We start from the raw sequence: 144179 nt of genomic DNA, 5'->3' as shown, positions 1-144179 counted from the left end.
AACACGAAGTCGGAGACCAACACAACGACGGCGGTTGGCGAAACGTTGAGCCTTCTCCTGGTACAATGTCAAATTGTCCACTACATGAGTCCAAATTTGCTGCAACCTGTCCACCACAGAATCCACACCAGGAGAGTCCGAAGGCTCAACCTGCCCTGAAGAAAAACGAGGATGAAAACCAGAATTACAAAAAAAAGGCGAAACCAAAGTAGCCGAACTGGCCCGATTATTAAGGGCGAACTCAGCCAATGGCAAGAAGGTCACCCAATCATCCTGATCAGCAGAAACAAAGCATCTCAGATAGGTCTCCAAAGTCTGATTAGTTCGTTCGGTTTGGCCATTTGTCTGAGGATGGAAAGTCGAAGAAAAAGACAAATCAATGCCCATCTTAGCACAAAAGGACCGCCAAAACCTTGAGACAAACTGGGAACCTCTGTCCGACACGATGTTCTCCGGAATGCCATGCAAACGAACCACATGCTGGAAAAATAATGGAACCAAATCAGAGGAGGAAGGTAATTTAGGCAAGGGTACCAAATGGACCATCTTAGAGAAGCGATCACAAACCACCCAGATGACCGACATCCTTTGAGAGACAGGAAGATCTGAAATAAAATCCATGGAAACATGCGTCCAGGGCCTCTTCGGGACTGGCAAGGGCAAAAGTAACCCACTGGCACGAGAACAGCAGGGCTTGGCCCGAACACAAGTCCCACAGGACTGCACAAAAGAACGCACATCCCGTGACGAGGAAGGCCACCAAAAGGACCTAGCCACCAAATCTCTGGTACCAAAAATCCCAGGATGACCAGCCAACACCGAACAATGAACCTAAGAGATAACTCTACTAGTCCATTTATCAGGGACAGACAGTTTCTCCGCTGGACAACGGTCAGGTCTATCAGCCTGAAACTCCTGCAGCACCCGCCGCAAATCAGGTGAGATGGCAGACAGAATTACCCCCTCCTTGAGAATACCAGCCGGCTCAGGAACTCCCGGAGAATCAGGCACAAAACTAATTGAAAGGGCATCGGCCTTCACATTCTTAGAACCCGGAAGGTATGAAACCACAAAACTGAAACGGGAGAAAAACAGCGACCATCGAGCCTGTCTAGGATTCAACCGCTTTGCAGACTCGAGATAAGTCAGATTCTTGTGATCCGTTAAGACCACCACGCGATGCTTGGCTCCCTCAAGCCAATGTCGCCACTCCTCGAACGCCCACTTCATAGCCAACAACTCCCGATTGCCAACATAATTACGCTCAGCAGGTGAAAACTTTCTAGAAAAGAAAGCACATGGCTTCATCACAGAGCCATCAGAACTCCTCTGAGACAAAACAGCCCCTGCTCCAATCTCAGAAGCATCAACCTCGACCTGAAAAGGGAGCGAAACATCTGGCTGACACAACACAGGGGCCGAAGAGAAACGATGTTTCAACTCCCGAAAAGCCTCAACGGCCGCAGAGGACCAATTCACCACATCGGCACCTTTCTTGGTCAAATCAGTCAACGGTTTAACAACACTAGAAAAATTAGCGATGAAGCGACGGTAAAAATTAGCAAAGCCCAGGAATTTCTGAAGGCTCTTCACAAATGTAGGCTGAGTCCAATCATAAATGGCCTGAACTTTAACAGGATCCATCTCGATAGTAGAAGGGGAAAAAATGAAGCCCAAAAAGGAAACCTTCTGAACTCCGAAGAGACATTTAGACCCCTTCACAAACAAAGAATTAGCATGAAGGACCTGGAATACCATTCTGACCTGCTTCACATGAGACTCCCAATCAGCCGAAAAGACCAAAATATCATCCAAATATACAATCATGAATCTATCCAAATAGATATATAGATATCCAAAGATGTCATGCATAAAGGACTGAAACACAGATGGAGCATTAGAAAGCCCGAATGGCATCACCAGGTACTCAAAATTGCCCTCGGGCGTATTAAATGCTGTTTTCCATTCATCGCCCTGTTTAATACGCACAAGATTATACGCCCCTCAAAGATCTATCTTGGTGAACCAACTAGCCCCCTTAATCCGAGCAAACAAATCAGACAGTAGAGGCAAAGGGTACTGAAATTTGACCGTGATTTTATTGAGAAGGCGGTAATCTATACAAGGTCTAAGAGAACCATCCTTCTTGGCCACAAAAAAGAACCCTGCTCCCAACGGTGACGACGACGGGCGAATATGCCCTTTCTCCAAGGACTCCTTTATATAACTCCGCATAGCGGCGTGTTCCGGGAAAGATAAATTGAAAAGTCGTCCCTTAGGAAATTTACTACCAGGAATCAAATTAATAGCACAATCACAATCTCTATGAGGATGTAGGGCACTGGATTTGGGCTCATCAAATACATCTCGGTAATCCGACAAAAACTCAGGGACTTCAGAAGGAGTAGAAGGAGAAATTGACAACAATGGAACGTCACCATGTACCCCTTGACAACCCCAACTGGACACAGACATCGATTTCCAATCCAATACTGGATTATGGACCTGTAGCCATGGCAAACCCAACACGACTACATCATGCAAATTATGCAACACCAAAAAGCGAATATCTTCCTGATGTGCAGGAGCCATGCACATGGTCAACTGAGTCCAGTACTGAGGTTTATTCTTGGCCAAAGACGTAGCATCAATTCCCCTTAATGGAATAGGATACTGCAAGGGCTCCAAGAAAAAACCACAGCGCCTGGCAAACTCCAAGTCCATCAAATTCATGGCAGCGCCTGAGTCCACAAAAGCCATAACAGAGTAGGACGACAAAGAGCAAATCAGAGTAACGGACAAAAGAAATTAGGCTGTACAGTACCAATGGTGACAGACCTAGCGAACCGCTTAGTGCGCTTAGGACAATCAGAGATCGCATGGGTGGAGTCACCACAGTAAAAACACAGCCCATTCTGACGTCTGTGTTCCTGCCGTTCAGCTCTGGTCAAAGTCCTATCACATTGCATAGGCTCAGGCCTCTGCTCAGAGGATACCGCCAAATGATGCACAACCTTGCGCTCACGCAAGCGCCGATCGATCGGAATGGCCAAGGACATTGATTCATTCAGACCAGCAGGCGTGTGGAATCCCACCATAACATCCTTAAGGGCTTCAGAAAGACCTTTTTCTGAAAATTGCTGCCAGGGCACACTCATTCCATTGAGTAAGCACAGACCACTTTCTAAACTTCTGGCAATATACCTCCGCTTCATCCTGACCCTGACACAAAGCCAGCAAGATTTTCTCTGCCTGATCCACAGAGTTAGGTTCGTCATAAAGCAATCCAAGCGCCAGAAAAAAACGCATCTACATTAAGCAATGCAGGATCTCCTGGCGCAAGGGAGAATGCCCAGTCTTGAGGGTCGCCACGCAACAAAGAAATAATGATTTTTACTTGCTGAATGGGATCACCAGAGGAGCGGGGTTTCAAAGCAAGAAACAGTCTACAATTATTTTTGAAATTCAGAAATTTAGATCTATCCCCAGAAAACAAATCAGGAATTGGAATTCTAGGCTCTAACATAGGATCCTGAACTACATAATCTTGAATGCTTTGTACCCTTGCAGTGAGTTGATCAACACAAGAGGACAGACCTTGAATATCCATATCTACACCTGAGTCCTGAACCACCCAGAGGTTAAGGGGAAAAGAAAGACAAAACACACTGCAGAGAAAAAAAAATGGTCTCAGAACTTCTCTTATCCCTCTATTGAGATGCATTTAACACTTTGTGGCCAGCTGTACTGTAATGGACCTGGTGGTTAGGAGCACCTGGAATGACCTGATGGTTAAACTAGACGACAGGACAAGCTCTGGGAAGTGGGATCTCTGCTGACCGCAAACCCTAATCCTATAACACAAACTAGAAATAGCCGTGGAGCGTACCTAACTCTCCCTAGACACCTCTTCACAGCCTAAGAGCTACCTACCCCTAAAGATAGGAAATTAAGCCTTACCTTGCCTCAGATAAATTCCCCAAAGGAAAAGGCAGCCCCCCACAAATATTGACTGTGAGTTAAGAGGGAAGTCACAAACACAGGAATGAAACAGGTTTCAGCATAGGAGGCCAGACTTACTAAATAGACTGAGGATAGAAAAGGGATCTATGCGGTCAGCACAAAAAACTACAAAAAAACACGCAGAGTGTGCAAAAAGACCCCCGCACCGACTCACGGTGCGGAGGTGCCACTCTGCACCCCAGAGCTTCCAGCTAGCAAGGAAATATCATGTTAGCAAGCTGGACTAGAACTTAGCAAATACTAAGAAATATATTCAGTACACAATGAACAACAAATGAACTAGCAGGGACTTAGCTTCTGCTGGAGTAGACAGGTCATCAGAAAGATCCGAGAGAGATCTGAACCAGTACTGATACATTGACAGCTGGCATGAAGTAACGATCTGAGTGGAGTTAAATAGAGAAGCCAGCCTATCCGCAAACGAGGGCAGCTGAGGAAGGAACCTCAGAACCAGCAGTTCCACTCACAGCCACCAGAGGGAGTCCACGGACAGAACTCGCCGAAGTACCATTCATGACCACAGGAGGGAGTTCGAGAACGGAATTCACAACAGGGGAGCTTCCTGTATACAGAGATACATGATAAGATCCTGTCTGCAGTCACCACTAGGGGGAGCTCCCTGTATGCAGAGATACATGATAAGATCCTGTCTGCAGCCACCACTAGGGGGAGCTCCCTGTATACAGAGATACATGATAAGATCCTGTCTGCAGTCACCAATAGGGAGAGCTCCCTGTATGCAGAGACACATGATAAGATCCTGTCTGCAGTCACCACTAGGGGGAGCTCCCTGTATACAGAGATACATGATAAGATCCTGTCTGCAGCCACCACTAGGGGGAGCTTCCTGTATACAGAGATACATGATAAGATCCTGTCTGCAGTCACCAATAGGGAGAGCTCCCTGTATGCAGAGACACATGATAAGATCCTGTCTGCAGTCACCACTAGGGGGAGCTCCCTGTATACAGAGATACATGAGAAGATTCTGTCTGCAGCCACCACTAGGGGGAGCTTTCTGTATGCAGAGATACATGATAAGATCCTGTCTGCAGTCACCACTAGGGGGAGCTCCCTGTATACAGAGATACATGATAAGATTCTGTCTGCAGCCACCACTAGGGGGAGCTCCCTGTATACAGAGATACATGATAAGATCCTGTCTGCAGTCACCACTAGGGAGAGCTCCCTGTATACAGAGATACATGATAAGATTCTGTCTGCAGCCACCACTAGGGGGAGCTCCCTGTATACAGAGATACAGGATAATATTCTGTCTGCAGCCACCACTAGGGGGAGCTCTCTGTATACAGAGATACATGATAAGATCCTGTCTGCAGCCACCACTAGGGGGAGCTCCCTGTATACAGAGATACATGATATGAACCTCTGTATTCATATGAAAATGAGTTCTGACCCCAATACAGATTACATTAACCTGCACAGAGGTTTGCACTTATTTAGATATATTAAATATAGCGACATTTTGACCTTAGACTAGACAATTTTATCTGAAGCACAGATGAAAATTCCATTAGATTGCAGCCTCACAAACACTGGAAGGGCCATCAAATGACATCATTGCTTTAGTGATGATGTCATGGTCTCGGGGGAGTCTCTGGCACGGCAGCAGAGACATCTGTTTAGCATCAAACCAGCACAATTAGTGATGTAATTAGAGTGTAGAAAGTAGCGAGAGACGTAATCACAGAGAAGTCTGGAGCTGCTCATTGGGTCACGTCAGATGAGGTTTTTATCCCCAGGAAGTTTCATTCATTGCATTTTAATATGACAAAAGTGAGAAAAATTAAAGGGATCTGAGAGTAAACTGTAAAGGACATAATGCGAAGCCGTCCTGTGCAAGCATAGGTGAAGCGGGTCAGAGACATGATTGATAACAATCATTAGAAATGTCATTCCACTGGTCTGCGACAAATTAGATCTTCAGTTGTTGTACAACTACAACTCCCAGCATGTCCCAATAACAGCAGACCACAAGTGTTCTAGGGGGTTTATTGTGACTTGCAGGATCGCTACTTCCAATAGGCGGCGCTATAGAGTTCAAGTCCTCTTTGTCACTGAAGAGGCAATTTGCAAGGGGGTATAGAGTTTTATGCAGCTAAAGTGTAATCACTGTAAAAATTAAAAAACAGTTCTACAACTTTTGATAAACTTTTAGCATTTTTTCTATTTTGTCTTGTGGTATGCGCCGCAGTGTTTTGTGCCAGTTTCTTCAAAATGTCACTCAGGGGTTAAGAAATTTCGCAGACAATCAAAGATGTTTTTTTTCCTGTCTTTTACCTTTCTGTGCTTTTTTAGAGCACACAGTTGTATGACCCTTTAAACTGTTGTATAAACCTCTAGTTGATCACTGTGCGTCTTTATTTATTAAATACAGGAGCTGTTTGATTTATGAACGTTATAAAAAGCTGTAAATTCTATGACGTCAGCGCTGATTGGGCGCTGGGCATCACATGACATTCCATCGCATCACAGCCCCAGATCCGCGAGTGCCGACACCACGGGAATGTATCCGGCACGGGAGGGGAGTACAGGCTTTATTATTTTATAGGGGTCGAACATTTAGTTGTAGAAGAGTTTGTCCTAGAAGTGGACGACCCCTTTAAGTGATAAAACATAATATCAAAATTCAGTTTGGCCTCCACAATAGTCACGGTCTCTCATGTGGCCCCTTTGGAAGATTACCTGCCCACCCCAGGTTTAGCCAATCCTCAGCTGTACAGCCCGGACTCCTGACTGATGTATTTTAGCTGCGCTGATACATTGTAGCAAACTCTCAGGCAGGAGAGATCCACACTTGCTTTATTGGTCAGATTTGTGCTGCTGATTTGCTTCTCTGCACTTTTTACACCACAAACTAATATCATCTATGGAAAGTCGCTGTAATGTTGATTAAATCCAGACCTTTGTATTAGAAATCCTTGTTTTCTTTATTTTTCTACAAATCCTTTGACAAATTTCCTTGTAAATGAGCCCCAAGCCCGGCGGGGGACCCAGCACATCCAGCCCTCGGACCTCTCGCCCTATTTCCCCGCCCGCCGCGGCCTCCTGTCAGTGACTGTGGGGTCACTCTCGTCTTCCCGGCCCGAGAGCCGTCATGTTATATATAATGGAGAAATAACGTATATTATCTAGTAGTTCTGCACATGAAACAATAGCACTATTCCCATGCAGACCTATATGGTATCATCTAATCCCCTTGTCATTATTTTCCCCCCAGAAATCTGCGCCTGGTCCTGGAAGCGGCTTATCTGGAGGTAATGACATCATGCCATTTATCAGTGCATTGGGGGAGAGGAGAAATACGAGGCAGATTTCAATAGGAAACATATGTTGTTGCAGTTTGTTTCCATGACAACCAGATGTAGCAACACAGTAAAAGCAGAAGGATACAATGTAACAAGATTAGAGCCCCACCCCAGAGCTGCGCTCCCCCAAACTGCGGCTGTAACAGAACTACAGCTCAAATGCACGATAGAGATCTACTAGGAAACTGGGATCAGGCAGATCGGATTGGTCTTTAGTATCATTTTCTTCATAGTTTCCAAAAAAAAATCCAGGGATTGAGAAATCCATAACAACTGGACCGAATTCTAACAACTTGTCTCAATTCCATCAGGCAGACGTCAGAGCGAAGTTCTTCTGATACATAGTTACACATCTGCATAGTCATGGGGACATTTTTCGTTATATTCGCTCCCCATTTTTTGTAGAACTTGCAACTTCATTGTCGCAAGTGCTTAAAGGGAACCTGTCAGCAGGATTGTGCACAGTAACCTACAGTGTCAGGTCGGCGCCGTTAGGCTGCCGTCACACTAGCAGTATTTGGTCAGTATTTTACATCAGTATTTGTAAGCCAAAACCAGGAAAGGAACAATTACTGGAAAAGTATAACAGAAACATATGCACCACTTCTGCAGTTATCACCCACTCCACGGCAGCCTTATACTAATTACAATGATACCTGGTGGTGAAATTTGTCTTGTGGTTGTTGTTTAATCTTTATTTTCAGTTTTGAGTTTTGATCCTCATAGCCTCCCCATGTGCAGCATGTCATCCCCATAGCCTCCCCATGGGCAGCATGTTACCCCCATAGCCTCCCCATCTGCAGCATGTCACCCCCATAGCCTGACCAAGGTCAGCATGTCATCCCCATAGCCTCCCCATGTGCAGCATGTCATCCCCATAGCCTTCCCATGTGCAGCATGTCATCCCCATAGCCTCCCCATGGGCAGCATGTTACCCCCATAGCCTCCCCATGTGCAGCATGTCACCCCCATAGCCACCCCATGTGCAGCATGTCACCCCCATAGCCTGACCAAGGTCAGCATGTCATCCCCATAGCCTCCCCATGTGCAGCATGTCATCCCCATAGCCTCCCTATGTGCGGCATGTCATCCCCATAGCCTCTCCATGTGCGGCATGTCACCCCCATAGCCTCCCCATGTGCAGCATGTCATCCCCATAGCCTCCCCATATGCAGCATGTCACCCACATAGCCTCCCCATGTGCAGCATGTCATCCCCATAGCCTCCCCATGTGCAGCATGTCACCCCCATAGCCTCCCCATATGCAGCATGTCATCCCCATAGCCTCCCCATGTGCAGCATGTCACCCCCATAGCCTCCCCATATGCAGCATGTCACCCGCATAGCCTACCCATGTGCAGCATGTCACACCCATAGCCTCCCCATGTGCAGCATGTCATCCCCATAGCCTCCCCATGTGCAGCATGTCACCCCCATAGCCTCCCCATATGCAGCATGTCACCAGCATAGCCTCCCCATGTGCAGCATGTCATCCCCATAGCCTCCCCATGTGCAGCATGTCATCCCCATAGCCTCCCCATGTGCAGCATGTCATCCCCATAGCCTCCCCATGGGCAGCATGTTACCCCCATAGCCTCCCCATGTGCAGCATGTCACCCCCATAGCTTCCCCATGTGCAGCATGTCACCCCCATAGCCTGACCAAGGTTAGCATGTCATCCCCATAGCCTCCCCATGTGCAGCATGTCATCCCCATAGCCTCCCTATGTGCGGCATGTCATCCCCATAGCCTCTCCATGTGCGGCATGTCACCCCCATAGCCTCCCCATGTGCAGCATGTCATCCCCATAGCCTCCCCATATGCAGCATGTCACCAGCATAGCCTCCCCATGTGCAGCATGTCATCCCCATAGCCTCCCCATGTGCAGCATGTCATCCCCATAGCCTCCCCATGTGCAGCATGTCATCCCCATAGCCTCCCCATGGGCAGCATGTTACCCCCATAGCCTCCCCATGTGCAGCATGTCACCCCCATAGCTTCCCCATGTGCAGCATGTCACCCCCATAGCCTGACCAAGGTTAGCATGTCATCCCCATAGCCTCCCCATGTGTAGCATGTCATCCCCATAGCCTCCCTATGTGCGGCATGTCATCCCCATAGCCTCTCCATGTGCGGCATGTCACCCCCATAGCCTCCCCATGTGCAGCATGTCATCCCCATAGCCTCCCCATGTGCAGCATGTCACCCCCATAGCCTCCCCATGTGCAGCATGTCATCCCCATAGCCTCCCCATGTGCAGCATGTCATCCCCATAGCCTCCCCATGTGCAGCATGTCATCCCCATAGCCTCCCCATGTGCAGCATGTCATCCCCATAGCCTCTATATGTGCGGCATGTCACCCCCATAGCCTCCCTATGTGCGGCATGTCATCCCCATAGCCTCTCCATGTGCAGCATGTCATCCCCATAGCCTCTCCATGTGCAGCATGTCACCCCCATAGCCTCCCCATGTGCAGCATGTCACCCGCATAGCCTCCCCATATGCAGCATGTCACCCGCATAGCCTACCCATGTGCAGCATGTCACCCCCATAGCCTACCCATGGGCAGCATGTCACCCCCATAGCCTCCCCATATGCAGCATGTCACCAGCATAGCCTCCCCATGTGCAGCATGTCATCCCCATAGCCTCCCCATGTGCAGCATGTCATCCCCATAGCCTCCCCATGTGCAGCATGTCATCCCCATAGCCTCCCCATGTGCAGCATGTCATCCCCATAGCCTCTACATGTGCGGCATGTCACCCCCATAGCCTCCCTATGTGCGGCATGTCATCCCCATAGCCTCTCCATGTGCGGCATGTCATCCCCATAGCCTCTCCATGTGCAGCATGTCACCCCCATAGCCTCCCCATGTGCAGCATGTCATCCCCATAGCCTCCCCATATGCAGCATGTCACCCACATAGCCTCCCCATGTGCAGCATGTCATCCCCATAGCCTCCCCATGTGCAGCATGTCATCCCCATAGCCTCCCCATGTGCAGCATGTCATCCCCATAGCCTCCCCATGTGCAGCATGTCATCCCCATAGCCTCCCCATGTGCAGCATGTCATCCCCATAGCCTCCCCATGTGCAGCATGTCATCCCCATAGCCTCTACATGTGTGGCATGTCACCCCCATAGCCTCCCTATGTGCGGCATGTCATCCCCATAGCCTCTCCATGTGCAGCATGTCACCCCGATAGCCTCTCCATGTGCAGCATGTCACCCCCATAGCCTCCCCATGTGCAGCATGTCATCCCCATAGCCTCCCCATGTGCAGCATGTCATCCCCATAGCCTCCCCATGTGCAGCATGTCACCCACATAGCCTCCCCATGTGCAGCATGTCATCCCCATAGCCTCCCCATATGCAGCATGTCACCCACATAGCCTCCCCATCTGCAGCATGTCATCCCCATAGCCTCCCCATGTGCAGCATGTCACCCCCATAGCCTCCCCATGTGCAGCATGTCATCCCCATAGCCTCCCCATGTGCAGCATGTCACCCCCATAGCCTCCCCATATGCAGCATGTCACCCCCATAGCCTACCCATGTGCAGCATGTCACCCCCATAGCCTACCCATGGGCAGCATGTCACCCCATAGCCTCCCCATATGCAGCATGTCACCAGCATAGCCTCCCCATGTGCAGCATGTCACCCCCATAGCCTCCCCATGTGCAGCATGTCACCCCGATAGCCTCCCCATGTGCAGCATGTCACCCCCATAGCCTCCCCATGTGCAGCATGTCATCCCCATAGCCTCCCCATGTGCAGCATGTCATCCCCATAGCCTCCCCATGTGCAGCATGTCACACCCATAGCCTCCCCATGTGCAGCATGTCATCCCCATAGCCTCCGGTGCGCTGACTCTCCACAGTACACAGCTGACGTGATGAAATTACGCCATCGCATCAGCTGTTTCACACGCTGATTGGTGGAGGAAGTGGCCGAAAGCTCCTCCTCCACCAATGCAGTCAGCACCTATGGAGACAGCGTGCGGTGGGCATGGTGTGTTTCTGTGGACCTCTGGTTTCCAGCCCCATGGCTGTCTCGGTCCGGGGGCCGCACTTTGCCCAGGTCTGGTCTACAGTGATGTGGGCAATGATGCAAAGCAAAAACAAAGTTTATTGAAATTTGATATAAAGAGCCACCAGCATAAAAATCAGCAAAGGTCTGTGCAGGCGCTGAACCAGCAGGAGATGCCGGGAGATCTGAGCTCAGGCTGCTGAAATATTGTGGATGCAGCTCTGGATGTGTCTGGAGCCATTGTGACAGAATCCAGAATACAACCAGAGGAGGTAAAAGGTCGAATATTTCTGTGTATACAAAACTTTTTTTTGCTTTTTAGACTTGTTCATGTTTCATTTCAGAAGTTTCCTGTGAAAAGTTCAACAGAAACTTTAAACTTTTTTTTGCATATTTTGAGGAGTGACGGCTTCAAGAAGCAGAGTTGTTCCTCCAAGTACAATGGTGGAGCCGTCACACATGATCTACCCCAGAAATAGGTATTGTAGCTGAGATTTAAAGGCATACTAACCCTGATAGATTAAACATATACATAGAACTATTCTGGACTTTATGGCAGTCATCCCACTGAAGGACGATATACTCAGACTGAAATGACTGATAACAGAAAACAATAGAGTTCATCCGGCTGCAAAGTTATTGGATATAACAAAGGTATTAGAGTTCTGTCCTTTTAAAATAAACTGCCTGATATTATCACCGCACACATTTAGTTGAGCCGCCAGATCCCTGGAGCCGGCAGCTATAGGTAGTCGTGACGTCACCAGTCCTACTCATTTAAAGGGATGAGTCAGGTTAACCCCTTTAAACCTCATTTACTGTGCTTTCTTACAGTTTGGCCCGCCTAACCTCTATCTGGATGGACCTTGATGGAGAGGAGCAGCTATAGGTGTTACTTTTATGTTGGGGTATAGCGGCGGTGCCATATGGCCGTGGTGCCTCTCATCTCATGGCACTATAGGATCAGTTAGGGGTCTAAAGGCGCCGGACCCCGCACTCAGTGTAACGATCCTGAAACATTGATTCCCAGGTTCACAGTGATTTTCCTGATGTTCTGATAACTCTGCAGCTGCGCTGAGAACAATGTGGACTTCACGACTCAAGGTGACCTCACAGAACCTGGCATTCAGCGGTGCCAATGTCTGCCCAGACAGCCGCACTGCGAGGCTCACACACCAGTCACTTTATAGTTTCCATACCCCCAGGCTGAAAAAAGGGACAAGGAGGTCGTCAACGTCTAGAAATGCCTCCAAAATCACATGAAATTACTGCTGTAACTGGTCCAATACGGCAAATGGTAGAATCCAGTGGGGCGACCAGAGCCCACCGACACCCACAAACCTACCCAGACTCAACCCCCAAACCAGTGACCCACACAGAACAGGGCAGGGCCTGTGCAAGAACAATACAGGGGCGACCAGAGCCCACCGACACCCACAAACCTACCCTGACTCATCCCCCAAACCAGTGACCCACACTGATGGAACAGGGCCTGTGCAAGAACAATACAGGGGCGACCAGAGCCCACCGACACCAACAAACCTACCCAGACTCATCCCCCCCAAACCACTGACCGACACACACAGAACAGGGCCTGTGCAAGAACAATACAGGGGCGACCAGAGCCCACCGACACCAACAAACCTACCCAGACTCATCCCCCCCAAACCACTGACCGACACACACAGAACAGGGCCTGTGCAAGAACAATACAGGGGCGACCAGAGCCCACCGACACCAACAAACCTACCCAGACTCATCCCCCAAACCAGTGACCCACACTGACAGAACAGGGCCTGTGCAAGAACAATACAGGGGCGACCAGAGCCCACCGACACCCACAAACCTACCCAGACTCATCCCCCAAACCACTGACCGAACAGGGCCTGTGCAAGAACAATACAGGGGCGACCGGAGCCCACCGACACCAACAAACCTACCCAGACTCATCCCCCCAAACCACTGACCGACACACACAGAACAGGGCCTGTGCAAGAACAATACAGGGGCGACCGGAGCCCACCGACACCAACAAACCTACCCTGACTCATCGCCCAAACCAGTGACCCACACAGACAGAACAGGGCCCTGTGCAAGAACAATACAGGGGCGACCAGTAGTTCCCCATAATTCACAATCACAGCTGCTTTGGAGGAAGTAGTGGCCCCTGACCTCTCGGACCCCTGAGCAGCTGCACAGGTTACACCAATGATACGTCCATCCCTGCTGCACACGTAGTCTGCGACCCACTGGGAACGTCCAGGCAGCTCTCCACATAGCAGAGGCCCCACCGTACATGACCTTACAGCAGACCGAGCTTCTCTAATACAGAGCTCCAAATCCTCAGCTTTGCCAAATTTGGCATTTTTTTTTTTTGTTTTAAAATGTCACCTATCTTTTGACCCCACCATTGTCAAGACCTCTGTTTGCTATCAGTGATTGGAAACATTGTTGTTGACGCCTAGAGACTGTATTTATACTTATCGCAGCTGAGACTTTGTTGTATCGAATCAAGACCACGTAAACACATCAGCACAAATTTCCTGAGCGTCCTGATAGTTTGTTACAATGTATCAGTCTGCAGTCTAGAATGTTTCGTCCAGGTTGTGGAGATTGGATACATTTGTAACACAGCCTCAGTTATGAGGTGTTAAGGCCTCCATACACGTTAGATGGGTTCATCTAACATCCTAATATCAATGGGCGCCAGCAGATGGACGGACGATCGAGGGATGTCAATCATGCATGCCCGATTTCGGACGGCCAATCGCATTGTTCATAGAAATACATACAGCCGCAAGCTCCGGTCCCGAGTGCCGGGTATTGAAGCGAGAGATTCCCGCAAGTTTCTCGCATCGCACTCGCAAGTGTGACCCCGGCCTTAGTCTATGGATGCAAACAATAAATGTTCTGCCGACAGCAAGCAGAGATTTTGAAAATGATAAGAAAATTAAAAATGACGGCCCCGTTTTATTGGCAAAGTCTCTTTTTAATAGTTCTAGATTCCCTTTGAGGCAAAAGTAAAAGAATGGCCCTAAACTGATAATCCCTATAAAGGAAGTGACCTGCCCAAAACGTCTGATGGGTCGGAAGGACGGAGAAGGATTATGCAGGTTCTGGTGGGATTTGTCCCCCGCACCCCCATGTAGTGCGGTCTCTGGCGCTCAGCACATCCGCGGCTCTAGTTTAGTGTCTACAGTCTGAACATTGTATTTTTCCAGGGCTAATTAACCTTCGTTTGTTTATGTCACATGACCGCGCCGCTCATGCAGAAATGAATAACACTCATGGGCGACGGCGCTAAGTGCAGGGAATTGGCAGAACGAAGCATGTGTTCGAAATTTGGGATCGAGCTGCCGTCACTCAGCCCTTCCCTGCTCAACTTGCACTTTCCAAGGTCACAATGGGGTCAGGAATTGTTTTCGCTGAGTTGAGGTGCAGCCCGAAAAATAATCCACACTACATTCTAGTTCCGTATTCTCAGCTACGCAAAGTGCCGAGAAAAATCCCCAAACATTAGATCTATCCTAGAAAAGTGCAGAAACCAAGAAATCTGATGTAAGAGAAATTGTCACTATTAGGCCACGTTCACACATTCAGTATTTGTAAAATCAGGAGTGCTTGAGAAATGCAGAAGTGGTGACGGGTTACTATTAGGCCGGCGTCACACTTGGCGTAAGACAATACGCCACGTATTAGGCCGGCGTCACACTGGCGAGTTTTACGGACGAAAGAGCGCAGAAACTACGTCCGTAAAACTCGCATAACATACGGCACAATTATTCTCAATGGGGCTGCTCCTATTAGCCGTATATTACGGTTCAGTATTATACGGCTTTCTACGGCCGTACAAAATCGCAGCATGCTGCGTTTGTCAGCGTATTGCGCAAAAAAATCGCCAATGAAAGTCTATGGGGGCGAGAAAAATACGGATTCCACACGGACCTGCAGTGTGACTTGCGAGAAATACGCAGCGGTGTTAGTGAAAAGTCGGTAATTCAATTGCCGGCTTTTCATTTCTCCTGCACAAACCCGACAGGATATGAGACATGGTTTACATACAGTAAACCATCTCATATCCCCCTTTTTTTTGCATATTCCACACTACTAATGTTAGTAGTGTGTATGTGCAAAATTTCAGCGCTGTAGCTGCTAAAATAAAGGGTTAAATGGCGGAAAAAATTGGCGTGGGCTCCCGCGCAATTTTCTCCGCCAGAGCGGTAAAGCCAGTGACTGAGGGCAGATATTAATAGCCAGGAGAGGGTCCATGGATATTGGCCCCCCCGTGGCTAAAAACATCTGCCCCCAGCCACCCCAGAAAAGGCACATCTGGAAGATGCGCCTATTCTGGCACTTGGCCACTCTCTTCCCACTCCCTGTAGCGGTGGGATATGGGGTAATGAAGGGTTAATGCCACCTTGCTATTGGAAGGTGACATTAAGCCAGATTAATGATGGAGAGGCGTCAATTATGACACCTATCCATTATTAATCCAATTGTAGGAAAGGGTTAAAAAACACACACACACATGATTGAAAAGTATTTTAATGAAATAAACACAGCGGTTGTTGTAATAATTTATTGTTCTCTCAAATCCATTTGCAGTCCCTCGCTTGGCAACATAATAAACGCACAAGATACATACCTTCTGATGTACTGTCAGGTCCAACGATGTAATCCATCTGAAGGGGTTAACTAATATTACAGGCAGGAGCCCTGCTAAATGCAGCTGTGCTCCGTGCTTGTAATTCCCCTGCGAATGAATGAAATGTAGGTCATTGACCTACATTTCATTCATTCGCGGTGAGGCGCCCTCTGGTGGATGTCCTCATATGACCTGGAGCGTGGGAAAAAGTTCCCAGGCTGCAGTTCATGAGAACATCCACCAGAGGGCGCCTCACCGCGAATGAATGAAATGTAGGTCAATGACCTACATTTCATTCATTCGCAGGGGAATTACAAGCACGGAGCACAGCTGCATTATAGCAGGGCTCCTGCCTGTAATATTAGTTAACCCCTTCAGATGGATTACATCGTTGGACCTGACAGTACATCAGAAGGTATGTATCTTGTGCGTTTATTATGTTGCCAAGCGAGGGACTGCAAATGGATTTGAGAGAACAATAAATTATTACAACAACCGCTGTGTTTATTTCATTAAAATACTTTTCAATCATGTGTGTGTGTGTTTTTTAACCCTTTCCTACAATTGGATTAATAATGGATAGGTGTCATAATTGACGCCTCTCCATCATTAATCTGGCTTAATGTCACCTTCCAATAGCAAGGTGGCATTAACCCTTCATTACCCCATATCCCACCGCTACAGGGAGTGGGAAGAGAGTGGCCAAGTGCCAGAATAGGCGCATCTTCCAGATGTGCCTTTTCTGGGGTGGCTGGGGGCAGATGTTTTTAGCCACGGGGGGGCCAATATCCATGGACCCTCTCCTGGCTATTAATATCTGCCCTCAGTCACTGGCTTTACCACTCTGGCGGAGAAAATTGCGCGGGAGCCCACGCCAATTTTTTCCGCCATTTAACCCTTTATTTTAGCAGCTACAGCGCTGAAATTTTGCACATACACACTACTAACATTAGTAGTGTGGAATATGCAAAAAAAAGGGGGATATGAGATGGTTTACTGTATGTAAACCATGTCTCATATCCTGTCGGGTTTGTGCAGGAGAAATGAAAAGCCGGCAATTGAATTACCGGCTGTTCACAGATATCGCGCTGATTGAAATCTAAATACAGAATATATATATATGTGTCACAATGACATATATATATATATATATATATATATATATACTGTATATATGTTTTCCCGAACATTTGAGCACATAAATCCATTAGATGTCGGTTTTGCAAGCCTGCGCGAAAATCTCGCAGTACGGATGCCATACGGATTACATACGGAGGATGCCATGCGCAAAATACGCTGAAACACCCTGACTACGGATCACTATTTTGGGAACATTTCTCCGTATTACGGCCGTAGTACGGACGTACAATACGTGGCGTATTGTCTTACGCCAAGTGTGACGCCGGCCTTATACGTCCGTACTACGGCCGTAATACGGAGAAATGTTCCCAAAATATTGATCCGTAGGCAGGGTGTGTCAGCGTATTTTGCGCATGGCATCCTCCGTATGGCATCCGTACTGCGAGATTTTCTCGCAGGCTTGGAAACCGACATCTAATGGATTTATGTGCTCAAATGTTCGGGAAAACATATATACAGTATATATATATATATATATATATATATATATATAATGTCATTGAGACACCTATATATATATATATTCTGTATTTAGATTTCATTCAGCGCGATATCTGTGAACAGCCGGTAATTCAATTGCCGGCTTTTTCCTTCTCCTTCACAAACCCGACATGATATGAGACATGGTTTACATACAGTAAACCATCTTATATCCCCTTTTTTTTTGCAGATTCCACACTACTAATGTTAGTAGTGTGTATGTGCAAAATTTCAGCGCTGTAGCTGCTAAAATAAAGGGTTAAATGGCGGAAAAAATTGGCGTGGGCTCCCGCGCAATTTTCTCCGCCAGAGTGGTAAAGCCAGTGACTGACGGCAGATATTAATAGCCAGGAGAGGGTCCATGGTTATTGGCCCCCCCGTGGCTAAAAACATCTGCCCCCAGCCACCCCAGAAAAGGCACATCTGGAAGATGCGCCTATTCTGGCACTTGGCCTCTCTCTTCCCACTCCCTGTAGCGGTGGGATATGGGGTAATGAAGGGTTAATGCCACCTTGCTATTGTAAGGTGACATTAAGCCAGATTAATAATGGAGAGGCGTCAATTATGTCACCTATCCATTATTAATCCAATTGTTTGAAAGGGTTAAAAAACACACACACATGATTTAAAAGTATTTTAATGAAATAAACACAGCGGTTGTTTTAATATTTTATTGCTCTCTCAATCCATTTGCAGGCCCTCACTTGGCAAAATAATAAACGCACAGGATACATACCCTCAGCTGAACCGTCACGTCCCACGATGTAATCCATCTGAAGGGGTTAAAATAATTTACAAGCAGGAGCCCTGCAAATGCAGCTGTGCTCGTGCCTGTAATCCCCGGCGAATGAATGAAATGTAGGTCAATGACCTACATTTCCTTCAGTCGCGGTGATGCGCCCCCTGGTGGATGTCCTCATATGACCTGGAGCGTGGGAAAAAGTTCCCAGGCTGCAGTTCATGAGAACATCCAGCAGGGGGCGCATCACCGCGACTCAATGTAAGTACAGATCCAGCTTTCCTTTCAGCACCCGGGGATTACAGACACGAGCGAGTGGTTTATCGCAGCTGGTGCCTGTAATATTAGTTAACCCCTTCAGATGGATTACATCGTGGGACGTGACGGTTCATCAGAAGGTATGTATCTTGTGCGTTTATTATTTTGCCAAGCGAGGGCCTGGAAATGGATTGAGAGAGCAATAAATTATTACAACAACCGCTGTGTTTATTTCATTAAAATACTTTTAAATCATGTGTGTGTTTTTTTTACCCCTTTCAAACAATTGGATTAATAATGGATAGGTGACATAATTGACGCCTCTCCATTATTAATCTGGCTTAATGTCACCTTACAATAGCAAGGTGGCATTAACCCTTAATTACCCCATAGCCCACCGCTACAGGGAGTGGGAAGAGAGTGGCCAAGTGCCAGAATAGGCGCATCTTCCAGATGTGCCTTTTCTGGGGTGGCTGGGGGCAGATGTTTGTAGCCAGGGGGGGCCAATAACCATGGACCTTCTCTAGGCTATTAATATCTGCCCTCAGTCACTGGCTTTACCATTCTGGCGGAGAAAATTGCGCGGGAGCCCACTCCAATTTTTTCCGCCATTTAACCCTTTATTTTAGCAGCTACAGCGCTGAAATTTTGCACATACACACTACTAACATTAGTAGTGTGGAATATGCAAAAAAAATGGGGATATGAGATGGTTTACTGTATGTAATCATGTCTCATATCCTGTCGGGTTTGTGTAGGAGAAATGAAAAGCCGGCAATTGAATTACCGACTTTTCACTAACTCCGCTGCGTATTTCTCGCAAGTCACACTGCTGGTCCGTGTGGAATCCGTATTTTTCTCGCCCCCATAGACTTTCATTGGCGAATTTTTTGCGCAATACGCTGACAAACGCAGCATACTGCGATTTTGTATGGCCGTAGAAAGCCGTATAATACGGATCCGTAATATACGGCTGATAGGAGCAGCCCCATTGAGAATAATTGTGCCGTTTATTTTGCGAGTTTTACGGACGTAATTTCTGCGCTCTTACGTCCGTAAAACTCGCCAGTGTGACGCCGGCCTTATACTTTCCCTCTGATTGTTCCAGTCCTGGTTTTGGCTACAAATACTGATGTAAAATACTGAATGTGTGAACGTGGCCTTAGGAGGCACCCAGGTCACTCATCATAACCACAGGGAGCAGTATTATAGTAGTTATATTCTTGTACATAGGGGCCGTATTATAGTAGTTATATTCTTGTACGTAGGGACAGTATTATAGTAGTTACATTCTTATACATATGGACAGTAGTATAGTAGTTATATTCTTGTACATAGGAGCAGTATTATAGTAGTTATATTCTTGTACATAGGGGCAGTATTATAGTAGTTATATTCTTGTACATAGGGGCCGTATTATAGTAGTTATATTCTTGTACGTAGGGACAGTATTATAGTAGTTACATTCTTGTACATAGGGGCCGTATTATAGTAGTTATATTCTTGTACGTAGGGACAGTATTATAGTAGTTACATTCTTGTACATATGGACAGTATTATAGTAGTTATATTCTTGTACATAGGAGCAGTATTATAGTAGTTATATTCTTGTACATAGGGGCAGTATTATAGTAGTTATATTCTTGTACATAGGGGCCGTATTATAGTAGTTATATTCTTGTACGTAGGGACAGTATTATAGTAGTTACATTCTTGTACATATGGACAGTATTATAGTAGTTATATTCTTGTACATAGGAGCAGTATTATAGTAGTTATATTCTTGTACATAGGGGCAGTATTATAGTAGTTATATTCTTGTACATAGGAGCAGTATTATAGTAGTTATATTCGTGTACATAGGGAGCAGTATTATAGTAGTTATATTCTTGTACATAGGAGCAGTATTATAGTAGTTATATTCTTGTACGTAGGGACAGTATTATAGTAGTTACATTCTTGTACATATGGACAGTATTATAGTAGTTATATTCTTGTACATAGGGGTAGTATTATAGTAGTTATATTCTTGTACATAGGGGCAGTATTATAGTAGTTATATTCTTGTACATAGGGGGCAGTATTATAGTAGTTATATTCTTGTACATAGGGGGCAGTATTATAGTAGTTATATTCTTGTACATAGGAGCAGTATTATAGTAGTTATATTATTGTACATAGAGGGCAGTATTATAGTAGTTATATTCTTGTACATAGGAGCAGTATTATAGTAGTTATATTCATGTACATAGGGACAGTATTATAGTAGTTATATTCTTGTACATAGGAGGCAGTATTATAGTAGTTATATTCTTGTACATAGGAGCAGTATTATAGTAGTTATATTCTTGTACATATGAGCAGTATTATAGTAGTTATATTCATGTACATAGGGACAGTATTATAGTAGTTATATTCTTGTATATGGGGCAGTATTATAGTAGTTATATTCTTGTACATAGGAGGCAGTATTATAGTAGTTATATTCTTGTATATGGGGCAGTATTATAGTAGTTATATTCTTGTACATAGGAGCAGTATTATAGTAGATATATTCTTGTACATAGGAGCAGTATTATAGTAGTTATATTCTTGTACATAGGGGCAGTATTATAGTAGTTATATTCTTGTACATAGGGGGCAGTATTATAGTAGTTATATTCTTGTACATAGGGGCAGTATTATAGTAGTTATATTCTTGTACATAGGGGGCAGTATTATAGTAGTTATATTCTTGTACATAGGGGGCAGTATTATAGTAGTTATATTCTTGTACATAGGAGCAGTATTATAGTAGTTATATTCTTGTACATAGGGGGCAGTATTATAGTAGTTATATTCTTGTACATAGGGGGCAGTATTATAGTAGTTATATTCTTGTACATAGGAGCAGTATTATAGTAGTTATATTCTTGTACATAGGGGGCAGTATTATAGTAGTTATATTCTTGTACATAGGAGCAGTATTATAGTAGTTATATTCTTGTACATATGAGCAGTATTATAGTAGTTATATTCATGTACATAGGGACAGTATTATAGTAGTTATATTCTTGTATATGGGGCAGTATTATAGTAGTTATATTCTTGTACATAGGAGGCAGTATTATAGTAGTTATATTCTTGTATATGGGGCAGTATTATAGTAGTTATATTCTTGTACATAGGAGCAGTATTATAGTAGTTATATTCTTGTACATAGGAGCAGTATTATAGTAGTTATATTCTTGTACATAGGGTCAGTATTATAGTAGTTATATTCTTATACATAGAGGGCAGTATTATAGTAGTTATATTCTTGTACATAGAGGGCAGTATTATAGTAGTTATATTCTTGTACATAGGAGCAGTATTATAGTAGTTATATTCTTGTACATAGGAGCAGCATTATAGTAGTTATATTATTGTACATAGAGGGCAGTATTATAATTATAGTAGTTATATTCTTGTACATAGGAGCAGTATTATAGTAGTTATATTCTTGTACATAGAGCAGTATTATAGTAGTTATATTCTTGTACATAGGGGCAGTATTATAGTAGTTATATTCTTGTACATATGAGCAGTATTATAGTAGTTATATTCATGTACATAGGGACAGTATTATAGTAGTTATATTCTTGTACATAGAGCAGTATTATAGTAGTTATATTCTTGTACATAGGAGCAGTATTATAGTAGTTATATTCTTGTACATATGAGCAGTATTATAGTAGTTATATTCATGTACATAGGGACAGTATTATAGTAGTTATATTCTTGTATATGGGGCAGTATTATAGTAGTTATATTCTTGTACATAGGAGGCAGTATTATAGTAGTTATATTCTTGTATATGGGGCAGTATTATAGTAGTTATATTCTTGTACATAGGAGCAGTATTATAGTAGATATATTCTTGTACATAGGAGCAGTATTATAGTAGTTATATTCTTGTACATAGGGGCAGTATTATAGTAGTTATATTCTTGTACATAGGGGGCAGTATTATAGTAGTTATATTCTTGTACATAGGGGCAGTATTATAGTAGTTATATTCTTGTACATAGGGGGCAGTATTATAGTAGTTATATTCTTGTACATAGGGGGCAGTATTATAGTAGTTATATTCTTGTACATAGGAGCAGTATTATAGTAGTTATATTCTTGTACATAGGGGGCAGTATTATAGTAGTTATATTCTTGTACATAGGGGGCAGTATTATAGTAGTTATATTCTTGTACATAGGAGCAGTATTATAGTAGTTATATTCTTGTACATAGGGGGCAGTATTATAGTAGTTATATTCTTGTACATAGGAGCAGTATTATAGTAGTTATATTCTTGTACATATGAGCAGTATTATAGTAGTTATATTCATGTACATAGGGACAGTATTATAGTAGTTATATTCTTGTATATGGGGCAGTATTATAGTAGTTATATTCTTGTACATACAGTGCCTACAAGTAGTATTCAACCCCCTGCAGATTTAGCAGGTTTACACATTTGGAATTAACTTGGCATTGTGACATTTGGACTGTAGATCAGCCTGGAAGTGTGAAATGCCCTGCAGCAAAAAAGAATGTTATTTCTTTGTTTATTTTTTTTTTAAATTGTGAAAAGTCTTTTCAGAGGGTCATTTATTATTCAACCCCTCAACCCACCAGAATTCTGTTTGGTTCCCCTAAAGTATTAAGAAGTAGTTCAGGCACAAAGAACAATGAGCTTCACATGTTGGGATTAATTATCTCTTTTTCCAGCCTTTTCTGACTATTTAAGACCCTCCACAAACTTGTGAACAGCACTCAAACATGGTCAACATGGGAAAGACAAAGGAGCATTCCAAGGCCATCAGAGACAAGATCGTGGAGGGTCACAAGGCTGGCAAGGGGTACAAAACCCTTTCCAAGGAGTTGGGCCTACCTGTCTCCACTGTTGGGAGCATCATCCGGAAGTGGAAGGCTTATGGAACTACTGTTAGCCTTCCACGGCCTGGACAGCCTTTGAAAGTTTCCTCCCGTGCCGAGGCCAGGCTTGTCCGAAGAGTCAAGGCTAACCCAAGGACAACAAGGAAGAAGCTCCGGGAAGATCTCATGGCAGTGGGGACATTGGTTTCAGTCAATGCCATAAGTAACGTACTCCACCGCAATGGTCTCCGTTCCAGACGAGCTCGTAAGGTACCTTTACTTTCAAAGCGTCATGTCAAGGCTCGTCTACAGTTTGCTCATGATCACTTGGAGGACTCTGAGACTGACTGGTTCAAGGTTCTCTGGTCTGATGAGACCAAGATCGAGATCTTTGGTGCCAACCACACACGTGACGTTTGGAGACTGGATGGCACTGCATACGACCCCAAGAATACCATCCCTACAGTCAAGCATGGTGGTGGCAGCATCATGCTGTGGGGCTGTTTCTCAGCCAAGGGGCCTGGCCATCTGGTCCGCATCCATGGGAAGATTGATAGCACGGCCTACCTGGAGATTTTGGCCAAGAACCTCCGCTCCTCCATCAAGGATCTTAAGATGGGTCGTCATTTCATCTTCCAACAAGACAACGACCCAAAGCACACAGCCAAGAAAACCAAGGCCTGGTTCAAGAGGCAAAAAATCAAGGTGTTGCAGTGGCCTAGTCAGTCTCCTGACCTTAACCCAATTGAAAACTTGTGGAAGGAGCTCAAGATTAAAGTCCACATGAGACACCCAAAGAACCTAGATAACTTGGAGAAGATCTGCATGGAGGAGTGGGCCAAGATAACTCCAGAGACCTGTGCCGGCCTGATCAGGTCTTATAAAAGACGACTATTAGCTGTAATTGCAAACAAAGGTTATTCCACAAAATATTAAACCTAGGGGTTGAATAATAATTGACCCACACTTTTATGTTTAAAAGTTATAAAAATTTAACTGAGCAACAAAACTTTTTGGTTTGTAAGATTTTTGCATCTGTTAATAAATCCTGCTCTTGTTTGAAGTTTGAAGGCTCTAACTTATTTGCATCTTATTAAACCTGCTAAATCTGCAGGGGGTTGAATACTACTTGTAGGCACTGTAGGAGGCAGTATTATGGTAGTTATATTTTTGTATATGGGGCAGTATTATAGTAGTTATATTCTTGTACATAGGAGCAGTATTATAGTAGTTATATTCTTGTACATAGGAGCAGTATTATAGTAGTTATATTCTTGTACATAGAGGGCAGTATTATAGTAGTTATATTCTTGTACATAGAGGGCAGTATTATAGTAGTTATATTCTTGTACATAGGAGCAGTATTATAGTAGTTATATTCTTGTACATAGGAGCAGTATTATAGTAGTTATATTCTTGTACATAGGAGCAGTATTATAGTAGTTATATTATTGTACATAGAGGGCAGTATTATAGTAGTTATATTCTTGTACATAGGAGCAGTATTATAGTAGTTATATTCATGTACATAGGGACAGTATTATAGTAGTTATATTCTTGTATATGGGGCAGTATTATAGTAGCTATATTCTTGTACATAGAGCAGTATTATAGTAGTTATATTCTTGTATATAGGAGCAGTATTATAGTAGTTATATTCTTGTACATATGAGCAGTATTATAGTAGTTATATTCATGTACATAGGGACAGTATTATAGTAGTTATATTCTTGTATATGGGGCAGTATTATAGTAGTTATATTCTTGTACATAGGAGGCAGTATTATAGTAGTTATATTCTTGTATATGGGGCAGTATTATAGTAGTTATATTCTTGTACATAGGAGCAGTATTATAGTAGTTATATTCTTGTACATAGGAGCAGTATTATAGTAGTTATATTCTTGTACATAGGGTCAGTATTATAGTAGTTATATTCTTGTACATAGAGGGCAGTATTATAGTAGTTATATTCTTGTACATAGAGGCAGTATTATAGTAGTTATATTCTTGTACATAGGAGCAGTATTATAGTAGTTATATTCTTGTACATAGGAGCAGCATTATAGTAGTTATATTATTGTACATAGAGGGCAGTATTATAATTATAGTAGTTATATTCTTGTACATAGGAGCAGTATTATAGTAGTTATATTCTTGTACATAGAGCAGTATTATAGTAGTTATATTCTTGTACATAGGGGCAGTATTATAGTAGTTATATTCTTGTACATATGAGCAGTATTATAGTAGTTATATTCATGTACATAGGGACAGTATTATAGTAGTTATATTCTTGTACATAGAGCAGTATTATAGTAGTTATATTCTTGTACATAGGAGCAGTATTATAGTAGTTATATTCTTGTACATATGAGCAGTATTATAGTAGTTATATTCATGTACATAGGGACAGTATTATAGTAGTTATATTCTTGTATATGGGGCAGTATTATAGTAGTTATATTCTTGTACATAGAGGGCAGTATTATAGTAGTTATATTCTTGTACATAGGAGCAGTATTATAGTAGTTATATTCTTGTACATAGGAGCAGTATTATAGTAGTTATATTCTTGTACATAGAGGGCAGTATTATAGTAGTTATATTCTTGTACATAGAGGGCAGTATTATAGTAGTTATATTCTTGTACATAGGAGCAGTATTATAGTAGTTATATTCTTGTACATAGGAGCAGTATTATAGTAGTTATATTCTTGTACATAGGAGCAGTATTATAGTAGTTATATTATTGTACATAGAGGGCAGTATTATAGTAGTTATATTCTTGTACATAGGAGCAGTATTATAGTAGTTATATTCATGTACATAGGGACAGTATTATAGTAGTTATATTCTTGTATATGGGGCAGTATTATAGTAGCTATATTCTTGTACATAGAGCAGTATTATAGTAGTTATATTCTTGTATATAGGAGCAGTATTATAGTAGTTATATTCTTGTACATATGAGCAGTATTATAGTAGTTATATTCATGTACATAGGGACAGTATTATAGTAGTTATATTCTTGTATATGGGGCAGTATTATAGTAGTTATATTCTTGTACATAGGAGGCAGTATTATAGTAGTTATATTCTTGTATATGGGGCAGTATTATAGTAGTTATATTCTTGTACATAGGAGCAGTATTATAGTAGTTATATTCTTGTACATAGGAGCAGTATTATAGTAGTTATATTCTTGTACATAGGGTCAGTATTATAGTAGTTATATTCTTGTACATAGAGGGCAGTATTATAGTAGTTATATTCTTGTACATAGAGGCAGTATTATAGTAGTTATATTCTTGTACATAGGAGCAGTATTATAGTAGTTATATTCTTGTACATAGGAGCAGCATTATAGTAGTTATATTATTGTACATAGAGGGCAGTATTATAATTATAGTAGTTATATTCTTGTACATAGGAGCAGTATTATAGTAGTTATATTCTTGTACATAGAGCAGTATTATAGTAGTTATATTCTTGTACATAGGGGCAGTATTATAGTAGTTATATTCTTGTACATATGAGCAGTATTATAGTAGTTATATTCATGTACATAGGGACAGTATTATAGTAGTTATATTCTTGTACATAGAGCAGTATTATAGTAGTTATATTCTTGTACATAGGAGCAGTATTATAGTAGTTATATTCTTGTACATATGAGCAGTATTATAGTAGTTATATTCATGTACATAGGGACAGTATTATAGTAGTTATATTCTTGTATATGGGGCAGTATTATAGTAGTTATATTCTTGTACATAGGAGCAGTATTATAGTAGTTATATTCTTGTACATAGGAGGCAGTATTATAGTAGTTATATTCTTGTACATAGGAGCAGTATTATAGTAGTTATATTCTTGTACATAGGAGCAGTATTATAGTAGTTATATTCTTGTACATATGAGCAGTATTATAGTAGTTATATTCATGTACATAGGGACAGTATTATAGTAGTTATATTCTTGTATATGGGGCAGTATTATAGTAGTTATATTCTTGTACATAGAGCAGTATTATAGTAGTTATATTCTTGTACATAGGAGCAGTATTATAGTAGTTATATTCTTGTACATATGAGCAGTATTATAGTAGTTATATTCATGTACATAGGGACAGTATTATAGTAGTTATATTCTTGTATATGGGGCAGTATTATAGTAGTTATATTCTTGTACATAGGAGCAGTATTATAGTAGTTATATTCTTGTACATAGGAGGCAGTATTATAGTAGTTATATTCTTGTACATAGGAGCAGTATTATAGTAGTTATATTCTTGTACATAGGAGCAGTATTATAGTAGTTATATTCTTGTACATATGAGCAGTATTATAGTAGTTATATTCATGTACATAGGGACAGTATTATAGTAGTTATATTCTTGTATATGGGGCAGTATTATAGTAGTTATATTCTTGTACATAGGAGCAGTATTATAGTAGTTATATTCTTGTACATAGGGGCAGTATTATAGTAGTTATATTCTTGTACGTAGGGGCAGAATTATAGTAGTTATATTCTTGTACATAGGGGCAGTATTATAGTAGTTATATTCTTGTATATAGGGGCAGTATTATAGTAGTTATATTCTTGTATATAGGGGCAGTATTATAGTAGTTATATTCTTGTACATAGGGGGCAGTATTATAGTAGTTATATTCTTGTATATAGGGGCAGTATTATAGTAGTTATATTCTTGTATATAGGAGCAGTAATATAGTAGTTATATTCTTGTACATAGGGGCAGTATTATAGTAGTTATATTCTTGTATATAGGGGCAGTATTATAGTAGTTATATTCTTGTACATAGGGGGCAGTATTATAGTAGTTATATTCTTGTACATAGGAGCAGTATTATAGTAGTTATATTCTTGTACATAGGGGGCAGTATTATAGTAGTTATATTCTTGTACATAGGAGCAGTATTATAGTAGTTATATTCTTGTACATATGAGCAGTATTATAGTAGTTATATTCATGTACATAGGGACAGTATTATAGTAGTTATATTCTGGTATATGGGGCAGTATTATAGTAGTTATATTCTTGTACATAGGAGCAGTATTATAGTAGTTATATTCTTGTACATAGGGGCAGTATTATAGTAGTTATGTTCTTGTACATAGGGGGCAGTATTATAGTAGTTATATTCTTGGACATAGGAGCAGTATAATTGTAGTTATATTCCTGGACATAGGAGCAGTATAATTGTAGTTATATTCCTGGACATAGTGGAGCGCTAATTTTGCATTTTCTTACATAGGTGTGGATGATTTAATGGGTGCTTGATTATTAAACAATGACTGTCTGACAAATGGTTGTGATTGGTTGCTATCACTATTATGAGACATGTCAGTACCATACATTATTGCTCAGCAGTGTGTCACCGTTTAATGAAGAAAATCTTTAACGAGCTTAAAATGATTTATCTTTTTGGCTTGTTAGGAGGTGATAAGGCCTGGGGTTGGGGGGCCTGGGGGTGGTCAGTCCTGTATGTGGTACAACCTCTTATTTTTGCCAGTGATACAATATTGCATCCAACAGACCTTTTCACCCATCTATAACCCGATGACACAGGACTTTCCGTCGGTGGTTGCGTCTCTTTCTGGGGTGTATACAAAGCTTTTATAATCCAATCCTAAGCAAACACTGAGAAAATCATCGTACAGCCTGAATATTTCACTTGAGGCTTTTGCACGGTTTTCTCTCCGCAGGTAATATTTGCTCAGCTGGTGCGGTTGCGCTCGCCGTCCTCGGCCGCGGCGCGGTGATCCTGCCCAGGTTATAAAGCCATTAGGCAGGTGACACCTGTCATGGCTTCGTTAGGAGAAGTCGGGAATTATTGATTGTGTGTTTAAAGATATTTAGCACATTGTATCAAGAAGAACAATTACGGCTCTTAAAGGGCTCTTGTCACCTTTACCTTGTTCATTTTAAAGGGCTCATATAGAATAAATGTATTCTCAAAAGTTTCATTGCATTTGTTCTTGTGTTTCGTCACCATTTTCCAGAACTCTGCTTGCTGTTACTGAATGAGAACACATTTTTTCTTTAGATCTTTAGACTACAAAACCAAAATGAGAGATTGTTACAACTTACAATACATACAGCAATAAATTACGAAGAGCTGCGGAACTTCAGGGGCCCAGACCGCGTCCTGTGTCGGCCCCTGTGAGTAAGCACCATGGACTTCACTGATACATTGTAACAAACTGATGCCGTCTGCTGCTGAAAGTTGTGTAGACTGGATATGATTGTAACAAACACTCAGCTGTGAGAAGGTCACGATGGATTGTCCCAGATCTAACCAGGGATGATTCCATTCACTGGCAGTAAGCAGAGATCTAGAAAACAATGTTTTAAGTCGAACTTTTCATTATATCCCAGTTACAGACCCTAATTGCAGCCCGAGATATCAGGTCCCCAATACAATGTCTCCTCCTTTTATATGAGGGTATGTGCACACGTTGGGTATTTGCAGCTGAAATTTCTGCACTAAAAATGCGTCTCTTGGCAGGAAAAACTGTAATATAGGGGTAATCTCACACCGGGGCCCAGTAATATTGGGGTAATCTCACATCGGGGCCCTGTAATATAGGGGTAATCTCACTCTAGGGCCCTGTAATATGGGGTAATCTCACACCGGGGCCCTGTAATATAGGGGTAATCTCACACCGGGGCCCTGTAATATAGGGGTAATCTCACACCGGGGCCCTGTAATATAGGGGTAATCTCACTCTAGGGCCCTGTAATATAGGGGTAATCTCACACCGGGGCCCTGTAATATAGGGGTAATCTCACTCTAGGGCCCTGTAATATGGGGTAATCTCACACCGGGGCCCTGTAATATAGGAGTAATCTCACACCGGGGCCCTGTAATATAGGGGTAATCTCACTCTAGGGCCCTGTAATATGGGGTAATCTCACACCGGGGCCCTGTAATATAGGGGTAATCTCACACCGGGGCCCTGTAATATAGGGGTAATCTCACACCGGGGCCCTGTAATATAGGGGTAATCTCACTCTAGGGCCCTGTAATATGGGGTAATCTCACACCGGGGCCCTGTAATATAGGGGTAATCTCACTCTAGGGCCCTGTAATATAGGGGTAATCTCACACCGGGGCCCTGTAATATAGGAGTAATCTCACACCGGGGCCCTGTAATATAGGGGTAATCTCACACCGGGGCCCTGTAATATAGGGGTAATCTCACACCGGGGCCTTGTAATATAGGGGTAATCTCACACCGGGGCCCTGTAATATAGGGGTAATCTCACACCGGGCCCTGTAATATAGGGGTAATGTCACACCAGGGCCCTGTAATATAGGGGTAATCTCACACCGGGGCCCTGTAATATAGGGGTAATCTCACACCGGGGCCCTGTAATATAGGGGTAATCTCACACCGGGGCCCTGTAATATAGGGGTAATCTCACTCTAGGGCCCTGTAATATAGGGGTAATCTCACACCGGGGCCCTGTAATATAGGGGTAATCTCACACCGGGGCCCTGTAATATTGGGGTAATCTCACACCGGGGCCCTATAATATAGGGGTAATCTCACACAGGGGCCCTGTAATATAGGGGTAATCTCACACCGGGGCCCTGTAATATTGGGGTAATCTCACACCGGGGCCCTGTAATATAGGGGTAATCTCACTCTAGGGCCCTGTAATATTGGGGTAATCTCACACCCGGGCCCTGTAGTTTAGGGGTAATCTCACACCGGGGCCCTGTAATATAGGGGTAATCTCACACCGGGGCCCTGTAATATAGGGGTAATCTCGCACAGGGGCCCTGTAATATAGGGGTAATCTCACTCTAGGGCCCTGTAATATAGGGGTAATCTCACACCGGGGCCCTGTAATATAGGGGTAATCTCACACCGCGGGCCCTGTAATATAGGGGTAATCTCACACCGGGGCCCTGTAATATAGGGGTAATCTCACACTGGGGCCCTGTAATATAGGGGTAATCTCACTCTAGGGCCCTGTAATATAGGGGTAATCTCACACCGGGGCCCTGTAATATAGGGGTAATCTCACACCGGGGCCCTGTAATATAGGGGTAATCTCACACCGGGGCCCTGTAATATAGGGGTAATCTCACTCTAGGGCCCTGTAGTATAGGGGTAATCTCACACCGGGGCCCTGTAATATAGGGGTAATCTCACACCGGGGCCCTGTAATATAGGGGTAATCTCACACAGGGGCCCTGTAATATAGGGGTAATCTCACACCGGGGCCCTGTAATATAGGGGTAATCTCACACTGGGGCCCTGTAATATAGGGGTAATCTCACACCGGGGCCCTGTAATATAGGGGTAATCTCACACCGTGGCCCTATAGTATAGGGGTAATCTCACACCGGGGCCCTGTAATATAGGGGTAATCTCACACCACGGGCCCTGTAATATAGGGGTAATCTCACACCGGGGCCCTGTAATATAGGGGTAATCTCACACCGGGGCCCTGTAATATAGGGGTAATCTCACTCTAGGGCCCTGTAATATAGGGGTAATCTCACACCGGGGCCCTGTAATATAGGGGTAATCTCACTCTAGGGCCCTGTAATATAGGGGTAATCTCACACCGGGGCCCTGTATTATAGGGGTAATCTCACTCTAGGGCCCTGTAATATGGGGTAATCTCACACCGGGGCCCTGTAATATAGGAGTAATCTCACACCGGGGCCCTGTAATATAGGGGTAATCTCACTCTAGGACCCTGTAATATGGGGTAATCTCACACCGGGGCCCTGTAATATAGGGGTAATCTCACACCGGGGCCCTGTAATATAGGAGTAATCTCACACCGGGGCCCTGTAATATAGGGGTAATCTCACACCGGGGCCCTGTAATATAGGGGTAATCTCACACCGGGGCCCTGTAATATAGGGGTAATCTCACTCTAGGGCCCTGTAATATGGGGTAATCTCACACCGGGGCCCTGTAATATAGGGGTAATCTCACTCTAGGGCCCTGTAATATGGGGTAATCTCACACCGGGGCCCTGTAATATAGGGGTAATCTCACACCGGGGCCCTGTAATATAGGGGTAATCTCACACCGGGGCCCTGTAATATTGGGGTAATCTCACACCGGGGCCTTGTAATATAGGGGTAATCTCACACCAGGGCCCTGTAATATAGGGGTAATCTCACACCGGGCCCTGTAATATAGGGGTAATCTCACACCGGGGCCCTGTAATATAGGGTTAATCTCACACCGGGGCCCTGTAATATAGGGGTAATCTCACACCGGGGCCCTGTAATATAGGGGTAATCTCACACCGGGGCCCTGTAATATAGGGGTAATCTCACACCGGGGCCCTGTAATATTGGGGTAATCTCACACCGGGGCCCTGTAATATAGGGGTAATCTCACACAGGGGCCCTGTAATATAGGGGTAATCTCACACCGGGGCCCTGTAATATTGGGGTAATCTCACACCGGGGCCCTGTAATATAGGGGTAATCTCACTCTAGGGCCCTGTAATATTGGGGTAATCTCACACCCGGGCCCTGTAGTTTAGGGGTAATCTCACACCGGGGCCCTGTAATATAGGGGTAATCTCACACCGGGGCCCTGTAATATAGGGGTAATCTCACACAGGGGCCCTGTAATATAGGGGTAATCTCACTCTAGGGCCCTGTAATATAGGGGTAATCTCACACCGCGGGCCCTGTAATATAGGGGTAATCTCACACTGGGGCCCTGTAATATAGGGGTAATCTCACACAGGGGCCCTGTAATATAGGGGTAATCTCACTCTAGGGCCCTGTAATATAGGGGTAATCTCACACCGCGGGCCCTGTAATATAGGGGTAATCTCACACTGGGGCCCTGTAATATAGGGGTAATCTCACTCTAGGGCCCTGTAGTATAGGGGTAATCTCACACCGGGGCCCTGTAATATAGGGGTAATCTCACACCGGGGCCCTGTAATATAGGGGTAATCTCACACAGGGGCCCTGTAAATTAGGGGTAATCTCACACCGGGGCCCTGTAATATAGGGGTAATCTCACTCTAGGGCCCTGTAATATTGGGGTAATCTCACACCCGGGCCCTGTAGTTTAGGGGTAATCTCACACCGGGGCCCTGTAATATAGGGGTAATCTCACACCGGGGCCCTGTAATATAGGGGTAATCTCACACAGGGGCCCTGTAATATAGGGGTAATCTCACTCTAGGGCCCTGTAATATAGGGGTAATCTCACACCGGGGCCCTGTAATATAGGGGTAATCTCACACCGCGGGCCCTGTAATATAGGGGTAATCTCACACTGGGGCCCTGTAATATAGGGGTAATCTCACTCTAGGGCCCTGTAATATAGGGGTAATCTCACACCGGGGCCCTGTAATATAGGGGTAATCTCACTCTAGGGCCCTGTAGTATAGGGGTAATCTCACACCGGGGCCCTGTAATATAGGGGTAATCTCACTCTAGGGCCCTGTAGTATAGGGGTAATCTCACACCGGGGCCCTGTAATATAGGGGTAATCTCACACCGGGGCCCTGTAATATAGGGGTAATCTCACACAGGGGCCCTGTAAATTAGGGGTAATCTCACACCGGGGCCCTGTAATATAGGGGTAATCTCACTCTAGGGCCCTGTAATATTGGGGTAATCTCACACCCGGGCCCTGTAGTTTAGGGGTAATCTCACACCGGGGCCCTGTAATATAGGGGTAATCTCACACCGGGGCCCTGTAATATAGGGGTAATCTCACACAGGGGCCCTGTAATATAGGGGTAATCTCACTCTAGGGCCCTGTAATATAGGGGTAATCTCACACCGGGGCCCTGTAATATAGGGGTAATCTCACACCGCGGGCCCTGTAATATAGGGGTAATCTCACACTGGGGCCCTGTAATATAGGGGTAATCTCACTCTAGGGCCCTGTAATATAGGGGTAATCTCACATCGGGGCCCTGTAATATAGGGGTAATCTCACTCTAGGGCCCTGTAGTATAGGGGTAATCTCACACCGGGGCCCTGTAATATCGGGGTAATCTCACACCGGGGCCCTGTAATATAGGAGTAATCTCACACCGGGGCCCTGTAATATAGGGGTAATCTCACTCTAGGGCCCTTTAATATGGGGTAATCTCACACCGGGGCCCTGTAATATAGGGGTAATCTCACACCGGGGCCCTGTAATATAGGAGTAATCTCACACCGGGGCCCTGTAATATAGGGGTAATCTCACTCTAGGGCCCTGTAATATGGGGTAATCTCACACCGTGGCCCTGTAATATAGGGGTAATCTCACACCGTGGCCCTGTAATATAGGGGTAATCTCACACCGGGGCCCTGTAATATAGGGGTAATCTCACACCGGGGCCCTGTAATATAGGGGTAATCTCACACCGGGGCCCTGTAATATAGGGGTAATCTCACACCGGGGCCCTGTAGTATAGGGGTAATCTCACACCGGGGCCCTGTAATATAGGGGTAATCTCACACCGGGGCCCTGTAATATAGGGGTAATCTCACACCGGGGCCCTGTAGTATAGGGGTAATCTCACACCGGGGCCCTGTAATATAGGGGTAATCTCACACCGGGGCCCTGTAATATAGGGGTAATCTCACACCGGGGCCCTGTAATATAGGGGTAATCTCACACCGGGGCCCTGTAATATAGGGGTAATCTCACACCTGATATAGACTTAGATACACTGCTTAGCTCCGCAGGATTCAGTTTTATTACGGATCCCTGAGTTTGGATACTTGAAGCTGGTATCGTGGCCCCAGCCGGGTGACAGTGGGTGATGTATACAGGACGGACCTTTGTACCCAGGGGCCGACATATCACTGGTGCAACCTCTGCAGCCGCACAGGGGCCCAGGAGGTCGGGGGCCACCATCATCTCCAAGCTGCTGGAATTGTGCATAATGAGGATCTATTGGACCACAAGGGGCCCTTCTACGGTTCTTGCACAGGGGTTCCTCCTGTGTCCGGCAGTTTTTCGACCTTTGTGCATATTTCCATAGCAAACGCTGCAGCCACTCACATTACAGACACTTTCACTTTGTGCCGTCGGCTCCGGACATGAGGAGGTTAATGACATTGGCAGACGGTGATGCCGGTTGCCACGTTATGTGAAGGGGCGTCCACTGCTTCCCATAAAAGCTTTATATTTATTAACCAGTTGTAAAGTGGATGGAATTCTACTGCTGGGAAAAGAGTGCCGTCCCTTTAAATGAAACGGTCCCGATTTCCTGGTGACTATAATTCCGGAGTCATTATAAGGGTATGTGTCCACGTTCAGGAAACGCTGCGTTTTTGAAGCAGCGCTGAGCCGCAGCGTCAAAAACGCAGCGTCCAGATGTTACAGCATAGTGGAGGGGATTTAATGAAATCCCGTCTCCACTGTGCAGGAAAAAACGCATGCGTTTTTCCCGCGAAAACGCACATGCGGTGCGTTTTTTAAGAACGCAGCATGTTGCTACAATGAGCAAAACACGCAGGAACACCGCTGCATAAAATCCTGACCAAAGCCTGAAGCAAGCCTGAACGTGGACACATACCCTATATGTTCTGTCTCCAGAGAAGCTGCGTGACAACTATGCGGGGGCCATTACTGCACAGGGGCCCAACAAGGGACCACATCACCTCCAAATCAGACATGGAGGGGCCACATACTGCTCTTACCCAGGGGCCTCTTCCATCTGGGTCCGCCCAGAACAGTAGGACATGGCGGATCTTGTGCCGGTCTGTGAGATGTCTGGTGCATACACCATGGAATTAATGGTGCTATACGAATAAATCATACTACACCCCTGCGGGGCACAGAGGCCATTATTTAGCTCTTGGTCCCATCTGTTACATTTGCCCCCAAATCTTTAGTGCCGTCAGTGTCAGGGACAAACACGGAGTATAAACATGGGAATAACATGGGTAAAGCTTATGTTCATCCATGTTACTTAGCATCAGGAATTACAGAGCAACATTCACAAATCTGCTGGTCGTAACTGGAAACGATCAGTATGACCGGAGACGTGCAGGCTCGGACTGGCCCATAGGGGAACAGGGGAATCCCCCGGTGGGCCCCCGTGCAGATCTGGACCCCCAGCCCCCTGTATGGGCAGTACATGGCAGGATTCACTCTGTACAGAATAAAGCAGCAGCTCGTCATTCATTAACCACAGCTTATTATATAGCGATAGAGGTAAATGTGTGGACCAGGGTCGTGTAATATTCGTGTGCAGGTGACCAGTTGAGTGAATTTGCTCGGGTTCCCTCTTATCCGAATAGCTACAGAGGGACCCCGGCTTCGCGGATGGCGCCGGCCGATCAGCTGGTTATCGGGGCGCTCCAGGTCTCCAGGTTCCCCTGTAGCTATTCGGATAAGCTCTTCGATGCACACTAGTGGTGATGTTTTATTGATGTAATTTCTGTATCACGGGCAGATCTGTGTGATGTCAGAGCCACATTCAGCCTAAACTGTGCCATGTGATGATGGTGCTCTGATAATCTGCCCGCTGGAGGGGCATCACCCCCAAGGGAGACACCAGGTCACTGCCTCTGCTACAACTTAAAACTATGGGGGGCCATTCATTATTTGTGATTTATTAAAGTCACTTTTTTTTGTCTCGTGTTCACTTACGATTTTTGAGTCAAATTCTTCAAAACGGCGCACGATACTTATGAATATGGTGCAAAATTACAATTGCTCTTTTTAGTACCAAAAGTTGCAAAATTGTACCAAATTGAGAATTCCTTGAGAAAATTTACTCCAGACCCATAAAGGGGCAACTCGGGAAGACACATAAAGGGGCACATGGAGCAGACTTAACTATAGGGGTATCTGGGGCAGGCAATAACGTGGAACCCTGAGGCCTTTTGGGCAGATATGAAGGAGGGCAGTTTGGGTCAGGCATTAACCCCTTCACGACATGCGCCGTACATGTACGGCACATGTTGTGTCTTCCTCTTTCCTGGCACATGTAAGCTAATTTGAGCAGCTGACATGTGCCCCTAACAGCCGCGGGAGGAAACACGATCCACCCGTGGCTGTTAACCTGTTAAATGCTGCTGTCAATCTCTGACAGCGGCATTTAAATGTGATTGTGTAGGAATCATGTCACTAATCCCGCCCATTGGTGACCCCATCACATGATCACGGGTCACCGATGGGTCGGCATGACAACCAGAGGTCTCCAGCAGACCTCTATGGTTGTCATAGCCAAATTGCTATGAGCGCCACCTAGCGGTCGCCGCTCATAGCAAGTGAGCATTTCTGCTACATACAGGCGATCTGATACATCGCCTGTGTGTAGCAGAGGAGATCAGAAGATCACAGCTTCTAGTGTCCCATGGAGACTATTGAAGCAAGTGAAAAGAAAAAAAAAGAAAAATATATAAAAGTTCAAATCGCCCCCCTTTCAAAATAAAACTTTAAAAAATTTAAATATACACATATTTGGTATCACCGCATTCAGAATCGCCCGATCTATCAAGATATAAAAAGAATCCGATCTGTAAACGGTATAGCGAAAAAAGTCAAAACGCCAGAATTACGTTTTTTGGTCACCGCAACATTGCATTAAAATGCAATAACGAAAGATCAAAAGATCATATCTGCACTAAAATAGTATCATTAAAAACATCAGCTTGGCATGTAAAAATAAGCCCTCACCCAACCCCCGATCACGAAAAATAGAGACACTACGGATCTTGGAAAATGACACATTTTGTATTTGCTTTTTTTTTTTAATAAACTTTGGATATTTTTTCACCACATAAATAAAAAAAGAACCTAGAGATGTTTGGTGTCTCTGAACTTGTAATGACCTGGAGAATCATAATGGCAGGTCGGTTATAGCATGTGAGGGTGTGAAGGAACAGATGATTGGCCTCGGGGAGACCAAAACATCTAACACCGCGGAGACACCATCACGTGTTTCTCAACGCAGTGATCCAGAACACTGCCCCCATCCCTTATGGGAAATATGCAAATGCATGTAGGATAGCTGCGGAGACACCATCACGTGTTTCTCAACGCAAGCAGTGAATAGCCAGACCTTTCCCCGGGAAGGAACAACCACGGGAAGGGCAGCATCCAATAAAGGAAAACATCCAATACCGGAAAACCACCTATGCCAAGCATGGTATCCATCCACAGACAGCTGTTTCGGGGTGTTTGCCCCTCATCAGTGTGGAGTAGGAATCTGGCTATTAGGAGCAGTGCCTAGTAAAAGGCTGTGAAGGAACAGATGATTGGCCTCGGGGAGACCAAAACATCCAACACCGCGGAGACACCATCACGTGTTTCTCAACGCAGTGATCCAGAACACTGCCCCCATCCCTATAGCATGTGAGGGTGTCTTGATAATTGCCAATAATTCCCAAAAAACTGGTGTGGAATTGCACTTACTTTTGCAATTTCACCGCACTTGGAATTTTTTTCCCGTTTTCCAGTACATGATATGGTAAAACCAATGGTGTTGTTCAAAAGCACAACTCGCCCCACAAAAACAAGCCCTCACATGGCCATATTGATGGAAAAATAAAAAAAGTTATTGCTCTGGGAAGAAGGGGAGCAAAAAACAGAAACGAAAATAGGGTGCGACATGAAGGGGTTAAACGGACAGCTTGAGTTGCCATACTCCGGTATAGGAAGTTCTGTGTTTTAAATTCTGGCTTTGGAGCCAAATCAGAGACTATGATCTGCACGCTGCAAAAAGCGAGTGTTATGTGCACTACATTCCTCCCACCTTTGGGGGCGCTGTATGTAATTCATCATGGTAATTTTCACGAGTAAACAATGCCAGAGTTAATATGAGTTTGCTATGTTGGATTGGAGTTCAGATTGCGGTCACACCCTGCCTGTGCCTGAAGATAGGAACATTTACATATTAAACATGAAAGTTGCTACAATGTTGCACTTACTATTTTGGACTGTTCTTAAAGTGACACACACGACCCATTTAGGATCCCTTTTCTTTAGAAATGTTTTACATACTATTAACATGATAGTTGTGTTTTTTTTTTCTATAGTTCTTAGTAATGAAGACATTTTCTCCAGAATGGAACATTGTTGTGCTTTTCTGGCTCGGGGCGACATTATATAACACTTGGAGTCCCAGTAAGTTCTGAAAGCTTTGCAGTGTTTCCCAGTTGGGGCCGAGCTTGGCTCTGGTTACTGCACCCGTCATTGTGTTCGGAGGGGAAAGCACAGGCGTGTGATCGGAGATGTCGCAATCGCCCAAACAGGTGACATCGGCCAACGGATCTCATACAGAAAGGGAAATGGAAGTTTTCACAACAACCGGTCAAGAAGAACCTGAGATCTCGTCGCTAATCCAGATCAGGTCATTATTTATCTAGGAAAGCTGGGTGACAACTAATATTGTCATTGTAACAGCTACCCCGCTTTTCCTTTACCCTGCATGACGAATCTGCCTTGATAAGAAGTGATACATCCCTGCACCCCTATCGTAACCAGAGGGCAGATGCCATTCAGGATTCTAGAAGAGATGGGTGACTACTACAGATGAGTGAACCCCATCCGTAAAGTTTGGGGTTCATTCTGGACACTAGGTGCTGAGCTGCTCCTGAATGTTTGTTTTACAGTTCTGAGAGTTCGGGAGAGATTATTTTTTCCAGCTCCAAAATTCGGGTCTCCATTGATTTCCATGAGGTTCGGGTGCAGTTCTGAACCCGACGACCCTGAACATCCACGGGTCCGCTTATCCTTAGTGACAACCTGTATAATTGTGATAGAGGGTAATGTTCAAACATCGTTAGTGTGTGTTCACCCTGCATCAGAAAACGCTCAAATAACACTGGCGGCAAAAAGTGGCACAAAAACGGTCAGAAGACGACCAAAAGGAAGAGAAAAAATACACTTCATGTTTACAAAAAAAGAAGTTTCCTGAAGCGTGTTCTGCTTGGAAAAAGGTCTTTTTTTATGTCAGACAAATAGGGATTATATACAGCTAAAAAAAAAAAAAGGGAACACAACAGAATCTAACTCCAAGTAAATTAAACTTCTGTGAAATCAAACTGTCCACTTAGGGTGAGTTTCCACGGTCAGTAAACGCTGCGTGTTTGACGCTGCGCAGAGCTGCAGCGTCAAACACGCGGCGTCCAGATGTTCCAGCATAGTGGAGGGGATTTTTTGAAATCCCGTGTCCACTATGCGTGGAAACCGGCATCCGTCTTTTCAGATCGCAGCATGTCCGTACACCTTGCGGGGACACAGCGTCCCCACAAGGCATATCACAGGGCGCTATGGGAGAGAGCGATGATCCCGGATATGTACAGTTAACACATCCGGCATCATCGCGTCCCAGAAAGGGGGCGGGGCTTAGCGCCGAGAGGCTTTGCCGCTGCGGCGATACCGCCGGCCATCCTGACCATGGACACGTACCCTAAGGAAGCCACACTGACAATCAATCTCACATGCTGTTGTGCAAATGGAATAGACAACAGATGGAAATTATTGGCAATTATCAAGACCCCCTCAATAAAGGAGTGGTTCTGCAGGTGGGGACCACAGGCCACATCTCAGTACAATGCTTTCTGGCTGATGTTTTGGTCACTTTTGAATGTTGTTGTGCTTTCACACTTGTGGTAGCATAAGACAGACTCTACAACCCACACAAGATACTCAGACATCTAAATTCCACAGGGATAATAAGGACTACCAAAGTAAGAGAGTCTACCTATGGAGGACAAAGGCAATTCAGCAATCGGATAGAGTCCTATCCAATACTTCCCTATCATCTCAGAGTGGAAGATCAGATATCTCGTCGGCATCTACTCACATGTCTGGAGGTGGTGGGACTAGATTGCGGGACCATACATATCACCCCTATAGGAGGAATAATAAAGCCTCAAAAGCACCTAAACGTGACAACAAGGTGATTAATCTCAGTAGTTACACTCTCTCTGATATTGATTTACAGTTATTGGAAAGGGGTCTCTCTTTTTCTCCGACGTCCAACTTTGATTTATTTTCTACCATCAAGGATCTTCACATTTTTGCCCGGTCGTTGCTGTTCAGGAGATACCATTATAATAATGAGTTACATCTTCTGTTTCCCACAGAGGAGGAGCAAAACACGTTGAGAATATTGGAGGAGCTGGCGGTGGAACATATACATGAAGGTAATTTGATCCCTCCATCTATTCGTCCTCGCTCCAGCAGGTTCCCCCCTTTGTCTACATGTTCCTCTATTGATACATTCGTTCGGGTAGTTACTGAGGATCTTGGCTATATCCAGAAGTCCCCTAAAAATGATAATCTATCTAGAGCTGAGAGGAATAGACTACAATATCTCCAAAATCTACCCGATGTGGTTATCAAACCAGCAGATAATGGTGGTAATGTCGTCCTGTGGCCAGTGGATATGTATGAGAGGGAGGCGTTTACGCAATTGGATAACAACATATGCTATAAAAAACTTACATACAACCCCCTCTCTGCATTTTCTGCACAATTAGAGTCGATCATCCAACGGGCCTTACGGGACGACGTTATCACCAAGGATCTGGCTGGGGCCCTGGTAGTCAAAGAGCCGACTATACCTACATTTTACTTACATAGTTACATAGTTAGTAAGGCCGAAAAAAGACATTTGTCCATCCAGTTCAGTGTCATGATTCCCAATGGCAGGGAAACATCAAAACACAAAAATAACGGACGAGCTCTGGGTGATGGAATCTCGAGCTGACCGTGAGCTAAATCTACCACACAACTAACAGTAGCCAGGGAGCATACCTACGGCTTCCTATATGCCACGCGCCAGCCGGAGGACTAACTACGCCTGGTAGAGGAAGAAACAGACCTGGCTTACCTCTAGGGAAATACCCCAAAAGATGATAGCAGCCCCCCACATGTAATAACGGTGAGATTAAGAGGAAAAGACATACACAGTATGAAAGTAGATTTAGCAAAGAGAGGTCCACTTACTAGATAGCAGAAGGATACAAAAGAGGACTTCACGGTCAACTGAAAACCCTTTCAAAAAACCATCCTGAAATTACTTTAAGACTCCTGTGTCAACTCATGACACAGAAGTGGCAATTTCAGCCCGCAAGAGCTTCCAGCTACAGAGAATAACAAAAACTGCAGACTGGACAAAAGATACAAAACAAAAGGACAAAGTCCACTTAGCTGATCAGCAGACTAGTAGCAGGAACATGCAACCGAAGGCTCTGGTTACAATGATGACCGGCAAGGAAATGACTGGAGAGCAAGGCTAAATAGGAAACTCCCAAACACTGATGGGAGCAGGTGAACTGAGACAGCAAAGCACACACAAGTCACCAGTACCACCAGCAACCACCAGGGGAGCCCAAAAAGCGGATTCACAACAGTACCCCCCCCCCCCCTTAAGGAGGGGGCACCGCACCCTCACAAGAACCGCCAGGGCGATCTGGATGAGCCCTATGAAAGGCACGAACCAAATCCGAGGCATGAACATCAGAGGCAGTTACCCAAGAATTATCTTCCTGACCATAGCCCTTCCATTTAACCAGATATTGAAGTCTCCGTCTGGAAATACGGGAATCCAAGATCTTCTCTACAACGTACTCCAATTCACCCTCCACCAGCACAGGAGCAGGAGGTTCAGTAGAAGGAACCACCGGTACCTCATATCTCCGCAACAACGACCGATGGAATACATTATGGATAGCGAAAGATGCCGGGAGGTCCAAACGAAAGGACACAGGGTTAAGTATCTCCAAAATCCTATAAGGACCGATGAACCGAGGCTTAAACTTAGGAGAAGAAACCCTCATAGGGACAAAACGGGAAGACAACCACACCAAGTCCCCAACACGAAGGCGAGGACCAACACGACGACGGCGGTTAGCAAACTGCTGAGTCCTCTCCTGGGACAACTTCAAATTGTCCACCACTTGTCCCCAAATCTGATGCAACCGATCCACCACCGCATCCACTCCAGGACAATCCGAAGATTCCACCTGACCAGATGAAAAACGAGGATGAAACCCTGAATTGCAAAAGAAAGGAGAAACCAAAGTGGCAGAACTAGCCCGATTATTAAGAGCAAATTCTGCCAACGGCAAAAAGGCAACCCAGTCATCCTGATCCGCAGACACAAAACACCTCAAATAAGTCTCCAAAGTTTGATTAGTTCGCTCCGTCTGGCCATTAGTCTGAGGATGGAATGCAGACGAAAAAGACAAATCAATGCCCAACCTGGCACAGAATGCCCGCCAAAATCTAGACACGAACTGGGTTCCCCTGTCAGAAACGATGTTTTCCGGAATACCATGCAAGCGAACCACATTTTGAAAAAATAGAGGAACCAACTCAGATGAGGAAGGCAACTTAGGCAATGGTACCAAATGAACCATTTTAGAAAAACGGTCACACACCACCCAGATGACAGACATCTTCTGAGAAACAGGGAGATCAGAAATAAAGTCCATAGAGATGTGCGTCCAAGGCCTCTTCGGAACAGGCAAGGGCAACAATAACCCACTAGCCCTAGAACAACAAGGCTTGGCCCGAGCACACACATCACAAGACTGCACAAAAACACGCACATCCCGAGACAGGGAAGGCCACCAGAAGGATCTAGCCACCAAATCTCTGGTACCAAAAATTCCAGGATGACCTGCCAGCGAAGAAGAATGAACTTCCGAGATGACTCTACTGGTCCAATCATCAGGAACAAACAGTCTACCAGGCGGACAACGATCAGGTCTATCCACCTGAAATTCTTGCAAAGCACGTCGCAGATCTGGGGAGACAGCAGACAAAACAACCCCATCCTTAAGGACACCAGCAGGTTCAGAATCCCCAGGAGAGTCAGGCTCAAAACTCCTAGAAAGAGCATCTGCCTTAACATTTTTAGAACCCGGTAAGTATGAAACCACAAAATTAAACCGAGAAAAAAACAACGACCATCGTGCCTGTCTAGGATTCAGGCGCCTGGCAGACTCTAGATAAATTAAATTCTTGTGATCAGTCAAAACTACCACCTGATGTCTGTCACCCTCAAGCCAATGACGCCACTCCTCAAATGCCCACTTCATGGCCAAAAGCTCCCGATTACCAACATCATAGTTTCGCTCAGCGGCCGAAAACTTCCGAGAAAAGAACGCACAAGGTCTCATCACTGAGCAATCGGAACTTTTCTGCGACAAAACCGCCCCTGCTCCGATCTCGGAAGCATCGACCTCAACCTGAAAGGGAAGAGAAACATCAGGCTGGCGCAACACAGGGGCAGACAAAAAGCGGCGCTTAAGCTCCCGAAAGGCCTCCACAGCAGCAGGGGACCAATTGGCAACATCAGCACCCTTTTTAGTCAAATCCGTCAGAGGTTTAGCAACGCCAGAAAAACCAGCTATAAATCGACGATAAAAATTAGCAAAGCCCAAGAATTTCTGAAGACTCTTAAGAGAAGTAGGCTGCGTCCAGTCGTAAATAGCCCGAACCTTGACAGGGTCCATCTCAATAGAAGAAGGGGAAAAAATGTACCCCAAAAAGGAAATCTTTTGAACCCCAAAAACACACTTTGAACCCTTTACACACAAAGAATTCTCCCGCAAAACCTGAAAAACCCTCCTGACCTGTTGAACATGAGACTCCCAGTCATCAGAAAAAATCAAAATATCATCCAAATACACAATCATAAATTTATCCAAATATTCACGGAAAATATCATGCATTAAGGACTGAAAGACTGAAGGTGCATTAGAAAGGCCGAAAGGCATTACTAAATACTCAAAATGGCCCTCAGGCGTATTAAATGCGGTTTTCCACTCATCCCCCTGCTTAACTCGCACCAAATTATACGCCCCACGAAGATCAATCTTAGAGAACCACTTAGCCCCCCTTATGCGAGCAAACAAATCAGTCAGCAAACGCAACGGATACTGATATTTGACTGTAATTTTATTCAGGAGTCGATAATCAATACAAGGCCTCAGAGAGCCATCCTTTTTAGATACAAAGAAAAAACCAGCTCCTAAAGGAGATGAAGAAGGACGAATATGTCCCTTTTCCAGGGACTCCTTAATATACTCTCGCATAGCAGCATGTTCAGGTACAGATAAGTTAAACAAACGACCCTTTGGAAATTTACTGCCAGGAATCAGATCTATGGCGCAATCACAATCTCTGTGGGGAGGGAGTGAACCAATTTTTGGCTCCTCAAAAATATCACGATAATCAGACAAAAATGCCGGAATCTCAGAGGGAATAGATGACAAAATGGAAACCAAAGGTGTGTCCCCATGAGCCCCCCGACATCCCCAGCTTAACACAGACATTGTTTTCCAGTCAAGGACTGGGTTATGAGATTGTAACCATGGTAATCCAAGCACCAAAACATCATGCAAATTGTACAACACAAGGAAGCGAATCACCTCCTGATGGTCTGGAGTCATACGCATAGTCACTTGCGTCCAGAATTGTGGTTTATTACAAGCCAAAGGCGTAGAATCAATACCCTTCAGAGGTATAGGGACTTCCAGAGGCTCTAAATCAAACCCACAGCGCCTGGCAAAGGACCAATCCATAAGACTCAGAGCGGCACCAGAGTCCACATAGGCATCCACGGTAATAACTGATAATGAACAAATCAAGGTTACAGACAGAATAAATTTAGACTGTAAAGTGCCAATTGAAATAGACTTGTCAACCTTCCTTGTACGTTTAGAGCATGCTGATATAACATGAGCAGAATCACCACAATAGAAGCATAACCCATTTTTACGCCTATAATTCTGCCGCTCGCTTCTGGACAGAATTCTGTCACATTGCATTTTCTCTGGCGTCTCTTTAGAAGATACCGCCAAATGGTGCACGGGTTTGCGCTCCCGCAAACGCCGATCAATCTGAATAGCCATTGTCATGGACTCATTCAGACCTGTGGGCGCAGGGAACCCGACCATAACATCTTTAACGGCATCAGAAAGGCCCTTTCTGAAATTTGCCGCTAGGGCGCACTCATTCCACTGAGTAAGCACAGACCATCTACGAAATTTTTGGCAGTATATCTCAGCTTCATCTTGCCCTTGAGATAGGGCTATCAAAGCTTTTTCAGCTTGAATCTCCAAATTAGGTTCCTCATAAAGCAACCCTAAAGCCAGAAAAAACGCATCCACATTGAGCAACGCAGGATCCCCTGGTGTCAATGAAAATGCCCAATTTTGAGGGTCACCTCGCAGCAAAGAGATTACAATCTTAACCTGCTGGACAGGATCTCCAGAGGAGTGAGGTCTGAGAGAAAGGAATAATTTACAATTATATTTGAAATTCAGGAACCGAGATCTATCTCCGGAAAACACCTCTGGTGTAGTAATTTTAGGTTCAGACATCGGAGTATGTATAACAAAATCTTGTAAATTTTGAACCTTGGTAGCAAGATTATTTAAACCTACAGCCAAACTCTGAGGGTCCATCTTTAAACAGGTGAGATCAGAGCCATTCAAGGATTAGAAGGAGAGAAAGGCAAAGGCTGTAATTAGAGCTGAAATGCAACTGATCCAACTATGGAGCAAGCATATGGGGGGGAAAAAAAAAAAAATATTCTACAGACTTCTTTTTTCTCTCCTTTCTTCTGCCAATAACTTTAACATTGGCCGGTCATACTGTCATGATTCCCAATGGCAGGGAAACATCAGAACACAAAAATAACGGACGAGTTCTGGGTGATGGAATCTCGAGCTGACCGTGAGCTAAATCTACCACACAACTAATAGTAGCCAGGGAGCATACCTACAACTTCCTAGATGCCACGCGCCAGCCGGAGGACTAACTACGCCTGGTAGAGGAAGGAACAGACCTGGCTTACCTCTAGGGAAATACCCCAAAAGATGATAGCAGCCCCCCACATGTAATAAAGGTGAGATTAAGAGGAAAAGACATACACAGTATGAAAGTAGATTTAGCAAAGAGAGGTCCACTTACTAGATAGCAGAAGGATACAAAAGAGGACTTCACGGTCAACTGAAAACCCTTTCAAAAAACCATCCTGAAATTACTTTAAGACTCCTGTGTCAACTCATGACACAGGAGTGGCAATTTCAGCCCGCAAGAGCTTCCAGCTACAGAGAATAACAAAAACTGCAGACTGGACAAAAGATACAAAACAAAAGGACGAAGTCCACTTAGCTGATCAGCAGACTAGTAGCAGGAACATGCAACCGAAGGCTCTGGTTACAATGATGACCGGCAAGGAAATGACTGGAGAGCAAGGCTAAATAGGAAACTCCCAAACACTGATGGGAGCAGGTGAACTGAGACAGCAAAGCACACACAAGTCACCAGTACCACCAGCAACCACCAGGGGAGCCCAAAAAGCGGATTCACAACAGTTCAGCCTATATTCCATCATAATAAATCCCCAGATCTACATCCTTCTACAGAACCTAATAATTGTATGATACAATATTGTTCTGCTCCAGGAAGACATCCAGGCCTCTCTTGAACCCCTCAACTGAGTTCGCCATCACCACCTCCTCAATAGAAATACTGAGAAATACTACCTAAAATTCATAAGGGCCTCCAGTCCCCACCGGGTAGACCTATAATCTCGGGGAGGGGGAATCTGCTGGAGCATGTGAATAGATGGATAGATTTCCACCTGCAGCCTCTTGTCTCTAATCTTCCCTCATTCCTCTTGGATACGGGGGATCTTTTGCGTAGGGTCGACGGATTGTGCTTGGAGGGTGGTTCTCTATTGGTTTCAGCAGATGTCGAGTCTCTATACACCAATATTAGACATAGCGACGGCATTCGTGCGGTAAGATATTTCCTGGATACTTCATCATTATCTATGGGTATGAGATCGCTTCTGCTGGAGCTTCTAGAGTTTACCCTCACTCACAACTTCTTTGTGTTCAAGGGGTCCTTCTACCTACAGCTCCAGGGGACCGCTATGGGGGCGGCCTTCGCGCCCGCGTATGCGGGTCTCTTCCTGGGGCTGTGGGAGAGGGACATCCCCCTGTCAGATGAACAGGGATCGATTAATCGTGTTCCTTTATGGACACGATATATCGATGATATCTTCTTCATCTGGCAGGGCACATCCGTCGACCTGACGCACTTCATGTCTCTCCTGAACGGTAACGATCGGAACATCCATCTTACTTTTGTATCAGATCCTGACTCTATTGATTTTTTGGACGTCACGATAAAGAGAGACAGTGGGGGTATCCTGAATACGGATATATTCCGTAAAAAATCTACTAATACCCTGTTGCACGCTACTTCTGGACACCCAAGACACATGGTTAAATCAATCCCTGTGGGGCAATTCCTCCGCTTGAGACGCATTTGCTCGGATATGGGTGATTTTGAAAAACGAGCGGAGGAACTTCGCCTCAGATTCAGAGAACGTGGATATAGTGGGAGGTCCATCAAAAGAGCTTATTTACGTGCAAAACATACGTCTAGGGATAGTCTTATGTATGGCCCCCCGAGACGTCCAACTGTAGGCGCCAATGAAAAAAACAGATTCATTACCACTTTCAGTTCGCAATCCGATCGGATACGCCATGCGTTGGAAAAGGCATGGCCTATCCTAAAGGTGAATCCGATTATCGGGAAATTCCTCCCAACCCGACCCCTATTGACATTTAGACGGGCTAAAAATCTCCGTGACTGCCTGGTCCGGAGCCACCATGTGAGTCAGCATCCTCCAACTTTTTTGGAGAGATTTGCTCCTGGACCTGGATGCCGTCCGTGTGGCCACTGTGTCGCCTGCCCCAACGTGGATACTTGTGACACCTTCACGGACTCGAAGGGTGTCAGAACATACTCAATTAGATCACATATTTCATGTAATACACGATATGTGATCTACTATGCCACCTGTCCGTGCGGACTCATTTATGTAGGTCTGACTACCCGCTTATTCAAAGTCCGTGTGAGGGAACACGTTTTGGGGATACAGGCGGCCAGTGGCCACGTGGACTCCTCCTTATTAAAAACGTTACCTAGGCATTTCAGGGAGTTCCACGGGTGTGACTCATCATTACTGAGGGTTAGAGGAATTGATACCCTAAAAATTAATATCAGGGGTGGGCAACTATCTAAAAGACTTGCGAAATTGGAGACGCAATGGATATGGCGCCTCCAGACTATTCATCCGGAGGGTTTAAATGAAAACATTTTATTTGCCCCATTTTTGTAGTCCGCCGGCTTATGTGTGTTTTCCCGTGTGCGCCTCCGCATGCATTTTGATTTTATGTGATTTTAATGGGTTCTTTGTTTCTTTATATCTTTTTTAGTATTAATAGTTGTGGCACATGAAGGACACTTGCTGGGCCACCCACTTGGGTGAAGGATATTCGATCTATTGGAAGATATGTGAAGATTGGAGCAACGTATGGCCAGATTGGTTGAAGATACATATTGGGACCTTTGTATATATCCACTTGGACTACAGTATATATAATACTAGCATTACTATCTTTGGACTTGTTCTTAGTTCCTATATATGCATTGGTATATTAGATTGCCATCTTACATTTATACCATGTAGTTTCACCATCTCTTCCATATAGTAGTAGAGTAGTAGAGTAGTACTAGCAAGTCTTTTCATATGTTAGTCTGCATAGACATACAATTTGGTGGTGTGTATTTTGTTTTATTTTTTATGGTGTTATACTTTGTATTTTTGTCACTTTATTTTATTTTGATTTCTTCGTTCTTTTGTGTTCTGGTATATATCTATTTTTATATATATTTCTATCAGTGGGCTTTGTCGAGTGTGGATATACTGCCCCCGACTTGTGGGGCTGTTATGCTAAAGTGTTATATATCATCTTTGGGTGTAACTTGCCCCCTGCTATCTTGCACATACGCCCTGTACCACTGTTATAGTTAATAGGGCTATGTATCCGTATTCTCATTTCTTGTACCATACCCATATTCTTTATATGTCTGCCATGGCCCTTATGGATATGGCTATTCAAAAATACGATCACAAGGACTGTCTGCGCATGTCTGACCTTGGCAATATGGCCGCGGTACCAAGTGAGGATTTATACTGCGGCTCTATGACTGCAGATATGCGCAGGCGCACTATGTCCACACAGCCATCCGTAGTTGGTATCTTCTTTGCGCATGTCAGGCTCTGTGAATGTGGCCGCAGTGCTAGATAGCTGTTTACTACCATATGCCCGTTTGGCGCGATCAGCGCTATGCGGACGCACTAGGATCATGTGGCTATTCACTCCCCCTGTTCCTGATCACATGGCGCTGTCTCTTATGTGATGCATGGGGCCCCATGTGTTCCATGATGAGCGGCGTTCAGGTGTACTAGGTGCAGGGTGATTGGGCGCTATGTGGTGATTGGCTAGCCCACTGATCACACCTCCACCAGTGTGCTGTCTTGTACTATTTATTGAACCCAGCGCTATACTTATGCACCCCTTGAGAAAGGCGATAGCCGAAACGCGCGTCGGGGGATACAGGGGTGAATTGCCAGTCCACGCCGTGATTTTTCTCCACATTACCTGGTATGTATAGTACTTTATATTCAGTGTGAAATGTGCTTGTTAGACAATTTTATGGACCTGTGTGTCCAATGCAGGTTTCTTGAATCCTATTTAATGCACACTTTGCTCTTCTGTGATACCAGTTTCGGTTAAAATGTGGATATATGTATACTATAGGCACCTATCCCCTGTTCTTGTAGGTGCGTGCTGAGTACAGCACGGGGATCATTTCCCTCTGTCAATTTTAAGCTTGGAATAATTATTAATAAAGTTTGTTATATATATCTATCCGGACTCAATGCTGCTTTTTCTCTCTTTTGGTTTTTAACCCACACAAGTGGCTCAGGTAGTGCAGCTCATCCAGGATGGCACGTCAATGCGAGCTGTGGCAAGGTTTGCTGTGTCTGTCGGTGTAGTGTCCAGAGGATGGAGGCGCTACCAGGAGACAGGCCAGTACACCAGGAGACGTGGAGGAGGCCGAAGGAGGGCAGCAACCCAGCAGCAGGACCGCTAACTCCGCCTTTGTGCAAGGAGGAACAGGAGGAGCACTGCCAGAGCCCTGCAAAATGACCTCCAGCAGGCCACAAATGTGCATGTGTCTGCATGAACGGTTAGAAACCAACTCCATGAGGATGGTCTGAGTGCCCGATGTCCACAGATGGGGGTTGTGCTCACAGCCCAACACCGTGCAGGACTCTTGGCATTTGCCACAGAACACCAGAATTGGCAAATTCGCCACTGGCGCCCTGTGCTCTTCACAGATGAAAGCAGGTTCACACTGAGCACGTGACAGACGTGACATAGTGTGGAGACGCTGTGGAGAGCGATCTGCTGCCTGCAACATCCTTCAGCATGACCGGTTTGGCAGTTGGTCAGTAATGGTGTGGGGTGGCATTTCTTTGGAGGGCCGCAGAGCCCTCCATGTGCTCGCCAGAGGTAGCCTGACTGTCATTAGGTACCGAGATGAGATCCTCAGACCTCTTGTGAACCTCTGGGTTCCTCCTAATGCAGGACAATGCCAGACCTCATGTGGCTTGAGTGTGTCAGCAGTTCCTGCAAGATGAAGGCATTGAAGCTATGGACTGGCCGCCCGTTCCCCAGACCTGAATCCGATTGAACACATCTGGGACATCATGTCTCCCACCATCCACCGTCACATTGCACCACAGACTGTCCAGGAGTTGGCGGATGCCTTAGTCCAGGTCTGCGAGGAGACTATCCGCCGCATCAGGAGCATGCCCAGGCTTTGTAGGGAGGTCATACAGGCACGTGGAGGCCACACACACTACTGAGCATCATTTCCTTGTCGAGGCATTTCCACTGAAGTTGGATCAGCCTGTTACCTCATTTTCCACTTTGATTTTGAGCACCATTCCAACTCCAGACCTCCGTGGGATATTAGTTGTGATTTACATTGATAATTTTTAGGTTTTACTGTTCTCAACACATTCCACTATGTAATGAATAAAGATTTACAACTGGAATATTTCATTCAGTGATATCTAGGATGTGGGATTTTAGTGTTCCCTTTATTTTTTTGAGCAGTGTATAATCCAGGAAACACTAAAGCCTGGAGATCCGGGGGTACACAGGTGGTCTCTACACTTCACATTCACACATTAGAATTATTTCCCGGGTTTAAGTTTGATTGTGTCTTTCCACCCACGAACTACACTATAGGATATGAAATATGTTCTATTATTATTAGTTTGGTCTTTTGTCCCACAAGTCACAATTCCCTTATTATTGGGGTCGACATCTGTGGATTAATTAGTTCTCATATTTATGCTTCAGTCTTTGAATGTATTAATATAAGAACTATTCGTGTCTCGTATGAGCTTCTTTCAGTGTGCATTCGTGACGCCCTCAGTCACTGGCCAAAGCTGAAGTTGGTTTTCTTATTCGGTAATATTTTATTTTCTGTTTCTTTATAGGTTTAACAACAAATAAGCATCACAATAACATACAATGCAGCGAGGAGCCCTCATATCAATACACTTAAAAACAGCTACAAAAATTATAAAACAGGCACAAAAATGGGCATCATAGTGGGCACTGAAGGGCATTAATGAAAGGATTAAAGGACCTTGGGCCACTGATCTCACACTAAGAATACACAGATAGTGATGTCCCACATCATACCCAGGTCTCTTCAGCCTGGCCCAAATGGGTTCTGTGCATCAGAACTGGCATCAAAGTGGGCAGGCAGTCAATTTTGGCCATTTGAATAAGAAACTGATGTTTTTAAGAGGTTAAATGACTTTGGGCCACTGATCTCACACTAAGATACACAGATCAGTGGCCCAGTCATTTAACCCCTTATAAACATGTTACTTATTCAAATGGGTGAAAATCGGCTGTTTGCCCACTTTGATGCCAGTTCTGATGCCAAGAACCCATTTGGGCCAGCCTGGAGGGAGCTGGGTTTGTTGCAGGGCATCTCTTTCTGTGTATTCTTTGTGTGAGATCAGTGGCCCAAAGTCAGTTACTTATTCAAATAGCCAATATTGACTGCCCACTTTGATGCCAGTTCTGATGCCCAGAACCCATTTGGGCCAGGCTGGAGATATCTGGTTTTGATGTGGGGCTCCCTGTTCTATATATCTGCAGTGTGAGATCAGTGGCCCAGTCATTTAACCCTTTCTTCAACGCTCTTTGGTGACCACTTTGATGCCCATTTTTGTGCCAGTTTTATCATTTTTGTAGCGTTTTTTAAGTGTATTCCTATCACCATGTCTTTGGAGTGTGGGAGGAAACCCCCGCAAACACAGGGAGAACATACAAACTTCTTGCAGATGTTGTCCTTGGTGGGAGTTAAACCCAGGACCCAAGCGCTGCAAGTCAACAATGCTAACCACTGAGCCACCAGTTTTTTAACCACCGAGCCACTGTGTGGTTGACTGTATTTTTAATCACCTGTAGACCATAGTATTGTATTTCTATTTATTTGGTAGTTTTGTGCTTCTTCCTACATTTGGGCTTCTCATGCACTAGCACTTCGATCTCCGGCCTTTATTCATTCCTGGGTCATATAATCCTATTTTGGGTTTTATGTGGATCAAATAATAAAGACGATTTAAGATTTTACTGAGGATAGTCTCCTGGGTATTGTATATGTAGTGCAGGATCTAAGGCTTTGTGCACTTGGACTTTTTTTTAGAAGATCTTCTCCAATGTCCTCTTTAAAAAAAACATCTTTTAAATCTCTTGGAAAACTCTCCCTATTTATTTCTATGGAAAATCCACTTTGATGTTCATAGAAGTTTGTTTTAAACTTTTTTTGTGAAAAAGTTTTAAAAAAACATATTGTGGGGGGAAAAAAAGAAAGTGTAAGTCCCTCCTCTGAAGCGGGTCCTGAAGGAAACCATCAAAACTAGGCAAAGGCCAATCAAATGTCTGCAAAAGAGCGCTGCAGGAAAAAAAAACCTCCAAACTTCCAAAACTCTTCAAAATTGTGAGGCTATGTGCACACGTTGCGGATTTTGCTGCGGATCTGCAGCAATTTTCCATGCGTTGGTACAGTACCATGTAAACCTATGGAAAACAAAATCCGCAGTGCACATGCTGCGGAAAATACCGAGTGGAAACGCTGTGTTGTATTTCCTGCAGCATGTCAATTCTTTGTGCCGATTCCGCAGCGTTTTACACCTGCTCCATAATAGGAATCCACAGGTGTAAAACCGCTGTTGAAAACCACACAAAAAACGCAGTAATTTCCCGATAAATCCGCAGGTAAAACGCAGGGCATTTTACCTGCGGATTTTTAGGAATTTGCACGGAAAAATCTGCGGCAGATTCCGCAACGTGTGTACATACCCTCAAAGGAAAATAAAAACTTCTTCAAAAAGGAGCATTTCCTGTACGGAAAACTTTTGTTTTTTTGACTGCCTCAAAACACTGCGTGTGCACATGGCCTAGATGGTAGGTATGATGGGTCGTATGTCTGTGTCATGCTCCGCCCAGTAAGGAGCCACATTAGATATGACACAATGTATCACTTTTACCCAGAATGTTCCTTTAAAAGAGTTTTTTGCTTAAAAATTCCAAAGTCAATACTGGAATTAAATCCAGTTGTAGCTGGTTCTGTGCGACAACCATGACAAATGCCACTGGTTGTCGCCCAACTTCCCAAAAACTAAGATAGTGATATGGGATCTGGAACAAATGCCGTCCATTGCTTTAGCGAGCCGAGGAATAGGCGGCCATATTATTTGTATCCAGCTTCCCTGGAATGAGACCAAACCAATAATCTGCCCCGAGGGCTGACCACAACCAGGGGGAGAGGAGCTCATCATTTCGGGAGGACATGGTGCACTGGAGGGAGGAGCTGCTGTTATCTGTAGTGCCACATTCCCAGCATATTTCCTCTTCCAGCAGCAGCAGGGAAGGGGTTAACCCAGAATGTGACCTGATATTGCAGCATTTTTTCTCTGCGGCGGTTTCACTACAAACCAGGAAAGTTTTACCCTACAAGAGGTCAATCGTGGAACCACCAGAGAGGCGACTTTCAGACAATTTTTCGTTTTTTTGCCTTTGGTGCGGAAAGTGAGCGCAGCCAGAAGCCTTCACAATATCCGACACGTGGCGGTGACACAATGACTGCGCTGAGGCATCACAGGAAGATTTCACCAGCTGTCAATGACAAGGAAGCTCTACAATACAGATATCTTATTAATGGGCACACAATGCAAGGCCAAAAGTATGTGCCTCCCTCACTGCAACAGTTCTGTGCTTTCATTTCTCATGTCAATGCCTTGATGACATCCAGAGGCTGAACTCCTGTACAGAAGGCTGATTTCACAGCAGAGGGTTCGTTACCATTGTATTTGGTGTGGACAATCCTCCAGGAGCTGAACATCTGCAGCACATCCCCTGTCCTGACGGTTCGTTACAATGTGTCAGTCTGGAGTCGGGGTGGTTTAGCTCCTGGAGGATCCTCCAGACTGGGTACATTGTAACAGACCCTCAGCTGCCTGTAGTGTTAGGTTCGGACCCTGATGGAGTGACGTTCAGGTCGCCCCTTCTGTGAGCCATTGTCTGCCGCTGATTTTCTACAGACCCCAATGTTGTCTTTGTGCCCCCCTCACAGACTGCATTGTTGCCTGGCCCCGTTCCATAACCCCAGACATTAGTGCTGCAGATGCACAATTCTTCACACCCCCCTTTGCCCAACAGCCCCCATGCTCCTATCTGATAGCGGCCGGTCCCAGCCCCCCGGTGTGATTTTCGCCTGTAGCCGCTGTCTTCGCGGAACACGTGAGGGCATTTTCTATGAACATATCGAGCAGGATCCTAAGTGACGTGCTGAGTGATGGTAGGACTTGTGTAAATATTCACACCCCCATCATTACTCACGTCACATATACACAGATCAGCCAAAACACTAAAACCACCGCACCTAATAACGTGTAGATGTAAGTGTGATCCATCGAGGTCAGGAATTGTCATTCCCCTGAAGGCGCCCTGTGGGGTGAAACATCCTGCAAGTCCCACTATGTACCGGGAACACCCCACAAGAGCCGCCGAATAACGGGAACTCCCCACAAGACCTGCCGTATACTGGGAACACCCCACAAGAGCTGCCGAATAACGGGAACACCCCACAAGAGCCGCCGTATACTGGGAACACCCCACAAGACCTGCCGTATACAGGGAACACCCCACAAGAGCAACCATATACCGGGAACACCCCACAAGACCTGCCGTATACAGGGAACACCCCACAAGACCTGCCGTATACAGGGAACACCCCACAAGACCTGCCGTATACTGGGAACACCCCACAAGGCCTGCCGTATACAGGGAACACCCCACAAGAGCAACCATATACCGGGAACACCCCACAAGACCTGCCGTATACAGAGAACACCCCACAAGACCTGCCGTATACAGGGAACACCCCACAAGACCTGCCGTATACTGGAAACACCCCACAAGAGCAACCATATACCGGGAACACCCCACAAGACCTGCCGTATACTGGGAACACCCCACAAGACCTGCCGTATACAGGGAACACCCCACAAGACCTGCCGTATACAGGGAACACCCCACAAGACCTGCCGTATACAGGGAACACCCCACAAGAGCCGCCGTATACTGGGAACACCCCACAAGAGCAACCATATACCGGGAACACCCCACAAGACCTGCCGTATACAGGGCACACCCCACAAGACCTGCCGTATACAGGGAACACCCCACAAGAGCCACCATATACCGGGAACACCCCACAAGAGCCACCGAATAACGGGAACACCCCACAAGACCTGCCGTATACCGGGAACACCCCACAAGACCTGCCGTATACAGGGAACACCCCACAAGAGCCACCATATGCCGGGAACACCCCACAAGAGCCACCGAATAACGGGAACACCCCACAAGACCTGCCGTATACAGGGAACACCCCACAAGACCTGCCGTATACCAGGAACACCCCACAAGACCTGCCGTATACCAGGAACACCCCACAAGACCTGCCGTATACAGGGAACACCCCACAAGAGCAACCATATACCGGGAACACCCCACAAGACCTGCCGTATACAGAGAACACCCCACAAGACCTGCCGTATACAGGGAACACCCCACAAGACCTGCCGTATACTGGAAACACCCCACAAGAGCAACCATATACCGGGAACACCCCACAAGACCTGCCGTATACTGGGAACACCCCACAAGACCTGCCGTATACAGGGAACACCCCACAAGACCTGCCGTATACAGGGAACACCCCACAAGACCTGCCGTATACAGGGAACACCCCACAAGAGCCGCCGTATACTGGGAACACCCCACAAGAGCAACCATATACCGGGAACACCCCACAAGACCTGCCGTATACAGGGCACACCCCACAAGACCTGCCGTATACAGGGAACACCCCACAAGAGCCACCATATACCGGGAACACCCCACAAGAGCCACCGAATAACGGGAACACCCCACAAGACCTGCCGTATACCGGGAACACCCCACAAGACCTGCCGTATACAGGGAACACCCCACAAGAGCCACCATATGCCGGGAACACCCCACAAGAGCCACCGAATAACGGGAACACCCCACAAGACCTGCCGTATACAGGGAGCACCCCACAAGAGCCGCCATATACCGGGAACTCCCCACAAGAGCCGCCGTATACAGGGAACACCCCACAAGACCTGCCGTATACAGGGAGCACCCCACAAGACCTGCCGTATACAGGGAACACCCCACAAGACCTGCCGTATACAGGGAACTCCCCACAAGAGCCGCCGTATACCGGGAACCAGCCACAAGAGCCACCGTATACTGGGAAAACCCCACAAGCCACGGCACGGAGAGGGTTACAGGACAGCCCGGTACTTTCCGGTCACCGCGACTCGTCATCTGTCGCGCAGGTTTCTGGGTAGTGTAGTTCCGGTAATCCCGGCTCGTCATTGGTCAGGACGTGGCCAATGGTTGGCGGGCTGTCCAGGTCCCGACACTCCCCGCGGTGTGACGTCAGAGGGGGTGTGCGTCGTTGGCTCAGTGAGAGGCGAGCGGTGCGGCGGTGGAGAGCGGAGCTCCGGATCATCCATGGTGAGCGCAGCCCGGGGGAGAGGGCGAGGGCTGGACCGGGCGCTGCACCGCGGGTCGAGCGGTGTCTGCAGCCCCAACACTGGGGGAGCTGAGGTGGGAGGATGCGGTGTCCGGAGCTGCCGCAGAGCCGGGGTGCGGGGGGAGCAGGAGAGCGCTGGGGCCGCAGGAGCCGTGTGCACCCCCAACACTGCAGCACTGACACGAGGGTGCAGGGGGCTGTGCAGGGGGACACAGGTGACTGAGGGGGTGCAGGGGGCTGCCAGAGGTGACTAAGGGGGGGTGCAGAGGACTGCCAGAGGTGACTAAGGGGGGGTGCAGGGGGCTGCCAGAGGTGACTGAGGGGGGTGCAGGGGGCTGCCAGAGGTGACTGAGGGGGGTGCAGGGGGCTGCCAGAGGTGACTAAGGGGGGGTGCAGGGGGACACAGGTGACTGAGGGGGTGCAGGGGGCTGCCAGAGGTGACTAAGGGGGGGTGCAGGGGGACACAGGTGACTGAGGGGGTGCAGGGGGCTGCCAGAGGTGACTAAGGGGGGGTGCAGAGGACTGCCAGAGGTGACTGAGGGGGGTGCAGGGGGCTGCCAGAGGTGACTAAGGGGGGTGCAGGGGGCTGCCAGAGGTGACTAAGGGGGGGGGGTGCAGAGGACTGCCAGAGGTGACTGAGGGGGGTGCAGGGGGCTGCCAGAGGTGACTAAGGGGGGTGCAGGGGGCTGCCAGGGGTGCAGGGGGCTGCCAGAGGTGACTAAGGGGGGTGCAGGGGGCTGCCAGAGGTGACTAAGGGGGGTGCAGGGGGCTGCCAGAGGTGACTAAGGGGGGTGCAGGGGGCTGCCAGAGGTGACTAAGGGGGGTGCAGGGGGCTGCCAGCGGTGACTAAGGGGGGTGCAGGGGGCTGCCAGCGGTGACTAAGGGGGGTGCAGGGGGCTGCCAGCGGTGACTAAGGGGGGTGCAGGGGGCTGCCAGCGGTGACTAAGGGGGGTGCAGGGGGCTGCCAGCGGTGACTAAGGGGGGTGCAGGGGGCTGCCAGCGGTGACTAAGGGGGGTGCAGGGGGCTGCCAGCGGTGACTAAGGGGGGTGCAGGGGGCTGCCAGCGGTGACTAAGGGGGGTGCAGGGGGCTGCCAGCGGTGACTAAGGGGGGTGCAGGGGGCTGCCAGCGGTGACTAAGGGGGGTGCAGGGGGCTGCCAGCGGTGACTAAGGGGGGTGCAGGGGGCTGCCAGCGGTGACTAAGGGGGGTGCAGGGGGCTGCCAGCGGTGACTAAGGGGGGTGCAGGGGGCTGCCAGCGGTGACTAAGGGGGGTGCAGGGGGCTGCCAGCGGTGACTAAGGGGGGTGCAGGGGGCTGCCAGCGGTGACTAAGGGGGGTGCAGGGGGCTGCCAGCGGTGACTAAGGGGGGTGCAGGGGGCTGCCAGCGGTGACTAAGGGGGGTGCAGGGGGCTGCCAGCGGTGACTAAGGGGGGTGCAGGGGGCTGCCAGCGGTGACTAAGGGGGGTGCAGGGGGCTGCCAGCGGTGACTAAGGGGGGGTGCAGGGGGCTGCCAGCGGTGACTAAGGGGGGGTGCAGGGGGCTGCCAGCGGTGACTAAGGGGGGGTGCAGGGGGCTGCCAGCGGTGACTAAGGGGGGTGCAGGGGGCTGCCAGCGGTGACTAAGGGGGGGTGCAGGGGGCTGCCAGCGGTGACTAAGGGGGGTGCAGGGGGCTGCCAGCGGTGACTCGGGGTGGGTGCATGTGCTGATGCAGGAGATCAGGGGGTATCTGGTTATCTGCTGATGACAGTAACCTCAGAAGGGGGGAGAAGCGGCTATATGGAGAGGGGCGATGTCCTGATCCGAGGGCTGCGAAGTCCTAGTTATGTGGGCATCATGCATTTGGTCTGTGCACTGGACGCTGCAGGGTCCGGCTCCTGTGTGGAGGCTGATGGGGGCGCTGCAGGGTCCGGCTCCTGTGTGGAGGCTGATGGGGGCGCTGCAGGGTCCGGCTCCTGTGTGGAGGCTGATGGGGGCGCTGCAGGGTCCGGCTCCTGTGTGGAGGCTGATGGGGGCGCTGCAGGGCTGTGTGGCCAGGGGTCTGGCGTTGGAGATCATAGTCAGGCACTGTTGGTGATCACCCTGGTATCGTGGCACGTGGTGTTTTGGGCGTTTCTTCCAGGTGGTTGTGTGATAGTTGCAGTGCGTTACGGGACGTGGAGCTTCTCAGGAAGGGTGGAGGGGCTTCCTGCTCTCACTATTATGTATGTGTCTGTTTATGTCCCCATCTCACTATATACAGATGTAGCACAGCTGAGTGTCACTGAGGTTGTATCTTCAGTAGGGTCATTCCATGGCAGTTTACGGTACAAAGATGATGGTGACTTTTACCTGACAACAAGTTTAATCCATTTGATGGTGACTTTCTGTAATGTAGGTTACTATACTGTGCGGTAACGTACATTATCTATATTTCTTGTAATAAAAACTGTTGCTTTTAACTTGAGAGGTTTAAATAAGTTTGGTAAAGTTGCTGGGACTATGGTGTTCTAATACAATAAAAATCGTGCTTCTCCCCTGTTTACCAGAACATGAAATTTGGCAGACTCATGAAGGACAATTGCCTTTCCTTTTTTTGTAACATAAGTTACCAAGTAATAACTCTGTATTTTGTATTTGATTTTATTGTTGAAATCTATTGAGAATAGTTTAATGTACATTATACGTTCACTCCTTTTTGTGCCTTCAAACAACAGTCTGTAGCCAGTTTTTGGCTCGTGAATGTAACGTAAGTTACCATGGAATGACCCAGTAGGTGTTACCTGCAGTCCTATGTAAAATCCTGTGCCAAATAACTGGGTGGACTCTGCTACATCTGCACCTGTCGGGGTTGTCACATTCCTCCACAGCGTCCTGTGTAACCTGAGTGCGGCATGCTCTGTGGGTATCTGTTACCTTCCCTCACACAGGGTGGGGTATCTCCAAACCCATCAGTAAGGCGACCCTGTACTGCGCCTCCTCTCATGCTGGGGGGGTGCGTGACCCACCCAGGGTGATGTCATTGTTTGGACCTGTCATCTTCAGCCTGTGGGGGATCGGGGTAATTCTTAGATGGAAAGTCTCCGGGAGGGGTCAGTTCACGGGACGGGGAAGTGTTGTCAATTATTCCAATAACAGAGTGAGCCAGGAATGCGTAAGTGACCCCAGCCCCCGCTTCTGATGTCCCCGCAGAGGTGCCCACACCCCCGAGGACACATTGGATTTCCACACTTTTTACCTAGAATTTACCCTAAATCCGGTTGTTCATAATGCAAAGAAATATTCCATTCATGTGGGAGAGAAAAACTGACCCGGCATAGATAGTGCTGGCTCCTACGGTCAACCAATTCACAAACACCCAGACCCGTTGCCCCTGTCTGGTGACTAAAGACTTGGGTATGCAATGCTCCTGGTGTCTAAAGGCCATGGGCCTGTTATAACTACTCCTGGTGCTGAATATCTGGGTATATAATGCTCCTGCCCCTGGTGCCTAAGGTCGGTGTTCCTATTACCCCTGGTGCTGAATATCTGGGTATATAATGCCCCTGGTGCCTATTACCCCTGGAGCTGAATATCTGGCTATATAATGCCCCTGGTGCCTAGTGGCTGTGGGCCTGTTATAACTACTCCTGGTGCTGAATATCTAGGTATATAATGCTCCTGCTCCTGGTGCCTAAGGTCGTCGTGCCTGTTACCCCTGGTGCTGAATATCTGGGTATATAATGCCCCTGGTGCCTAAGGTCGGTGTTCCTATTACCCCTGGTGCTGAATATCTGGGTATATAATGCCCCTGGTGCCTAAGGTCGGTGTTCCTATTACCCCTGGTGCTGTATATCTGGGTATATAAAGGGCTTCTGGTCATTTCTTGAATAGTCCCACCATCCCCATCCCTAAAGGTTGTACTGAACCAGAAAGTGATCACTTATAGTCTGGGAAACTTATAATAAAGTGATATTGAATTATAATATCATTTTCATATAGTTAATGATTTTTAATGTTAGTTTCTTGACTTTACTTTGGTCTTTTTTTTTTCCTTTTGAAGTTGCAGGAATAAAACAAGTGTTGCATTCTTCCCTCCACCGTCCAGCTGCGGCGCCTCATGCTGCTTCAGTTTTCTTTTTTCTTTTTTTTCAAGTCAACAAGGGTGAACAGTTTTTAATGCGGAGTCCTGCCCCCTGCCATCCTCTGCTCTCAGGCCCCTCCACCCCAGGTGTCTGACACTTTTCCTAAAAGTGGGTATTTGTATGCAGAACAGGTGAAAGTAACGCCAATGTTTGTGAAAAAAGAGCGCAGATTCTTATAATCAATTGACAGAAATATTTCAAAGCAAGTGAAAAAATAATAGATGAAAATAACATTTTTAAATAAGAAAGTAAATAAGTTTTACACATTCATTTTTTTTGTTGCAGAAACGACTTATAGCTTGTGTGAGCAGCACAGCACTGCCACATCACTATATGGTTGGAAGTTGAGTAAGTTTGTTACCCATTTATATGGAAAGAGGGATAAAAATGTGTTCATTTTCCAGTGTTGATCATGGCCACTGGTGGGTGGTGAGTCTATTGATGGTCTCAGCTGGGGACCTTTTGATGTCTGATAACAGATTATAGTCCTCAGATAATGAGGCAAATAAGTTCTGTAACCAAGTGGAAAGTTTAGATGAGTTGATTAATTGCTTTAAGAACATTCATAGAAATTGTATTTAAGGAGGCTATGTAAAAATAAAAAAAGTTAGGTACCCCTTACAAACTTATCAAGGCAATTATATATTTTTTGTCAAGGTTGCTAAAGATGCTTAAATAAAATATTTATGTAATAATAAAACTTCTATAATACAGTATCTATGTACAAGAATATAACTCCTTTAATACTGCCCCCTATATACAAGAATATAACTACTATAATACTGCCCCCTATATACAAGAATATAACTGCTATAATACTGCCCTTATGTACAAGAATATAACTACTATAATACTGCTCCTATGTACAAGAATATAACTACTATAATACTGCTCCTATGTACAAGAATATAACTACTATAATACTGCTCCTATGTACAAGAATATAACTACTATATTACTGCCCCCTATGTACAAGAATATAACTACTATAATACTGCTCCTATGTACAAGAATATAACTACTATAATACTGCCCTTATGTACAAGAATATAACTACTATAATACTGCCCCTATGTACAGGAATATAACCACTATAATACTGCTCCTATGTACAAGAATATAACTGCTATAATACTGCCCCTATGTACAAGAATATAACTACTATAATACTGCTCCTATGTACAAGAATATAACTACTATAATACTGCTCCTATGTACAAGAATATAACTACTATAATACTGCCCCCTATATACAAGAATATAACTACTATAATACTGCCCCTATGTACAAGAATATAACTACTATAATACTGCCCCCTATATACAAGAATATAACTGCTATAATACTGCCCTTATGTACAAGAATATAACTACTATAATACTGCTCCTATGTACAAGAATATAACTACTATAATACGGCTCCTATGTACAAGAATATAACTACTATAATACTGCTCCTATGTACAAGAATATAACTACTATAATACTGCTCCTATGTACAAGAATATAACTACTATAATACTGCTCCTATGTACAAGAATATAACTACTATAATACTGCACCTATGTACAAGAATATAACTACTATAATACTGCACCTATGTACAAGAATATAACTACTATAATACTGCTCCTATGTACAAGAATATAACTACTATAATACTGCTCCTATGTACAAGAATATAACTACTATAATACTGCTCCTATGTACAAGAATATAACTACTATAATACTGCTCCTATGTACAAGAATATAACTACTATAATACTGTTCCTATGTACAAGAATATAACTACTATAATACTGCCCCTATGTACACGAATATAACTACTATAATACTGCCCCTATGTACAAGAATATAACTACTATAATACTGCTCCTATGTACAAGAATATAACTACTATAATACTGCCCCTATGTACAAGAATATAACTACTATAATACTGCCCCCTATGTACAAGAATATAACTACTATAATACTGCCCCCTATGTACAAGAATATAACTACTATAATACTGCCCCTATGTACAAGAATATAACTACTATAATACTGCCCCCTATGTACAAGAATATAACTACTATAATACTGCCCCCTATGTACAAGAATATAACTACTATAATACTGCTCCTATGTACAAGAATATAACTACTATAATACTGCCCCTATGTACAAGAATATAACTACTATAATACTGCCCCTATGTACAAGAATATAACTACTATAATACTGCTCCTATGTACAAGAATATAACTACTATAAGGCTATGTGCACATGTTCAGGAATTCTTGCAGAAAATTCCTGAGGAAAACCTGAAATTTTCTGCAAGAAATCTGCTAGAAAACCGCATGCGTTTTTTGCGCGTTTTTACCGTGTTTTTGACGCGTTTTTGATGCGTTTTTTTCCAGACATTTCCCAATGCATTTTAAGTGGGAAATCCGCAAAAAAACCGCAAAATTAATGAACATGCTGCGTTTTTTACCGCGATGCGTTTTTACCGCGGAAAAAACGCATCATGTGTACAAAAAGTGCAGAATTCATTAAAAATGATAGGATGCATAATATAAGCAGATTATTTGCGGTTTTATAGCGTTTTTATAGGGAAAAAACGCGGAAAAAAACGCAAATAATCTGCAACGTGTGAACACAGCCTAAGGCCATGTTCACACGATCCTTTTTTTGATCCTTTTTATTTCAGGTCCTGATTTGGAAAACCCGCAGTGCAAAACTGCACTGCTGATTTTCCTGCAGTTTCTTCTGCAGATTCCTCTGCGGGTTTTCAACAGCACTTTCCTATTGGTGCCTGTTGAAAACAGGAGCTGAATCCGCAGAAAGAAGTGACATGGTACTTCTTTTTTTCTGCAGGCAAATCCTCGCGGATTTGCCTGAGAAAAAAAGGATAGTGGGCACAGCGGTTTTTGTTTTCCATAGAGTAACATTGGACTGTACCCTGCATGGAAAAAGGACCTGAAAAAAAAAGGATCAAAAAAAGGATCGTGTGAACATAGCCTAAGGCTATGTGCACACGTCAGGATTTTGTCAGGATTTTTCCTCAGGATTTGTAGCCAAAACCAGGAGTGGAACAATTAGAGGAAAAGTATAATAGAAACATATGCACCACTTCTGCATTTATCACCCACTCCTGGTTTTGGCTACAAAACCTGATGAAAAATCCTGACAAAATCCTGACAAAATCCTGACGTGTGCACACAGCCTCATACTGCTCCTATGTACAAGAATATAACTACTATAATACTGCCCCTATGTACAAGAATATAACTACTATAATACTGCCCCTATGTACAAGAATATAACTACTATAATACTGCCCCTATGTACAAGAATATAACTACTATAATACTGCTCCTATGTACAAGAAAATAACTACTATAATACTGCCTCTATGTACAAGAATATAACTACTATAATACTGCTCCCTATATACAAGAATATAACTACTATAATACTGCTCCTATGTACAAGAATATAACTGCTATAATACTGCCCCTATGTACAAGAATATAACTACTATAATACTGCCCCTATGTACAAGAATATAACTACTATAATACTGCTCCTATGTACAAGAATATAACTACTATAATACTGCCCCTATGTACAAGAATATAACTACTATAATACTGCCCCTATGTACAAGAATATAACTACTATAATACTGCTCCTATGTACAAGAATATAACTACTATAATACTGCCCCTATGTACAAGAATATAACTACTATAATACTGCCCCTATGTACAAGAATATAACTACTATAATACTGCTCCTATGTACAAGAATATAACTACTATAATACTGCCCCTATGTACAAGAATATAACTACTATAATACTGCTCCCTATATACAAGAATATAACTACTATAATACTGCTCCTATGTACAAGAATATAACTACTATAATACTGCCCCTATGTACAAGAATATAACTACTATAATACTGCCCCTATGTACAAGAATATAACTACTATAATACTGCCCCATGTACAAGAATATAACTACTATAATACTGCCCCTATGTACAAGAATATAACTACTATAATACTGCTCCTATGTACAGGAATATAACTACTATAATACTGCCCCTATGTACAAGAATATAACTACTATAATACTGCTCCTATGTACAAGAATATAACTACTATAATACTGCTCCTATGTACAAGAATATAACTACTATAATACTGCTCCTATGTACAAGAATATAACTACTATAATACTGCCCCTATGTACAAGAATATAACTACTATAATACTGCCCCTATGTACAAGAATATAACTACTATAATACTGCTCCAGCATACAAGAATATAACTACGACAATACTGCCTCTTAGGTGTATGTCTGCCATACAGCTGCTTATGTGGCATCATACACTATAGTACGTATGGAATGGCTGGAAAGAACCACTTTATCACAGGATCAGTTCATATCATTTTTATTTCAGGAATTTTCTCCCTTTGTAGAGATCACCTCATTCAAAAGTCAGGCGCTTAATTGTAGAGTTGTCCAGCAGTGAAGGGGTGTGCCGTATACATTATAACTCGTAGGAGCAGTTTGTAGGTAATTGGGGTGTAAGGTTCATCATCACTGGATTAGGAAGAGTCTTCAATTTAATAAAATATAATTGAGTTTGATGACTTCACTTTGCTCCGTGGCCCCCAGAGCTCGCAATTATCCTAATTGTTGTAATACCGCATTGGGGCTGCACATTCCTCTTGGTATTGAACGCCGCTCCCTCTGGTTGGCATTGTAGCAGTGAGGGTGCGCCCCGGACCCCGATGGGAGCAGTATTCCACAATGTGCCTGTCATTAGCCTCTCTGGGGTATAACAAGCCCCGTTCTGTCATTGTCCCTTTCATCTGCAGATTTGGCAGGAGCCTTCATCTCGCAAATGATGGAGATTATGTAATTCTCTGTGTCGTGTCACTGAGCGCTGACACTCGCCCCAAGCCGCCCTCTTCTGACATTTCTTGCACAGATTTTCTTTTTTGTTTTGAGGCTTATTAAAGGTTAAACAGAATCGATATATTGATAAAAATCTGCCAATCCCATGGGCTGGAGACAGTGCTCATCCTGGGCCTCCTGGTTCGTATGTACAATGCTAGAAAGCTGTGATGACTGACACGCAAGACTATAGGACTGTTGGTGATGGAGGATTTGTGGTAACATGAAGCTTTAGTGCCATTCAGGTGCTATGGAAAGCTGGGTGGCCACGGTGCCATATACACTGTGCTATGTAAGTGAGTAAAATAAATATGGCTGCCCATTTCTTCAGTCTATAAAGCCTGGGGACAATCTATCAGATAATTATAGGTCCAGTACTGATGTTTCTCTTGCGTCTTGCTCAGTGGTGGTCGGGCTCAGCCTCCTCACCTTGTCCTTGTCTCTGAGCACCTTGTACTTCTGTGTCTTGCTCAGTGGTGGTCGGGCTCAGCCTCCTCACCTCGGCCGTGTCTCTGAGCACTGAACACCTTGTACTTCTGTGTCTTGATCAGTGGTGGTCGGTCTCGGCCACCTCACCTCGGCCGTGTCTCTGAGCACTGACCACCTTGTACTTCTGTGTCTTGCTCAGTGGTGGTCAGGCTCAGCCACCTCACCTCGGCCGTGTCTCTGAGCACTGAACACCTTGTACTTCTGTGTCTTGCTCAGTGGTGGTCGGGCTCAGCCTCCTCACCTCGGCCGTGTCTCTGAGCACTGAACACCTTGTACTTCTGTGTCTTGCTCAGTGGTGGTCGGGCTCAGCCTCTTCACCTCAGCCGTGTCTCTGAGCACTGAACACCTTGTACTTCTGTGTCTTGCTCAGTGGTGGTCGGGCTCAGCCTCCTCACCTCGGCCGTGTCTCTGAGCACTGTACACCTTGTACTTCTGTGTCTTGCTCAGTGGTGGTCGGGCTCAGCCTCCTCACCTCGGCCGTGTCTCTGAGCACTGTACACCTTGTACTTCTGTGTCTTGCTCAGTGGTGGTCGGTCTCGGCCACCTCACCTCGGCCGTGTCTCTGAGCACTGACCACCTTGTACTTCTGTGTCTTGCTCAGTGGTGGTCGGGCTCAGCCTCCTCACCTCGGCCGTGTCTCTGAGCACCTTATACTTCTGTGTCTTGCTCAGTGGTGGTCGGGCTCGGCCTCCTCACCTCGGCCGTGTATCTGAGCACTGAACACCTTGTACTTCTGTGTCTTGCTCAGTGGTGGTCGGGCTCAGCCTCCTCACCTCGGCCGTGTCTCTGAGCACCTTGTACTTCTGTGTCTTGCTCAGTGGTGGTCGGGCTCAGCCTCCTCACCTCGGCCGTGTCTCTGAGCACCTTGTACTTCTGTGTCTTGCTCAGTGGTGGTCGGGCTCAGCCTCCTCACCTCGGCCGTGTCTCTGAGCACCTTGTACTTCTGTGTCTTGCTCAGTGGTGGTCGGGCTCAGCCTCCTCACCTCGGCCGTGTCTCTGAGCACCTTGTACTTCTGTGTCTTGCTCAGTGGTGGTCGGGCTCTGCCTCCTCACCTCGGCCGTGTCTCTGAGCACCTTGTACTTCTGTGCCTTGCTCAGTGGTGGTCGGGCTCGGCCTCCTCACCTTGATCTGCATTCTCTGCTAACTATCTGGGATGAGTCACAGTCTGAAAATCTTTTTGGTCCATTTTGCTTCATAACAAGCTGCTAATAATTCAGTACACCCTGATAAAGGGCGGGGTTTCCTGAAGCCACATCCTCTCCTTACACGTATACACATCACCTGATCTGCTTCATCCAATCGGCATTCAAGATTCTATAGGTGAAGGTGGGAAATCTGCATAAAATGATCTCACCATCTGCACTGCTGAGAACTCTGAAATATCTGAATATCTGAAACTGAACTTGTTAAAAACTGAGCTCCTCGTGTTTTCTCCTTCTATTAACCTACCTTTGCCCGACATTACCATCTCCGTGTGTGGTTCCTCCTTTACTCCCCAGCAGCATGCCCGCTGTCTTGGGGTCATCCTTGATTTCAGATCTTTCATTCACCCTCCACATCCGATCACTGGCTCGCTCTTGTCTATGCCTCAAAAACATTTCTAGAATTCGCCCTTTTCTTACTTTCGACTCTGCAAAAACTCTTACTGTCTCACTTATTCATTCTCATCTGGACTATTGTTACTCTCTACTAATCGGCCTCCCTCTTACCAAACTCTCCCCGCTCCAATCTGTCCTGAATGCTGCTGCCAGGATCATATTCCTCACCAACCGTTACACTGATGCCTCCACCCTGTGCCAGTCATTACACTGGTTACCCATCCACTCCAGAGTTCAATATAAACTTATCACTCTCATCCACAAAGCACTCCACGGTTCAGCATCACCCTACATCTCCTCTCTTGTTTCAGTCTACCACCCTACCCGTGCCCTCTGTTCTGCTAATGACCTGAGGTTAGCATCCTCAATAATCAGAACCTCCCACTCCCGTCTCCAAGACTTCTCACGTGCTGCGCCGATTCTTTGGAATGCACTACCCAGGATAATACGAATAATCCCGATACCCACAGTTTTAAGTGAGCCCTAACACATTTCTTCAGCCTGGCCTACTGCCTCAACATATTTATCTTGCTATCCCTGTGTGGCCCATTAAAAATTTTCATCAAATGACGTACTGTTACATATTCTGGCTGATAACCGGTTCATGCAGCTTTACATGAACACCCGATCCTTACACTAAGGCTGGCCCGAACCACGAATGCAATTGTTACCATCCTCCTCTCGTGTCTCCCCTTTTCCCTATGTACAAGTCCCCTCTAAAATGTAAAGTGCTGCGGAACATGTTGGCGATATAGAAATAAAATAAATTCTGCACAGTGTGTATTGGGAACATATAGTAGCGATACAGCGTAGTGCACAACAGTCATTTTATCGGTGCTTTGGGTCATGTGACAAGGTGGGCCTGATAGTGGATTCCCCCTGTATAGAGCTCCTTCCCCCAGTGAATGTGCAGGATTCCTGTCTGCCCTGGATGAGGTCCTGTCATTGCTCCCTGTCACCCTGAAGTGATGAGCTCCCCGCAGCCATCACGGCATCTGTCATATGGTGTCATGTAAATCTCTACAAACATGCCAGTCATTCCCCTCCCCTAATAGACTGATCCTAGTGGCCTGGGAGGGCCGTCCCTGCTTAACATGCTGATGCTTGTAGTTCTTCAGCAGCTTCTAATCCCAAACTGCACTGAAGTGTTTATAGAACATCACATGAGATTGAAGATTCAGCATTTGTGACTTTATTTCAAATGTTCAAGATCTCTGCTTGCTGGCAGTGCACAGTCGGCTGACAACTCGGGGATCGGTACAAGTTGTCACTGTGCTCAGGAGCCATCAGTCCAGGCAGGAGATGCTGGCATTTATTATATTGATACATTGTATCATGTTTGTTTATCTGAATGATGAAATTATTCCATATCTACAGTGTGATTAATCCGCCATCGTTACAGGGGTTTTGTGAGTAGGACTCCATCTTGTTAGTGATTAGTCATAGGATGGCTTTCCAAACTTTTCCAGACCCCTGAATGGTCAATGTGGCTGCTTTCGTTAAATTTAGGATTGAGGATGTGTACCGTAGTTATTAGGGAGTCTGGGAATGCCGGGTGACTGGTGATGTGAGGGTTAAGTGGAGCTGTCCTGTGTGAGGAGCAGGAGGCTTATCAGGAATACTTGTGCCCTTATCTCCATCCCACCATTTGTGTCTGAGAGAGAGCAGATCCTGGTGTAGTGGATGTATGGGCGGCAGTGGGATACATGCGCTGTGCTCATTCTTTAGGTATGCGTGCTTCTTCTATTGTGTGTGATTTTCAGATCCTTTTATTTTAGGTTATTCTTTACAGTCCTTTGCATACTTAGTTTTTTATTTTATTTGCTTATATAGCACCATTGGTTCCACAGCTTTTCATCACTGTCCCCATTGGGCTCACAGTCTGTATTCCCTATCAGTGTGTCTTTGGACAGAGTAATCCCTGTTGACTGAAGAATTTACAATCTCATGTCTTCACCAGTGTTTGTGTGGATGAATGATTAGATAAGGAGATACACTGCAGAGTAGACCTTCCCATGTTCACCATGATGATGTCTAGTGGACCTGGGTGGCCTGATGGCCATATTGTATTGTCCTCTTACCTCTTGGATAAGATCTTGTCTCGGGTTTCTCTTCTGCACTTTGGTGCCCTGTAGATGATCTTGCCCCATGGTTCTCCCTCAGTTGTCCTATGTGTGTTTTTCTCCCAGGTTTGTGTTCTGTTGTTCTTGGTTCCAGGTTAATCTCGGCCTTCTGTTCCCCGTTACACTTTTTTTTTTTTTTCCCTGTATATAATCTTTGCTCCTAGGTCTCTCATGCATCCTTGTCTTTTACATTAGCCCTTGTTCTGTAGATGTTTTACCCCCTGTTTACATTCGACAGTCTGTTTTGTGGGTTTATAATTCGGCCTCAAGTTCTCCAGTTCACCCATCTCCTGTGTTTAATTTTTGTCCTCCCCCCCTGTATTTTTCTAGTGTCTGTGTCTGATATTGGCCGCTGGTTTCCTGCTGAACCTTGTAGTCCTGTATATGTCTTTGCCCCTGGTTCACCTGTGACCTGGTGTCTGCTTTTCCTCTTGCAGTTAATCTGATGGAAACATGAATCGGTTGAAGCAGTTTGCAGGCTATGATATCCCTTATCACAGGGAACGCACGTGCCCTCCACAAGCCGTACCAGCAATCCCAGCAGCTTTGTACTGGGTATTCGCAGGGGAAACTTGGTCCTGCTTTCCCCCCTCCCCCCGGTCCTGATTCCCCCCCCCCCCCCCCCCTTATGTGGCAGATTTACACTGAGGATGTAGCGCGGTTTGTAGCAATGTGTGGATGCTCAGATCTCAGAGTATAACTAAGGGTATGTGCAGACAATCAGGAATTGGCAGCGCTTTAATGCAGCACATGTCAGCTGTGTCCAAAGTGCTGCCGTCTATTGAATGCAGGTGAATCCGCGTGTATTCACTGAACCGTGCAGATTCACCCCATCCAATACATTGTACGGGTGAAATTTCTATTGCAGAGACTAGCGTCTCCGCATAATAAAGGTGCTGTGGTCCATGGCTGTACTTCCGTCTCCACTGGTGATATGTGGGTGTCTTGTCGATGCATAGTGGGCGTGGGGTTTCTTAAAATCCCATCCGCTATGCTGTAACCTCTGGACGCTGCAGAAGTGTGCATCATCCAACCCACAGCGTTTACTGATCGTCTGCACATACCTAATGCAGCTGCATGAAGACCAACTAGTGGCTTCAGTTTGCACATTACAGCCCCTGTCTGGGGCCTTTTTTGCTATTTGGTGCAGCAACTACTAAGAATATCTGCTAAATAAGCCATTCAGCCAAACTGAGGATTGCAGGACAGCAAGTTGCACTCCCTGGAAGCAATCTGGACGCACTTCGACGTGTATATAGGTGCGGTTAAAACAAATATCATCCTCAAATATGGGGGTCTTCATGATGGGGTCTTTACATGCAAGGACTTGTCCGGACCCAAGGTTCCTGATACCTCCAACCTCCTCAATATCAGTGGCTAGTAGTGATTTCTGAGTCTGCACCAGTTTGTTGATTTTCGCCCCGTTTCGCCTCTGGCTTTACCACCGCCTCCTGCCTGGCAGTGTTGACCCAGCTTCGCCCGCTCTTTTGATCGCAGTGGGCCACGGGTCTGTTTTGTGTTTTGTACTTGGTAACCAGATAGTACAAACATCCAGAGAGCGATTGTTTCCCATCACGGAGAATACATTATTTGTAAATAGAAACCAAACACTGAGCCTCCCGCTCCTCCTGTGAAAGCTGCAGGATCTGACACGCGTGGCTGAGTCCCCTTGACTTGATGGAGGCATAAGCTTTTTGCCTCTTTATGTAGGTAGTTCAGTATTTACCTGCCTTAGTTTATTTTATTCTTTGCTCCAATACAACTTTGGTGCACGTGAATGAGCCCCACTTTCAGGACGGATAGCGGCCGCAGAGTCACTTGATTCGGAGTCCCCAGAATATCTGTACATTATATAGACAGCTTGTCATCTGTAATTGAATACGGTGTAATACTTTATTTCCCCTCTAGGGGCGCTGCAAGGAAACTGAGCACTTGCTGTGAGGCTCCTTCACTGATGACAGCGAATCTGCGGTTTAAGGCGCCTGCTCCCTGAGGGTTTGCTGTTCTGTGGAATCTGATATCTAAGCCCCTCGGGGGGATAATGGGGGATCTTCATGATCGGACAATTTCAGTATCAGTTGTTTACTCCAAATTTAAATGTCTTTCGCTTTAATCTGTATTTGTGTGAAGTTGTCATTATTAGAAGTATTTTCTTTTCTCCGTCTTTTACAGACCAATAAGGGTGCAAGGGGAAAGAGTGGACTCTGCTGTGACTACTGGGCGGTGAGGGGTAGATCCTCTGCTCTGACTGCTGTGGGAGATGGAGGCTTTGCTGTAGGAGAGTGGAGCCTCTGCTGTGACTGTGGTGGGACGGAGGCTCTGCTGTGACTGTGGTGGGACGGAGGCTCTGCTGTGACTGTGGTGGGACGGAGGCTCTGCTGTGACTGTGGTGGGACGGAGGCTCTGCTGTGACTGTGGTGGGACGGAGGCTCTGCTGTGACTGTGGTGGGACGGAGGCTCTGCTGTGACTGTGGTGGGACGGAGGCTCTGCTGTGACTGTGGTGGGACGGAGGCTCTGCTGTGACTGTGGTGGGACGGAGGCTCTGCTGTGACTGTGGTGGGACGGAGGCTCTGCTGTGACTGTGGTGGGACGGAGGCTCTGCTGTGACTGTGGAGGGACGGAGGCTCTGCTGTGACTGTGGGGGGGGGCGGAGGCTCTGCTGTGACTGGGGGGGGGCGGAGGCTCTGCTGTGACTGTGGGGGGGGGGGGCGGAGGCTCTGCTGTGACTGTGGGGGGGACGGAGGCTCTGCTGTGACTGTGGGGGACGGAGGCTCTGCTGTGACTGTGGGGGGGACGGAGGCTCTGCTGTGACTGTGGGGGGGACGGAGGCTCTGCTGTGACTGTGGGGGGGGATGGAGGCTCTGCTGTGACTGTGGGGGGGGAGGAGGCTCTGCACTGACTGTGGTGGGGACGGAGGCTCTGCACTGACTGTGGGGGGGACGGAGGCTCTGCACTGACTGTGGGGGGGACGGAGGCTCTGCACTGACTGTGGTGGGGACGGAGGCTCTGCACTGACTGTGGGGGGGACGGAGGCTCTGCACTGACTGTGGGGGGGGAGGAGGCTCTGCACTGACTGTGGTGGGGACGGAGGCTCTGCACTGACTGTGGGGGGGACGGAGGCTCTGCACTGACTGTGGGGGGGACGGAGGCTCTGCACTGACTGCTAGGGAGCTGGGTGGTGACTACTGTGCCCAGCGCTCTTCACCCTGTGTCTTTAGGATTGTGGGGGATCTTTTTTCCTTCCTGTTCCCTTTGCGCCATCTCTGCCCATTTTTCATCATACTTTTCTGTATGAGCAGTGATAGTTGGGGGAGGGTGTGACAGCTGTGTATGGAGCGCTTGTGATGGGTGCATGTCCGCTCCTGTCGTTGCTTCGGGCCCCTGGGATCTGTGGATGGAGGATATTTTAGCTGTTTACTTTGTGTGCTAACTTGTTTGCCTTGGGATTGAGCGCGCTGTGAGACTAGATGCCGGATGGTAACAGACGAGCTGCCTGACAGGTGTCGCCGGCTGCGCGATGCCCCGGACGCCATTACTCCTGGCCCCAGACATGAGGACGATCCGCGGAGCTTCTTCCAGGATGGCAGCGGCTCTACCATCATCCTGGCAGGCGTCCAGTAGATGCAGATCGTAGGTCCCTACTGTAGGCTCGGTTCGCACTAGCGTTTCTGTGCGCAGCGTATCATCTGCATGTGAAAACGCATCATCTTACACCTCCGCATCATCTTACACCTCCGCATCATCTTACGCATGACTCAAACAAAAACCCGCTGCGTGTGCATGCGTTTAAATGTGTTTTAGCATGCGTTTGTGTTTCTTATGTGCATGGTGGAGGTGGTGACATCATTTCCTGGACATGCGCAGTCTAAAGTACACATGCGTATGGAACGCATGCGTAGGCATGTCCTTGTGTGCCAATGCATTCCCATAGACAGTAATGCGTTTTTTGATGCACTAATCCGCAATCATCCGCATGTGCATGATTGTGCAATATTTGACTCCTCAAAAAATGCAACATGTTGCGTTCGGCGGATAACGACGCGTACGCATGTCCCTGCGTACACCATGTTAAAGATATGTGCATGCGGATCATACGCTGCGCACAGAAACGCTAGTGAGACTCGTTTCCCCCCAGCAGTCAAAATAAATCTCCCCCTGTAATTACAGCAGAGCCCACCTCCCGCAGCCGTCACAGGGAACCCTCTTTTTCAGCAGTCATTTACAGCTGTCCATTCTCCTAAGGCTACTTTCACACTAGCGTCAGGCTCGTTCCGTCGCAGTGCGTCGGGCCGAGGTCCCCGACGCTAGCGTTGTCTCCGCCGCACAATGGGGGCAGCGGATGCATTTTTCCAGCGCATCCGCTGCCCCATTGTGAGGTGCGGGGAGGTGGGGGCGGAGTTCCGGCCGCGCATGCGCGGTCGGAAAAAGCGGACCGTCGTGAGCAAAAAACCATTACATGTAACGTTTTTTGCTCCTGACGGTCCGCCACAACACGGCGCAACCGTAGCACAACGGTTGCGGCGTGTGTCAATGTGTCGCAAATGCGTCGCTAATGTTAGTCAATGGTGAAAAAACGCATCCTGCAAGCACTTTTGCAGGATGCGTTTTTTCGGCAAAGCGACGCATTGCGACGTAATGCAGTTAACGCCAGTGTGAAAGTAGCCTTAGTCACAGCAGAGTCCGGTACTCAGTAATCACAGCAGAGCGGAGTCCTCTCCTCCCTATATACAGTAACTGACCCCACCGCCATCAGGGTATGAACATGGCGGGGTTGCCCCATTCCCCCAGTAATTGTCAAGGTTGCTTCTCCCCAGTTATCACATCAGGACGGGCAAGTGCAGCCCTGGCGATAAGCTGTCCCTACACACGAGATGGCGGTCTGCCCAACCATTCATACGTCATTCGTGTGGCGCGGGGAGTCTCGGGCATTCCCGTGGGGGTGGGGGGGGTCTCGGGCGTTCCCGTGGGGGGGGGGGGGGGAGTGTGTCACAGGCGTTCCCGTGGGGGGGGGGGGAGTGTGTCACGGGCGTTCCCGTGGGGGGGGGGGGGGAGTGTGTCTCGGGCGTTCCCGTGGGGGGGGAGGTGTCTCGGGCGTTCCCGTGGGGGGGGAGGTGTCTCGGGCGTTCCCGTGGGGGGGGGGGAGGTGTCTCGGGCGTTCCCGTGGGGGGGAGGTGTCTCGGGCGTTCCCGTGGGGGGGGGGAGGTGTCTCGGGCGTTCCCGTGGGGGGGGAGGTGTTTCGGGCGTTCCCGTGGGGGGGGGAGGTGTCTCGGGTGTTCCCGTGGTGGGGGGGAGGTCTCGCGCGTTACTGTGTGTGTGTGGGGGAGGGGGAGGTCTCGCGCGTTCCCGTGTGTGTGTGTGTGTGTGTGTGTGTGTGTGTGTGTGTGTGTGGGTGGTGTGGGGGGGGGGGAGGTCTCGCGCGTTCCTGTGTGTGTAGGGGGGGGGAGTCTCGTGCGCGTTCCCGTGGGGGGGGGGAGTCTCATGCGCGTTCCCGTGGGGGGAGGTCTCGCGTGTTCCCGTGTGGTGCGGGGGGAGAGTCTCATGCGCGTTCCCGTGGGGGGGGGGTGGGAAGTCTCACGCGCGTTCCTGTGGGTGGGAGGTCTCACGTGTTCTCGTGTGGCACGGGGGGGGGGGGGGAGTCTCATGCGCGTTCCCGTGGGGGGGTGGTCTCGCGCATTCCCATGTGGTGCAGAGGGGGGGTGTCTCGCGCGTTCCCGTGGGTTGGGGTCTCACGCGTTCCCAGGGGGTCTCGCGCGTTCCCGTGGGAAGGGAGGTCTCGCTTGTGGCGCGGAGGGTGAGTGTCATGCGTGTTCCCGTGTGGCGCGGAGGGGGGGAGTCTCATGCGCGTTCCCGTGTGGCGCGGAGGGGGGGAGTCTCATGCGCGTTCCTGTGGGGGGATGTCTTGCGTGTTCCCGTGTGGCGCAGAGGGGGGGATCTCGCGCGTTCCCCTGTGGTAATTGAGATAGTAGTGTCCTGGAGGGGTTTGGATTTTGGATGCCACCGGACGGCGCTCACTACTATTTCACAGGCACTCACTACTATACTTTTTCACATGTAAAGCACTATGGAATAAATGGCGCTATAAAAATATGTATAATAATACTACTCACTCTTTTACCTTTCTTGGTCTACCATCTTCCCCGTAGTCTGCAGAGCTTGCACTCAAGGAAATGTTGAAGGAACCCAGGCTGGAACCAGTCCGTCCTGTTCCTGGAGTGGCGGCTGTCAGTGCGTCACATCTGCCGGGGCTCAGAACTGGTTTATCGGCTTCAAAGGCCAAATTTCTGTACCTGTGACCCCTCACTCCTGACACCAGTAAGGGTTAATGCCAGGAGGGCACAGGGTCACCTTGTCCCTCTGCCTGAGTTTCATGGTTGTGTTTTTGCATTTAACCATTTGGTGCCTGAGTCTCTGAGCTGTGATTTGCACCCTTAACACCTGGATTTGAGCATATGCGAGCACAGATTTTTGGGGGTCTGAGGCCATGAATAGTCATGAGGTGAGCGGCCTCTTGCTAATCTTTATTCCAGCATTGTCGTTTTACAGATCCACATGGTGCACAGGGGATTTTTTACACTGTTCATACTGATCCTCCTGGTTCATGAATAGCTACAGCAGAGACGGACACTGAACAGAGGGAGCAGCAGGAGGGAACAGATCGTGGCACAGAAGGCGGATTTCTTGATGCTCTTGGATTCTGTCATGGTGCCCATTAGTTGGATTTGTTGTCCGTTTAGGGGACCAAGATGATGCAAAAGGCGGAGTAGGAACTGAAGTGGTCAGCTCAAGGTCATCCTTCTTCCCTATGACTTTTATTTTGCAAAATAAAGAAAAAACTAAACATCCGTGTAAAGGAGGAAATGGGGAAAGTTTGGAGTCCGGTAATGGCCGCAGCATAGAATGTAGCTCGGGGCGCGCCGTTCACCCGGTCACCGCCTCTCCCGAATGCTTCACTCCAAGTTCCTGTTTTTAATGTTTCCACTTTACATTCTGCTCACGGAGTTCTCGACCCCTCGGAGCGCTGCGTTCATTGGATGTGCTTATTGAAGGTCACATGGAAAACGAAGGTCGCGGATTCTTTCCATCATTTTTAGAACTTTGTGACAAATGTGGAATTTTTGCTACATGCGTTGAGGTATTTAGAGGCTGTGACTGTGGCTATAGAATAGAGACAATCATGTTAAGAATTTGGGGTCCTGGGGTGATGGTAAAGCTCCCTCCTCATATATACCAGTCCTCAGGGCACGGTACGAGTCTCCCGCGTGCTGCAACCACCAATTATGACTGTCGTGTCTGCTGAATGTCGCTCACACAATCATTAGTCTGTATTTGGCCTTTCTAAGAAGCGGATCAGGAAGAGTTTCAGAAGGGAAACCAGGTGTCCATGGGAGAAGCTTCGGCCCAACAACATGCCCATTCTGCCCCTGCCAGCTGGCTCCGCAGCCATTACTGTCATCTGCCTCCCTCCAACCAAACCGGGAAACATCAATGTCAAATGTCACTGTGTGAAAAACAAGTCGTTTCCTCCATGGCCTGACATCTGGGACTTCAGTAACACTTCTTAAAGGGGAACTCCTGAGCGTTCTATATTGGGCAGAACTTGATATGTTTTCAAGGAATGATTGATGCCCCCAGTCGATACAGAAAAGTGAGAGGATCAAGGGGTACAAGATGGGTACACCCAACCAACTGGTCACCAATATGGAAACTAAATTGGAGGAGATGCTTGTAAAACACCATGGAACGTGAGCTGGAAGACCACATGTGCCCAATATTGGGAACAAATAGACCCTGAACTTGGAACCCTTCAATGTCTGTGCGATCCCGAGACTACCATGTATGGGGAAGTCTCAGATGTCCGCTGATGCCAGTACTGCTGGAGAAGGAAGGATTGGGCATGTTGGATTTCAGTATGACCCATCCTTGGTTTTTATGGGAGATTGGCAATCAACAGATGCCTCCACCAGCAGTTTCTTCCCCTCTCCCCATTGAGAACGTGTGTTCTGCTGAGCCCCCTGTGCTGTATACGGGGACGTTGGGAGAATTCGCTGCTGGTCAGCCAGCATCTATGGAAGGAGTTCTCATTTGGAGCTGAAACGTCTCAGATGATTGGACGGTTGATTTATTTGATGTTATAGTTGCTGATTCCCTAATTGGTTGCAGAAAGTTCTGTCTGCCGTACATGAGACTGTCTCTCCAGGCAGCACATACTTGGGTCCATCATGGAAACGTGATGAGGCTGCACAGAGATGTCCCACACCTTCAGGATACACAGCCAGGCGCAGTATTATGTTCTGAGAGGGAGACATGGGGCGCCAAGACATAAAAGAGGAGCCTGCTTGGAGGAGGTGAAGCTCATTGACCCTCGTTGGGTTTTCTTTCCATTGACTTTCATCCTTGCGGGGAGAACAAGCCTCATTTACTTGCAGCATAAACACAAGGCGAGGTCCCAGCTGTGTGATGTATCTGGGCCCGGAGCATGTGGAGAGCAGAGGACAGAAAGCTCCTGCTCCATCCATCCCTGACTGCGCGCAGCCCCCTCCGCTGAAACTGCGCGCAGCCCCCTCCGCTGAAACTGCGCGCAGCCCCCTCCGCTGAAACTGCGCGCAGCCCCCTCCGCTGAAACTGCGCGCAGCCCCCTCCGCTGAAACTGCGCGCAGCCCCTCCGCTCATTGTTGTGCCAATCAGCAGGTTACATGGCTGTGATGGCTTTATGGACAAGGGCTGGAGGTGCCGGAAACCAGGGTCCTAAATCATTCAGGAGGCAAACAATGCAGCCGAGCCTGAGAGATGGGGTTATACTGGGGTAATGGCACCCAAATAGCCGAGACTGAGATATGGGGTTATACTGGGGTAATGGCACCACATAGCCGAGACTGAGATATGGGGTTATACTGGGGTAATGGCACCACATAGCCGAGACTGAGATATGGGGTTATACTGGGTAATGGCACCACATAGCCGAGACTGAGATATGGGGTTATACTGGGTAATGGCACCCAACTAGCCCATTACTGGGGCCTGTAGTAGTTGCATGATTGGGCATCTAATAAAGGCAGAGTTGTGCCTGTTGCATCCAGGTTCATGATGTGGCTATCTTGTCTTATTGTTGGTGCCCTTTGTTTGCACTCCGGGTCAGGAGTTTTCATTGCAGGGCTGGATGGGTGTCTGGGGTGTACCTGGTGCCTGAGCAGACTCTGAAACCTATGAATGGGTGGCACATGGGCGCCTTTGTTTGCTGTCCTTGGCTTCTCCTGTGCTGCAGGTTCAGACCTGACTGTTCCTCTTTTCTTGGAAGGGTAAAGGTTATGAGCACCGTCATGAGCAAAGGTTATGAGGGTGCAATGATAAACTACAAATGAGTTCAGTCCTGATCCCTTCCATTGCTTCAGGCTTATATGAGGCTCCTGGTGGGGTCCCAAGCAGTGAACGAGGTGCGCCCACGGTTCCATTTTTCATTAGGTGTGTTGTTTCTTCATTGCGTGACCCCAATATATTGAGTAAATAATTGGCATATGGGGCACTTTTTTTTTTTTTTTTTTTTTTATAGTTTTAGTGGCCACTTGGGAACCCGCCAAGGTTGTCTCCCATCCAATATTGGAGGATTCTATGGGCGCCACCAATTAACGAGGGTCTTGATCTCCATGGTTGCTGTATAATTGGATGGGGATTTTAGGTTTATTAGGGGTCTTAAATAACCACAGAAATATACTGGTGGTGGTCTTTGGTGCAAGATTCAATGGGGGTCTTAGGTTTATATGGGTCTGGGTTACGTAGTTATGCTAATGAACTGATGGCATCCCGAGCTCTTGCATGTTGGGTGTGTTGCTCTCCACTAACCAGTGTCTATGGCTCGGCCATGGTGTTTGGATGTCTTGTATGTTCGGGGGGCACCAATAAATCACGCGCTTAGTGGTAAGCACATACAGATGATGGATCCTACACGGGATTCCTCGCAGTGACCAGTGACTATTCCAGGCTGGAGAGCCGGTGGCACTGTAGTCCCAGAATCCTTTGCTCCACATTCCAGATATAAATGCCAGCTGGAATTCCTGGCATACGTTGCCCATTTATCCCTGGCATAAATAGGGTGTGAATTCTTGCAGTGTCTCTCAGGTAGAAGATGTGTAATGTAATATTCAGCTCGGAATCCCACACTCTATATTTAATGGCCCCCGGCCCCTTCTGTGGTGTCCTCCGGCACTGGTCCATGCCCGCTGTCTGTACAGGGGTCACTGGTAATCGCCATAGGCTGGCCCATTTTTTCTTTTTGTATTTGGTTAGACTTACAGGAACTTTCCTACAATTATTGGCTCAGTGGACACTGATTGTGGGGTTGGCAGTGCTCCTGGAGGTCCGGCTGTGGCTTCATCCCCTATAATGAATTTGTCCTCTTTACGACGCGTTTTACGCTTCTCAAGATGTTTCTTGTCCTTCATCAGGCGGCTTCATTGTTTTCTGTCCTGATCATATGATTGTCGACTATGATGAGCGTATATGACACGAGACACGGACCTGAGCGTTCTTCACGCGGACCTGCGCGTTCTTCACGCGGACCTGCACGTTCTTCACGCGGACCTGCACGTTCTTCACGCGGACCTGGACAGATTGGAAGCAAACGATGATACTTCTTATTGAGTGACAGTAAGAAGAGATCTGAAACCTGGAGGAATTGATACAAAACTTGGGTAGAACTTCTCCTCCTAAAACGATACAGCTCTGTATCAATGTTCTCTTATGTGGTCGGTGATATTTAGGATTCCAGCTCTCTGTATCATGGAATCTGTCCAGTTCAGGCCTGTGTCATACTGGGATCTAATGGTTTCTCCATCTCTGGAAATTGATCATCCTCTACCAGTAAGTTTATTGTCCCCGGGGCCCCGCGTCCAGTCCTCAGCACTTCATACCGCATGCAATAATAACACTTGTTGGGCTCCTCCGGGAGCGGCTTTTACAAAGAGGAAACTCCATTTAAAGGAAAATATTTCCATCTTCCAGCCTCGTCCTGCCGCCTTCCCAGGAGTCAGGATCGATTTCACAGACTCTGCCTTGGATTTTTTTTTTTTTTTCAGCCTTGCTGGATTTTTCTGAGTTATAGGTTTTCCATTTTGTGTTATGATGAGCAAAAAAAGGAGCTGAATATGATCCTGTGTCAGTGGGTGACAACCAGTAACAGCAGCCATTATTGTACTACGTGGTTGTCATTAAACTTTCCATATAGTGCCATACCATGAAAGATGGGTTGATTTCCAGTCTTATACTCCAGTCACAGCCAGAGCTGCATTCATAGTTCTGCTGCATGTAAATTCCACCCTGAGAACTGAAATTATAACGGCTTTGTGTCTGTCTTGGATGTAGCTGTGCAGTGTGATAACCATCAGAGTAATAAATGCAGCTTTGGCTGCGACTAGAGTAGGAGGTATTAGGTATGGTACTTTTATAATGGTTGCCCAGGGGAGCGCTGGTTCGCTTCGAGGGTCCCTTGTTTCTCCGTCCTGGTAATCTCCAGCACAAGCGGCCATCGCGGTGTTGTAGTGATTTCCACTAATCTGTAAAGCCGCGTGTAAGTCCTTAATGATGTGGAGAAATTACGTGAGATCGGCCCACGCTCAGATCTGAAGATTACTATTTAGTAAGCCGGTAACAAATTTGTCAAAACTTGTTCAGCCGCAGCGCAGTAATTGGCGATATGGCGGCAGATACAGAAACATTCACCAGATATTCACTTTATTAGTTTTACATTTTTCAGTCGGGTAAAAAAAAAAAAAAAAAAAAGATATTAATCTGAGTATACATATCTAACTAAAGACCTGCACATCCTGAAATGTTGGCCACGTGCGCAGGATGTCACCATCTGTCCGCTGGTAGTGACAGGCCGACCTCGCCGCGGTGTGTGCACAGTGTACAAAGTGCAGCGAACCGACAGGACGTCGTCCGTAGACCCGTGCAGTCTGCAGGTGACGGACGCAGACCCTCGTCCTGTGCTGATGGGGGGGCTGTTACTGTGCTGTTATCCAGGCCTCCAGCCGTGCAGCGCAGCAGCCATGAGCTCTCCCACCTCCTGATGATGACTCTGCTGGCTCTGTCCCAGTCTACACAGCACAGTGATCTGTGGAGACGTTGGTCTTTTATCTTCCGTCGCAGGATTATAGCACGTTCTGTATTACAATTGGTCGTCCTCAGATAATTACCGAAGGGTAATAATATATATTTTTTCTCTTGTAGGTGAAGAGGCGCTGAGCTCTTTCCTCCTGGGTTTGGGAACGTATTTGGGTAAGTGGTCGGATGTTATACATTTTGGGGGGTGCACCATATAATGAGGGGTTTAGTTTCTCCCATCGTCCTGATGGTGATGACCCTGCACAGCGTTGTCGCTCCTGTGTCTTCCACATGACTGAAGATGTCGTCTATACTCACAGTACATGTCAGCAGTGGCGGCTCGTCACGGCCCCGTTATCTGATCTGTGCCTTGTGACGGGGGCGTCCCGCGGCGCAGGAGCCGAGATCCACAGTCGCATGTGCTGAGCGGGCGCAGGAGTTTGCAGGTGACAGCCCCCAAGTTGTGCACCTGTCTGAAGGTCTCCATTAAATGACAGCAAGCAGAGATCATGAAAACATGCACATAATAATAATAGTAATAATAATCTACAGGATGTATATTGGAAGATTGTTTACTGGATATTCGGGGTCTTCTCACACTGCATCCATATGGTCATCAGAGGGCGGTGGAGCTGACGCACGGAGGGCCCGTGTGGGGCGACCCCGGAAGGTCGGTCGTCTTGTGGTTTTGGGTGCGGCACAGACAGTGTCTTTAAATCTCACGTCAGGCTTCCTCTGTGGAGTTGTTCAGCCGCAGCTCCCACCCGCGGCATGGATTGGGTTAATTACAGGGTTCGGCATCTGAGCTAAGATTAATAGGGTGAGAGTTTATATAAAGTAATTGTGGATTACTGTGGTTTATTCCCCGGGGCCCCACAGTCCCCGCTCACAGATGATACTTTTACAGCCCCTTTTCTGCTCCGCACTCATCTGGAGTTTCCTGGTTTGTGAATAGCATGCAAGGACTAAAGTGTGAACTGACACCTCCAGAGCGGCGGGACAGATGAGGACGGGCTATGAAGGGGGATAACACATGTCTGCCATATACGGGCAGCGGTCACCGGTCCTAGGAAGTGGGAACCTCTTCTAGGACAACTCGGGTTCTTCTGGCCATCTAATGGAAAATGCTTTTAGCAATTTTACAACAGACTGTTGTTTTGTTGTTGTTTTTTTTTTATTTCTGCTTGCTTTCAGTGAATAGAGACATTGATGTTTCCATCCAGAGGCTGAACACACATCCTGGCCCCAATACCTACAGCTGACACTTTGTTGTTTTGGTAAATCTTAGACTGTTACTTTATAGCAACCCAGGTGCAGGCTGCTGATGTCTGGACCGGGGTAACAATGGTGTAAGGGTTAATTTTTTTTCTGCTTTGATGCTTTATATCACTTTTGGCCTTTAATGACCCTTGCAGGGCAGAAAAACTAATCAGTAGCACTATCCATTCAGGGAGGATCAGCGACGGCTCCGTCACCGTCCTCGATCACCGTCCACAGTCCCAGATCGTCGCCGTCCTCGATCACCGTCCTCGATCACCATTCACCGTCCACAGTCCCAGATGTCCCCGTCCTCGATCACCATCCTCAGTCTTCGATCACCTTCCTCGATCACCATCCTCCATCCTCGATCACCGTCCACAGTCCCAGATGTCCCCATCCTCGATCACCTTCCTCGATCACCGTCCACAGTCCCAGATCATCACCGTCCGCGATCACCGTCCGCGATCACCGTCCGCGATCACCGTCCGCGATCACCGTCCGCGATCACCGTCCGCGATCACCGTCCGCGATCACCGTCCGCGATCACCGTCCGCGATCACCGTCCGCGATCACCGTCCGCGATCACCGTCCGCGATCACCGTCCGCGATCACCGTCCGCGATCACCGTCCGCGATCACCGTCCGCGATCACCGTCCGCGATCACCGTCCCAGATGTCCCTGTCCTCGATCACCGTCCCCTGCATCCTGCCTGTTATCAGCAGGGGCTGCTGGAGAATCTGCTCCATATATTATTACTATTGTTTCCTGCCTGAACTGGGATCTTTGACATTCCTGTTCCTGATGGGGAGAGGATATTAACCGTGTGTCCACGCTCTTTCAGTATAGAGGTTTTTCTGTTCAGTCAGACCAGTTCATCCTGAGCCCCCTAGTTCATGTATAGAATGCCGTACAGCAGTGAGGACTGACACTTCCTCAGGAATGACAATGTGAAGGAGGAGCAGCTGAGTTCTCATGATGGAGCCGTGCCCTCTTACTGACCGATAAGCCTCTGATAGTCCCGGATGCTGCGTCCTTCCCTGCCAGTAACCCCCATCATCCTGACCCTGCCCAGTTCTGGATAAGCTTCCATATCGCATTCCCAGTAGATTCCTGGAGGATGAGCCTGGCTGAGGGTCTCTTATCAGAGGGTCTTCCTGATATCCGCTGTATATATTAATGATGCAATTTACCTAGCTGCAGCTCAGGACCCCAGAAGCCTCAATCATCAGACAATGTCTGTTTCTCACTGTTTTCTGTCAGTGAATGGAAACCTTCTTGTTCCTTTCCTTTCCCCAGTCCTGCCCCCACTTATGGTCTTGTTACAATGTATCTCTTCTGTCCTGGATTGGCTGGGGGGGATATAGCGTGACAAGCCCCCTAGGGACAAGATCGGGATAGGTTTCCATTTACAGGCAGCAAGCAGAGATCTTATAAGTGGTAAGAACCGTTTCCTTATATTATCATCGCTCTGCCTATAGACTTTAATAGCTTCAGATTAGTTTCCCTTTAAGCCGAAGCCCCCTTACCCCCTCCCTATAACCTTCAGCTTTCCCAGCTACTAATTAGCCCAGTAATTAGCACATTTAACTCCTTCCTTGTCTGCAGGGTATTCCTGTGGCAGCAGGGAAATGGTTAATTAAGTCTGGGTCGTTATCATTTTTCCATCTATTGTAATCAGAAACATCTGGCCGCCCCAAAACTGGTGGCTGCGGCCCCCTGGCAGCGGTCCAGCCGCCCGCGGAGGGCGTAGTACTGTGCTACATGCGATGGATCCATGAACGCTTCACTCGTCCTGCAACTTGCCATTAATTCCTGACTTTTGGTTGGGTGTCAGGACCTCGTCCTCTGCCGGTGGCGCCGCCCTGCTGGACGGGCTTCAGGTGTCAAGTCAGAGATGCAGCAATTTGTACCTGCATTATGTATTTTATTGTTTCATCCCATTCACCTGCCATCCGGTCTGTCAGTCTTCACTGTGGGGCTGGTATTCTATTCATGAATCAGGAGGCACAGGATGAGCAGTCATGCATCTCTGGGACAGAGCGACGAGTCTTTGAGGGATGGAGGGAAATAGTTATTTAATCGCTGCTGGGCCGGTCACTCGGTGCTTTTATTATCTGTAAATGATCCTCGTCTTTTTCAGTTTCTTTGCTTTTTCCACATCGTCTCCAGATGCTAAATGTCAGGATCTAACCTCGCCCCCTCCAACACCCCAATAATGAAGCCCCTGTGAGGGCTGCTGGTGCGCACTACATGCCGATCCTCGGAGGTCCTGATTTTGGCCTCCTTCTCTGTGATGTCATTATGGAGCTTTGTGATTCCTGTCTGTCCTCATGAAGCAGGAGGCTCAGGATGAACATGGTCCTTTGTCATCTAGATGCTGCTGATCAGTAGGCGATGCCACATCTATAGGGGCCTCTTTTGCTACCATCCCCACCCCTTATATTCACCACTGTCTTGACTCCCTGTGATATGTGCCCCCCTAGATTGTTGGCCGGCTGCCCGGTAAAGCCCCTCTTTTGGCTGGACAGTCTCCTAGAGAGGGGAGGTGTGAGCCGGTGTGCACATGGGATCTGATGTGCGGCGCTGGCCCTCTGCCATGGTTTCTCCGCTGCATCGAGCCTTCAGCATTTTAGATGTGCCGCCCTGATACATTCCTCAGTCCTCGCACGCTGCTGCCGGATCACTTACATTGTCCTCGGCCGGTATGGGAACATGGGGGTCGAGAGGCGTCTGTGAGGCGTGAGATCCTGACAGATAAGGGTCCAAGTCTATTACGGTGTGTCAGTCTGCACTGAAGTCCTAGAATTGTATTCGAGTGGTACTATGACAATAGTGCTGGTGGTGGTGGTGGGGGGGGTGTATAGGGCTGATTCGTGCATCCAACCCCAGTGCTAAATGTAAAGGCGCTAAGAAGCCCCCTGTCCATGTAACCAGCCGGTGGTTTCCGTTATTCCTCAGCTCCGTAGACTATAAAGCAAGTACTGCATTGTTTGACGGCACCGTATCCACTGCAGTGGCTCTTATTCCCCCGAGCTGTTCTTCACTGCAGCGGCTCTTATTCCCCTGGGGTGTTCTTTTGTGCAGTGACTCTTATTCCCCTGAGCTGTTCTTCAGTGCAGCGGTTCTTATTCCCCTGAGCTGTTCTTCAGTGCAGCGGTTCTTATTCCCCAAGCTGTTCTTCGGTGCAGCGGCTCTTATTCCCCTGAGCTGTTCTTCGGTGCAGCGGTTCTTATTCCCCTGAGCTGTTCTTCAGTGCAGCGGTTCTTATTCCCCAAGCTGTTCTTCGGTGCAGCGGCTCTTATTCCCCCGGGGTGTTCTTCGGTGCAGCGGTTCTTATTCCCCCGAGCTGTTCTTCGGTGCAGCAGCTCTTATTCCCCAAGCTGTTCTTCGGTGCAGTGGCTCTTATTCCCCCGAGCTGTTCTTTTGTGCAGTGTCTTATTCCCCCGGGGTGTTCTTTTGTGCAGTGGCTCTTATTCCCCCGGGGTGTTCTTTTGTGCAGTGGCTCTTATTCCCCCGGGATGTTCTTTTGTGCAGTGGCTCTTATTCCCCCGGGGTGTTCTTTTGTGCAGTGGCTCTTATTCCCCCGGGGTGTTCTTTTGTGCAGTGGCTCTTATTCCCCCGGGGTGTTCTTTTGTGCAGTGGTCTTATTCCCCTAGGGTGTTCTTCGGTGCAGCGGCTCTTATTCCCCCGGGGTGTTCTTTTGTGCAGGGGCTCTTATTCCCCCGGGGTGTTCTTTTGTGCAGTGGCTCTTATTCCCCCGGGATGTTCTTTTGTGCAGTGGCTCTTATTCCCCCGGGGTGTTCTTTTGTGCAGTGGCTCTTATTCCCCCGGGGTGTTCTTTTGTGCAGTGGCTCTTATTCCCCCGGGGTGTTCTTTTGTGCAGTGGTCTTATTCCCCTAGGGTGTTCTTCGGTGCAGCGGCTCTTATTCCCCCGGGGTGTTCTTTTGTGCAGGGGCTCTTATTCCCCTGAGCTGTTCTTCGGTGCAGCGGTTCTTATTCCCCCGAGCTGTTCTTCGGTGCAGCAGCTCTTATTCCCCAAGCTGTTCTTCGGTGCAGTGGCTCTTATTCCCCCGAGCTGTTCTTTTGTGCAGTGTCTTATTCCCCCGGGGTGTTCTTTTGTGCAGTGGCTCTTATTCCCCCGGGGTGTTCTTTTGTGCAGTGGCTCTTATTCCCCCGGGATGTTCTTTTGTGCAGTGGCTCTTATTCCCCCGGGGTGTTCTTTTGTGCAGTGGCTCTTATTCCCCCGGGGTGTTCTTTTGTGCAGTGGCTCTTATTCCCCCGGGGTGTTCTTTTGTGCAGTGGCTCTTATTCCCCCGGGGTGTTCTTTTGTGCAGCGGCTCTTATTCCCCCGGGGTGTTCTTTTGTGCAGGGGCTCTTATTCCCCCGGGGTGTTCTTTTGTGCAGTGGTCTTATTCCCCTAGGGTGTTCTTCGGTGCAGCGGCTCTTATTCCCCCGGGGTGTTCTTTTGTGCAGGGGCTCTTATTCCCCCGGGGTGTTCTTTTGTGCAGTGGTCTTATTCCCCTAGGGTGTTCTTTTGTGCAGGGGCTCTTATTCCCCTGGGGTGTTCTTTTGTGCAGTGGTCTTATTCCCCTAGGGTGTTCTTCGGTGCAGCGGCTCTTATTCCCCCGGGGTGTTCTTTTGTGCAGTGGCTCTTATTCCCCCGGGGTGTTCTTTTGTGCAGTGGCTCTCATTCCCCCGGGGTGTTCTTTTGTGCAGTGGCTCTTATTCCCCCGGGGTGTTCTTTTGTGCAGTGGCTCTTATTCCCCCCGGGGTGTTCTTTTGTGCAGTGGCTCTTATTCCCCCGGGGTGTTCTTTTGTGCAGCGGCTCTTATTCCCCCGGGGTGTTCTTTTGTGCAGGGGCTCTTATTCCCCCGGGGTGTTCTTTTGTGCAGGGGCTCTTATTCCCCCGGGGTGTTCTTTTGTGCAGCGGCTCTTATTCCCCCGGGGTGTTCTTTTGTGCAGGGGCTCTTATTCCCCCGGGGTGTTCTTTTGTGCAGTGGTCTTATTCCCCTAGGGTGTTCTTCGGTGCAGCGGCTCTTATTCCCCCGGGGTGTTCTTTTGTGCAGGGGCTCTTATTCCCCCGGGGTGTTCTTTTGTGCAGTGGTCTTATTCCCCTAGGGTGTTCTTTTGTGCAGTGGTCTTATTCCCCCGGGGTGTTCTTTTGTGCAGTGGCTCTTATTCCCCCGGGGTGTTCTTTTGTGCAGTGGTCTTATTCCCCCGGGGTGTTCTTTTGTGCAGTGGTCTTATTCCCCTAGGGTGTTCTTTTGTGCAGGGGCTCTTATTCCCCTGGGGTGTTCTTTTGTGCAGTGGTCTTATTCCCCTAGGGTGTTCTTCGGTGCAGGGGCTCTTATTCCCCCCCGAGCTGTTCTTCGGTGCAGCGGCTCTTATTCCCCTGAGCTGTTCTTTTGTGCAGCTACTTTCATTCCCCTGGGGTGTTTTTCAGTGCAGAGGTCTACAGATAATTTCAGAGAAAGAGGAGACCCCTGGGAAGAAAAGAACAATTAGGATTTAGAAGTGTCACTTATCTGACTCCAGGACCAACATTCCTGCAGTCGATGCCCATAGAGGGAGATTTGCTCCCACATCAAAGATTTGCACATCGATAAGGAGTGCTGTACTGCGGCACAGGTCACGCGCATTAGTATACATGGATCATTCCTTATCAACCTCTGTTTAGTTTAGACGGGATAATGGTGGATCCTTAAGTCCTGGCATTCCATTCATGAACCAGGAGGCCCAGGATGTGCAGCGCTCTATCTCCTCTCTTAGTGGCGCACCGCACTCTTTTTATCTCTCACCGCCTACTGTGCTGTTTTTTCCGAATGTCTGATCCATTTCCTCTTTTCCATGCTCTTGTTTTTCGTCCTTGCGCCTGGGATGTGACCTGCGACCCTTTACGCTCCAGGCGCATTCACCAGATAGGCAGCCAAGTGTGGTTATCATAGTCATTGCAGTCCAGCAGTGTAGCGGAATAAAAATCAGCCGGAATATTCCGAACATTGTGACTAGCGCAGCACTCCTGGCTCCCCCCTCTTTTATAGGTCGCAGGCGGTCTAATTTATGGTTTGTGTCTAAACTGTAATGGATATAACTTCCATGTGTCCAGTCGTCTCCTTACCAAGTGGAGCTGCAGTGTAAAGCATGAGGGAGTAACGGAGCATGTGAATGGACATAACTGGAGATACATGTCACCCTACAACTGATAATGCAGCAAAGCCACCATGATGTGGTGTTTTGTAACAGAGCACAGCTGCAGTGTAAAGTATGAAGCATAGGAGTGGATGTCAGTAGACTGAGCTGGAATGGCTGATAACAGCGGTGAAGTGGCGCTGGCATATAGACAATGCTTCAGCATTAGGGTAAATGGGGGGGTGCAGACTGCCACAAGGGGCAGCACTGGTCACCATTGGTGTAGATGAGAAAACAATCTGATCAATACATCAGAGATGATCTCCTCGTCCCTCCTCCGGTCACAGGACCAGCTCCAGCTGACAACTTGCCATACACGGCCAAACTAGTAGTCTTGACAGTGGTTGTCAGGCAGCTCGCCCATAACGGACAGAATTGAATTTGACTCCCTGCATGTCACCTAGAGATGGGCACTTAAATCCATATAAATCAGATTTTGGAGAGGTTTATTTCTTTTTTCTGCCCAGTTTGGCATCCATCTGGAAAGGACAGAGAAGATGCTTTCTGCAGGAGGGAGACTGAGAAGCTGCAGAGGAGAAAGATGAGGGAGAGGGGGAGGGAGGAGGATGGGGTCCCGAGGAAGGGGGGAGAGGCGGATGGGGTCCCGAGGAAGGGGGGAGAGGCGGATGGGGTCCCGAGGAAGGGGGGAGAGGCGGATGGGGTCCCGAGGAAGGGGGGAGAGGCGGATGGGGTCCCGAGGAAGGGGGGAGAGGGGGATGGGGTCCCGAGGAAGGGGGGAGAGGCGGATGGGGTCCCGAGGAAGGGGGGAGAGGCGGATGGGGTCCCGAGGGAGAGGCGGATGGGGTCCCGAGGAAGGGGGGAGGGGCGGATGGGGTCCCGAGGAAGGGGGGAGGGGCGGATGGGGTCCCGAGGAAGGGGGGAGGGGCGGATGGGGTCCCGAGGAAGGGGGGAGGGGCGGATGGGGTCCCGAGGAAGGGGGGAGTGGCGGATGGGGTCCCGAGGAGGAGAGGGAGGGGCGGATGGGGTCCAGGGGGCGGGGGAGGGGAGAGGCGGATGGGGTCCAGAGGGGGGGCGGATAATAAGTCTTTATTTTTATATAGCGCTAACATTCCGCAGCGCTTTACAGGTTGCACACATTATAATCACTGTCCCCGATGGGGCTCACAATTTAAATTCCCTATCACTATGTCTTTGGATGGGGTCCCGGGGAGAGGGTGGGGTTCCACAGATGGAGGGGTTGCTTGTTTAGCCAGTGTGTATGCTCAGTCTTCACTACAGTTGTATCTTTGTGTGTGAACCAGGAGGTCCAGGATGAGCAGCGGCTAAGGGCAGATTATTATCCTTTACTGCAGATCTTGGAATTGCAGGAGTTTAGGTCTTTCCTCGTCATCAATGCGGCGTCTCCATGGAGGAATCATTTCCTCCCAGGAAGAAGCTCGATAACTGGGGAAGCCGCAGCCACTTAGAGGGCGACTACCCGGCGTCTGTCACTGAGTCCTGTAAGGGCCGATGCTTCAGCTTCCTGCCGGCAGGAGGGGCCCCCTACATGGAGGAGCGACCCCCTACATGGAGGAGCGACCCCCGCACACTGCGCCAGCTTCATCCTCTGTATATAGTAATTTATTGTGTTCTTGGTTTTGCCCCCAGACATTATCCATATGGTAATTTGCATATTCCGCAGTGATGCAGAGAAGCCCCCTGTGCCCCCATATCCACAAATCTGCGGGGTCCCCACAAGAACTTGCACTGATTCTTATTTTTCAGCTGAGCCCCCCATGTACGACACGCTGCTGTTTATTACGCTGATGCTCCTGACCGCAGATTTTTATACATCGGATTAGTCTGTTATTTCACCACCGCACTCAGAACCGTAATTATTTCCTGACCTCGTTGTTCCAAGTGAGCAGTCGAGTGCCGGATCCCCGCTGCGCTGCCAAGATCCCAGAGCGAGCGCTCATCTGGAGACAGGAGATAAATCCCATAACGTGGATCCCTGTAGAGGACTCCGCAAGGATCTGTCCAGATTACCAGATCTTCTGGATTATTGGATTCTCACATACAATTACTGTATATATATACTACATCTGTAAGGTTCTCTGAGGCTGTTTATTTATTACTGCTGGTGCAGTCACTGTGTACAGTTAGGTCCATATATATTTGGACAGAGACAACATTTTTCTCATTTTGGTTATAGACATTACCACAATGAATTTTAAACAAAACAATTCAGATGCAGTTGAAGTTCAGACTTTCAGCTTTCATTTGAGGGTATCCACATTAAAATTGGATGAAGGGTTTAGGAGTTTCAGCTCCCTAACATGTGCCACCCTGTTTTTAAAGGGACCAAAAGTAATTGGACAATTGACTCCAAGGCTATTTCATGGACAGGTGTGGGCAATCCCTTCGTTATGTCATTCTTAATTAAGCAGATAAAGGGCCTGGAGTTGATTTGAGGTGTGGTGCTGCATTTGGAAGGTTTTGCTGTGAAGTAAACATGCAGTAAAGGAGCTCTCCATGCAGGTGAAACAAGCCATCCTTAAGCTGCGAAAACAGAAAAAACCCATCTGAGGAATTGCTACAATATTAGGAGTGGCAAAATATACAGTTTGGTACATCCTGAGAAAGAAAGAAAGCACTGGTGAACTCATCAATGCAAAAAGACCTGGGCGCCCACGGAAGACAACAGTGGGGGATGATCGCAGAATAATCTCCATGGTGAAGAGAAACCCCTTCACAACAGCCACCAAGTGACCAACACTCTCCAGGAGGTCGGCGCATCAATATCCAAATCTACCATAAAGAGAAGACTGCATGAAAGTAACTACAGAGGGTTCACTGCACGGTGCAGCCACTCATAAGCATCAAGAAGAAAAAGGCTAAAAACATCTAAAAAAGCCAGCACAGTTCTGGAAGAACATTCTGTGGACAGATGAAACCAAGATCATCCTCTACCAGAATGATGGAAAGAGAAAAGTATGGCGAAGGCGTGGTACAGCTCATGATCCAAAGCATACCACATCATCTGTAAAACATGGTGGAGGCAGTGTGATGGCTTGGGCATGCATGGCTGCCAGTGGCACTGGGTCACTAGTGTTTATTGATGATGTGACACAGGAATGAATTCTGAGGTATTCAGAGCCGCCATACTGTGTGCTCAGATCCAGCCAAATGCAGCCAAACTGATTGGTCGTCGTTTCATACTACAGATGGACAATGGCCCAAAACATAAAGCCAAAGCAACCCAGGAGTTTATTAAAGCAAAGAAGTGGAATATTCCTGAATGGCCAAGTCAGTCACCTGATCTCAACCCAATTGAGCAGCATTTCACTTGTTAAAGACTAAACTTCAGACAGAAAGGCCACAAACAAACAGCAACTGAAAACCACCGCAGTGAAGGCCTGGAGAGCATCAAAAAGGAGGAAACACAGCGTCTGGTGATGTCCATGAGTTCAAGACTTCAGGCAGTCATTGCCAACAAAGGGTTTTCAACCAAGTACTAGAAATGAACATTTTATTTAAAATTATTGAATCTGTCCAATTACTTTTGGTCCCTTTAAAAACAGGGTGGCACAAAAGCTGAAACTCCTAAACCCTTCATCCAATTTTAATGTGGATACCCTCAAATGAAAGCTGAAAGTCTGAACTTCAACTGCATCTGAATTGTTTTGTTTAAAATCCATTGTGGTAATGTCTATAACCAAAATTAGAAAAATGTTGTCTCTGTCCAAATATATATGGACCTAACTGTACATACATTGCACAAGTAGTAAATGCTGGATGGTTTGAGCTTTGCGCTTCAGCTCTAATCACCAATAATGGAGCGCCCCTTTAAGACCAGTGTTGCGTGCCTGTGCTGCGCTCTGCCCCTGGTGATGAGCCGCTTACACAGATCTTTCCTGTTATAAGACACATTTGTGATTCTCCAGCTGCTTGTAATAACGGAAAAACATTGCGACCTTCCTCGCAGTCCCCACGTCGGACGCTGTCTGCCTGCCAAATGAATCCGCAGCGTCCTTTCCATAACCCTTAGTAGCTCTCCAGCGACGAGTGTGCTACAGGGTGGGAGGGGAAAGCTGACATGTGGCGGAGACCCTACTGTGCGCCATATTGTACCTGGTCATCCTGGGCGGAAAGCTCCGCCACCAACCCCGAGACCATTACAGTTCTTAATGGGGTTATTACCCTGATTGCAGCTTTGGATGTTACTAGAGTAAAAAATGGGATAATAAATAACGCAATGGTGCACAGTGGTTTTTGTTTTTTATATATACACACTGAACCAAACTTGCAGCTTTGGATGTGATTAGAGCAGTAGAGGCATCTGCAGTGTCTCGGAGGGTCCGTCCTGTTAGTCTGTGTGATGTGATGCAGATAGACCCCACGATGGCTGATCTCAAGGCCCCAATGGATGGTTAGGAGATGTGGCCCCTCACATTCGAGGGCCGCCCCATGGTGTCGCGTATAAGGGATGATCGGTGCTGCCTTTCTCCGTCTGGCTCTTCAGGTTATATAATCTTATGAGGATGATGTCAGACTCCCAAACTTTGTCATGTTAACCCCCGCCAGCTGCCGGAGCTGCGATCACATGGATTCATTGCGCGTTTCCAGCCTTATAACCGCTCACTTGGGGGCTCTTAAAGGGCATTGACCATCCGGGAAACCCGTTATCACCAATTAGGGTAGCACAGGGACACATCTGTATAATTTTATGTTGCACGTATTTAACCAGATTTTTCCAATATTCAAACAAGAAAATAGCTTTTGCTACATTTGTGGCGAGTGTTTTCCCCGCCCCTGTAACATTATAATAGGCTATAATCACCAAGGCCGTAAGCAATGCTCGACCGGCAAGGAATGGTTGGGATTATTTATCGTTTTTAACTGTCACAATGTAAAATATTGCGTGTCAGAAGCGATGCGAGACCGCCAACGCGTTTCACCGCTTCCCATACACTTGTGCACACAGCTTGGTTTTGGCCCCTGTCTGGTTCAGCTCTCATCTGATGAGGAGGCCGTTAATATTAGTGGATGTTATACTTCTAGAACCCACACAGTTTATATGGGACACCCGCTGACGCGTTTCACCGCTTCCCATACACTTGTGCGCACAGCTTGGTTTTGGCCCATGTCTGGTTCAGCTCTCATCTGATGAGGAGGCCGTTAATATTAGTGGATGTTATACTTCTAGAACCCACACAGTTTATATGTGACACCCGCCAACGCGTTTCACCGCTTCCCATACACTTGTGCACACAGCTTGGTTTTGGCCCCTGTCTGGTTCAGCTCTCATCCGATGAGGAGGCCATTAATATTAGTGGATGTTATACTTCTAGAACCCACACAGTTCATATGTGACACCCGCTGACGCGTTTGACAACTTCACACAAACAGTTTGGTCCTTGTCCTCCATGGGATATAGTAGGTGCTGCGTGATATTAGGTCTCCTGGTGATGGCCCATGCTTGTCAGGCAGCAATAAAGCTCCCCTTTGGGGTTAATGAGGCCGGGCATCGCTGACGCATGACTTCATGGCTCCTCCAGTGACTGGCACGGGCGCCCGTTCCTGCTTTCTCTCCCACAATGAGACGCCTGTGTCTTTAGAATCTGATTCTCTGCAGCTTTCTATAGACGCAGCACCGAGCGCACTACAAGCGCCTGTCATCTGCCAGCAAGGTCTCGGCAGCTTGTGACCCAGGCTACGTGTGACGTGTGCCTGTCCCAGATAATTGGAGCCTTTTTTAATTTTTTTTTATTTCTCTCCTAATTAAAATCTGAAAAGCGAGCGAGGTGACCCGGCCGTCCCAGCACGTAGCGAGCACACGGGCCTGAACGCAGCACCACTCTCAGAATTTACTGGGGTATTACATCCTTTTTTTCTTTTTTTAAAGGGACCGTACACCTAGAATCCACTTTCTCACTATTTTGTACAGTCTGTTGCTCTCTTATATCAGCCAGGGCTGGGCCGAGGCTGTCTGCAGTTTACATCAGTGGGATGAGTTAATGTCCAGAAATGTCGACCTCTGTGATTTTTGTTAACTCCTTATTTCCTCTAATAAGATCCATGTGCTTCGGCCCGACATGCTCTGGGGTTCGTCCTGGCATCAAGTGCGTGAGCAAATTTTAAGTTGAGACTCACACAGGTAATGCTAAGAGGCTCCTGAAAATAAAGCGCGGCAGCACTATGCAGAATCTGGTGTAAGCTCTCCGCAGGACAGAACTAGGGAGAAATAAAATTGCAGAGTTTTGAATGCAGCTTTGGCTGTGATTGGAGCATGCAATATTGAAGCACTTCATCTTGCAGTGTCCTTCATGTCCGTATCTTGTGTAGGAGGAATAATGGTGGCACATGGTGTTAGTTGTACTCTTCGCCATCCACTGCTGCGGTGACTTGTCGCACTGCGTTACCGCTTTGGTCACCGATATTACAAATCTGGAGTAAAATCCAGATTCTGGGAGCCGAGCGCTCCTCCAACGCCGACGGAAAGTGGTTTGTTCTGGTGGAATGATATAATGGATACATTGTAACTGTTTGTATCACAACTCCGGTTGTCAGGGGCAACAGTCACATCTGTGATTGCAAAGCTTTAATCATCATGTGGTCCTGCTGACCGCTGGATGACCGTATGTCCCAAAATGGTCTGCAGGCCGAGTTCGCGGCACAGGCCATAACCGTACCGCCATGTGATGCCCACGAGCGCGGTTTTATTTATGTTCTCGGCTGATATCATGTTTATCCGGCATCAATGAGATATTACATCGTCACAATGAAGATCTCTGCTGTCAGTAAATGGGAACATCACTAGGGAGCATCATCTCTGTGTAAAACCTAGCCTGACCTAGCCTGTCGCAGCTGAGGGTCTGTTACAGCGTATGGAGTTCTGTCAGCATCTAAAAGGTTAACAGAGAGGACAGGAAAGCCGCTGTCATGTGCAGATGGTGTCAGAACAATGAATAGGAAACGGACTAGAAAAATACACAAACACCCCTGAAATGGGTCCATGGGAACAGGGAGGGTCCGGAGGGGGGACGCGGCGATTCTAGAGAAAAAAAAAAGTTCATAAAGTCCAGATGTCAGGAAAAGTTAATGATAGGAGAGCTTAGGTTGTGACCTTGGCTCTAGTGATGTCACCCGGTCTGCACGATGACATCACTGATGACATCACCGATACCCGGTCCAGCAGGTTCCTGATGAACTTTTACTTTCTGCTTTGATTTCTCACCATTTCTAAGTTCTCTGCTTGGTGTCAATAAATGAACTCTTTCCTATTTACATCTAGGAGGAGAAATAGCCCGAGCTCACACTGCATACTGCTGAGGGTTTGTCGCAATATCGCCCAGTCCCGGTGGTTACACTGTATCAGTCTGGCGTTTGGACACTATTGTGGCTCTGTAGGACGTCTCCATTCTTGTAAATACATTTTTCTGGCAGGAAGCGGATATCTTGTAAGTGAAGATGTGTAACCTGCGGTGGATTAGAAAGTGGCTGCGCAGATGTTGGCGAGGATTAGTGGGGGCTTCTTCAGGGGGGTCTGTGCACTCGGGGCTTGTGGCGTTGTGGACGTGGCCGCTGGTGTTTTCTACGCTGTCAGATAATCCCTCGTCTTCGCTCCGCCACGTGACCCTCTCAGGTTTCACAACAAATCTGCGGCGCAGTCTGGACGCGGGGGGGATACGGCCATCTGTCTGCTGGGAGCATTTGTGTCACCGCCATGTTCACATCAGGTGACCTTGTGCCACCTAAGAAAACCCGAATGTCGCCCTGTATGGGGGCTCGTTCTCCCAACTTATAAGGTGGTCGGAGTAATGCACTCTGGGTAATGGCCTGCTTTCTCTTTCAGGTGAGACCCCGTGACTGCGCCATGAGTGCCGGATCCAGCCAGGGGGTGATCACCTCCCCTCCCCCTCCCAGCATGCCTCACAAAGAGCGCTACTTCGACCGCATCAATGAAAATGACCCCAGCTACCTCCGGGAGAGAAACATGTCCCCCGACCTCCGCCAGGACTTCAACATGATGGAGCAGAAGAAGAGGGTCACGCAGATCCTCAAGAGCCCGGTGAGTGGGTCCGACCCAAAAGTTTCGCCTTTGTGTCTGGAAACAGTTAATCTTTGGCTCAGGATGGAATTGTCCCGGTAACATTGGTATAGTGAGGCGCAGCAGAGGTGAGGCGAGGGGGTGAGGTGCAGCTGAGGCGAGGGGGTGAAACGCAGGGGTGAGGCGCAGCAGAAGCAAGGGTGTGAGGTGCAGCAGGGGCAAGGCACAGGTGTGAGGCGCAGCGGGGGCGAGGGGGTGAGGTGCATCAGAGGCGAGGGTGGGGAGCTGCAGCAGAGGTGAGGGGCAGCAGGGTCTAGGCGAGGGAGGGTGTGATGCGCAGCAGAGGCGAGGGTGTGAGGCTCAGCAGGGGCATGACGAGGGTGTGAGGCTCAGCAGGGGCGTGGTGAGAGTGTGAGGTGTAGCAGGGTCTAGGCGAGGGTGTGAGGCTCAGCAGGGGCGTGGTGAGGTTGTGAGGTGCCACAGGGGCGAGGGTGTGAGGTGTAGCAGGGTCTAGGCGAGGGTGTGAGGCTCAGCAGGGGCATGACGAGGGTGTGAGGCTCAGCAGGGGCATGACGAGGGTGTGAGGCTCAGCAGGGGCGTGGCGAGGGTGTGAGGCTCAGCAGGGGCGTGGTGAGAGTGTGAGGTGTAGCAGGGTCTAGGCGAGGGTGTGAGGCTCAGCAGGGGCGTGGTGAGGTTGTGAGGTGCCACAGGGGCGAGGGTGTGAGGTGTAGCAGGGTCTAGGCGAGGGTGTGAGGCTCAGTAGGGGCGTGGTGAGGTTGTGAGGCGCCACAGGGGCGAGGGTGTGAGGTGTAGCAGGGGCGTGGCGAGGGTGTGAGGCTCAGCAGGGGCATGGTGAGGGTGTGAGGCGCCACTGGGGCGAGGGTGTGAGGTGTAGCAGGGTCTAGGCGAGGGTGTGAGGCTCAGCAGGGGCGTGGTGAGGGTGTGAGGCTCAGCAGGGGCGTGGCGAGGGTGTGAGGCTCAGCAGGGGCGTGGTGAGGGTGTGAGGTGTAGCAGGGTCTAGGCGAGGGTGTGAGGCTCAGCAGGGGCGTGGTGAGGTTGTGAGGTGCCACAGGGGCGAGGGTGTGAGGTGTAGCAGGGTCTAGGCGAGGGTGTGAGGCTCAGCAGGGGCATGACGAGGGTGTGAGGCTCAGCAGGGGCATGACGAGGGTGTGAGGCTCAGCAGGGGCGTGGTGAGGTTGTGAGGTGTAGCAGGGTCTAGGCGAGGGTGTGAGGCTCAGCAGGGGCGTGGCGAGGGTGTGAGGCGCCACTGGGGCGAGGGTGTGAGGTGTAGCAGGGTCTAGGCGAGGGTGTGATGCGCAGCAGGGGCGAGACGAGGATATGAGGCGTAGCAGAGGTGAGGGTGTGAGGCGCAGCAGGTTTCGCGAGGGTGTCATCTGTGACAAGTGATGATCCCACCCAGTTATCTGTGATCATTTCTTGTCCGGGTCAAACATTAGTCCTAAAAAGTAGGAGACAAACTCTGCTCTGCTACATTTGTGCTGTGCGGCCACAGCTGGTGGAGCCTGGATTTCCAGCTTTGGGCCTCAGATAATCCTGTCTGCTGGCTGCTCTTTAGTCAGAGCCGGCACCCCGTGGGGTCCTCTTCCCGACAGACCCCGGTGTTGGCCTCCACTTGCCCGGCCAGGGCTGCAGGGCTTTGAAATTCTTCCCTCGCTCGTCTCTGTGCCTCCGCTTCATTACACAATCACAAGTGTCCGACTCAATGGGGAGCAGCGGGGGCGGAGGACGGGGGGAGCTGGATCAGGGCTGCAGCCCACGTTAACCCTTTAAGAGGGGGGGTTAGCTTGCAGTTGGAGGAGCCTGCATTGCAGCAGCGGAGACCTGAACCCCTCAACCTGATGGCTTTCAAATAGCATGAGTGCGCCCCCTGCTGGAGATGGACTGCATACACAACCTCTAAACTTATGCGTCTTCAGTGAGGGGGGGTCCTAGGTGAGACCCCTCATTCCTAAATCGTATTACAGCAGCCTGGTGTTGGGTTGTCAGATTTTCTTTGCAAAAATGAGTTCAGGCGGCGATCCTCTTATTTTCTGTGGAGCCTCTGAAGTTCAGGCAGGTAGAAAAGAAGTTCCATAAAATAGGTGCAGCTGAGATTGGTGAATGGGTTTAAGAAAATCGGGGAACCGAGAGCTGAAGGGCGGCCGGTAAGGAGGAGATCGGAGGGCTCTGGATTGGACGTCATCTGGGGTTACGTGTTGATGGCCACGAGTCCCACGCAGTTTATTGATGTGGGTTCTGCTTTTATTTTTCTACATAGATTTTGTTTAGTGCTGAATTGTTGTACAAAATCCTATGAGATGCCGGTTAGAGTAGAGCTCGGTTAACGGGTGCAGCACGGGAGGAGACTTGGGAGGGAAGGATTGTATGGAGATCCTTGAAGTGTGAGGAACAAACCAGCGGATTCTGCTCTCCATCCAGACAGTCACACATGGTGGAAACGTTCTGAGACTATAGTTTTATTGATGATTTGCTTCTGGTTGCAGAGATATTCCGGAGGGTAGGTGCAGCACGAGAGAAGACCTGAATAAGAGTCTCAGGATAGGGGGGATAGCTGGTGCAGACCCTCCAGGTGTGGGGCGGGGGGCACTGTACGGCCAGTGATCAGTTGGCTGTGATTCTGCAGGATTTCTTCATGTGGGTCTGCTGTTCTGTTTCTTGGTTTTAGCATAAATGGATCATATAAATCTGTTTCCAAATTTTTATAAACTTTTCAAAGAAGCTTGTCAGCAGCATTTTCAGTAGGTAATCAGAGGAAGAAATATGAACGACTGTTTGTGTTGCATTGTTCAATTTGTCTTTTCGTCATGCAAACAGCCCAGTGTGCCTTGGGGTCCCTGGCTCCTCGCCGCTGCCCCCCCTGGCTCCTCGCCGCTGCGCCCCCCCCCCCCCCCCTGGCTCCTCGCCGCTGCCCCCCCCCCTGGCTCCTCGCTGCTGCTGCCCCCCCTGGCTCCTCGCCGCTGCCCCCTGGCTCCTCGCCGCTGCCCCCTGACCCCAGTGAAGACAGTCTGCTGCGTGTCGTTGTCTCTGGCCGGCGCTTGCGCAGTTTGCTACGATGTGTTGCCCGTATCCTCAGACTCGTACTGCGCATGTGCTCACCAAGAGGAAGTGGTGCATGCGCACGGTCAGTCGGTCGCAGGGGTGACGTCTTGCAATGGAGACTTTTGTCTCCACGGTCGCTCATGCAGTGTAGGGCCGTGCCGGACAGGAAGAAGTGAAGAGGAGCCATGGACCACCATTGACCCGTCCATCGCCTACTTGGAGAACTTGAAGTATAATTTACAGACAGAAAAGAAGCCAAATTTTGCCTCATCAGATGGCGGTAAGATGGCTATCAGACTACCCTACCCTGGTTCCTTGCCGAAAATGCTGCCGACAGCTTCCCTTTAGGTAGAAAATGTCTGTCTGCCCGGTGGATACATGATCTAGAGGATGAGTGAAGCACATGAGAAGACCTGAGGGTCCTAGAAGACCATGGAAAGGATTTTATATTGTTGCTGACAAGTAACCGGTGTCCACGCTGTCCTGGAAGGAACCTTTGCTGGTCGTCTGCGACTGCAATTATTGATGAAGGATGTTTGAGTCTGAGTGTGTCGGGTGGAAAAGCGTCCCGGAGACTAGGGGCAGCATGTGAGAAGATCTGGACCTGGATGAGTCAGTACTAGGCCGGTACCTAAGCTTTAGGTTTGGCTGTAGCAGTGAGTTCCAGAGCAGAGGAGCAGCACGAGAGAAGATGGGGAAAGGTGCAGCCGTTCAGCTGAGGTTTCCGGTTTTAGGACTGGTCCCACTTTCTCCTGGTTTTTGGGCACTTTTCTCCAGCACTCTGAGTCACTGGTGGGATTTTATTTCCCGGCGTTTCCACAGATGGATGAGCTGTTGCTGGAAGTTTCCCAGACTCTTGTGTAGGAGGAATGGCTGACGTGCTGAGGGTCGTCCTCCTACACGACTGACCCATCCTGATAATTAGCGGCTCCTACGCCCCCGGCAGTAAATTAATTAACGTCAAAAAGCCAATGAACGTCTGTAATTCTTGCCAACAAACGTCCTGCCGGCTGTGATGGCAGCTGAATTGTTCTGCTGCAGAACTCGCTGATACACTGAAACGAGGCGATAATGCAAGGGGGTCCACCCTGAGTGTAATGTCCGTAGACGGGTGCAGGCCCCAAATACTGACCACCAGGTTACGGGCAGATCCATAGGTTGTCACTGGTCAGAACCAGGGGTGACACGTCCTTGTGACGCTGATCCCTCCGCTCGCTTCAGTCGGACCAAGGTGTGCAAATCAGAGTTGTTGCCGTCATTGCACATGTGCACTCAGTTACATCTCGTCGTGTGCTCCATTCACCTCCAGAGCTGCGTTCACCATCCGGATGCTTAGGTGTCGTCTTCGGAGCTGTGGGACTTTTCCTCAGCAGAATTGTGAATGCAGCTCTGAAGGTGTGAAAGGAGAAGACGACACAATGTAGCAAAAGGAGAAGATGACACAATGTAGCGCAACATGAGATAAAGCACAGACCTTTCTCTCTGTAATCCTCCTTTTTGTTTTTTTCAGGCTTTTCGCGAAGATTTGGAAAGTCTCATTCAGGATCAGAGGCAGAAAGGAAACAACCCGACGGGGCTGCTGGCGCTGCAGCAAATCGCCGACTACGTCATGGCCAGCTCGTTCGCCGGCTTCTCCTCGTCTCCGCTCAGTACGTTTTTGGTAACTTTGTAGATTTGCCTGAGTTTGAGACCAGATTTCCGCTCCGTAGTGTCGGTCAACCTTTCCCCCTACATTAAAGGGGCGTTTCGTCGGAGCCCGTTTTTATTACAGGTGTATAATATGTCCGGGGGAGGGGGGCATTTACTTCTGGGTGGTCTAGCCGCTCGATTAACCCTATGCAGTTCGGTTGTCTAATGCAATGTTTTGTTTGAAGACAACAGGCCGTTCAGCCCGACGAGCCCGAAACTTCCGGAAGGGGGTGAATACTTCTTCTTGTCGCTCTGTGTGCGCTTCTGTCTGTAGATATGCAACCAGCTTAAAAAAAATAAAAAAGGGAAACGCCCTGGGGCGTGAATATTATTGAAATCCCTTTTTCTGCATATAGATTTTCAGCCGAGGACTTTTCACCCCGGGCGCCGGCCTCTGTGCAGGATAGTTTGGCAGCCGCTCCAGTAATAAGTGAGATGATTGTGGTTATCATCAGCGTCGCCCATGTTTCTTGGCCGCGTCCCGCACGGCACGCCCATCCATAAATGTGTCCCGAGGGCGACTGATAGGCAGGTACAAAGGTTTGGCAGCTGCAAACAAGCTGAAGGGCTCGGCTGCACCTTCATAACCACCGCGGGGAGAGCGGCGGCGGCTGCCGGGGATTAAATCCTCCACGGCTATAATTACCGGAGCCTGACCCCCTGAACTTGGTCACCATGTGGTGTGGCGCCCCCTGCTGATCACACTGCCATGGGGAAGGGTAGGGCGCTTTGGCTTTTTTCAATCATTTGGAAACTTTTGCTCCTAATCGCCTTTTATATCATTATTGCTGCAGCTTACGTCCGTCCTGCCTTACCGGGGGCTTTTACTGGAAGGGGCGAAGGGGGGAGGCGAGTAATTAATCTCCACTCTTCTCCTCCAGGTCTGGGGATGGTGACTCCGGTGAACGACATCCATCCGGCCGTCGAGGGCTTGTTGGCCAAGGGGGAGAAGCTGACTCGCTGCAAGCTGGCGTCCATGTACCGCCTGGCCGACCTCTTCGGGTGGGCGCACCTGTCCAACGCCTACATCACGGTGCGTGCATGATGACTTCTGCAGCTTTTCTTCTGACTTTCAATTTTTCACCATTTTTTTTTCTCAAGATCTCTGCTTGCTGTGAGTGAGTTGTATTTTACCCTCCTAAGTCGCTTCTCCCCTTCGTTACATCCATGTGCAGCGGGATCGGAGGGGTTTCAGCTTCTGGATGAAAACTGGAATGTTTCCATTCATTTGACAGCAAGCAAAGATTTTGTGTGAAAATAAAACAAAGATGTGGAGGACGGTAGGTGCTGCGGACTCGAAAAGTTGCAGAAGTTTTACTACTTTTTTGCATTTTTTTTGTGTTCAAAGTTTAGTGTTGGAAGTTGGTGCAGTGACACATGACGGCCATCAGGGGGCACTGCGGAGGAAAATAATCCACTCCTGGGTTTCGGCCTCAAAAATGTGTAATTTTTCCTTTATTTTTCTGCAGGTTCGGGTCAGCAAAGAGCAGGACCACATCCTGATCATTCCCCGCGGGCTCTCCTTCTCTGAAGCTTCGGCCTCTAACCTGGTAGGCGCGGCGCCCCCCACCATCATTGCCCCCCACCATCATTGTCCCCCACCATGGTCATGAGCCGCTGACGCTATTTTCTTCCGGTTTCCTAAAAAGTGTATTTGTGTATTTGTACAGGTGAAACTGAACATCATTGGTGAAGTGGTGGATCAGGGCACAACCAACCTGCGCGTCGAGCCGTCCGGGTTCAGCCCCCACGCCGCCATTTACTCCACCCGTCCCGACGTGCGATGTGTGATCCATATACACACCCCCGCCACTGCCGCGGTGAGTGACCCCCGGCCACAAACACACAACTAGCGCCAGACGACAAGGATAGCTTACAGGGGTCTTCTGCATTGTGAAGGGAAAGCTTCTGAAGACCCCTGCTTGCTGTAGACCCCTGCTTGCTGTCATCCACTAAGAACCTTCACTGTGGACGTTCGGTGGAGCATGATCCATCCTGATGTGATGGACTCGGAGGAGCGCGGCTCCTTACATGACGGCCATGATGGCACAATCTCGCCATCACTGGCCTGGCCGTACCCTAACGAGCCGCGCTCCCGTGTCATCACACGACCGACTGCCGATTCTCTACACAATGAATGGTCACGTCGATGACAGCAAGCAGAGGTATTGATGGCCACTCTCCCTGTGCACAGAACACTCCATCCGTCGTAGGCCATATTTCGGCTTGTACTCAATCTCTTCCACTCCTCAGGTCTCATCCATGAAGTGCGGCATCCTACCCATCTCCCAGGAGGCCTTGCTGCTCGGTGACGTGGCGTACTACAATTACCAGGGGTCCCTGGATGAGCAGCAGGAGAGGATCCAACTGCAGAAGGTTCTGGGGCCTCGTTCTAAGGTAACGCTCATAAGTAATGAAGATCTTACTTTGTGTTAAACATCTGCGCAAACCATCGGCGCACAGAGCGACCTTCTCTACATCACGAAGCAGCAGCCCCATGTAATGCTCCTCACAGCTGAGGCTTTGGAACAGTTGCGTCAGTGTAGACACCATGTGGAATCCGGACTGATACATTGTAACAAACTATCAGGACAGAAGGGAGACTTGGCACTTGATGTGCTTGGCACTTAGAGGATTACACTGGATGCAATTGTAACAAACCCTCATCTGTGAGAAGTAAAAGTTCAGGACTAGGGGTCGATGCTTCCATTCACTGACAGCAAGCAGTGAAGAACTGATTGAAATGTGTAATGATTAAGCTTCATTTCTTGCCTTGCGCTCGGTCTGTACCTGGCTCCGGTCCGTTGGAGGCGCCGTTTTAGCCTCCTCGGGGGGGGGGGGGGGCGCCGCCGCTTTAGCCTCCGTGGGGGGGGGGGGGGCGCCGCTTTAGCCTCCTCATCTGCGGGGGTGCTGCTTTATTCTCCTCGTCTGGGGGGGGGTTGGTTTTGGCGCCGGTGCTTTAGCCTCCTCATCTGCAGGGGGTGCTGCTTTATTCGCCTCGTCTGCGGGGGGCGCCGCTTTAGCCTCCTCATCTGCGGGGGGCGCTGATTTAGCCTCCTCGTCCGCTTGTAGTGTTCTCGTCCACTTTTGTTATACTGAGGTTCTTCTCTCCGCAGGTCTTGGTTCTCAGGAATCACGGGGTGATGGCTCTCGGGGAGACGGTGGAGGAAGCCTTTCATTACATCTTCAACGTGCAGCTGGCCTGCGAGGTCCAGGTAGCGGCAGGAGACTGATATTATTACTCCACTCACATCCAGAGCTGCACTCAGCATTCTGCTGACGTCCAGTCGGCTCTCAGGCTGCAGAACGTCACATCCCTCATTGGATGCTACTTCAGTGTCTCATACAGCCTCCTTTATGGGGTGTAAACACTTTTGCAATCTGATGATACTGTGGACGGTAACATTAAAGGGGTCCCCGGCTAAAATAGTCTTGTATTATCTCCACTGGAGCAGACACTTGGTATTGGTACAGGGGTTACATCCATCTAGTGAGTCTGTGGACTGGGGGACCCCTTTAAGGCTCCACACAGCTCTACAAGGTTAATAGCCAAAGATTTTTGTTCCTTTTCTGCAGTTCTTTGATTTTATCGTCAGAAATAAAATGCCCGGGGTGATTATCTGGGCACCCCCTGTGCTCCATTAATTGTCATTTTTGGCAGGTACATGCCTTGGCCGGGTCTGGAGGCATAAACAACCTTGTGCTGTTGGATTTGGAGAAGTATAAGCCCCTCACACATGCCTTGGCCGCAGGAGGCGGGGGAGGGGTGAACATGGAGGGGCAGCACAAGTGGAAGGTCGGGGAACTGGAATTCGAATCGCTCATGCGAATGCTGGACAATCTGGTAAGTGGATGACACAATCTCTACTGCAGCTTTAAGGGGGCGTCAAAGATTAATTCGGCCCCTGAAGAACTCTGAGGACGAGCAGCCGGGGCCCGAGCTGATCACATTCGGTTATATTCCTTTTGTAACTCACCATCTAGTGGCTGTTCTGTGGTACTGCACCTCTCCTTGCAACCAGAGCTGATGGGTTCAACTTCACATTTTATTTTTTTGCATTCTTTCTGATTATTTTTAATATTTCTATTTATTTTATTTTTATCTCATTTTTACCTTGTAGCTTGTATGATAACTCCGTTTTATTTAATAAGAGTACCATCTAGTGGCTTTGGTACTGCACCACTCCTTGTAACCACAAGATGCTTTTTTTTTTTTTGCTTTTACGAACTTTTACTCATTTTAGATTCTAGCAATTCTACAAATTTAATAGCATGGTGTAGTCTGTTTTACATTAATGTACCTCTCTGCAACATCTAGTAAGTTTGTTTGCATTTGTTAGTATATTTAATATCTATTTTTATTATTATTTTTTTAAAAGATGCAAAACTCCATTTTATTTTACTAAAAAAACACAACCTTTGTGTGGCCGTTTTTCGGGACTGCGCCTCACTAGAACAATTAGGTTTATTTTAGTTTTGGGGTTTTTTTTGCATTTCTGAACATTTTGTAATGTTTTGGGTTTTTTTTCTCCTATTTAGAGTGCAGTGTTTTTTGTTTTTTTTTCAAATGTACTTAGTAATATGGCACCATCTAGTATCTGTTTTTCAGTACTGATCTAGTCCTGTAACTGATAGCGACTTTTTCTTTGCACACTTTGTGATTATTTTTTATGTCTCTACTTATTTTTATTTGTACTCCTTTTTAGTTTGCAGTTTTTCAATGGACCCAATAGTTGATGATGTAGTATCCTAGCTCCATCTAGTGGCTATTTAGATGTACTGCACCTCTATGAGGTCTTATAATACTTCTTGTTAATATTGCTGTAGTTCCAGAAATAATCCTCTCTGCCTGCAGGGTTACAGGACGGGGTACGCTTACAGGCAGCCGCTGACACGAGAGAAGCCGCGTCACAAGAGCGATGTCGAAATCCCGGCCACGGTCACAGCCTTCTCCTTCGAGGACGACCAGGGGATGCCGCGATCTCCTCTCAAGTTCCTGGTTCAGAAGCAGCAGAGGGAAAAGACGCGATGGCTGAACTCTCCGAACACGTACATGAGAGTCCACGTCCCAGAGGAGTCCATGAATGGGGAGATGAGCCCGAGGACGAAGATCATGGTGAGACTGGGACTGCTGGTCTTATATTATCAGGGACCCCCTGTGTCAGTCATTTCTGCGGTTTTGGCATTCTGCTGCTGAACCAGTAAGATTAGGATGAGCAGAGCTCCAGAACATGAACTCGGGGACTTTTGGTGGGGGGCTTCTTGAATTCATTCTCTCCGTTTCCGCTTTTCCTTGCAGTGGATGAAGGCCGACGAGCTCACAAAGTCTTCCAGCGGGTTTCCCATCAAGATTGAAGACCCCAACCAGTTTGTTCCATTAAACACCAACCCGACAGACGTCCTAGAGAAGAGAAACAAGGTGACCGCTGGGCTTGCTGGGAGTTACAGTTCTGAAGCTGCAGGAGGGTCATAGGTTGGGGCGTCACTGACCCTCCTGCTGCTGCAATGACTGAATAGTTATGGGGGATATCCTCCTTGAGCAATGAAATAACGGAAGTCTGACAACCTCTGGGTCAGTATGTGAAGCTGGGGGCAATGGTTGTCAGAGCAGATAGAAGCTCTGGATCCGGAGATGTCTCACAATGATGTAAGATGAAGTAACACGATGATTGGTGACTTACAGATCCGGGAGCAGAATCGGTACGACCTGAAGACGGCCGGGCCGCAGTCACAAGTCCTGGCGGGGATCGTGGTGGAGAAGCCGCCTCCTGTAAGTGTCTGCCACGTGGCCGATATTATTAGGGGACTTCCCCCTTAATTCGGGGTCTCTCAGCTCAGGGGTGGATCGGGGGTTCGCTCTTCGTGACTTGTCCTGTTCCCCGACAGATGATGCAGTTTGAAGAAGACGAGAATGCGCCTCCTCCCCCTCCGAATCCGTTTAGCCAGTTCTTAGAGGTCGTGAAAGGCGAGAACGGGACACAAGGTGAGTGGGTCCCAGGGGGATCTGGTCGGGATCCACTGCCCCCTAATTCTGCATGGATTAACCCTTACACGTGACATAACGCGCGCCATTTTCCATGAATAACCTGCATGATCTCACAGATGGAAGCGACACATACTGACCACCCACAGATTATTATACTGGGACAGGAGGAGGGTAATGCAGCACAAGGACTGAAGAGGGCGCTCTGCTGTTACTGCAGTGATTGTAGGGGTCGGGGGCCTCCAGCTGTACCGTGGGGGGAAACCCTAAAGATGTCATTCCCTCAATGCAAACTATGTAGAAACTGGAGGGCCCAGCAGCAGCTTGGGGGTCTGCTCGTCACTTGTGCTAATAGACCACTAGTTACCCTCCATACCTCCAACCTGGAATGGCTGATAACAGGGAGTAATAGATTTTGGTCTCCTGTCCTGCAGTCACCTCCCACAGTAATGGCTGATAACAGGGAGTAATAGATTGTAGTCTCCTGTCCTACAGTCTCCTCCCCCAGTAATGGCAGATAACAGGGAGTAATAGATTGTGGTCTCCTGTCCTGCAGTCACCTCCCCCAGTAATGGCTGATAACAGGGAGTAATAGATTGCAGTCTCCTGTCCTACAGTTACCTCCCCCAGTAATGGCTGATAACAGGGAGTAATAGATTGTGGTCTCCTGTTCTACAGTCACCTCCCCCAGTAATGGCAGATAACAGGGAGTAATAGATTGTGGTCTCCTGTCCTGCAGTCACCTCCCCCAGTAATGGCAGATAACAGGGAGTAATAGATTGTGGTCTCCTGTCCTGCAGTCACCTCCCACAGTAATGGCAGATAACAGGGAGTAATAGATTGTGGTCTCCTGTCCTACAGTCACCTCCCCCAGTAATGGCTGATAACAGGGAGTAATAGATTGTAGTCTCCTGTCCTACAGTCACCTCCCCCAGTAATGGCTGATAACAGGGAGTAATAGATTGTGGTCTCCTGTCCTGCAGTCACCTCCCCCAGTAATGGCTGATAACAGGGAGTAATAGATTGTGGTCTCCTGTCCTGCAGTCTCCTCCCCCAGTAATGGCTGATAACAGGGAGTAATAGATTGTGGTCTCCTGTCCTGCAGTCACCTCCCACAGTAATGGCTGATAACAGGGAGTAATAGATTGTGGTCTCCTGTCCTACAGTCTCCTCCCCCAGTAATGGCTGATAACAGGGAGTAATAGATTGTGGTCTCCTATCCTACAGTCTCCTCCCCCAGTAATGGCTGATAACAGGGAGTAATAGATTATATGCAGAGGCTCCTCCCTGTCCTGTTCCCGTCTAATTAACTCCCCCTCCTCTTTCTCCGCATGTGAATTAACCCCGTGTAACCTGCAGATGCTGAGCATGATTTAATCTCAGAAGACGACTCTTCTGCCCCCGTAACTCAGTCCCCACCCCCGACGCCAGTGAGCACCACAGGTATTTACCCCGCAACAAATCATTGATCTAATGGGCGGGGGATGGGCAGGAAGGTGATCAGAAGACTGGGTCACGTCTTGTGGGGGAAATAAGTATTTGATCCTCGGCCGATTCTGTAAGTTTTCCCTCCTACACAGAATGGAAATGTAATATTTATCGTAGGTACTTCAGCTGTGAGAGACAGAATCTAAAAATAAAATCCAGAAAATCACATTGTAGGATTGTTACATCATTAATTTGCATTTTATTGTATGAAATAAGTATTTGATCACCGACCAACCAGCGAGAATTCTGCTCTCACAGACCTGTTAGTGTTTCTGTATGAAGCCTCCTACTCTGCACTCATTACCTGGATTAATTGCTCCTGTTTGACCTCGTTACCTGTATAAAAGACACCTGTCCTCACACTCCAACCTCTCCACCATGGCCAAGACCTAAGAGCTGTCTACGGATACCAGGGACAGAATTGCACAAGGCTGGGATGGGCCACAGGACAATAGGCAAGCAGCTTGGTGAGAAGACAACAACTGTTGGACCAATTATTAGAAAATGAAAGATACACAAGGTGACAGTCAGTCTTCCTCGGTCTGGGGCTCCATACAAGATCTCGATTCTGAGAAAGGTCAGGAATCAGTCCAGAACTACACGGGAGGACCTGGCCAATGACCTTTAGAGAACAGGGACCATAGTCTCAAACATTACCATTACGAACACACTACGCAGTCATGGATTACAATCCTGCAGGGCACGTAAGGTCCCCCTGCTCACGCCAGCACATGTCCAGGCCTGATTGAAGCTCACCAATGACCATCTAGATGATCCAGAGGAGGCATGGGAGAAGGTCATGTGGTCAGATGAGACCAAAATAAAAACTTTTTGGTATGAACTCCACTCGCTGTGTTTGGAGGAAGAAGACAGATGAGTATAAACCCAAAACACCATCCCAACAGTGAAGCATGATGGAGGAATCATCATACTACTTTGGGGGTGCTTTTCTGCCAAGGGGACAGGATGATTACACCGTATTAAAGGGAAGATGGATGCAGTCAGGTATCGTGAGATTTTGGCCAACAACCTCCTTCCCTCAGTAAGAGCATTGAAGATGGGTCGTGGCTGGGTCTTCCAGCATGACAATGACCCGAAACACCCAGCCAGGACAACCAAGTAGTGGCACCATAAGGAGCATTAACCCCTTCCCGACATTTGGATTATACACTGCTCAAAAAAATAAAGGGAACACTAAAATCCCACATCCTAGATATCACTGAACGAAATATACCAGTTGCAAATTTTTATTCATTGCATAGTGGAATGTGTTGAGAATAAAGCACAAAAATAATCCATATAAATCAAAATGAATATCCCACAGAGGTCTGGAGTTGGAATGATATACAAAATCAAAGTGGAAAATCAAATTACAGGCTGATCCAACTTCAGTGGAAATGCCTCAAGACAAGGAAATGATGCTCAGTAGTGTGTGTGTGGCCTCCACGTGCCTGTATGACCTCCCTACAACACTTGGGGCATGCTCCTGATGAGGTGGCGGATGGTCTCCTCCTGAGGGATCTCCTCCCAGACCTGGACTAAGGCATCCGCCAACTCCTGGACAGTCTGTGGTGCATCGTGACATTGGTGGATGGTGGGAGACATGATGTCCCAGATGTGCTCAATCGGATTCAGGTCTGGAGAATGGGCAAGCCAGTCCATAGCTTCAATGCCTTCATCTTGCAGGAACTGCTGACACACTCCAGCCACATGAGGTCTGGCATTGTCCTGCATTAGGAGGAACCCAGGGCCAACCGCACCAGCATATGGTCTCACAAGGGGTCTGAGGATCTCATCTCAGTACCTAATGGCAGTCGGGCTACCTCTGGTGAGCACATGGAGGGCTGTGCGGCCCTCCAAAGAAATGCCACCCCACACCATTACTGACCCACTGCCAAACCGGTCATGCTGAAGGATGTTGCAGGCAGCAGATCGCTCTCCACGGTGTCTCCAGACTCTGTCACGTCGGTCACATGTGCTCAGTGTGAACCTGCATTCATCTGTGAAGAGCACAGGGTGCCAGTGGTGAATTTGACAATCCTGGTGTTCTGTGGCAAATGCCAAGCATCCTGCACGGTGTTGGGCTGTGAGCACAACCCCCATCTGTGGACCTTGGGCCATCAGACCATCCTCATGGAGTCATTTTGCAGGGCTCTGGCAGTGCTCCTCCTGTTCCTCCTTGCACAAAGGCTGAGGTAGTGGTCCTGCTTCTGGGTTGTTGCCCTCCTACGGCCCCCTCCACATCTCCTGGTGTACTGGCCTGTCTCCATGTAGCGCCTCTGGACACTACGCTGACAGACACGGCAAACCTTCTTGCCACAGCTCTGTTGTGAATTTGGATTCTGGGCTCCCCCGGTGGCCGCTTGTGGAATTGGACTTGTCATCCTCTTTCCTGTTTCACCTGGTTCCATCAGTAGTGGGTGTCGCTATTTAAGCTCATTTCTCTGGTGGTTTCTTGCCGGTCAACAATGTTATCTGATGCCTCTCAGTGCTTGTTCCTGCTTCTAGACTACTACTAGATAAGTTGGACTTTTGTCCATGTTTTGTTTTGCCTATTTGTTCCAGTTCACAGCTGAAGTTTTGTTACTGTGTCTGGAAAGCTCTCGTTGATCAGGGATTGCTACTCTGGCGTTATGAGTTAATGCCAGAGTTTAAGGTAATCTCTGGATGGTGTTTTGTTAGTGTTTTTCTGCTGACCATGAAAGTATACTATCTGTCTTCTGCTATCTAGTAAGCGGACCTCAATTTTGCTAAGACTATTTTCCTGCTGCGTTTGTTGTTTCATCTGAACTCACCGTCATTATATGTGGGGGGCTACTGTCTTCTTTGGAATATTTCTCTAGAGGTGAGCCAGGTCTTATATTTCCCTCTGCTAGCTATTTAGGTCTTAGGCCAGAGCTGGGCATCTAGCTATAAATAGGAAATGCTACCTGGCTATTTCTAGTTGCGCGGCAGGCTTAGTTCATGGTCAGTATAGTTCCATCTTCCGAGAGCTTGTCCCTCTATAGGCTTGCTATGATCTCTGCCTGCAGAGATCATGACAGTTTGACCGGCCAATAAAGTGTTAAAGACCCAGGTTGAGAAAGGAGAGTTATAAGAAGTCTGCTGGAATTTTTTTTTTTTTTTTTTCTTCCTCCAGTCTGCCTTGCTGCAGTCTTTTTTCTCTCTCTCCTCCTAATCTCTGTATGGCTCTGTGTGCACCTGACAATAATGGATCTCCAGAGTGTAACTGCGGGTTTGAATAATCTCATCACGAAAGTACAAAATTTACAAGATTTTGTGGTACATGCTCCGGTATCTGAGCCGAGAATTCCTTTGCCGGAGTTCTTCACAGGGCATAGAGCTAGCTTCCAGAATTTCCGAAATAATTGTAAGCTTTATTTGTCCCTGAAGTCTCGTTCAGCTGGAGACCCTGCTCAGCAGGTTAGGATTGTGATTTCCTTGCTCAGGGGTGACCCTCAAGATTGGGCCTTCTCATTGCCAGCAGGGGATCCTGCGTTACGCGATGTGGATGCGTTTTTTCTGGCCTTGGGCTTGCTTTATGAGGAACCTCATTTGGAACTTCAGGCAGAAAAAACTTTGATGGCACTATCTCAGGGGCAAGACGAAGCTGAAGTTTTCTGCCAAAAATTCCGTAAATGGTCTGTGCTTACTCAGTGGAATGAGTGCGCCTTGGCGGCAACTTTCAGAGAAGGTCTCTCTGATGCCGTTAAGGATGTTATGGTGGGGTTCCCTGTGCCTGCAGGTCTGAATGAGTCCATGACAATGGCTATTCAGATTGATAGGCGTCTGCGGGAGCGCAAACCGGTGCACCATCTGGCGGTGTCTATGGAAAAGACGCCAGAAAGTATGCAGTGTGATAGAATTCTGTCCAGGAGCGAGCGACAGAATTTTAGACGGAAGAATGGATTGTGTTTCTATTGTGGGGATTCTACTCATGTTATATCAGCATGCTCTAGGCGTACAAAGAAGCTTGATAAGTCTGTTTCCATTGGCACCATTCAGTCTAAGTTTATTTTGTCTGTAACCCTGATTTGCTCTTTGTCATCCATTGCCACGGACGCCTATGTTGACTCTGGCGCCGCTCTGAGTCTTATGGATTGGTCCTTTGCCAATCGTTGTGGTTTTGATTTAGAGCCTTTGGAGACTCTTATTCCTCTGAAGGGGATTGACTCCACCCCATTGGCTAATAATAAACCACAATACTGGACACAAGTAACCATGCGTATCAATCCGGATCACCAGGAGATTATTCGTTTCCTGGTGCTGTATAATTTACATGACGATTTGGTACTGGGATTGCCATGGTTGCAGTCTCACAACCCAGTCTTGGACTGGAGAGCAATGTCTGTGTTGAGCTGGGGATGTAAGGGTATTCATGGGGACTTACCTTTGGTTTCTATTTCGTCGTCCATTCCCTCTGAAGTCCCTGAGTTCCTCTCTGATTATCAAGACGTCTTTGACGAACCCAAGCTTGGGTCGTTACCTCCGCACCGTGAGTGCGATTGTGCCATAGATTTGATACCGGGTTGTAAATATCCCAAGGGTCGTTTGTTTAATCTGTCTGTGCCGGAACATGCTGCTATGCGGGAATATATAAAGGAGACTTTGGAAAAGGGACATATTCGTCCATCTTCTTCTCCCTTGGGAGCTGGGTTTTTCTTTGTCTCAAAAAAAGACGGCTCTTTGAGACCATGTATTGATTATCGGCTTCTGAATAAGATCACTGTTAAGTATCAATACCCATTGCCATTGCTTACTGATTTGTTTGCTCGTATAGAGGGTGCTAAATGGTTCCTCTGTTTTTTCAGAATGTTGTACGATTGCACGGTATTCCTGAGAATATTGTTTCTGACAGAGGTACTCAATTTGTGTCTAGATTTTGGCGGGCATTCTGTGCTAGGATGGGCATAGATTTGTCTTTTTCATCTGCTTTTCACCCTCAGACTAATGGCCAGACCGAGCGGACTAATCAGACCCTGGAGACATATCTGAGGTGTTTTGTCTCTGCTGACCAGGATGATTGGGTTGCTTTTTTGCCATTGGCAGAGTTCGCCCTCAATAATCGGGCCAGCTCTTCCACCTTGGTGTCCCCGTTTTTCTGTAATTCGGGGTTTCACCCTCGATTTTCCTCCGGTCAGGTGGAATCCTCGGATTGTCCTGGAGTGGATGCGGTGGTGGAGAGATTGCATCACATCTGGGGGCAGGTTATGGACAATTTGAAGTTGTCCCAGGAGAAGACTCAGCGTTTTGCCAACCGTCATCGTCGTGTTGGTTCTCGGCTTTGTGTTGGAGATTTGGTGTGGTTGTCTTCTCGTTTTGTCCCTATGAGGGTCTCTTCTCCTAAGTTTAAACCTCGGTTCATCGGCCCTTATAGAATATTGGAGATTCTTAATCCTGTTTCTTTCCGTTTGGACCTCCCTGCGTCCTTTTCCATTCATAACGTTTTTCATCGGTCGTTATTGCGCAGGTATGAGGTACCTGTGGTACCTTCAGTTGAGCCTCCTGCTCCGGTGTTGGTTGAGGGTGAGTTGGAGTACGTTGTGGAGAAAATTTTGGACTCTCGTGTTTCCAGACGGAGACTCCAGTATCTGGTCAACTGGAAGGGTTACGGCCAGGAGGATAATTCTTGGGTCAATGCATCTGATGTTCATGCTTCTGATCTTGTTCGTGCCTTCCATAGGGCTCATCCTGGTCGCCCTGGTGGATCTGGTGAGGGTTCGGTGCCCCCTCCTTGAGGGGGGGGTACTGTTGTGAATTTGGATTCTGGGCTCCCCCGGTGGCCGCTTGTGGAATTGGACTTGTCATCCTCTTTCCTGTTTCACCTGGTTCCATCAGTAGTGGGTGTCGCTATTTAAGCTCATTTCTCTGGTGGTTTCTTGCCGGTCAACAATGTTATCTGATGCCTCTCAGTGCTTGTTCCTGCTTCTAGACTACTACTAGATAAGTTGGACTTTTGTCCATGTTTTGTTTTGCCTATTTGTTCCAGTTCACAGCTGAAGTTTTGTTACTGTGTCTGGAAAGCTCTCGTTGATCAGGGATTGCTACTCTGGCGTTATGAGTTAATGCCAGAGTTTAAGGTAATCTCTGGATGGTGTTTTGTTAGTGTTTTTCTGCTGACCATGAAAGTATACTATCTGTCTTCTGCTATCTAGTAAGCGGACCTCAATTTTGCTAAGACTATTTTCCTGCTGCGTTTGTTGTTTCATCTGAACTCACCGTCATTATATGTGGGGGGCTACTGTCTTCTTTGGAATATTTCTCTAGAGGTGAGCCAGGTCTTATATTTCCCTCTGCTAGCTATTTAGGTCTTAGGCCAGAGCTGGGCATCTAGCTATAAATAGGAAATGCTACCTGGCTATTTCTAGTTGCGCGGCAGGCTTAGTTCATGGTCAGTATAGTTCCATCTTCCGAGAGCTTGTCCCTCTATAGGCTTGCTATGATCTCTGCCTGCAGAGATCATGACACAGCTCGCATTGATGTGCCATCCTGGATGAGCTGCACTACCTGATCCACTTGTGTGAAAACACAACCAACATTCAAAAGTGACAAAAGCATTGGTACTGAGATGTGGTCTGTGGTCCCCACCTGCAGAACCACTCCTTTATTGAGGGGGTCTTGATAATTGCCAATAATTCCCATCTGTTGTCTATTCCATTTGCACAACAGCATGTGAGATTGATTGTCAATCAGTGTTGCTTCCTAAGTGGACAGTTTGATTTACTTGGAGTTATATTGTTGTTTAACCCCTTTCTGCCATCTGACGTACTATCCCGTCCAGGTGACCTGGGACTTAATTCCCAGGGAGGGGATAGTACGTCATTGGCGATCAGCTGCGCTCACGGGGGAGCGTGGCCGATCGCCGCTGGGTGTCTGCTGATTATTACAGCTGACATCCGGCACTATGTGCCAGGAGCGGTCACGGACCGCTCCCGGCACATAAACATGATCGCTGCGTGTCGGCGGCATAGGGAAGCAGGGGGGCTCACTGCGTGCTTCCCTGAGACCCTCGGAGCAAAGCGATGTGATCGCGTTGCTCCGAGCGTCTCCTCCCTGCAGGGCCCGGATCCAAAATGGCCTCGGGGCCTTCCGGGTCCTGCAGGGAGGTGGCTTCCCAGTGCCTGCTCAGAGCAAGTGCCGGGAAGTCTCCCTGCAGTGCCTGTGTGATCGCTGATCTGACACAGTGCACTGCAAAATGTCAGATCAGCGATCTGACCCTTTACCATGATGTCCCTCCCTGGGGCCATGTTACAATGTAAAAAAATATTTACATGTGTTAAAAAAAAAAAAAAAATTCCTAAATAAAGAAAAAAAAAATATTGTTCCAATAAATACATTTTTGTCTAAATAAAAACAAAACAATAAAAGTACACACATTTAGTATCGCCGCGTCCGTAACAACCCGACCTATAAAAATGTCCTGCTAGTTAACCCCTTCAGTGAACACTGTAAAAAAAAAAAAAAAGAGGCAAAAGACAACACTTTATCATACCGCCGAACAAAAAGTGGAATAACACGCGGTCAAAAAGACAGATATAAATATCCATGGTACGGCTGAAAACGTCATCTTGTCCCGCAAAAAACGAGCCGCCATACAGCGTCAAAGAAAAAATAAGTTATAGTCCTCAGAATAAAGCGATGCCAAAATAATAATTTTTATATAAAAGTTATCATATAAAAGCGACAAAACATAAAAAAATTATATAAATGAGGTATCGCTGTAATCGTACTGACCCGAAGAATAAAACTGCTTTATCAATTTTACCAAACGTGGAACGGTATAAACGCCCCCCCCAAAAGAAATTCATGAATAGCTGGTTTTTGGTCATTCTGCCTCACAAAAATCGGAATAAAAAATGTCACGTGCCTAAAAATGGTACCAATAAAAACGTCAACTCGTCCCGCAAAAAACAAGACCTCACATGACTCTGTGGACCAACATATGGAAAAATTATAGCTCTCAAAATGTGGAGACGCAAAAACTATTTTTTGCAATAAAAAGCGTCATTTAGTGTGTGACGGCTGCCAATCATAAAATACGCTATAAAAGTAAATCAAATCCCCCTTCATCACCCCCTTAGTTAGGGAAAAATAATAAAATTTAAAAAAAAAATTCCATTTTCCCATTGGGGTTGGGGCCACAGTTGGGGTCAATTTTGCATTGAAAAGTCAAATGGCGCTCCTTCCCTTCCGAGCTCTGCCATGCTCCCAAACGGGTTTACCCCCACATATGGGGTATCGGCGTAGTCAGGACAAATTGTACAACAACCTCTGGGGTCCAATTTCTCCTGTTACCCTTGGTAAAATAAAACAAATTGGAGCTGAAGTAAATTTTTTGTGAAAAAAAGTTAAATGTTCATTTTTTTATTTTTTTTTTAAACATTCCAAAAGTTCCTGTGAAACACCTGAAGGGTTAATAAACTTCTTGAATGTGGTTTGAGCACCTTGAGGGGTGCAGTTTATAGAATGGTGTCACACTTGGGTATTTTCTATCATATAGACCCCTCAAAGTGACTTCAAATGAGATGTGGTCCCCCAAAAAAATGGTGTAAAAATGAGAAATTGCTGGTCAACTTTTAACCCTTATAACTCCCTAACAAAAAAAAATTTTGGTTCCAAAATTGTGCTGATGTAAAGTAGACATGTGGGAAATGTTACTTAGTAAGTATTTTGTGTGACATATCTCTGTGATTTAAGGGCATAAAAATTCAAAGTTGGAAAATTCCATTTTTTTTTTCACAAATAATATCAAAGAAATTTTACCACTATCATGAAGTACAATATGTCACGAGAAAACAATGTCAGAATCACCGGGATCCGTTGAAGTGTTCCAGAGTTATAACCTCATAAAGTGACAGTGGTCAGAATTGTAAAAATTGGCCTGGTCATTAATGTGCAAACCACCCCTGGGGCTTAAGGGGTTAAGTGTTCCCTTTATTTTTTTGAGCAGTGTATATTAAATATACACATATTTGGTATCGCCGCTTTCCTTATCTCCCGATCAAGCTATAAAAAAAAATGAATGATCGGTAATAGGCGTATCGAAGAAAAAAAAAGTAAAAACACCAGAATTGAGGTTTAGTTGTTTGTTTTTTTTAACGTTAAAATGCAATAACGGGCGATCAAAAGAGCATATCTACTCCAAAATGGTATCGTTAAAAACGTCAGCTCGGCACGCAAAAAGTAAGCCCTCATCCAACCCGAGATCACGAAAAATGGAGACGCTACGGGTCTCGGAAAATTGTGCAATTTACTTTGGAATTTTTTTTCACCGCTTAAAAAAGAACCTGGGCATGTTTGGTGTCTCTAAACTGTTAATGACCTGGAGAATCATAATAATCGGTTTTAGTGGTAAAAAAAAAATCAAGTTTTGTAATTTCACTTCACTTAGATTTTTTTTTTTCCATTTTCCAGTACACTATAAGGTAAAACCAATGGTGTCGTTCAAAAGTACAACTCGTCCCACAAAAAACAATCCCTCACACGGCCATATTGACCAAAAAATATGTGTTGTGTCTCTGGGAAGAAGGGGAGTGAAAAACGGAAAAGGCCTCCGGCGTGAAGGGGTTAACTTCTACTTTTCTATTGTATCAAATACTTATTTCATGCAATAAAATGCAAATTAATTGTGTAGAAATCCTACAATGTGATTTTCTGGATTTTATTTTTAGATTCTTTCACAGGTGAAGTGTAGCGGCCATAAAAATTACAGATCTCTCCCATTCTTTGTAGGTGGGAAAACTTGAAAAAGCGACTGTGTATCAAATACTTTTTCCCCCCCCCCCCATTGTATACGGCAGGTCTTGTGGGGTGTTCTGGGTATATTGATAGCTCTGTACGGGACGTTCCCGGGATGACTGCGCCTCTTGTGATCCGTTCCCGGGATGACGGCGCCTCTTGTGGTCCGTTCCCAGGATGACGGCGCCTCTTGTGGTCCATTCCCAGGATGACGGCGCCTCTTGTGGTCCATTCCCAGGATGACGGCGCCTCTTGTGGTCCGTTCCCGGGATGACGGCGCCTCTTGTGGTCCTTTCCCGGGATGACGGCGCCTCTTTCCGGGGGGGGCGTTCCCGGGATGACGGCGCCTCTTTGCGGGGCGTTCCCGGGATGACGGCGCCTCTTTGCGGGGTGTTCCCGGGATGACGGCGCCTCTTTGCGGGGCGTTCCCGCAGCTATGAGTGAAAGCGGTCAGGATGCGCAGAGCTTTGTTTGTCACTTTTTTCGCTGACACTGCTTTTACCTCTCCTCAGAGCCCCTCGACGACTCTGTATTCCAGAAAGACTCCCCCATTGTGGTGAATGGCAAAGATGGTGGCAAACATAAGGCGGAGGAGGACCTGACCCTGCGGGTCAGTCAGCTGAACATGATAGGGGACAACATCGAGATCACGCTCCGGAGCACCGAGAAATTCATCGAAGGCGAGCTGACCCCCGAAGGGTCCCCGTCTAAGTCCCCCAACAAGAAAAAGAAGAAATTCCGCACCCCGTCCTTCCTGAAGAAGAACAAAAAGAAGGAAAAGCTGGAGGCGTAACCCCCGGTCTCTGGGATCCAGGGGGAAGCCTTTTATGGGGGGGGTTTACTAGTTGAAACCCATTGTCTTGCTGGAGGGGGCGCTCCTCCGTTCTGGGGTCTCCAGGACGCGCCGTTCTGCTTTTACTCCAGTGTTTGCTGCACAAACCCTCGCCTCCAGCAGCTGCCATGAGCTTTTAAGACCCCCCACCCCACCTTGTCGGGACACCGGACCCTCAGCCCCCACCTCGTCCTTCTGGACTATTGCAGAATCCGGGCCGGATTTTTGTGCAGTTCTTTTAAGAAACATTTTTGTTCCCCAAATTTGAGTTATTTTTTTACATATTCGCCATCATATAGCGCGTGCCGGAGATTAGCACTTGGGGAACGGGATTTATTTTTTTGTTTATTTTATTGGGGGGAGAATTTTTTATTTTTTATTTTACACAGCTGGAAAAGTTTAAAACTGGAATCTAAAATCCCCTCCCCCTGTAAATGATTGTATTATCTGAGCACAGGCCTGACCCCGGGGGGAGACGAGCGATAGCGCCGCAGACCCCCACATTTACCTCCAAGGAGTGATGATACCGCGCCGTATAAGCTGGAACCCACCGACCATCACCCATCTGTCTACATAAAAAGCAGATTGTTAATTTCAGGCAAAAATCTCTGTATGGTGAAGAGAAATCAACAAAGTTTAGTTTACAAAACAAATTTAAAAAAATTGCCAAATAAGCATCGTTTCCGATACGCTGCCAAAGGGCTTCTTAAGAAACCTCACACAAGCAGAAAAAAGGGGGAAATAGCACTGATATGTGATGGCGGAAAATTATTAGTTTTTAACTTTTCAGGAGTGCTGTGAATATTTTTTTTTTTTTTTTTAAATTAAAACCCTTCACATTATTATTATTTTTTTTTAATAGTATAACAAATAAATTTGGAAATAACCACTCAGGCCTTATATAAAGAAATAAATATGATCTCTATCCCCACCTAAAATTCTATTTTATTAGATCTACAGCTTGAACCAAACACTTAAGAAAAAAAAAAACATTCTATACATATTTTTATAATTATTTGCACACGACGTCACAACTCTGTGGGAAAATACCGAATTTGAATTGGTTTTAGAAATGGAAAAAAAGTCTATATATATATTTTTTTTTTTTGCCATAACTTGTTTTACTTCCTATTTTAAAATATAACAAAATAGACACTCTATAAAGATAAAGATGAAATTTAAAAATATATATTTTCTGCATAGGCGGTGATTTGTGGGGGGTATGAGGGGTTCGGTAGGTGGTCGACACGGAGATGGTTCTGTATGTACAGTGTAGATATGTATGATATTGTAGAAAGTAGAAGACCGTAGGGCACAAAGGTGCCTATTTTTGGAAAATTTGTGAAAAATTCCCCCACTGATCACTCAACCAAAGAGGCAGAAAAGATCGGCTTGTGCACTGGCAGAGTGGAAAGTCCGAGTTAGGACGGACATGTGTAACCGGCCTGACGGACGCAAAAAAAAAAAAAAAAAAAAAAACATTTTTGCCAATCATATACTTGTGTTCACATTTTTTTACTTTTTTAAAGAACTGAACTGTTTCCAAGTTTTGCCCCCTGGGATTTATGTTTTATGTTTGTTACATTTCCCTTTAACAGCCTGTTACTTGCCCAGATTCTGCAAACTGCACATCGAATAAAAAGACCCCAAAATATTGCATCAAATTCCCATGAATGTCGCCCTTTAGAAGTAGCGGACCCCCACGGAAAACCAGAATGACAGAATGAAAAAAATATATATATATTTGTGAAAAAAAAAAATAATAATAATCCTACACTACTGATGATAAAACACAACTCATTGAATTCTGAGTTTTTTATTCATTTTTTTTTTTTTTTAATTAAGTCGATACAAATCTCATCTGCCTTATTTTAAAACGTCACCTTCGTTACCACGGTGCTTCTGTTATGGGAGAATTTTAATCTGTATTTTACTTATCAATTATTTTTTTCATATTTTTAAAATGAAATGTTAATTCTTTTGTATAGATCAGCCGAGACGGCGCGCTTCATGCACAGCCGCACTGAGACGTAGGAGCGATATTAAAAAATATTGCACAAAAAATTATTTTTTTTTCCTTCATTGTAGTTTTCTCTACTTTTCTTCTAGAAGTGATCTGGACGTGTACTGGACAAACCAATATTTCTTGTAAAATTTCAACCTTTTTCATGGTTGAAATTCGTTGTGACTTTTCCTTCAGATGCCTTTTAACGTTGCTTTTCTCAGTTTATTTTTTTAAATTTTTTTGTGCTTTTTTTGTTGTTTTACAACAGTAGGAACGAGAGTCTGTGAACGATGCTACACGTAAGGTTTTCTAAATGATAAAATGTATACAGAAATGTCTATATAAAGTATATCTATATGTATGCAATGAGCAGAAATATTTTTTAAGAAGCGGTCTCCTGCTACACGCACCTTCACCCCCGTCCCCTCCTCCACGCCGTCGCCTCTATATACTTGCTTCAGCATAAACAATGAGCCATTTTGAGAATCTGTCCTGTGGAAATATCTATGCGTTACCCTGGAAATTGCTGATAGTTGTATTGCTAATTCATGTCCGATCACAAATAAACAGTATTTTAAGTAGATACAATTTTGTAATTTCACCTTTTTAATAAAGAGGAGTTAATCTTGGGCTTTTCAGAGTTTTTATTTTCTTAATTGAATTTTTTTTTTCCTGTTTATTAATCTATAGAAATCTCTTCAAGGAAAACTCCATCCCGTGTAGGAATGAGAAGTTGTACAAATTTGTAATAATTGTGTTTATTAATTCTCCAACACTTAAAAGATCTCTGCTTGCTGACAGTGAATCCACTGCTCCCCTTTATGACGAGCGCTGCGCCAATCTCCAGAGGTCCCATAGGAATATGGCGGTAGTGTTCACGATCGACCTCCGCTCCTTCACATGTTGCTCTTCTGAGCCCCAATTCTCGAGATCTGTGGGGGCCGCATGGGTCAGACCCCCCAGCGATTGGGGACTTATGAATAGGAGAACCTCCAAACTTGAGAACACCTCTCTTAATAAACTTGGAACCAACTTTGGCTGATAATTTGAGCCGATACATTGTTGCTGTGCCTGAACAGTCACAACGTTAATGCACAATTCAGAAGTTAAGAAAACTTTTTATGACTTTCATGCCAACTCTGCCAAAAAGGAGGAAGCGGGTGAGGAGCCGAGGCGGTATGGGACGTGGCTACACCCGCCTGTCAAGTTCATGGAAAGTGGTGGATTTCTTGTGCCAGAAATGGTTACGAATGGGGCAGGAACCATCGGTCTTAGTACATCGAGGCCTCTAACTCCACCAAGGTCTGGTAAAGTGAAGGTAAATCTATTGAGGAGCCGGAGGCTGCAAAAAAAAAAAAAAAATTAAAAAGTCATAAAATATTAATCCCGTACGAGGGGCGCCAGTAACTGCCAACCCGTGAAATAAAAAAGTACAACCCCCAAAGTTTTAGAAAGTTATAAAACTTCTCATTTTCACGCCATGCTTCTCTATTATCAGTGTCATCTTCTCATACAAAGCAATGAAGAAAAACTGATGGTTAAATATATCGTTTAATATATGCATCTGACGATGGTTTTTTTTCTGTAAAGTTTGGATCAGTAATGAGCGACTTTTCTATAGTTGACTCACATAGACGAGGCAATAAACACTTCCTGCCACATCTGCACTCATCATGGAGACTGGCAGCAAATCTTACGACCACATAAGCCACAATTTATTTGCTTTCCCTTTAAGAAAACTAAATATAACCTCACACCCCAATAGATCACTACAGGTTCAGCATTTTTAAACCTTATTCATATATTACCACTAGGTGGCGATCTTGCAATTTACACTTGAATGTATAACTTTTCTGTGTGTGAATAGATCAGTCAGGGAAAAACTTTTTCTGCAGTTTATTACCAGATCAATAAAAAGGCCATGTTCCCATTCCATGTGCAAAAAAAAAAACTGCAGGTGTGAACCAAAAGGCTCAGTCACAATCTGCGCAAATTAATGCATATAATTTTTGTGGGTTTTTTAACATTTTTTTTTTTTATTTTTTTTTTTAGATGTGTAATTGGTGCAGCTTTGAAAAACTTTTCTAATTTTTATTTTTTTTTTCAATCAAAAAACGTGGGCTTCTGCACTTGAAATGAATCTGTCAGCAGAACTAATGTGGGTGTTTTTGCACTTATTTTATTCCTGTTCCATCCAACATATTTTTTTTTTTCACAGGTCTTTCTATTTAGTGATAACTTTGTATGTTTCTCCAAATGGCTGCGTCTCACACAGTAATCGTGCAGAGCAGCCTAAGAATGCACCCGCAAAGAATCCTGGGAGTTTTTGCCTTATTATTTGCATCTACACATTAGAAAACTGGTTCACCCTTATGGACTCTCATCAGTGAAAAAGTGTCAAATTTTAAAAAAACAAGATGCACAAAAGTTACTACAATCCTGTGCGATACCAACAAGAAATCAAGTGTCAAAGCTAATGCCAAAACTATGCCCTATTGTGTATAGACTTTGCGTCTCCGTTTCTCATACAGTGTAATATAGATGATTGAGCGGCTGCAAACACCGAGAATCCATCACAGTAAAAGGCAAACTTAACTTTTGTTGTCATAGATGTAAATTGCACGTTTTATTACCCAATAACAATGAAACGATCTGCAAAGTTCAAGGCAAGGTCAGCTCAGGATTATTAGATCAGCACAGGCAAAAAAAACCTGATTAAAGAGCATAATACAACTGATGATTATCTATAATACAGCCACATAACTGTCCACAAATAGAACAAATTGTATGGGAAGTATAGTCACAGTACTTAACACAGGAAAGTGATCAAGTTACATCCTAAAGAAGTCTTATAAGATGTATCTACTATAATACTGCCCCCTATGTACAAGAATATACCTACTATAATACTGGTACTATGTACAAGAATATAACTACTAGAATACTGCCCCTATGTACAAGAATATAACTACTATAATACTGCCCCTATGTACAAGAATATAACTACTATAATACTGCCCCTATATACAAGAATATAACTACTATAATACTGCTCCTATGTACAAGAATATAACTACTATAATACTGCCCCTATGTACAAGAATATGACTACTATAATACTGCCCCTATGTACAAGAATATAACTACTATAATACTGCCCCTATGTACAAGAATATAACTACTATAATACTGCTCCTATGTACAGGAATATAACTACTATAATACTGCCCCTATGTACAAGAATATAACTACTATAATACTGCTCCTATGTACAAGAATATAACTACTATAATACTGCTCCTATGTACAGGAATATAACTACTATAATACTGCCCCTATGTACAAGAATATAACTACTATAATACTGCTCCTATGTACAGGAATATAACTACTATAATACTGCCCCTATGTACAAGAATATAACTACTATAATACTGCCCCTATGTACAAGAATATAACTACTATAATACTGCTCCTATGTACAGGAATATAACTACTATAATACTGCCCCTATGTACAAGAATATAACTACTATAATACTGCCCCTATGTACAAGAATATAACTACTAGAATACTGCTCCTATGTACAACAATATAACTACTATAATACTGCCCCTATATACAAGAATATAACTACTATAATACTGCCCCTATGTACAAGAATATAACTACTATAATACTGCCCCTATATACAAGAATATAACTACTATAATACTGCCCCTATGTACAAGAATATAACTACTATAATACTGCCCCTATATACAAGAATATAACTACTATAATACTGCCCCTATATACAAGAATATAACTACTATAATACTGCTCCCATGTACAAGAATATAACTACTATAATACTGCCCCTATGTACAAGAATATAACTACTATAATACTGCTCCCATGTACAAGAATATAACTACTATAATACTGCCCCCTATGTACAAGAATATAACTACTATAATACTGCTCCCTATGTACAAGAATATAACTACTATAATACTGCCTCCTATGTACAAGAATATAACTACTATAATACTGCCCCTATGTACAAGAATATAACTACTATAATACTGCCCCTATGTACAAGAATATAACTACTATAATACTGCCCCCTATGTACAAGAATATAACTACTATAATACTGCTCCTATGTACAAGAATATAACTACTGTAATACTGCTATGTACAAGAGTATAACTACTATAATACTGCCCCTATGTACAAGAATATAACTACTATAATACTGCCCCTATGTACAAGAATATAACTACTATAATACTGCTCCTGTGTACAAGAATATAACTACTGTAATACTGCTCCTATGTACAAGAGTATAACTACTATAATACTGCCCCCATGTACAAGAATATAACTACTATAATACTGCCCCTATGTACAAGAATATAACTACTGTAATACTGCTCCTATGTACAAGAGTATAACTACTGTAATACTGCCCCTATGTACAAGAATATAACTACTATAATACTGCCCCTATGTACAAGAATATAACTACTATAATACTGCTCCTATGTACAAGAATATAACTACTATAATACTGCTCCTATGTACAAGAATATAACTACTATAATACTGCCCCTATGTACAAGAATATAACTACTATAATACTGCTCCTATGTACAAGAATATAACTACTATAATACTGCTCCTATATACAAGAATATAACTACTACTAGATGGTGGCCCGATTCTAACATATCGGGTATTCTAGAATATGCATGTCCACGTAGTATATTGCCCAGTGACGTATGTCACAGGTTAAAAAATAAACATATACTCACCTTCCAAGGGCCCCTTGTAGTTCTGTCGCCTCCTCGCGCAGGACTTGTGATCACATCGCGGTCACATGACTGACGTCATGGCAAGTCCTCGCAGACCATCCTTGCCACCGGAACCTGCCGCTTGCATGGACCGGTCACCGGAGCGTCGCGAGGAGCGGGAAAGGCGGCGGAAGGGGAGTATATAATGATTTTTAATTTTTTTTATTTGTAACATTAGATGTTTTTACTATTGACGCTGCATAGGCAGCATCAATAGTAAAAACTTGGTCACACAGGGTTAATAGCGGCGGTAACTGAGTGAGTTACCCACGGCATAACGCGGTCCGTTACCGCTGGCATTAACCCTGTGTGAGCGGTGACTGCGGGGAGTATGGAGCGGGCGCCGGGCACTGACTGCAGGGGAGTAGGGAGGGACTAATCGGACTGTGCCTGTCGCTGATTGGTCGCAGCAGCCATGACAGGCAGCTGGCGAGACCAATCAGCGACTTGGATTCCATGACAGACAGAGGCCGCGACCAATGAATATCCGTGACAGAAAGAAAGACAGAAGGACAGACAGACGGAAGTGACCCTTAGACAATTATATAGTAGATAATACTGCTCCTATGTACAAGAATATAACTACTATAATACTGCCCCTATGTACAAGAATATAACTACTATAATACTGCTCCTATGTACAGGAATATAACTACTATAATACTGCCCCCTATGTGCAAGAATATAACTACTATAATACTGCCCCTATGTACAACAATATAACTACTATAATACTGCTCCTGTGTACAAGAATATAACTACTATAATACTGCTCCTATGTACAGGTCCTTCTCAAAAAATTAGTATATAGTGTTAAATTTCATTATTTACCATAATGTAATGATTACAATTAAACTTTCATATATTATAGATTCATTATCCACCAACTGAAATTTGTCAGGTCTTTTATTGTTTTAATACTGATGATTTTGGCCTACAACTCCTGATAACCCAAAAAACCTGTCTCAATAAATTAGCATATTTCAACCGTCCAATCAAATAAAAGTGTTTTTTAATACCAAACAAAAAAACCATAAAATAATAATGTTCAGTTATGCACTCAATACTTGGTCGGGAATCCTTTGGCAGAAATGACTGCTTCAATGCGGCGTGGCATGGAGGCAATCAGCCTGTGACACTGCTGAGATGTTATGGAGGCCCAGGATGCTTCAATAGCGGCCTTAAGCTCATCCAGAGTGTTGGGTCTTGCGTCTCTCAACTTTCTCTTCACAATATCCCACAGATTCTCTATGGGGTTCAGGTCAGGAGAGTTGGCAGGCCAATTGAGCACAGTAATACCATGGTCAGTAAACCATTTACCAGTGGTTTTGGCACTGTGAGCCATAAAGCATTTCAGCCGATGGAAGCATGAAGTGCTCCAAAATCTCCTGATAGCTAGCTGCATTGACCCTGCCCTTGATGAAACACAGTGGACCAACACCAGCAGCTGACATGGCACCCCACACCATCACTGACTGGGTACTTGACACTGGACTTCAGGCATTTTGGCATTTCCTTCTCCCCAGTCTTCCTCCAGACTCTGGCACCTTGATTTCCGAATGACATGCAAAATTTGCTTTCATCAGAAAAAAGTACTTGGGACCACTTAGCAACAGTCCAGTGCTGCTTCTCTGTAGCCCAGGTCAGGCGCTTCTGCCGCTGTTTACCTGGGGAATGCGGCACCTGTAGCCCATTTCCTGCACACGCCTGTGCACGGTGGCACACGATGTTTCCACACCAGACTCAGTCCACTGCTTCCTCAGGTTCCCCAAGGTCTGGAATCGGTCCTTCTCCACAATCTTCCTCAGGGTCCGGTCACCTCTTCTCGCTGTACAGCGTTTTCTGCCACATTGTTTCCTTCCAACAGACTTGCCATTGAGGTGCCTTGATACAGCACTCTGGGAACAGCCTATTTGTTGAGAAATTTCTTTCTGGGTCTTACCCTCTTGCTTGAGGGTGTCAATGATGGCCTTCTTGACATCTGTCAGGTCGCTAGTCTTACCCATGATGGGGGTTTTGAGTAATGAACCAGGCAGGGAGTTTTTAAAAGCCTCAGGTATCTTTTGCATGTGTTTAGAGTTAATTAGTTGATTCAGAAGATTAGGGTAATAGGTCGTTTAGAGAACCTTTTCTTGATATGCTAATTTATTGAGACAGGTTTTTTGGGTTATCAGGAGTTGTAGGCCAAAATCATCAGTATTAAAACAATAAAAGACCTGACAAATTTCAGTTGGTGGATAATGAATCTATAATATATGAAAGTTTAATTGTAATCATTACATTATGGTAAATAATGAAATTTAACACTATATGCTAATTTTTTGAGAAGGACCTGTATAAGAATATAACTACTATAATACTGCCCCTATGTACAAGAATATAACTACTATATTACTGCCCCTATGTATCTATATATAATTGTCTAAGGTCCACTTCCGTCTCTTTGTCTGTCTGTAACGGAAATGCCACGTTGCTGATTGGTCGCGGCCGGCTGGGCACGACCAATCAGCCACAGGCACAGTCCGGCAGTGAGTTGGCCCCTCCCTACTCCCCTCCAGTCAACGCCCACATAGCGTTAGTAGTCCGTTAACGCTGCCATTAACCCTGTAAGTGTGACCATCTTTTTACTATTGATGCTGCCTATGCAGCATCAATAGTAAAAACATGTAATGTTAAAAATAATAATGATAAAAAAAATCATATTCACACCTTCCGGCGTCCCTCGGCAGCCTTTCCCGCTCCTCACGACGCTCCGGTCCCAAGAATGCATTGCGGCAATGACTCGAGATCACGTAGTGGTCTCGCGAGACAGCTTCATCTTCACGGGTTATTGCCGCAAAGCATTACTGGGAACGGAGCGTCGCGAGGAGCATCGCTAAAGGCCTTGGCTGGATCCGGGGGCCGCTGGAAGGTGAGTATATAACTATTTTTTATTTTAATTCTTTTTTTAACAGGGATATGGTGCCCACATTGCTATATACTATGTGGGCTGTGTTATATACTATGTGGGCTGTGCTATATACTACGTGGCTGTGTTATATACTACGTCGCTGTTCAATATACTACGTGGCTGTGCTATATACTACATGGCTGTGTTATATACTACGTGGCTGTGTTATATACTACGTGGGCTGTGTTATATACTGCGTGGGCTGTGCTATATATTGCGTGGGCTGTGCTATATACTACGTGGCTGTGCAATATACTATGTGGGCTGTGCTATAAACTATGTGGGCTGTGCTATATACTACGTGGCTGTGCAATATACTATGTGGCTGTGCAATATACTACGTGGGCTATGCTGTATACTACGTGGCTGTGTTATATACTACATCTCTGTGCTATATACTATGTGGGCTGTGCTATATACTCCGTGGGCTGTGCTATATACTGCATTGTTGTGCTATAAACGATGTGGCTGTGCAATAAACTATGTGGCTGTGCAATAAACTACGTGGCTGTGTTATATAGTACGTGGATGTGCTATGTACTACGTGGGCTGTGTTATGTACTACGTGGGTTGTGTTATATGCTACGTGGGCTGTGAGACTTTCGCCCGGGGCCCTCACAAACCTGGAGCTCGCCCTGGCTTCACTGATTGATTGTTTGCGGCTGGCCAGCCGCAAACAGTGACAGACGCAGTCCGGCCACGAATTGGCGCAGGATTTGAACCACGCTTCGCTAATTGGTCGTGCCCAGCTGGCCGAATCCTGTGTATTCATTGCATTATTCTGAAATCTTCATAAATAAACTACATACATATTCTAGAATATCCGATGCGTTAGAATCGGGCCACCATCTAGTAAGAATATAACTGCTGTAATACTGCCCCTATGTATAAGAATGTAATAATTATAGGGGATAACTCAGGAGACTCTTTGCATGGAACAAGACAACTACAGGACACACTTTTATAAGTGGTAAAGTCTATATTATCACACGGTGATTCAAACAGGTGCAGAGAGAAACTCAAGTCCACAACACTTGGAGTAAATATCAAATGCAGCTCAGCAGTCTATAGGAAACTTCAGAGGAAAATGCAATCATGCAGAAAGTCTAAGAAGCACAATTATTCTTGAGGATACTTGACACGAATAAGTCCTTGTCTTAGTCCAAAACACAGATAGATATGCTTATAGGCAGTTCAAATAATATCTTCGCTCAACCAGGGAGGTCTGGGTAATAGTCTCAGGTTCTTGCAGAGCAGAAACAGCTTACATTGTCCAGCAAATGCAGATAAAAGTAAACATGAGCAGCAGATGAAGGAGGATTACTGGAACTGGTGTATGCAGCAGGAACTCAGAGCAGAGTAGCAGGATCACCACACAGGTTCACAGGAGCAGGTGTATAGCCAGGGAGTCACCAGAGGTCAGGAGCTGGATGCAAGGCAGAATATTCTAGCACAGACTGAAGGCTGGGGTGGAGTTTTATAGCAGGAATACACAGTGCACATGAGACCAAAGACGCCATCTTGGAAAAGGGCAGTAATGCACAAAAAGGTAATAAAAAATGTTCAGAGTCCTGACAAAGAATATAACTGCTATAATACTGCTCCCTATATACAAGAATATAACTACTATAATACTGCCCCCTTTATCTGTGATATGTGCTATGTTCCTGGTTCTCTCTATTGTGGATTCGCCATGTTCCCTGTGTGAACTCCGTGTTGAGCTTTGTCCCCCCTGGCGGTGTATGTATGTACCGTGTATATATACTTATTAATGTACATTTATTGCAGTTTTTATCGCTGTGTTTGGGGAGTTGTCACATGTGGGACTTGCAGTTGACCAGTCCTTACAATGTCACATGCTTTTACAGAGAGGAGGACGACTCTCATCATCAGTACAATGGTGGGGGAGGACTGCACATTAGCAGACACAGTGCACATGAGACCAAAGACACCATCTTGGAAAAGGGCAGTAATGCACAAGAAGGTAATAAAAAATGTTCAGAGTCCTGACATTACTCTCTCCTTAGAAGCGGCCTCAGGACGATCCTGGACCTGGTTTCTCTGGGAATCTCTGATGAAAACGAGAAATCTTCTGTTGGGCATTGATGTTTTCCACAGGTTCCCAAGAGTCTTCCTCAGGGGGATATCCCTGCCATCTTATCAGATATTGGAGCCGATTCCTGCCAATCCTGGAATCAATAATTTCCTCCACCACGAATTGTTCTTGCCCATCAATCACCAGAGGCTGCGGAGGTGGCACAACACGTCCCTGGAAGGTATTAGGAGATACAGGCTTTAGTAAAGATACATGAAAAACTGGGTGTACCTTCATAGTCCTAGGCAGCTTCAGCCGGCAGGCCACAGAGCTCACAATACCGTTGATCTTGAAAGGGCCAATTAATTTCTGTCCAAGTTTTTGTGAAGGAACATTTAACTTCAGATTCTTAGTTGCTAACCACACGGAATCTCCTACCTTGAACATGGGTGCAGGTTTACGGAATCTATCAGCAGATCTCTTATAACGTTCTTGAGCTGTGGTCAGGGATTCCTTCAGAAGCTCCAGATTTTGTCTCATCGCAGTCAGCCTTTCCTCCACTGCCGGAACCAGAGAATTAATTGGAGACCTAGGTAAGATACACAGATGATAACCCAGATTGGCAAAGAAAGGTGTAAATTTAGTGGAGGCGCTCTGAGAATTATTATATGAAAATTCGGCTAACGGCAGCAACTCCAACCAATCATCCTGGAGATGGATGACATAGCATCTTAGATATTGTTCCAGCGTCTGGTTGGTACGCTCAGTCTGAATTTTTGTCTGGGGATGGTAAGCGGAAGAGAGACAGACATTAATATTGAGTGCAGAGCAAAACCCCTTCCAGAATCTTGAAGTGAACTGTACTCCACGGTCAGAGATGATCTCATCCGGGACCCCATGCAACCGAAAGACATTCTGTATAACCAAGTTCACTGTAACTTTAGCTGAGGGGAGGCCGGTGCACGGACAAAATGAGCAGCTTTAGCCAGGCGATCAACTACCACCATGATTGTATTCATGTCCCTCGATGTAGGCAGCTCCACAATAAAGTCCATTGATATAGACCCCCAAGGGCGGGACGGAACAGGTAATGGTTGTAGAAGACCCGTAGGTGCCACATGAGGAGTCTTGTAACGAGCACATACCTCGCAAGAGAGAACATAGTCCTTGGTATCCTTCAGGCAAGTTGGCCACCAGAAGAATCGGCTCAGGAACTCTTGTGTCTTCTGTACCCCCCTGTGACCAGCCAACTTGGAGTCATGTACCAACTTGAGGATCTGCAGACGGACGACCTCAGGGACGTAGATACGTCGATCTCTGTACCACATGCCACCCTTAAAGACAAGATTAATATCCACAGGTGGTTTGGCCAGAAATACATCACCTTCATAGGCCTCCCTGCACTCCTTCCACAAGTCCTGATCATGGATAACTCCGATGAAATTGGCATCAGATAGAATGGTCTTGGACGGGGCTCCAGGTACGGAATCGGCAGCATGGATTCGGGATAAAGCATCAGCCTTCCCATTACGAGAACCTGGACGGTACGAGATAACAAAGTTAAATTGATTTAAGAATAAGTTCCAACGAGCCTGACGAGGAGAAAGACATCTAGCGGATCTAAGGAACTCTAAATTGCGATGGTCAGTTAGCACTATGATCTGTTGTGCAGCTCCTTGCAGATGATGCCTCCATTCTTTGAAAGCCGCAATAATAGCCAGCAATTCCTTGTCTCCCACGTCGTAATTCTTCTCTGCTGAGGTTAGTCTACGGGAAAAGAAAGCACAAGGATCTAGCAGACCCTTCTCTCCAGTTCTTTGGGAGAGAATAGCCCCCAAAGCATTATCAGAAGCGTCCACCTCCACAATGAAAGAAAGTGTTGGATCTGGGTGTATCAACAGCGGTGCTGATGTGAAACAGATCTTAAGCCAATCAAAAGCTTCTTGAGCCTGTGATGACCACTTAAAGGGCTTTTCCTTCTTTGTCAAGGAAGTAATGGGACGGACAATATCAGAAAAATTTCAAATGAAGCATCTGTAGAAATTTGCAAAACCAATAAAACGTTGGACCTCCTTAACGTTCTTGGGTACCGGCCAGTCAAGGATAGCCTGAATCTTACCAGATTCCATGTTCAGCCACTGGGAAGAGAGATTATGACACAAGAACTGTATCTCAGAACGATGGAACTCGCATTTCTCCGGCTTAATATACAGATGGTTCTCTTTTAGATGTCTTAAAACAGTTTTGACATGTTCTTCATGTTCCTGTAGAGAGTCAGAAAAGATTAGTATATCGTCCAAATAGATCACTACAAACTGGTCCAACAAATCTCTGAAAATGTCATTAGCAAGGTGTTGAAACGTTGCAGGGGCACTACAAAGCCCGAAGGGCATCACAAAAGATTCAAAGTGTCCATACCGGCATCTGAATGCTGTCTTCCACTTATCCCCTGGACGAATACGCACCAAATTATAAGCCCCACGAAAATCCAGTTTAGAGAACACCTTAGCATGGCGGACTCTTTCCAGTAATTCGGGAATCAGAGGCAAAGGGTAACGGTTTCGTATGGTTACCTTATTGAGTTCCAGATAGTCAACACAGGGTCTCAGGGTCCCATCCTTCTTCTTTACAAAAAAAATGGGTGCCCCTGCTGGTGAGGAAGAAGGACGTATGAAGCCTTTGGCCAGATTTTCATCAATATACTCCTTTAAGGCTTAAAGCTCAGGTGCCACCAAAGGGTATATGTTACCAAAAGGAATAGCTGCCCCAGGAAGCAACTCAATGGGACAGTCATAATGCCTGTGTGGAGGAAGCTGATCTGCATTCTTCTTGTCGCAGATGTCAGAGAACTCTTTATATGCTGGAGGTAAAGAAAATACCTGTACATGTGGTTCCGTAGCCGTGGACTCAGGGACAGCTTCTGTTAACGCTGAGTTGCTCCTTGTTGGAAAGATAATCTCCTTGGTCTCCCAGTTGATAATTGGGTTCTGAGAACGCAACCAAGGAATGCCTAAAATCACAGGAAAATGAGAAGAAATTAGCAAGAAAGAAAGTTGCTCCTGATGATTAGGCTCCAACAAAATTTCAAGGGGTACAGTCTCCTGATCCACAGGCCCAGAGATTAAAGGTGACCCATCCACTGTTTCCATGGTAATTGGAGAGGCTCTTTGCTGAATTTCAATACCATGTTCCTTGGGAAATGCGATATCCATGAAATTGCCACCTGCACCAGAGTCAATCATAGCTGCACTGGAAATCCACTGTCCTGAACACAGGATCTTAATAGGGAGAGAACAGTGAGAGTTCTTCTCCTTCAGCTCCTTGGGGGGTGAAGTCATAGAAAGTGAATGGAATACAGCGTTTAAAGGCAGGCTACATTCAGAGATGTCAGATTCATCATCACAGTTGTCATACTCCCCTATTGCTGCTAGCACCTTGTTAGGCCATCTAGGACACTTAGGACAATTGATCAAGAAGTGGTCAGACTGGCCGCAGTAGAAACATAGACTTTCACGAAGGCGATGCTCCCGGCGCTCATTGATCTCGCGCCTCTGAATGGAATCAATTTACATGGGCACCTCCTCCACCTCCCGAGAGGTTTTACCTGCAGGCTCTTTGGAAGGAAGGGAAAAGTTAGAAATACGGTTATATGCAGAAAACTTCTCCTGCCTACGCTCAGTAAGGCGAATGTCTATGCGCACACAATGCTGTATAAATGTCTCTAGTTCTTGTGGTGACTCCGAGCGAGCTAGTTCATCTTTTACAATACTAGACAGACCCCTTTTAAAAATAGGCAATTGTGCATAACTGTCCCAATTGGTATCTACCGCCAATCTCCTGAATTCAGTGGCATACTCAATAACAGAACATTTAGCCTGGCGTAAAGACAACAAAGCAGATTCAGCGGTTACACGGCGATTAGGATCATCAAACATTAATGCCATAGCGGCCAAGAAATCATCCAAGTTATTTAACCGTGGGTCACAAGACTCAATCATTGGATTCGCCCAGGCGAGCGCTCGTGCGGTCAGCAGCATTATTACACACAATACTTTGGATCTATCAGTAGGAAAACGGTCAGCATGCACATCAAAATATAGCATACATTGATTCACAAAGCCACGAAATTTGTCGCGATCACCATTAAATCTGAATGGGGGCAACTTAGGTGGGCTAGCTGGTGGCGGTTGCCCAGAGGGTAAAGTCACTTGTGCAGCTATTTACGTGCTTATGTCCTGAAAAGCCCGTCCATACTGGGACTCTATGCCAGCAAGTTTGTTTTCCTGGGCTGCCATGCAGTGGCTCAAGTCCTGCAAAGTCTGTCCAAACACTTGTTGTGTTCAAAGCTTCCAAACTTCTTTTGCAGACCTTCCACATCTTTCTGCAGTGATCTAATGATGGAAAACACCTGCTCTAGTCTGCTTTCTGCAGTCATTGTTCCAGCAGTCTCCTTTTTTTTTTTAGGCTAGAGTATCCTGTAATAATTATAGGGGATAACTCAGGAGACTCTTTGCGTGGAACAAGACAACTACAGGACACAGTTTTATAAGTGGTAAAGTCTATATTATCACACGGTGATTCATACAGGTGCAGAGAGAAACTCAAGTCCACAACACTTGGTGCAAATATCAAATGCAGCTCAACAGTCTATAGGAAACTTCAGAGGAAAATGCAATCACGCAGAAAGTCTGTGAAGCACAATTATTCTTGAGGATACTTGACACGAATAAGTCCTTGTTTTAGTCCAAACACAGATAGCTATGCTTATAAGGCAGTTCAAACCATATCTTAGCTCAACCAGGGAGGTCTGGGTAATAGTCTCAGGTTCTTGCAGAGCAGAAACAGCTTACATGTCCAGCAAATGCAGATGGAAGTAAACACGAGCAGCAGATGAAGGAGGATTACTGGAACTGGTGTATGCAGCAGAGTAGCAGGATCACCACACAGGTTCACAGGAGCAGGTATATAGCCAGGGAGTCACCAGAGGTCAGGAGCTGGATGCAAGGCAGAATACTCTAGCACAGACTGAAGGCTGGGGTGGAGTTTTATAGCAGGAATACACAGTGCACATGAGACCAAAGACGCCATCTTGGAAAAGGGCAGTAATGCACAAAAAGGTAATAAAAAATGTTCAGAGTCCTGACAAAGAATATAACTGCTATAATACTGCTCCCTATATACAAGAATATAACTACTATAATACTGCCCCCTTTATCTGTGATATGTGCTATGTTCCTGGTTCTCTCTATTGTGGATTCGCCATGTTCCCTGTGTGAACTCCGTGTTGAGCTTTGTCCCCCCTGGCGGTGTATGTATGTACCGTGTATATATACTTATTAATGTACATTTATTGCAGTTTTTATCGCTGTGTTTGGGGAGTTGTCACATGTGGGACTTGCAGTTGACCAGTCCTTACAATGTCACATGCTTTTACAGAGAGGAGGACGACTCTCATCATCAGTACAATGGTGGGGGAGGACTGCACATTAGCAGATGGCTCCACCATTCTCTGGGACCCAACGTTCCGCCTTTGTGCTCAGACAATGCTGGAGTATTAGGACTCCCCCATTCATTGCTCGCTGCAGGTGAGGGCAGATGTTTGTCTTCCTAATTAGTAAAGGTTGGGAACTCATTAACCCAAGTGCTGCAGTGGAAAAATAGTCACAATTATAATAATTAACATTTATGCCGTCCCCATCCATAGGAACAATCCGGGGTGGGGGGGACAGAATGATGAAATGGCCCCTTTACGTCTCTATAGGCCAAGCTCTGGCCATTGGTGGGGTACGGGGGCTTCATATGAGGAATATTTGATGCTTCTTTTCTGTACTTGACTTTCCAATTACTAAAGGCATCTGATAGGGACAAAGAAATCCGCTGAGACACCTGCAATAATGCACTGGGACATTGATCGACCGGTGGCTCCCTGCAGAGCTGCGCTCATCTCACGTCCCATCAGCTCTGTGCTCATCAGGGTCAGAGGTGCAAAAAACACATATATCATGTATTAATGGAAGCAGCAAATATATAGAACAGAATATTGCAGAGGGTGTAAAGAAATGAAATCACCAAAACAAAGCCTAGTTTACAAGCAGAATACAGGGAGATTTCAGCTCTGAAGCCTGAAAATCACTTTCTGCCACTTTGGTTAACAATACAGGATCAGTGATGTAATGTATGTACACTGACTGCACCAGCAGAATAGTGAGTGCAGCTGTGGGGTATAATACAGGATGTAACTCAGGATCAGTAATGTATGTACACAGTGACTGCACCAGCAGAATAGTGAGCGCAGCTCTGGGGTGTAATACAGGATGTAACTCAGGATCTGTAATGTAATGTATGTACACAGTGACTGCACCAGCAGAATAGTGAGTGCAGCTCTGGGGTATAATACAGGATGTAACTCAGGATCAGTAATGTATGTACACAGTGACTGCACCAGCAGAATAGTGAGTGCAGCTCTGGAAGATAATACATGATGTAACTCAGGATCAGTAATGTAATGTATGTACACTGACTGCACCAGCAGAATAGTGAGTGCAGCTCTGGGGTATAATACAGGATGTAACTCAGGATCAGTAATGTAATGTATGTACACAGTGACTGCACCAGCAGAATAGTGAGTGGAGCTCTGGAGTATAATACTGGATGTAACTCAGGATCAGTAATGTAATGTATGTACACAGTGACTGCACCAGCAGAATAGTGAGTGCAGCTCTGGGGTATAATACATTACTGATCCTGAATTACATCCTGTATTATACCCCAGAGCTGCACTCACTATTCTGCTGGTGGAGTCACTGTGTACATACATTACTGCCACTTTGGTTAACAATACAGGATCAGCGATGTAATGTATGTACCCTGACTGCACCAGCATAATAGTGAGTGCAGCTCTGGGGTATAATACAGGATGTAACTCAGGATCAGTAATGTACTGTATGTACACAGTGACTGCACCAGCAGAATAGTGAGCGCAGCTCTGTAGTATAATACAGGATGTAACTCAGGATCAGTAATGTAATGTCTGTACACAGTGACTGCACCAGCAGAATAGTGAGTGCAGCTCTTGAGTATAATACAGGATGTAACTCAGGATCAGTAATGTATGTACACAGTGACTGCACCAGCAGAATAGTGAGTGCATCTCTGGAGTATAATACAGGATGTAACTCAGGATCAGTAATGTAATGTATGTAGACAGTGACTGCACCAGCAGAATAGTGAGTGCAGCTCTGGAGTATAATGCAGGATGTAACTCAGGATCAGTAATGTAATGTCTGTACACAGTGACTGCACCAGCAGAATAGTGAGTGCAGCTCTGGAGTATAATACAGGATGTAACTCAGGATCAGTAATGTATGTACACAGTGACTGCACCAGCAGAATAGTGAGTGCATCTCTGGAGTATAATACAGGATGTAGCTCAGGATCAGTAATGTATGTAGACAGTGACTGCACCAGCAGAATAGTGAGTGCAGCTCTGGAGTATAATGCAGGATGTAACTCAGGATCAGTAATGTAATGTCTGTACACAGTGACTGCACCAGCAGAATAGTAAGTGCAGCTCTGGGGTATAATACAGGATGTAACTCAGGATCAGTAATGTAATGTATGTACACAGTGACTGCACCAGCAGAATAGTGAGTGCAGCTCTGGGGTATAATACAGGATGTAACTCAGGATCAGTAATGTAATGTATGGACACAGTGACTGCACTAGCAGAATAGTGAGTGCAGCTCTGGGGTATAATACAGGATGTAACTCAGGCTCAGTAATGTAATGTATGTACACAGTGACTGCACCAGCAGAATAGTGAGTGCAGCTCTGGGGTATATAATACAGGAGGTAACTCAGGATCAGTAATGTATGTACACAGTGACTGCACCAGCAGAATAGTGGGTGCAGCTCTGGAGTATAATTCAGGATACGTGAGGTATTCACCCTGTGATTCCACCATACTAGTAGCTTTTAGAAGCTTTGGTTTTGTATTTTGTAGTTGGAGGGAGATTTCCGCAGGTGATTTCTCCCCTCCGCCGCTCTCCCCTCCCCCAGTGCTGGAGAGATCTGTCAGGAAATATAAAGCAGGCGTCATACACATCTGTGCCGATGTTTGTGACCATATTGTGTTCTGTTCTGTAATTGCTCGTGGTAAATGTTAACATTCACACAGTCCCAGAGGAGAATGGCGCAGACGCATTATATGTATTATTCCTCCAGTGTGTACTGGGGGTCAGTTTTGCCAACTTTATTTTTTATTTTTTTCTGGACAAATTATCAAAAAAATCATAGACAATATTTTTACGGACACATTGAATAACAACAATAAACGATTGTGATTGTAAGTGATTGCTGTCTGCGGCCATAATTGTGATCGGTAGAGATCGGAGAAGTTTCTTCAGCTTCAGAAACATCATTAATGCCTTAAATGTTCTTATTTTTATGGGCTGTGCTGGAATTTCTGGAGGATGGTGACGCTGCTGGCGGCTGGGGGTTCACTGCTGCCACTAAACTCTCACTCCGGAGCTGTCGCTCTGAATGGCGCCTGGATCACATGACCGCTCCTGGCTACATTGTAACACTGCTCAGGTCATGTGACTCATTTATCTGAACACGGAGACAAAAACGTAATCGCCCAGAATTCCCCAAACATCTGCCAGGTGCATTCGCCCGTTTCTATAGATTACGCCCATTCCTACAGAATACGCCCGTTTCCACAGATTACGCCCGTTTCTATAGATTATGCCCATTCCTACAGAATTCGCCTGTTCCTACAGATTACGCCCGTTTCTACAGATTACGCCCGATTCCACAGATTACGCCCGATTCCACAGATTACGCCCGATTCCACAGATTACGCCCATTCCTACAGATTACGCCCATTCCTACAGATTACGCCCGTTTCTATAGATTATGCCCATTCCTACAGAATTCGCCCGTTCCTACAGATTACGCCCGCTCCGCTCCCCGGGTTGCGTAGCGACTGGTAAACCCTTCTGACAAGTCGGATTTGTGGAAATCCTTCATGAGGACATTTTATTGCATTTTAGGCTATTGCCCTTTAAGAGACAGATCCTGGACAAAGACAGACGAGACGTCTTGGAATGAGCCGAGTTTGCTAAAAATAGATCCTGACAGTCTATTAATAAAGCTACACGTGGCCGCGGTATAATGGGGGATAATCAGGGGCTTGCTGCCACAGAATAGGGTCAGATTACAATGGCGGACGGTATAAAGGAGACCCCCGGCTCCTGACATCTCCATAACAATGCTCCAGTCTGAGGCTTGAGGTGACCTCCATTCTCTAACCCAACCATCTGCAGGGAGTCACCATAGCCCCCCATACAATGGAAGAAGCAGCATCCAGGGGGCCGCATTCAGTCTGTGACATCGTTCCCAGAGGCTGTAGATCTAAGGCTTCTCACAGCTGAGGGTTTGTTATAGTTGTCTGTAGGATAAACATACTGAACTCCAGAATGATACATTGTATCAACCTGTCAGAAGTGTGCAGATCTGTACAGCAGAGGGTTCTCTAGACTGGATGCAACTGTAACAAACCTTCAGCTGTGAGGATCAGGCAGGATTTCAGTTGCCTGGGACCCATTATGTGAAGTTTACCCCTGGTGACATCACAGCCCCGGGGGTCCCCAGCAGTCTCTCCCTCGCCATCTTTCGCAGCGGCAGTGAAAGCATCCATTGTGTCACCCGCAGCTGCATTATCCCGACCAGGACACCATCATCTCTGCTCAGTGTCACCTCCTCCCCCAGATGCAATTCATTGTCCATGCACCTTGTCCCTAACCTTAGCCAGCCATGCAGGGGTTAACTACAGAGCTAAAATGCCACCATGGGAGTTGTAGTACTTTGGGGGGGGTTCTATCAGGACAGGCTTAGATCAGACACATGGTGTCACGTGGCTCCGTGCGTCCTACAGTGGTCTCCCCGGCCCCGCTTCCCCAGACTCAGCAGCTTTGCAGTTGCATCACGATATATCATGACAGCACTAGACGATATTGGGGGACCTGTCCTGACGTCATTGGATGGGGAATAGGTTTTCTCATATCTGGCACAGGTGAGACCCTGCAGACCCCCATCAATGCCCACAATGGGACTTGGAGACGTCCCCATGAGATGTAGCGGGGATCTCATGTCGTGCGCCCACCATCA

The 144179-nt window shown here is 46.6% G+C and overlaps 1 protein-coding gene across 9 annotated transcripts; it reads left to right on the top strand.

Moving 5' to 3' along the window:
- The first annotated feature begins 58393 nt into the window (after window positions 1–58393).
- On the top strand, window positions 58394–124816 carry ADD3 (adducin 3). Of its 9 annotated transcripts, none has more exons than XM_077258060.1 (17): window positions 58464–58564; window positions 84076–84123; window positions 99197–99412; window positions 103962–104100; window positions 104326–104370; window positions 105022–105173; window positions 105610–105690; window positions 105811–105960; window positions 106394–106537; window positions 107257–107355; window positions 107802–107984; window positions 108996–109256; window positions 109440–109559; window positions 109824–109910; window positions 110027–110123; window positions 111483–111566; window positions 121862–124816. In XM_077258060.1, the coding sequence occupies exons 3-17, from the start codon at window positions 99218–99220 to the stop codon at window positions 122140–122142; spliced, it is 2118 nt and encodes a 705-aa protein (XP_077114175.1). In that variant the 5' UTR covers window positions 58464–58564; window positions 84076–84123; window positions 99197–99217; the 3' UTR covers window positions 122143–124816. The 9 variants fall into 9 exon arrangements, with proteins under 9 accessions (XP_077114178.1, XP_077114175.1, XP_077114180.1 ...); XM_077258061.1 differs by lacking the exon at window positions 58464–58564 and adding an exon at window positions 63012–63030; XM_077258063.1 differs by lacking the exon at window positions 104326–104370 and having other exon boundaries at window positions 58394–58564.
- Window positions 124817–144179: the final 19363 nt, after the last annotated feature.

Source organism: Ranitomeya variabilis, chromosome 4 (genome assembly GCF_051348905.1).
Source record: "Ranitomeya variabilis isolate aRanVar5 chromosome 4, aRanVar5.hap1, whole genome shotgun sequence".
NCBI lineage: Eukaryota > Metazoa > Chordata > Amphibia > Anura > Dendrobatidae > Ranitomeya > Ranitomeya variabilis.
The sequence above is the reverse complement of the archived record's forward strand: the minus strand, read 5'-3'. Positions and strand labels throughout refer to the sequence as shown.

Coding starts and splice junctions, on each gene's coding strand:
- ADD3 (XM_077258059.1), top strand. Junction 107,985..108,995: donor TGCGAATGCTGGACAATCTG/GTAAGTGGATGA, acceptor CTCTGCCTGCAG/GGTTACAGGACGGGGTACGC. Junction 110,124..111,482: donor AGGCGAGAACGGGACACAAG/GTGAGTGGGTCC, acceptor TGTAACCTGCAG/ATGCTGAGCATGATTTAATC.